The following is a 144,179-nucleotide window of genomic DNA, read 5'->3' as shown; positions in this document are numbered from 1 at the left end:
GCAACTCCTGCAGTACAGTAAGAAAGGAGGCCAATGATGGTGTCCCATACTCGGAATTTGTGCTCTGCATTTTACCCAAGTGCACACATGCAGCAGTGTGTAGTGAACAAAATAACACACACACTTTATACACAACCGACCATTGTGGGCACCCAGGCAGCGCTGCTCACGGGTCTCACCTCAGTCATGGTATTGAAGGTGAAAGAGAGAGCTAGTCATTCACTTCCCCCACCTACAATCCCTTCCCTTCCGAAACTCAAACCCATGACTTTTGAGTTACAAGTCCAACTCTCTAACCAATAGGTCACTTATCCTGCGCTGTGAAATTCTTCCTTTCCTGATGTATCTTCTGTTTGCATTTTCTGGCATACTTTTCCACAGATGCATCTTGCTCTCATTGTTGAAATTGTGTTCGCATGGGTCGATACCACTGAGTCTGTCCTGTTGGGGTTCTCATTAATATCTGGTCTCCATGTTATGAAGATCCATAAAATAAATTACTGTTAAAATATTTGGTCTCATGTTTATGGATTAAATAAATGTCCCAAAAATGTTCAATTCATTCAAACAACATGTGATCCACACAATCACCTGAATTCAGTAAAAAAGAGGATTAATCTGTAAAATTGTGCTTTTTCATACTTTTTCATAATTTAATGACATTGAAGCAGATCTCAAGTGACAATACAGTATTAAATACTTCACCTAGCATCATTGGTTTTTATACTGCAGTGCAAATACATTTCCTTCTGAATTTAGGGGTAGTGGGCACTTTCAACCCCAGTATAATATTAATGCCCTCTCTATACGTGTGCAGCCTACCAACTCCCCCATAATGCATCGGTGTTACCCTTACTCTGCACTTTTATGTGGTAGTCTCATCATTTGACGTGATGAAGCTTGTCCCACACCCTTAAGGGGTCACGCTGTCTGCCAGCGTCACAGGGTTTTTCAATACCTCTCTATGTGCACCTGGCTTTCCTGTAATGAAAGGTGTTGCTGTCAGGATAGACAATTTCACTCGGAGCAAGATCCTGCCTGTGGATAAAACCAAACTGCAGCCTTTGTGAGATTAAAATTGGATCAGCTTTACTGAATAAAAATAGGATTTGACAAATAATAATTGTTATTTAAAATTAATTATATCTGCTATGGAGCATTTACCTAATCAAAAATAAAAGGCAAAGCCAAAGCAAGTGCATTACATACACAATTTTTTTTCCTTAAAAAACAAATAGTGTATTACATGAGTCAGTGAGGGTAACATGATCAAATATATTTATATATATATATATATATATATATATATAATAACATCTTGTTTTTTATTTATTCTTTTTTATTTTATTTTTTTAGTGGGAAGGATTTTATGTGAATCAGTTATAGACTAAATAGTCTGATTAATGGGAAATAAATTAGCACTGCTGATTGTGAAAAAATAAATAAAATAAAAAATAAATCCTAGTGATAAATAAAGCACAACAATGTGTAAGATAATTACATGAGGAGATACAGTGAATGTAACATAAACAAATATAAAATATTAAAAATGATAAATGATTGTAAACTTAAGTTTTACTTATTTACTTATTTTTTACTTATTATATTTTTAATAGGAAAACATTTTATGTAAAATAGTTATGGACTGAAAAGCCATCTATTTTATGGATTCTAATGCATCTCACGAACACACACACGCAAACACACACACACACACACACACACACACACACACACACACACACACACACACACACACACAAAGACTTACAAACTGTCCAGGTCTTTTACTGTATTTTTTCTGGAGGTGGAATTGCAACTTGACATGTTGCTCATGCCATATTGAACACATCTCCTGCATTAGTGCATAGGTTGCAACTATGGAAATGGAAAAAGGCACATTACATCAAACTATGGACAGACAGGAAGACACACACACATGCTCAGCAGGTATAAAAGATAAATGTGAGCGAATACGAAATGTTTTCATGGCAGCCAAGAAAGGGAGGGAAAAAAGTATAAAATATTAAAGATGTACAGGAGTCTGTAAGAATACTGACACTAAGATCAGACACAGAGTGCTAAAACAGTAACAATGTATGTCAATCAATGTCTATCTGGGCAGGCTAGGATACACAGCTGGGGACTTGTTACAAATCCTACAGGGGAGCTGTAGCCAGACTAGTGTTATAGAACCACTGATGTGGGGCTGAAAACCAATACTACAGTTTCACAGGTAATATTGATCCAGTGGCTCCGTCTCTCTGTCTTGCTGTCAGGAATCATGACTTTGGGAAGAGTTATCTCTCAAATGAGTCAAACGTAAAGGGGCTATCTGTTAGTGACTGGAGTTACACAATACTGTACATACAGCAAGGAAGAGAGATTAATAAATATTTAACTTGCCTTGAAACCTTCAGGATTGATAATACAAAAACTGAAAAATCTGAGCCTGGGACAGGGAGGAAGGGCTAACAGCATTTTCTCCCCTCCACGCTTTTTGCCTCTCTATACTTATCCATTTGTGTGTGTGTGTGCATATTATTATTATAATTATTGTGCACATAAACTCTTAAAATTAAAATTGTATGTGTGTATGTGTGTGTGTGTGTGTGTGTGTGTGTGTGTATATATATATATATGTATACACACACACACACACACATTTATGGCTGGCTTTGCACCCTCTCAGCCTTGACATACAGCAGTAAAACTGCCTCTCATTTAAGAATTTTTATGTCCATCTATCTTCTAAATTCAGTTACATTAACTTGGACTAAAAAATATAATTGACTGTTAAAAATAATAATAAATATTAATACCAAGGCTAAAAAACTAAGTGCTCCTGGGTCACAGTGGCACTTGGCTTCTCCTCTCTGAGCTACAGGTTCACATGTCTGTCACTTTCATTTTGTAAAATCAGCACTTTCCTAGTGGTTTCTAAACTTTTATTGCCACCATGCTTTCTTTGCAAAAAGCTGCAAAAAAATATTTACACGTAGCACATTAAATGCTTTTGTGTTGTTCCCTGTACAGTTCAGTGAGTGCTGACCGGCAACACCACTGTTTACTACAATTGTGATGATTAAATGTTTCATCCAAAACAAGAAACAGGCAGAGATGTTGCGGGGAAGTGATTACTTTCAAGTGGGTCACAGAAGCTCAGGAAAAAGACATTTATCTTGCATGGCAGCAGAGTCTCTCGCTCTTTCTCTTCCTGTAGTGAAGGTTGTATGTGAGCACAGTAGACGATCGAAGGGTTTCTGACAAGAGACAGATGGTCCTGTGAAAATAGCCTGCTACTCTCAATCTCTTCCTCTCTATCTCCTCAATGGTAATCTTCAACTCACCTCTGGAACAGTATACTGTAGTCAGGTCCAAGTGTGCAGGAAGGCAGGATCACTGCCTGCAGCACACATCCAGGATACAAACTATGAAACTTCCAAAGAATGTAAGGAAGAGAGGGTGAAATATGACTCACATATGTACATGTACCACCCCCCCCCCCTTAAAAAAATCATTCGAGGCAAAAATTATGTCTTTTTTTACACAATAACTTTTAAATAAATGTAAGAAACATTAATATATTATATCATTTTAAAAACATTTAAAAGCATTTCTGTATCTCCCATAAAACAAGGATTTTATCCTGTATAACATTGGAGGTCATGACCATTTTGACAGCATCCAGTGATTAACATTATACTACAGGAAATGATAAGTTTGATATACACTACCATTCAAAATATTAGGATTCTATCTATTTATTTTTTGTAGTTATTTTTTTAAGTCTTTCATGCTCATCAATTCTGCATTTATTTGATCAAGAAATACAGTAAAAATTAGTACTGTAAAATATTATTAGAATTTAAAATAATTGTTTTCTGTTTTAATATTTAAAATGCAATTTAATCCTGAAATAGCAAACTGAGCCAGTGTCAGTGAATACAAGCATTAATTAGTAACCCAGACTTTTGGACAGTAGCATATTCCGGTAAATTGATACTTAGTTAATTATAGTGAACGACTATTTCAATAACTGACATTTACATTTGTCCCATACCTGTGCATGGAACCCTGCTACCACATGACTGTCCCCCATTACAATAAAATCATATTATATTTCCTCAATTTTTACAGTTTAACTACAAACCAAAAATGATTCGGAAACCATCAATCCTCTGTTTAGTGCCTTAATTTAAGCTTAAATCATAACCTTTTACTGGCAACAAGTTTTATTTAATTCTACAAATTTTAAAGTGATTTATTTTTGATGGATAGAAAATAATAATAAATTACCAAAAATAGCACTGCTTACATAATATGGGTTGACAATTAAATTTTTGAGGGTTAAGAATCTAATTTCTCAGATCATTTCAACTATTTTTTATCCTTTTCAACTCATGGAAAGTGACATTCAGTTTCCTTGTTAGGAGGTAGGTGGCACCATTATACTGAAAATGAAAGGTTTGTGAATAACACACAAGGGCAGATGTCAAATAAGTGACTGCCATGCCAATGAGCACAAAAGGGGGAACTGAATCATTCACTGAACTTGCCATAGTCTTTTCAAAATCTAATATTGTGTGTGTATGTGTGTGTGTGAACCACTGGCATGTCTGCAAGAGTTACTTCCACACAGATGTATTCATCTAAAGGCCCAGTGAACCAACTAATATGCAATAAAAAAAACCTTAGGTAGAAGATGGAGTGAGACAGAAATGGAAAAAGAAGAGATAAACGAGAAGACTGAAAGAATGACAACAGACATCAGTCCAAGTATGCACTGGGGCAGTATCCTCTCACAGATTTATCTTAAATACAGGTGACTATGAAGAATCATGCTTATAAAACAGACAGGGATGTACTTCGCTCCCATTCTAGCTTTAAACAGAAAAATAATACCCTCGCATTCCCTAGACATTATAATAGAGAGGCCAAGAAGCTTTACCTCTTTATATCTCCTGGGCTGGCTTCTTCAAACAGAAATTGCTTTTATTTGGAGAAAAGATCCTCCCCCATCTGAAATAATGCCTTTATGCCCTGCTCTTATAGGGTTGGGTAGGAGGATGTGGCTTTGCTTTTGCATATGCATCTGCCAAAGCCAAGAGATTTTCATGTTACAACATGAAAGCTGTATATGTGATATAGTTGCGGCGGTCACACTGCGATGCTCCGAGACTCAAAACAACCCTAACCTGGTTCTTCAGCGTGGGATTATGATTTGGAAGTAAAATTTGATCACAAAAGTTTCTCGAAGTTTGAAATTGCACAAGCACATTAGGCAGGGCTCCGAGGAACCATATTTCACGCCACATGGTGGTTGTTCTTGATTTGGAAAGTACTTTTGACAGTTTTATGGCTACGAGGAGGAAAGTATACATGTTTCTATTAAGTTTTGGAAAGGAGTTGAATTAAAAATTACTGAGAAGAGACACCTTTGCACACTGAAAGATTTCTACTGTACATGAGCATATTTTTTCAACAAAAAAAAAAGAAAAAAAAAAGATTAATGATGAACTGTATTTCATGGATTCTCAGTTCAAATAAATATCTGCTTTTTTGGCTTTTCAAAACTTTTGATGTTCTTGAAACAAAATCTCATAAAAATAAATTATATATATATATATATATATATATATATATATATATATATATATATATATATATATATATATATATATATATATATATATATATATATATATATAGGCCTACATAAAAAAATACAAATAAATAAAGTTCTTCTTCATGGTGCAAACAGCTAATAAATTCCCTCATCCAGCCACCATCACAAGAAAAAAGTCAATCAGTTATTTTTATCAGCCATCTATTGTGAAGTTCAGTCCCTCTTTGCAGCTACAACACAGAAAGCTGGTATATTTTATCACACTGTAACCGGCTTCATTACAGGTGACAGATTTCATACACAATCAATGTAATTTGTGCAATAATGTGAGGTGACTGTTCCTGACCGCTCCGAGGGCATGACTCTTTCTTCTGCTCATTTATACAGCGTTCCGAGGAAAACTAGCTGGCTGTAACATCATGCAATGCAAATGACTTCACTCAAGTCTAAAACACTCTAGATTTAAAGTACGAAAACTGCAAGAAAAGGTAAATTTAGGTTATTCAGTTTTGTAATATGAGCTCAAAACCCCACAATTCTTAACTGTCAGTTCATGATGTTGCTGACAGCTCTATTCATACTGAATGAATTGCATTTTGAGTATTTATTTATAACTTATCTTGACTATTCCTATTTTGCTTCTATGTTATTATAGTTTGCTGGATGGCCTTGAGAAAAAAGCGGTCAGAGAAAATGCACATATTTTATCATTGCATTAGCTGTTCTTTTTACAATTTAAATGAGTCTGACTCAAAGAGATGCCAAGGCTGTTTCTGTCAATAAGACTGACTGGTGCAGTACTGCACAAAAGCTGTTTTTACACCACAGTATCAGAATATTCCTGAATAGACAGAGTAAAAGTGTATTCATAGACTTTAAATTTAAAAACCAAATTAAGTTTATTTTCCGAATACAGGTGCTATATGTTTCATCATGTCTTGATGAATAATGAGATGCATTCCTTTCAGTTTCTTGCTTATCCTGAATACATTATGTGAATACCGAATGCTACTAAATGAGTTCCATCAGATTCAGAATGACAGAAGGTTTATCCCAAATAATCTACTAAACACTATACACTTAAACTGTGCACTAATGTACTCCTGAATTTTAGAATCATGTTTCAACAATCCACACTTTGGTCTACTGACCTAATATGTAACCATTGCAGGACAGTTTATGAAGAATCATGCTGGTTAGACAAAAGTAATTTTGAAACTGTGACGAGTGGGGCGGGGCCGAGAGATGTGGGAACGAGCGAGACCAGTAATGGGTCGCACGTGTCGTTCATTTCCCAATCACTCTACCGGCCTCGCTCGTTCAAAGAAAGCAAAAAGAAGCACTGGATCCTCATGATTGGAAAGCCAGTGTGACCTTGTGCCTCAGCTCGGTTGGTGTGGATGAAATATTTAAAGGTCCCGTTCTTCGTGATCCTATGTTTTAAACTTTATTAGTGTGTAATGTGAGAGTATAAATAATATCTGTAAAATTCTAAAGCTCATAGTTCAATGCCAAGCGAGATATTTTATTTAACAGAATTCGCCTACAAAAAAATGACCTGTTTGGACTACATCCCTCTAGTTCCTGCAGTACTGACGTCACTAAAACAGTTTTTTGACTAACCTCCGCCCACATGAACACACAAACAGGGGGCATGGACTTGTTGCGTTCCGACGGAGAAGAGGAAGAGCTAAGTTTGTGTTTGTCGCCATGTCGTTGAAATGCTGTTTTTTTTATCTCTGAGTCCAATCATCTTTGTTTGGGCTTCCCAGGGACGCTAGAGATTAATAGTTACAATTTATGTTTAACTTGGTCCTGAATTATAATCCACATGTAAAACTATGTGCAGCAACGCTGTTGCTTTGTTAATTAGATGTTAGGGCTGTGCAAAAATATCGAATGCGATTTTCATGCGCAATATCATCAGTAAAACGCTCAGGTGATTATAAGTACATCTCCAGCACAAGCTCTTGCCCACTTGCTTCTCAAAACTAGCCCAATCGCGTTTCCAGGAGGGCAGCGCACGCTAAGCGAATCACAACACAGGAACCGCTGGCCCAATCACAGCTCGTTACATATTTTTGAAGGAGGGACTTTATAGAACAAGGAAGACATCAGCCCGTTTTTATGACAGTGAAAACAGCGGTATAGAGATAGGTGAATTGTGTGAAAAATACTGTTTTTTTCACAAGCGAAACATGAACACATGTAATATTGCGCACTGTTAACACAATCAAAGCTACAAAAAAGCATGAAAAACGGGACCTTTAAAGCTTGCTTACAGGACGGAGAAGAACAACAACAGCAGATCGGTAATGGTAATGTTAACCTCTCCATTGTCTTGATGAGCTGGGTTTGAAGTTCTAGAAGGTAAACCATCATTTTGCCACAGAATCAACAACAATGGATTCCACAGATTTCAGAGGTTGTGGGCAATGAAACCACAGGAAAAAGCAAACTTATGTGGATTTATTATTTGTTTCAAGAAAGAACCATTGTGTACCAGCAACCATGTTCCAAAACAGAGTCTTCGGACTTCACCACAGTTTGGTCCACCAGATAAAAAAACCCAGGTGCTCTTTATAACACCCAGCTATGGATACTCAGAGACAAGAAATATTAATTTGTTCTTCATTGTAGTCTCGTCGCTGTACAAGTAGAATGTGAGGCTGGGGTTATTTGTCCCACCCCTCCTCCACTATGATTAGACAGCAGTTGCCAAAGTGACAGTGTTGAGAGCCCTACTTTACCCAAAGTTTTTTCCAATCTTTTTTTTTATTTTTCATTTAGCTCTCGGCAAACAGAAAATAATGCTAAGTGCTCAGTGTGAAAGCCAAACTGCTGGCACTTTCAAATATGTGCAACTCCCTCAGGAAAAAATGCTTTGGTCGACACAGAGTCTTTTGGTTTTGCGTAAATTTAAGTGTATGAGGTACCATGAACATTATACAGCTAACTACAGATATATTTGTTTACAAAGTTCCACTTTTAAGCAAATGAAATGCATTGAGAAGTCACACTCCTGTAAGGCTATAACCTATCATTTTGTTTCATTACACATCATCTCCTGAACATCAGCCAGTGGAAAATAAGGTCAGAATTTGGGAATATGCCACATCTCACTTTGAATGGAACCCTTCATAACAAAGCCTTTTACTTATCCAAATAAGCACTACAGAAATCCACTGGTCTTATCCACAAATCCAGCTTGGTGCTAAAGTCATTCCCCAGGCCCTGGGTTGGCTTCTGAAAAAAAAAAGCACTTGATTATTTGGCGTTTAGTGGTGCAAAGTAAGTACAAGTGTATTGCATGAGTACAAAAATCTGAAACTAGCCTCAGTCTGTTTATATATAGAGACAAAATAGAAGTGCTAAAACTTGTTTCACAAACATTTAGTGACAGATGTGCAAAAAACGCTACATCATATTTTCTGCTGATAACTGTAAACCTAAAAAACGAATTCTAGCATTGTTATTTTGTTTCTTTATACAAGCATCAGACAAGAAAGTGCTAGATGGTCAGAAAGTCAGAGATATCAAGTGGAAATATCTCTCAACCAAATTGAATGGCCTAAATGTACAACATGAACAAACAAGAAACACTGATGGGATGTGGCAGAATTCCAGGAGTAAGCAGAAGTGTGCTGAGCGGTGGCTGATGGAGTTGTGTAGATTGTATTTGCTCGGCAAGATATTATAGCGCTGCTCTGATGTGTCGACATACCTTAATTTAATGACCTGGAAACGGAAAGTAGCGTGTAATCAAATGACCCGAAGGCAAAATAGGGAGTCTGAAAGTCAACAACCCCCAGGTCAACATAAATTAGCTAACGTTATAACATGAGAGCAGTGAGCTGGCATGAAATCTAATGAAGAGAGAAGGCCTAGTGTGACCAAGCCACAGCTGACAGATGGAGAGTGGTAGGTGTTTGTGCGCTGAGCAGAACCACCGAAAAGTGGATCGGCAAGGAGACCACTGAGAGATTCCAGCATTGTGGACATCTGGCTCATTCCCACTGGCCTTTGAAACACCCATCAAAGCAGTCAGTGCTGGGCAAGAAACAACTACCCCAAGGGCATGGAGAGGCAAGATGTTTGGGAAATTTGACTGTGGTGGATTCCAAGTGCTGCAGGTTAGAGAGGAGTGGACACAATCAAAGGCGAAAGAAGGTGAAATAACAAATACTACACACAGCTGAGATGATGCTCTTGAAGTGGCTGTGGCTGATATGTAGTAAAGAAGCTGCAATTTTACCAAAGTTGCTTTTTGTGAATAGTTCCAATACACTTTCTTGCTAAACAGACCAGCTTTCCTATAACTAACATATGTTTTTAGACAACCCAGGCTTATTGGAAATATGTGACTCTGCCTGCATTTCTGCAAAACGGCAAAAATGTACCTTTTTTTACGTTTCCAGGTAAAATGAACACTACTGTAGATCCAATAAAACACAACCAACTTTTTTTTCTTTGCATACACATTACAAATACAGAATTATATATATCTTAAGGCTCATTTTTTAGCATGGGTTCTTGAGCAATTCTATGTCATGACTTCAAAACACATAGTGCATGATTGTAAACTAAAACATTTGGATGTTTGCATCACATAAGCAGCTCCTTATACAGTACATGGCTTTTCTTACATAGTAAGCTTGCTCAGTAGCTCACCTGATACAGTGTGGCATGCTCGGGTATGAGTCCCATTTTAACATAAGTCACAACAATTCACGAAACAACTAAAATGTCATAGTTGCTTCAGCAAAGTTTAGACTAGGCTTTAATGTATGCGGTACATTAATTTCAAATGCGACAGAGAATTTTTAGCGGCACTCAATGGATATTTAATTTCTGAACAGCCGTGATATGTACGACCAATGTGAAATGTTCTGTCTCACCTCATTTGCAATCTGCTGCTCTCCCTAAATTTGTTTTAAACACAAAAGCAAACTCAAGAAACAAATATGTAGCCAAATAGCCAAACTCCAGAAGACATTTTCAGTTTTACTGAATCTCAGTGGGGTCCCAAATATACATTATTTTCTTACATTTTGGAAGAACACAATTTTTTAAGGCAATTTTTTTTTGTCACTTTTGTTCAAGGGGTCAAGGTTTGGTCCAAGTTAGCCCTTGCTGGCAAATTCTTAAACTCCTTTATGGATTCAAAAATGATCTTTCTTCATTGATGACTATTAAAGTAATGGTTCATAAATGGTACATTAAAGGGCTGTTAAAATAAATAAATAAAATATATTCAAACATCTGAAAAAAAAAATCACAATATTCCAAAGGTAGCTCCGCATTCTGCATGCATCTACTATATCAGGATTTCAGCAATTCCTGATGAATAATATATATAATATTAATTTCAAATGCGACAGAGAATTTTTGGCGGCACTCAATGGATATTTAATTTCTGAACAGCCGTGATATGTACGGCCAATGTGAAATGTTGCCACAGTCATATTTCAGAGAAAATTAAACGCACTATTGATCGCTATACAGTGGACAGTTTACTTAAAATGCCTCGAAACATGTTACAAGCAACACAGTATTATTCCGCAAATATCTATCTGTCAATGTGCACATAAGCCTGATTTAGATACTACAATCATATGCCATATAATGCAATCGATATCAATCAGTATTAACACATAACAGGCTTCTCTTTGAGTTGTGATAGTCTTACTAGTAACCTTAGAGCTAGAGATTAAAATCATCATTCAAAGACATTAAAGTCATTTTCAAAAGACCATTGTCTCCCTTTTCTCACTCTTGATCTTTCTGTTCTCTTTTAAGCCCACTCTACGGCCCAAGATCATTGGTAGGATAAGTGACGGATGAGTATGTATGTGTACACGTGTTTGTGTGTGCGTGTTAATGGTAGAGTTCAAGGTTTAATAGCTTTTCTAACATACTCATTTACTGAGTAATGGCCGAGGGGCAAAGAATGTCAGCCCAGACACACACAAATATACATTAGCTCTTCAGAGAAAGACCACTCTCAGCTTCATGCTATTTATGTGTCAGGGTACTTCAGCCAAAACAAATCCATACTATCGACCTCTAACCATGATACTTGATACTCTGAACACAGATGCACAAACATACATGTTCATTCCGAGATGCACAGAGGAATAGTATTTTTTTTTTTTGTTACTGAAAGCAATTGTAGTGAGAGATATTAAATTAATTCTACAAAAAATAACATTATCAAGATTTAATTAGATGCAGGTATGATTTTGAAGTAATTAGTAGACAAATGCATCAGAATCAGACAAAACTGCTGAATGATTTAAATGCAAATGCGTGTATGTTTGTTCCAGTCTGTAATTGGACAAAGACAGTCATCCTCTGTATTATTTTTCCTGTCTTATTTCCTCCTTATTGAATTTCCGCTAACTAATGAACTCATTCCATCTCTCCCTTCGTGCCATCTTCACTCGCATCCTTTCTGTCTTCCAACAACCTGTATCGCCTCCCAACTCTGTCTTACCTCATTTGCAATCTGCTGCTCTCCCTAAATTTGTTTTAAACACAAAAGCAAACTCAAGAAACGAATATGTAGCCAAATAGCCAAACTCCAGAAGAAGACATTTTCAGTTTTACTGAATCTCAGTGGGGTCCCAAATATACATTATTTTCTTACATTTTGGAAGAACACACAAGGCATTTTTTTTTTTTGTCACTTTTGTTCAAGGGGTCAAGGTTTGGTCCAAGTTAGCCCTTGCTGGCAAATTCTTAAACTCCTTTATGGATGCAAAAATGATCTTTCTTCATTGATGACTATTAAAGTAATGGTTCATAAAAGGTACATTAAAGGGCTGTTAAAATAAATAAATTAAATATATTCAAACATCTGAAAAAAAAAAAAAATCACAATATTCCAAAGGTAGCTCCGCATTCTGCATGCATCTACTATATCACTCAAATGAGATTTCAGCAATTCCTGATGAATAATATATATATATATATATATATATATATATATATATATATATATATATATATATATATATATATATATATATATATATATATATATATATACATTTTCTCATTCAAAAAGCCATTTTACTTGGTTATGCATCACACACACACTATTTCATGCTGACTTTAAAGACATTTTTATTTTATCTAGTCAAAAGCTTGTGAAAAAAACTGTGGCAAAATTTACATTCTCAAGCACCCCATTTCTACAACACAACAGCTCTGCTTTTTTCCTCCCTTTAATCTATTCTGTTTATTAAAAATTCTGCTAACATGATTATATTATGTTGCAATGTTTAGAATTGATCAAACACGCAAACGCACACACATTCCTAATTGTATTTCGCATGCATTCTCATTTGCATCCAGAGGAATGCTCCAGAGATTTCTGCAGTACACATCATTCATAAACTGTTTGTGTGTTCATTTAATAAATATTTCTGGCAAATCTGATTATTCTTTGAGCTACCTTTTCAGCTCCATTTAACACCTTTTACTATTGAATTCTACAAATTTCCCCTTGATATCTGCACAGAAAATGCAATCAAAGTCTACGTATTTCAACTGGGCTTTACTCTTCAAATATGGTGACACCTCTCTACCCATTTATCATTAAGATCACAGGGCTCCAGTAAAGGCCAAATGAGAGCCAGAAGACCGAAGCATCCCTGACTGCGAGAAACCAGTCATCTCTATTGATTACAGTTTGCTGGGAAAATGGACGCCACTTCAGAGTGAACATAATCACTCCACAACAAATGCATCACCTGAGAATGAGAATGAGAGAGAGGGGTGAAATTGCTTTCCATCGCTCTCAAGCTGGGTGGGAGGTTTGGCTCAATAAACCACTAGGATACACTCAGTCAAACTGCCTGTACCCTGAACACAAACAGATGTGTCTTTATTTTGAAACCTTGTCCAGTCTACAGATGTACAATATAATTTAAATATTATATCCTTGTTTATACTTTTAATTCATTATGAATTGACATTTTGTGATGTGCTCTGAAAGCTGAACAAGCTCGTAATTTGTGTAAATGTAGTTAGGTTCCACAAGTTGCTAACAAAAGTGGCATGCATTAAAAGTATTTAAGTGTACCAAGCCTTTTAAACGGGAATATTAAACAGTCACACAAGACCGCTGGTGTTCTCAACAAATCTCAAATATCTTAAAGGTCAAAATATACACAGCCTAGGCATTCAAATCAGCAGCATGATTTTGAGTGTGATCAGTGGAACAAACAATGAATTTATACTTCGTAACTTACACTTAAATTAAATATTTCCTTTTACTCTGTCGCCATTTCTAACTGTAGACAAACCTGAATTAATCAAATGTGAAAAGAACCTAATAATGACACACACAGCATATTGTCGCCAATTACTGGCGTGAAGATTTACATCATGTTTGTTGCAAAGGTCAACATGAGTGCATCATTAACACTATTCCAGCATTCTACTTCTAAATTCTAAACCAAGAGTAAATCAATGTGTTCCTTGCAGTATATATTGCACTATATAAACTGGCTATAGCTCTTGAATGAATTGTTTCTAAAATAGAACCGAACAATTAAATGAATCACGCATAGAAGAGTCGATTGTTGTCATCTTCTGCCGTAAAGATGTAACATGCAGTTATAGAACCCTAGTAAAATAACTGAATCATCTAAATGAACCGATGTATTGTCAGGGTATACCCATATTTCATTTCTGACAAGAATAAAATTGAGGCTGTGAGCGATAGAAGCAGGGCATTCAATGGCTTGCACTGTTGTTCAACAACATTGTTCAGCTGACAAAACATTTTTTTCCCCAAAAAGTTTTAAAAGCTGTGATTTGTGAAAATGATGGGACCTAGTACCTTTACAGCGAATGCCATTTTAAAGTACGTCTATCCCTCACAGCTTCATTTTCATGTTGTTATCAGTATGGCATCTAACCTGATTAGGGTCAATTAAAATGAATCAAACTCTTATTAGAAGAGTGCATTTATGCCTCTTTCAGCTAGTTAGTAGCTTCAATAGGCTTACTTTTAGCTTGAGTGTGGACACATTACATTCAGTTTATCTACCCTTCCCTCTTGCCTTTTTCTCCAAACATGATGAACAGACAGACAACTGAGTTACCGTGGAGTGTTTTGCTGAGGTGGCAAAGTTTCGGTGGAATTGAATGTGCCTCCGTCCACTGCAAAGAGAACAAGTTCAAGAGTTCAGTCTATTCCTTATACATTTTTATCACCCTGATTATACAAATTAAATTAACTTTACAGTGTTTCAGAGGTTTAAATGTGGGAGGGTGAAGTCTGAAGACACTGGGGAAAATATGGCGTGCCAAGTGGGAATCAAATGGTGATTGCCTTAATTTGCTCAAATAAATCTCATGCTAAAAAGAGCTATGAAAGGGAGGTTTCAGGTGCTGTCAATTACCAGGATTGTGAGGATGACATTCTTAGGTGATGAAGACACATCTTAATGATAAAAGGCTTGAGTGACAGTAGAAAACTGATCCTGATCATGTTTAAAGCTTCCAGCATCAATTAGGGATATCTACTTGAAATGCATTAGATTTTGTACGTCGGATATGTGTTTGAATAATGGGGAACAGAAGACTAATGACTTCCTTCATACCAGACTCACTCATAGATTAAATATATTTTGATCCGAAAATTAGATTAGTTTTCTCAAGAGAGTGGCAAGCTCTTTTGTAAGAGACCGATCTGGATCTAATGGAGTGCAGTCTCACAGGGAAGATTTATTATGGGCTAAACACTGTACAACAGCACTGTACTTGAACTAGAACCTTATGAAGGAGCCTTTAACACAGGATGCGTTCTTGTGTTCATCTACAGTTGGAACTAAGTGCAGATGTCTCAAGGACATTTTAAAAAGCGTACATTTTTAAAGGGGTGTCCATAGGATGTTTTCTTGTATTGGTAGTCTGTTCCATACACTGTGTCTAGCTGAACGGAAGAACATCCATTTTAACTTTACACCACTTTAATTTTAACTTAAAAAATGATTGTAGTGGCTTCCTTTTTTGAGGCTACAAACCTGTCTGAGCACACTTGTATTTATTGTAAGTCTTCTAATCACTGTGCCAAGATAAATCTGAATCACCCACCGAATCTTCCAGAAGGTGAGTGTGAACAAGGAGCAAATTTTGGTAAGTATTCTGATTAATTATCTCCCTTGACTTCATGCCTCTGGGTCCCTCCCATAGCCTCATAGACAGTAAAAGATTGCCTGCGAGTCTTACGGTAATTTCTCTACTGTGCGACAGAGAATCGCTGGTTATGACCCAATCGTTAGCCTATTTTTTACAAAAACTGCTTCTACGGGACCATAACGTAAGATACAAGGTAATGGAGCCTTTTATACATTTTCGTGTTTCTTTAGAAATAATTAATGGATAAATGGAGTCTTTAAATGCCTCAGATGTAAAGTTATTCACTGTCAAAGTGACGCCAAAATTAATGGGAGTCAATGGAATGCTAACAGCAGGTGGGGGTCCGCTAGCCAATGGCGGCGCCCAGGGGTCCTTCAAAAAAATATGAAACCCTGCCCCCCTGGCTGGCATCCATAATGCAGTGCATTTCCTGTTTAAGATGATTGCTTACTGGAAGTGCCAAAATGGATGCAATTCATTCCCATTACCATAGGGGGAGTATAGAAATATAGAGTTGAGTAACAACATTAACAAGGCTCCTACAATGATTATCAGAGATTAGTGGAGTATGTTTTCCAAAGAAGATTGCAGTGATTCTGAACTTCACCATTGTGGCCTTGAGAAAGACATTTCTGTAACTTAGCATGGTGGCACCACATGAAATTTGTGGGAACAAATTCCACCTTCTCTGATAAAAATCTAGCCTAATAAATGCCTCTGTGCCTTTACAGAAAGTATAGCTACAGTTTTAAAAAGTCACATAGTTACTGGATGTGCGACTGAGCTGAGAATAAGTTTGCATGACCTGCACTATAATTGAGATAGTATACAACGTCCTCTCCATGGTCGTCTCCTGTTATTTGGTGCTCCAGCTGGTTTCAGAGGCAGGCTCAGGGAGGAATGTTCTGATTCCCTCATCCACCAATCACCATCACCAACAGCCACCGCCATCTGCTTCACCTGTCTCCTGCAGAGATTCATACACACGCTCACTAACTTAATGAGAGTAAACATCATCGCCTGCTAACTCATTAGCACAGAGAGACTAAGACGATGTGTGGAAACTGTTAACAAACTCCCTTCATGGCAGGGGGTCAAGGTTTAGCTGGTTTAATGCGCAACCACTTCTTCTGAAGATGCTCATTGCATATTCATACATCTTTCTGTCTTGTTATACATAAATGCTTAAATGTTCTTTTTTAATGGCAAAAAGCTAGCTCCATTTTATCAGGCATTAAGGGAAAGATTAAATAAATGACATCAAAGCATTTCTGAAGACAGCTGATTCCCTTCAAAGGTACTGTACATTTATAGAAAAACACATGCAACCATGTTTTGATTTAGATTTTTATTTTATTATTATTATTTTTTATTTTTTCAGTGAAGTTAGTTTCCATTGGAAAATCTGTTTGTGGTGATCAATGTTGATATTATGGAAGGCTGCCACAAATAAATCAGTGTATGGGAAAAACTGCAGTATATAATTGTGTTATTTAGTCACATTGAATTCTTTAAGTTATGTGAATTGAGTTCAAAGTTTGGTATTATAAAAAAAAAAAAAAAAAATGAGGAATAGGTAAAATGAAGTACAGTTCCTTTCTATTTGAATGAGGAAAACCACAATCTCTAAAACTGTTGGCTAATCTTCATATACAAGGCCAAAAGTTCTAAATCTGTTACTTAATAATTGTACTTTTTCATACAAATTAGTGTAAAATATTTTTTTCCATCCCTATTTTCCCATTCAAGTAATGCGAACATTTCTTTTTAGTCACGTCATTGTCTTTAGGTTGTGCATTGTTTTCAATGTAGTGTATGTAGGTTTTTTTTTCTAATTGATTTTAAATACAAATAAAATAAGGCACATTTTTTCTGATCAAATTCAAAGTTTAAGTTACATGAATTGTTTTTTAGCACATTATATATATAACTTTAGTATATAAAATGACCAGTAACCCATTTACAAAAAAAAAAATAAAAAAAATAATTAAGGTTTACTTCCATTGATGTCCTACAAACTAAGAAAAAGGACATTGTAAATGCTCCTCTAAAATATTAAACGCAACAAAAATGCATGCATGTTTTAATGAATGAGCAAATATGTCTAGAACAATTCTGAAACAGATGTTGCATGTCATGCTACATGGATTGTGCTCATAATCTCTTTCATGCTTCATATGAGACATAATGCAAGAGATTATGGATAGACCACAATCTCACTGACACACGGGAGGTGTGAATAAAAGGGTATTATACTGCAGGGGGTCTCTGGTGATGATTTCAGGGGGTTATAGAGGCTAGATTTGGAGACTAAATACTGGATAGGTGGAAGATGAGAATCCGGTCTCTGAGGATGTTTAACTGCAGAATGATTCTCTAATGGCACCAGCGAGACAAGATGAAGGTTGGCTGGGAAAAAAAGGCAATTAAAAAGTAAACACACATTTGTAGGTGCTCACACTCGCAATCCCTGATCAGATCCGGCGAAATAAATAGTCTTAAACACATTCATCTTCAAAATAAAGTACAAAACACTGCAAACAATCAGAGGAATTCATTTCCTAGGACATGCGGTGGAAAGAAATGCAGACTCAAACACATTTTATCCACTGCGATGACATATCACAATGCTACTAAATAAATTATGTAGAAGACTCTCAATACAAACGACGTAGAAAATCAATTGGCACCAGCAGCTATGTGCTTTAGCTGCAGGCTGATGAGAGAAGAGAGCAGGATGCAAACAAGCCAAAGAGCCCAGAGGCGGTCTGAAATACAACACAATGGAAAGCCAAGTAAAATTCACTCCATCTTGTTCCACATGAAAGATGCCTCCTAAAGCTAAAGAGAGAGAGAGAGAGAGAGAGAGAGAGAGAGAGAGAGAGAGAGAGAGAGAGAGAGAGAGGCCCTCATTAACTGAAAAGGCCAGATACGCACTGGCCCAATCTTTCCTCAAGGAAAAGCCGTGGACTCTTAGTAGACTCTCCAGCACTCAGGGATTAATGAAGATTGCAATCTAACACTTAAAAGGTTTTGCACTTAAACCATGACCTCTTCACTCTGCATCAGACTGAGCTTCCTACAAATGTGTGTATTACCTGAATAGGTTAGTTGTGTCAGGGACGGAAGCTGCAGTGTGCAATTTATGCGCCACTAAGGGAAACAGACAAAAAACCTCTGCTGCCCCTTTCTGCCCCCGTCTGCTTCTGCCTAGATTAAAGCAGGTAGCTCCATCCCAAACTCATAAGTTCCGTATCAGTTACAAAATATTATTACTTACAAGGGCTTTAATGGTTTAGCTCCTGCGTACCTAACTATTCTTCTACCACGTTACAATCCATCACGCTCCCTTAGGTCCCAAAACGCTGGACTTTTGGTAGTAACTAGGATAGCAAAGTCCATTACAGGAGATTTAAAGCTGTTTCGCATTTGGCTCCCAAACTCTGGAATAGCCTTCCTGATAATGTTCTGGCTTCAGACTCACTCTCTCTGTTAAATCTAGATTAAATCTCTTAGGCCAGCCTTTCAAATGGTGCATCTCACAATCTTGTACTGCAGTTATACCTTGTCAAATGCACATTACTATTCCAAAGCTTAGGTTAAACAAATCAATTTTGCTTGGTTGGAACTGCAGCTATGCTAATTATGTCTCTATTTGTTTCTCTGTTTTTGCCACAGGATTTACTCAAGCTTCAGTCTTGATCTAGAACACAAGAGAAGAGATGATGCCAACCCCTCAAGCCCGGGACACACCAAGCGGACGATCAGCCGTTTGCCATCGTCGGGCAAACAGCGAGCGATGGTCGGGTTAGTTTGTTTGTTCCACTCATCGGCTCACATCGGCGGGAGTTTGCCTGATTCAACATGTTGGCGAGAGCGAGATCTCTGATTGGATGTTCAGTTTAGCAAACGAATCAGTGTTGAGAATTAAAGCAAAAGTGATGAAAACAAGCATGTGAATGAAGGCGGTACAGACAGAAGGCTGTTTAAATGTTACTTGATCTTTCCCAATCATTCTAACACGCGAATGTTTTCATAACATGAGCGGCTGAAAATTGTTTAAAGTTATCAACGTTACTGATATTCAAAATGGTAAGCAAGTGCTGCTTTGTTTACATTTCGCATATCTGCGCTTATATATCGTATATCTTTGTTTCGGTTTCTCCTTTTGAATGATGAATAGATACTATTAATAGCTGCTGATATGAACAGCTTATTCTCTCACTCATGTCAGAATGCATGTGTTAGTTTGCTGTTGGCTGTAGTCTGTATGGTGTGTTCTAGCGCAGCTTTCTGGTCCGATGCTGCCGATGTCTGGCAACAACACCTTTGGCTTTCATCGCCACTAGTTCTTTGAATTCGGCTTGGTGTGTCCCGGCCTTCAGAGGACCTCAGATGATGCCAACCCTGAAACAACATACAAAACTATCAAATTTTGATATAAGTTTGATTGCAACTTATAATAATTGCTGTTAATAGTGTTCATCATCTGTTTGATCATGTTTGATCATGTGTCTGTCTTATGGACATTTACTGATATCACCACTGATAAGCTATTACTAAATATATTGTAGAAATGCAATTTTCTGTAAAGCTGCTTTGCAACGATTTGTATCATGAAAAGCACTATACAAACAAATGTGAATTGAATTGAATATCAAAGATTAAATATACCTATTAACATCTCTTTATATTAGGCTGGGATGAAATGAATGCATGGATGAATAAATAAGTAAAATTTTGACCTTTAATATTTTTAATACAAACTTTCTTGTCATTTAAACACAATATAAATCACTAATTTAACTAACAAATAGTTTTTATCACAAGAAGATTTATTGTGATTAGTAATTAGCTAATTAACTAGTTACTTAATTAACTAGTAATTAGTAACAAATATAGTAACAATAACTGACTAGTAGTATTGGCAAGACTGGTAACACTGCACACACAAACACATACATATATATACATTTTTTGTTTTAACACAATTTTGTCAAACATTCTTAGTTTTCTTACCGTTTTCTCACTAGAAAGCTAAGGTTTACACATAACAAACCACTGTAAGAAAATGTTTAAAAACTGGCAAGTAAACAAAAAAAATAATTAAATAAAAAGCTGACTACTAATATTGTTAAATAAAAAGTTTTATTGTTGTCCGACAATAAATAGTTAGTCATTTAAATAATTAAAAAATAAAAATAAAGCTAGAAACAGTAGCAATCTACTTACAATAAATAACTATTGTGAGTAAAAAAAAAAAAAAAAAAAAAAAAAAAAAAAAAAAAAACTAATAAATAAATAGTAGACTAATAATGTGATGTTTCTTGTCATCTGAGTTTATTTTCAAATGTAAATACATAAACGAATAAATAAATAAATACATAGTAGAAGTAGTATAGTAGTAGTAGTAGTATAATAATAATAATAATAATAATAATAATAATAATAATAAAACTGTTTTTCACCATTTTTCTGGTCTGCAGCAAATCATTAAATTCATATATCAAAAATCATTCTATAATCATGCATATCATGGTCCTTCAGGATGGCTGGAAATAAAATATGCCACTTGTGCAGGGTCTATAGACACTATAGTGTCTGCAACTTTGTTTAAGTCATTAATCACAAGACAATTAAAATCTTGATTGGATGTTGCCCTAGCACTTTAATGGGAAAGTCATTCTGTGTGTCTTGAATATTTAGTAGTAACCAAATGGAACGATTATTTAAAACAACAAAACTAGCACAGCATTAGCTTAAATGTCCCGATTTCCTGGAGATGACCAGCAACAAATTTAAACAGGACAAAGATAGGGAGAGATCAACTTAATGAAGAACTGGAATGTAAGACAAATGCGAAGGAAAGAATGGGAGATTAGAAGCAAACAAAAGAGTGATGCTATGTGTCTAGTGCAGGCAAAAACTCACTCCTTCTCCAGATGTTGTATGTGATGTTGTATGAATTTGAATGAATGTACACTGATGTGATTTATGTAGTCAAGCCCTAATATAAATCTCAGAACTCCCACCCCGCCATCACTCACTCGTGCTGTTGATTGGATATTATAATTAGACGAACTGAAACACGACCTATGTCAGGAGTTCATCAGTGTCAGCGTCAGTGTCTATATGGAATGTCAAAATTCAACACTGCAGACAAACAGAAGCAAGCAGCATTGCCTTCTGTTCCACCAATTCACACTAAATTAGCCATGCATTTACATAGAGACTCCATTAGCCACAAAGTTGATGAACCTGTTAGTGCACATAATCTCGAGCCTTTAACAGCCAGTAAATAAATATATAAATAAAAATACTTGTTAGAGTGAGTGTAAGATAAGGCCACTGAATATATAATACACTGAAAACATAAAAGGGAAGTGAACAAAATGTTAATTGTAAAAGCAAATGCACGTTTATCTTTTAATTCTAATTATCAGCATAACTGCACAACTACAAGCAGTCATAATAATAAACCTGATAAGATCATTTTTAACAAATAGAATGCCCGTTTTGAGACCTTGCCACATTCACATTATCTTAGATAGCAGCCAATGGTGTTAGTGATAACATAAGTAAAATTCTTATATAAAAACCAGAGCGAATCAGTTTGTGTATTTGGGATCATATCATGATTTATAATCATATTTTATTTTTTCAGAACAAAGACCAGTTGTTCACTCTAAACTGCAAAAATGGCTAATTCTAAATGTCTGTAACATCCTGACATCAGCTGGATAAATATGTGAAAACATGATCCCACAAATGTACACATTAATGAAACTCGCTGTGTGGTCAAAACCTGGCTCACCTAATCACGCTTAGAAATAAAAGTATGACATATATTTTAAATTCTAAACACCATAAAGGACTAACATAAAAGGTTAAAAGTAAGGATGTTTTATCAAAAGGAAACAGAAAAATATGCTGTTCCTGATTGTATATAGCACATGTAGCTCGGCAATTTCTTCTGAAAGATGCCAAGAGAGTGTTTAGATTCAATTTCTAAAGGCAAGGCAAGGGACAGGGAGCAAAAAAAGTTAAGTTAAGTAACTTGCTGTTTTCTAGAGTAAATTTTCTACTCAAAATGATAAATTCTTACTCAAAAACTATTCACTGATTGTTACCGTCTCGCCAAGTATTGAGGTCTCTTTGTTCATTTAGTCAGTAAATACACTGAGTCAACATATTACCTTGAAAAGAAATAAGAGCTGTTGTCTGGCTTACGTAGTACATGTTAGTAAGTGAACCACATGCTTTAATGTCATGTTTTCAGTGCTATATTGTTTGAGTGAAGATTACAAACGGTGCCTGAGTGAAAAGTACTTGAGTACTGCAGGGTAAACTTAAAATAACTAAGTAGAAATTACTCATCAAACTCTAACTGGTCACGTTAAATTTACTTATTTCCTTTGCTAATTTTATTTAACTTAGTTAAGTAGATTTGACTTAATTCCATACTTAATTTTTACTTAAAAAATAGGTCACTTTTACTTATTGGTTTTTTTTTTTTTTTTACAGAGAGCCTGTGCTAATGGTTTTCACCCAAGTGGAATTAGATCATTTATTTATCTTTCATTCTTGTTTAACCATAGGTGTTCATTCTAAGTCTTCTCAGGGCTTTGGCCATAATAATTTATTCCACTGCTGGAAATTCATTTTAAAACTGATATTTCAGGTAATTGGTGCATGTAGAATTGCGACCGTACAGTGTGGATGTCTAGTGGTTGTTGACCCTCACATGGGGCACTGAGTGACTTTATATTCTGACTTTCATTATTCCAGAGTTTCTCTGACAGCCCCCTTACCAGAAAATGATTAACAGTAATGAGCTCAGTCCCTGTAAATGTAATTGTGAATGAAATATTGCCATTATACTCCACGTTTTTTAATGAAGCATTTCAAGATACGTTTGAAGAATCGCAGGCTAATAAATCATGCATGAACAGGGTTATTCCTGTTATGCAGTACCTTTTGAACTCTCTAATAGAAAAAAAAAAAATGAATTGGCATGTCTTGTGCTTGAAGGAAGTTTTTCTATAAATGAATGATGATCCGGTCAAAAATAAAGAGATGCCATGAGTAAATTATAGGATAATAACATCCTTTTTAACGGATCAAAATAAAATAAAATAAATAAGTAACATAATTTAATCTACAAAAAAATCCTAGTACATATGTACATATGGGGATGTATGAAAATGTACTGCATATGAGAAATGACCCTATGATGACTTGTGGGTCTTCTTGCTGCTAAAAGTAATAATGTGCATTTTATAAGATGTGTAATGTCTACATTATAGTAAACTGAGCATGAATGAAATGAGTGGAAACTGGAGACTTATAGCATTCAGCAGTTACGATTAGATGATTATACAACCCAATGTCATGGGAAAATGGGAAAAAAATTACGAGGTGCCAATTTTGTATAAATTCTTATAATGTGAATCATATGAAAACGTATGATTAAAAAGAAAAAAGAAAAATAAGGTCTTCCCATAAACAAACATCACTGGGAGTGCAAGTAGATTGTACAAAAACATTTGAATGAGAGTGTACAAATTCATACTAAGTAGACTCTTTTCCAAAACGTAAAATCATTACGAAAAGCCATTGTGTTGGATTACCAGGAAATACAAAACCTGGAATATGCACTGAAGTTTGTGTGGACTCCCATCTTCTCCAGATGGTCACTGCAAGACTCACAGATGTCCAACCTAGAGGGCTCCAATCTAGATTCCACAGGATCCAATGAGTAGTGAGGCTATTAATGTGATGACTGTATGTTTCTAATCAAAGAGAGAAAGAGTGTAACTGTTTAGGCTAGTAATGATCAAGCATGGTCAAAATTGAAATTCACAGTTTACAGAGACTGAGAGTGCTTTGAAACCTAATGTGGGTGGCAAATCATTTGCCAAAAAACCTTGGAAGCATTTCAAAGCACCATAGGGTATTTTGAAAACTATTTTTAAAAAGTAATCTGGTAAGTAGTGATATGTTAGAGAATGTCTTTCATATATTGGAGCTCTGTGGGCTACTTATCTTCCTCACACATGTAATATCCAAACTGGTGCCTCTGAGAAAAGCTGTCATGCAAACCTAAAGGAAGGGTTTGCTGGCTTTTCAAAGTGTCACAAATGTTTGCTCTTCCCAGAAGGATCCTTTGGGTAGAGAAAGCGTATGTTCCTGAAGCTCAGTAATGAGTGGCAGCTTAATGGATGTTCACATGAGCTTCCACAGCCTCCTTTTGCATATAGCAGTGGCACACTGAAAACTCAAGCACATTGGAACTATAGCATGATGACAAATGTTCACAAAACCCTATTATGACTAATACCTTTTGCTTCCCAGATGCACACTCACATCTGCGAAAACCAAGCTTAAACCCTTTAGTTTATTGGCTAATAACAAACCTCTGTTTTGTTTGTGGCAGTCAAAATTAGAATCAGTTAGTCATGTGGTTTATAAATAGACGTTTTCATAGGGGAGAGCCCAGACATGTTTACTCTGAATTACAGAGCTCTCTTCCAGCTCCCATATGGCTCAGCATATGGGCATTTTTCTTACAACAGATCCCCTGAGTTGATATTGCCTGTTGGCACCGAGGTCCCACAAGTCATAACCTTCACCATTACAACAGACACAGCAAAGCTGTTTACAGGTCAGCCAGAAGGTCGTTCATATAAAGAACATGCATACAAAAGACTTGCCTAACACATTCTTGCAAATGCAAAGTTGTCTAATAGGCAATCGGAGTCTGAGGCATAAATATTAATTACAAATAAAGTAGCATGCAGAGGTTTTTCTATAAGTAGTGGAAATATTTAGCTGTTGGGTAAAAAATATTTTACAAGTGTATTGATATAGCAACACGTTCTCACACCAAATTTGTCACGCTATAGGTCAGAACTCCCTAGCATCACTTTTGAATGCATTGGACACACTGTGTGTTAAAATGTTAAATTGTTAAAATTGTGATTTAAGTGTTATGGTAGATGGAGATGGTGATTGTGTCAAAAGACTACATAATATAATAATTATAATAATAAAAATAAAAACAATAATTAGAATAGAATAGTAATAAATAATAAATTGTGACTGTAGGTGTATGTGTACTCCTGTGTTTTATATTGACAAATGGTTAGATTTAATGGTAGGTTCTTGGTTAGCTGCTTATGTAAATTCAATTGTTATTATGGCTGTTTAAATTGAAAACCAAACCCCAAAATATATGTCATAATGATTTCTTGACAATAAATGTCATGTGGCCTACTGTGTATTGATGCCAAAAGCAATGGGGTTTCCTGCATGTTGTAAAATTTGGCTATAAGGTGGTACCAAATGGGTTAAAAGGTGACACCAAGGGCACCTGAGCATCCATATGTGCTAATAATAATAATCTGTTGGATATTCCTATGACTTACATAAATAGTAACTTATATCTGGATATATATATATATATATATATATATATATCACTGATTCTTGAGAGTCGGGACAAAACAGGTTTTAAAAAACTTTTTTTTTAAATACACACTATATCAATTAAAGTTATATGTTTCTGCAGAGAAAGGTCCTAGCTATTTAACCATGTAAAGGAACAGGTTCTAAATAAAAACACATTTTCAACAAATCAACATGTTTTCATTCAGAACTTGTTTAGTGTCAACTCCATCAGACACACTAAAAAGTATAAAATTTTAATTCTTTCAATCCAACAAGAAACTAAAATTCTGAAGTATATTGTAATAGTGTTTAGTTACTCTGATATGTAAAAAAATACAATATATACACTTAGGTTGTGATTCCACACTATTCTGAAAACTCAGATTTCTAAATATTAGCATTTTCAAACATTGATTTTAACTTTAATATTTCCTTAAATAAATAAAGAATAAATAAAACATAAGAGAATGTAGATCAGATGGTCCTTTATTACAAAAACAACATAAACTGAAGGAAGAATATTTTTTCCCCAAAAGATTAACAAAAAAATACATCCAACGCTGTTGATGAAGATCTGACGGTGTTGACGAAAAACTGATGGTGTTGACAAAAATATGTGTGCATTGCTGATTAATGAACAGATGTGCTTTTCAAATACTATACTAAAACTACTCATTGTTTTTAAAGTACTGTAAAGCAAACTATAATTAAGATATTGCACATACACCATTTCCAACTATTATAAATTACACCGTTTCCAACTATCAAAAAAAAAGAACAATAAGGGAAACCAGGGGCCCTCCTCCCCCAATTTTTTCATCTATCTCCTCTATACCACTTCCTGCTCTTCTTTTTCTCATCCACCTCTTCTCCTCTTCTTTTCCTCTTCTTTTTACTTTGAAGTGAGGTGTGTGTGTGTGTGTGATGTGTTTGCCCTGCACTGCCTACTTTATACTGGGTGTGATCTTAAATTAACAACAATAGTGCAACACATAATCTAAGCTGCGTTTATGCCTTGGGCAGCAGGCGTCGGACATGCTCACGCTCTATGAAGTCCATCACATCAGGGGCTATGCTGTAGATCTCTCGTTTTCTTAATTTGACTGGTGATGCAATTCCCATTAGTTTCACTATGATGTCTTTAACTGGGCAGAAACAGACATCCTTTGTGAGAAGCTTAGGCTGATACTTTGCTGTTGGACCATGGGGATGCAGAAACTCCACTTTCACATCTTGATGCTCAGTATCCACGGCAATGGTCTTGGCTAGCCACCAGTGGTCATCATATACTACTGCTAGCCAGTCTCCATTGTTAAGGCTGCTAACAGTCGTTACTGTCACAGTACCCTCAGGACTTTTCAGAGGCTCCTCATCTAACTCCTCCTCCATTACATCTTCCCCCCCTACCATCTCTTTTTCCATCTCCTCCAACAACATGGCCAAAGGTCTTTTCTTCCCTGCCCTCCTTGTATCACTCTGCTGTTCCTCTGGGTAGCCATGGAAATAGAAGGTAGCTGGGCTGAAGCACTGGCAAACCAACATCTTGCTGCAAAAGCAGGATAGTTGTCTGTGCTGGATCCTGTTCTCATGTGGGATGACCTGGTGTATTTTTCTGGTTGAGGGAACCTGTTTGAGAGGATGCATGAGAAGTGTATCATATCTTTGCATGTCTTCTTCTGCAATGTGATACAGCTGAATGCTCTTCAGACTGTTTGAGACCTTTACAAAGAATGTGTGTCCATCTGTCACATCATTTCCTCTCAGGACCAGGTTGTCAGCTGTTCTTTTCACTGTTCCGCCAATGCCGTCTGGTGTGCCCTTACCATGGGAAGTGGGGAAGAAGTTCCATGTGGCTCTTTCAAACCCAAGTGTAGGTGGGATACAAGACAGAAGGAAAAAATTCTTCTTGTTCTTATATTGTTTACTTGGACCATCAGACCAAAAGTGCACAGTGGTGACCTGTGGATATCTTGTTTTGATATCTTTTAGGACTGGATCCATGTGTCTCCAGATTGCTGCAGCATCCTGTCTCTTTGACTCTGAAAGTGTGCAAAAACCTGCCTTTCCACCCTTAATGTAATACATTCCAGTATGTAGAGTTAGCTGTGGCAGATTTTGTCCAAAATGGCAGGCCTGTACTTCAGATTGATACTTGCATCTCCAGAATTCTGAAAAGTCAACGTGAACAATTGCTGTACTTTCTTCACAAGTCTCAATTGTGTTTCTGTATGCTTTTGACTGGTTTCGGACTAAACACACATGTGTTGTGGTTTCATTTCGGAGTATTTGCTCATAGAGTTTAATTAGCTTTGAAAGACTGCCACTGTGTTGGACGAGTTTAGTGTTGATTCCATTGACTGTCTCTTCTTGAACTCTCTCCCACTGCTTCCACTGAACATGGATTTTGTCTTGCTCTTGGGTTGTAACTGTTCCTTTGTTTACACATCGTGAGCAGGTGCGAAGAAGGCAGGCCTCACTTGCTGGAGAGCAACAAACTAATTGAAAACTGTCATCCAGTTTGTTTGACTTCACAACACCAGACATTCTAAGGACCTCAAGAATTAAGTATGCATTTTCATGCTTTTGACATAGACATGTCTTCCGATCAGATGCTTTTGGTGCTGTAATATAGAATGGTTTCAGAGAACAGAAAGAAGAATAGCTCAGCTTCACAGTAGGGTTACTAATGAGGAAGTCAGAGTGGAGGTTGATCATGGAGTCTGCCAGGATCATTCTCTGCTGCTTTATCTTATTCCTAGTGATGGTGTCAGTCTTATCAGTGGTCACACGTGCAGAGTTCAGAAAAAAATCCTTAACAGTTTCTGTTATACCCTTTAGGAATGTTGGCTTTTTCTTTGTCTGTTTCTTTCCTCTTATTAACTTGTAGGTTATCCCAAACTGGTGGATTTGGTGAAGGAGACGATACTTTTTGAGAATCTTGCCTGAAGACACACTTAGTGCTGGTTCCTGACGCCGTGGCCCAAGAGTTTGTTTGTTTTTCTTCAGCTCTCTTCTGAGGATGTTGTGGAATAGAAGGACTTTCTTGATTTTTGGATTCCTAAAGTTGCTTTCTGATAGCATCTTCTTTGTTTCTGTGCCTGGGGAGTCAAGTGGTGTTTTATTTGTAGCGTTTCTTCTTCGATATATTTTCTTTCTCAGTTTGTTTCGTTGTTTTGTTACCTTCTTAAGCTTCTCTTTCAAAGTTTTTATTTCTCTTGAATGCCTTTTTCTCGTTTTACTCCTCTCCCTTTTCTGTCTAAGAGACTGTCTGCTGTGTCTGGCATTATATTCTTGAATATCCTGATCTTGCGGACTATCTGGAGGGGTGTGTGCCCTCAGCACTGCATCTTCAATGGATCTTTTCTCTCTAGACCTTTTCTGTGCCTCTCTCCAATACTTTCTCTGATTCCTCTTTGCCCTGTCTCCCATCTCGTCTATTTGTATTACTTTTTTGTCTTTAACTCTCTTCTTCCACCTTTGTCTTTCCTTCTCTTGCAGAGCATGCTTGCTCTCTTGGTCACTGTTTAATTTTTCTCTTCTCTTTCGTTGGTACTCTCTATTTCTTCTCCTTTGATCCTCAACTGACAATTTCTGTCTAGCCATGCTTTCCTAAAATACAAATTGAAATAAAGAAAAATTTACTTGAATAAGAGTATAGAATCAGATTTCTTGAATAGTGGATGGATGTAAAATCCTCAAGGTGCAGTATGTAGTTTTCATATAAAATCTACACACTGGCTTCTCATTCCTCTATCTCTGTGTCTATATATACACACACATACAGTATATATGTAAAGTATGTAAGTATATATATATATATATATATATATATATATATATATATATATATATATTATATATAAATAACATGTTACACAATAACAAGCAGACCACTGCCTGCCCATTCTTTACAAGTCAGATGCGTATGGTTAAATAATGTAATGCAAGCTAAATGTGCATTTAAGTGTAAATAAAACCCTGAAATAATAGTTTAATCTTATACTATATTTACAAACAATATTATAATCGCACATTGAGAGGTTATTGGTGGATTTGTCAACTCCATCAGCTTACAGGTCAACTCCGTCAGACATAGAACCTGACGGAGTTGACGTCTGACGGAGTTGACATAAGGGCATGTATTTTCCCTCCAAAACATGTATTGTACACTACAGCTAGGTAGTTTTTCCTCAGTTGCTAGCTGTCCCAATGACCTCACTAAAATACTTAAATTCAATCCACTGTGGTTTATAAAAAGTATCTTAACAGAAAGATGGTGTTGACATGGTGCAGCTGTGACCATAGGAATATTGACATTGTTTGTCTAATATATTAAAAAAATGTAAACATACCAGAGCATGTGTGGTAGTGCTGCATTCACCACAGGCAGGGAGATGAAAAGGGGTCCTCAGGGATATAGCTGACCTGAATTTCCTGATTTAAATAGCTTTATTAAAAAAATCTGACGGAGTTGACAGAAACTGAGGACACAACTTTAATAGGTAGATTTTTATGGAAAATATAGTTTGATGTTCACTTCATGCATTGTTTTTTATATTTATACCTCTTATTTTTTATTGGCTATATATGTTTTCACAATTTTAGAGCTTTTTTAAAGTTTTTTGGTATGATTAATATTGTGACCGCTTGCTGAGGACAAGTGCAATAACATGGACCTTCTAACCACAGACCACACATTAAAAAAAAAAAACCCAAAAAGATAAAAAAGTTTATTCTAAAAATTACATGGGTATATACAATTCCTTTAGATTTAACTTTGTAATTATGTCAATCATGATGATTTTTTAAATTTTTGCTATAAATTAGACTTTTCTATATGGGACATGTTTTGTCCCAACTCTCAAGAATCAGTGATATATAAAAAAAAAAAAAAAAAACTATTGCTAAAGCTGATTCCCTAAAAATTATTCTAGGCATACATCAATATGGGAACACTTTCACTTCATGACTAATCTAATGAAGTGCATGATAAAACAAGTGTCTGATTTTTCACTAAGCCAAAAACAGAAAGGTTTTATTTCAAAGTTTTGCTTAGTTTGTTCTATTAAACTAAGATGATCAGCTTTGAATGAGTCATATTGGATTTCACAACTTCTGGAATTGGAATGTGGTCTTCATTGTTTCATTTAAAAGACCTCAGTTTCAAGCTTTGTTCTAGAAAATAGGCTGTTCTGTATCTGAAAAGAGTGTGCAATCACTTGTTTCAAACATTTTACCCATGATATTCGGAGGTCACTATATAAAAAGATAGTTCAGCCATTGAAAATTCTATCATCATTTACTCACAAGTCATTTAAAACCTGTATGAATTTCTTTCTTCTGTGGAACAAAAAAGGAACAACATTGGACCTGGCTTAAAACACCTTGGTTTATCATTGCCAGTTTTGTCAAGAGATTCTCATTGAGATATAAATGAAATGCTATCTCTTGGCAGAGATTGAATCTGTTGCCTGGTGATATGCTTGGTAGATACATCAGCCTCCAGGACCCGGAACAAACCTTTCTCAAGCGTATATCATTTCCTCAAGAATACGTGTGCATGGGACCCTGAAAATGAAGGTATTACTTCCTTCCCAGTAAGTGTATTATGTGCCTTGGTGCAAGAAAAGTAACTCAGAACCATACTGAAAGCTCTCTTAAATCAAGACATCTTCATTTCTCTCCAACACAAGCTTTGAAACTGTCAAAAGATCTAAGCAGAAACTGGATTCCATACTGCTTAGGTAAATTGCCTTATTACATTTCTGGAAAATGTACCCTCTTCTGATGAACTCAATCGATAATATAAAATTAGTGTAATTTGGCAGCCATTACAATGCTGGAATGGAACATAACTTTTTTTTTATTGACTGAACACACATTCATATTCTTCACAATAGGTACAAATTGGTTACAAGAATATTGAAGATGGCAGAGTTTTACATACATTTTTTATTTATTATCCTTTGACTGTTGTATTCAAAATGTCTCAATAAGTTTTAGAGCCAGAGGTAACCTTGCATTTGTCTTCATTACAAATGAAAAAATAAAATAAAAATACAATAAAATGAAAAAGAAGAAGAAGAAGAAGAAGAAGAAGAAAACATTATGGATTTCCTGCACAAGGTACAGTCAAATAAAGTTTTGCTCAAATTAAAGACATTTTTCAAAAACGCATGATATTACTAAATAAAGTCTCTAAGTGCAGCACAACACTAGCATTGCTTCAGGCCTTCAATATCTTATAATGTTTTTCACAGTCTACAGAGAGCATTAGATGAGTAAACAGCAGAATGTGGACAAATACTGTATGCAGCATTCGCCAATCTAAAAATGTATTTGTTTGGCTTTCTAAGTACAACTTAGCATATAGGAAAATGTGCACAATAGACTAAAAGGTTTTCTTCCACATCACATAGATTGTGCCTTCAAACTCACAAATTAAAGAACAGGAAACTTTTTCTTTCATTCAAAATATAGCCACATCTGACAAAAGGGCATTAAGGCCTATTTACAGCATGTACACAATGAAAAGCCGAAACAAATTGCTGGTGAAAGGTCTATTTACACCAAGAACAAAATGAAAAAGCACCTTAGTCCTCCATATGCTTTAATGTAACATACACCTCACCACAATAAACAGATTTCTCTTGCTTTTATGCAAAAGAAAAGCCATCTGATAACCCAAATTTCACTGTACAGTGTATGTGTTACACACATTTGCACACACTCAAATTTTGTGAGTAATTGTTGAGTAAAGTATTTGATAAAACAGACTTACATGACTCATATTGTACAATATAGAAGAATATGGAGCTCTTTTTTCATTCAGGGACCCCTCCTTTCTCCCTTAGTTCAGTTCATTAAGGCATATTACAGAACACAAGAATCACGCATGGATCCACACCAGAACAATCAGTCGGAAATTGCCTGAATGAGGTAGTGCAGCTAATTAAGAACTCTAGAGTGGGTTGACTGTAGTAAGAAAACAATTTGATCCATGACCTGATAACTCCATTGGAACCCATTGGAATTTGTTGGTTTTCTGCATTAATTGGTCATAAAACCAAAAATGCAACATAAAATAACAAAAATAAAACATTTTAGAGTAATTGAGCTCTGCATTCCAAATCAGAAGAATCAATATGATTGCTAGGAATAAAAAAATAAATAAATAAAAAAAATAAATAAAAAATTCTAGCCTTTATTTAGTGATATTCATCCTTGGCAGCATGTTTTACAGCAGCGAATCAAACACTCATTGGCTCTCACCTGCTTTTTCAAAAACTGCAGTATGCCATGTTTCATGTGTTTGAATGCCTTCATGGAGCGGATCGGCAAAATAAAAACAGCAGGGAACAACTTGAGTAGTGTATACTGTCAAAGAGGACTACAACTACAACACATTGTCATTTGGATTACTTTTGGTACAGTTGCAATAAATTATTGAGTTTGAACGTCTGTCTATCATGTTTTTCTTTATACTGCACATATTTTTAAGAAATCATTATGTTCGGTTTAGAGACAAGTTAGCAACTCAAAATATATTTTTAATGCTATATTGTTACTAAAGTGGTATATTTCCTGCATACAGTGCCCTCCATAACTATTGGAACAGTAAAGACAAAATTGTTTTGTTTGCTGTGGAGTCAAGAAATCTGTAAATATGATTAAAAGATGAATATGAGACAAAACTACAGAATGTCACATTTTATTGTTGGGTGATTCAACACAAATATGTTTTACCAGCTAAGAAGATCAGCAGTTTCATCTCCCTAACTGATGTGAGCATAAGTATTGGAACAGTTGCCTCACAGGTCTTTCTAAGTGTACAGCTGTGTCCTGTTGCATTAATTCTTCAAATATTAAAAGCAGGGAATGTGTCTTATCAGTTATATCCATTGCTTCTGCATTCTAAGTCTTGCATTCGATGATGACACACACAAACCAGGATGAAGATGATGAAGCCGACTCTGAAAAAAAAGCAAGCAATTTGGATGCTAAAAGAAAAGAGGAAGTCAATTAGAACTATAGGAAAAACAAAGAGCATGTATGTGTCAAAATACCTAATAATAAAATGTGACATTCTGTAGTTCTGTAACTTTTAATCATATTTGCAAATGTCTTGACTCCACAGCAGAGAAAGCAATTTTGTCTTTACTGTACCAATACTTATGGAGGGCACTGTATATCTGTCTATGTATTTCTATCACAGAAAATCTTATGGATGACAAAGAGCAGGCAAAAGCACACACATTCATCTGTACTGGGTGCTCGAATAAGAAACAAGTGGAAAAATGGTTTAAATGTAAAGTTGGCAACACCAAAGCTCCAAAAGTATATAAAAAATGTATTATTAAAAAAACTGTCTCATAACGTATGTTGTGATGTTTCGAGCATGCATGATGACTACTGCCAATACATATGCCCATACGGTGCTGTGAGTATTTAAGACATACTGGTGCAGCAAAAGTAAAATATATAATAACCTGTAGCAGGTAGAGCTGTGGAAGGTGGAAAGTTTAAAACAAAAACCCATAAGCCTGTGCCATATAGTTTCATGACAGAATTTTCTTTTTTTATTTTATTAAATTTGAAATCTGGATATTTATCTTACAAAAACGCATTGGATTCACTACATGCATCCTTTATTCATCCCCCCTAGCCGTGTAAGGGACATTTTTATTACAGATGCACACACTTTATTTCACGTCTTTTGAACAGTTGAAAAAGACTTGAAGAGAAAGGTCACATACACCTAGGATGCTTCAAGGGTGAGTAGAAGATGGACATTTTTTTTTATTATTCTCGAATGAAAATTGTTATGTTTATGTTTATGTTTGGGGACGGGGATAAGGGCTCAAAAATCTAAATTGTTTATCAATAAATTGATAAGGTGCATCTATAAATACATTTATGATATAAAACATAAAATGTTATGTACTAATACCTTCATATAAACAATGAGACCAGGATATCAGTATAAACAAAAAGGAGACATCAAGAAACTCTGACCTCCAAGTGGCATTACAATGGCTACCATAGATCTCCTACTGTGGACACTCTGTTGAGGTGATATCAGTGTGAATGAAATTGAGGAATGACCTAAGTCTCAGCCATACCTTAACATTGCAATGGCTCTCTCCTGGGGTGAAGGTCTCCTGAGCTGGTGAGAAAAATGGAGAAAGCGCCGCTCCAGCAGTATCATTAATCACTTTTACTTCTGTGTTTACCTTTTCTGGTTTGTTTCAATTACTCTTAGTAGGTTCCAACTTCATGAGCCATGCTACTATTTTGCCAGAGTTAAGAAAACTATTCCCTGCTTGAATCATTTGGCAGAAGAGGAAGTAACAGTTGGTGACTAATAACCATTGATTAAATTAAAAAAAAGAAAACGAATTTGCACACTTTAAGCTTGAATGCCTCCTGACCAGGAAAGATATAGCCAGTGAAAGTAACAGCTTTAGGTGGAAACCAGGAAAAGAAACATGAAAAGACAAATTGCAGTCTACCGACACATTAGAGAGAACTGCTGTTTTAGACCGGGAGGGTAGCTAGAGGAATCTACACTGGGAAAATGCTAGATAAGATCTTTCAGAAGTAGCTTCAAAGCTTATAAAATATTGGTGGGTCTCTAAGAAAGGCTTGAAAAAAAAAAATGAATGTAAACATGGGAATAAATTGAGATATAATGGAACATAGGCAGACATAAGATACTGCTTTGGTCTAGTAATTTGCAAAATAAAAGATCAAAATCACAATCAGCTTTAGGCTAAATTCCTCAGCACAAACATGAAGATCAAAAGGGTGCTTTCTTACCCGTTGTTGAAGTGGTAACTTTGCTGGACATTTTTAGTAAAGTTAATTTATTGATGTTAACAACGGCTTAAGATTAATGCATTTATTCTATGAGTTTTGTTCAATTCTTTTGATGTGGGCGATGAAATCACGATAATCTACTGTACACTGTGGGGGGGAAATGGAGAGATGCTTACACAAAAAAGCATCTCTCAATCCAAGCGGTCAGATTATGTGAATGTTTTTTTTTCCTTGGCAAATTACATGGCCGAGTTTAAACAGCATTATGGTGTTTGATAATATGGCTAAAGTGCATCTAATAAATAAAATAAAGTAATTGAACATAATATAATTTTTCATGACAAAACAATTTCTAAATTCTACACGGCTACAAATTTCTTGGAACCATGGCCAAGCAAAACTAAACTCTTCAATCTTATTGATTTTATCTATTTTTCTCCCACATTTTCCATGATATTTCTATAGAACAAAAGCAGAAAAGTGGAGGGAGAAAGACAGTGAATGTTATAGAGGCAATGCGAGCCAATGTACCGGTCTCCTGTCATTTTAATCCTAGCCATCTGATTTTTCTACCAGGGTTTACTACATCCTTTTTCTCATGCTGAACAACAATATTTAATGTATCTGTATTACTAGGGTAGGTTTAGGGTTCGGGTAGGTGTAGACTTTAATAAAAACACAATCTAATTGGTAAAAAATAAATATTTATTGTTGGTTTCCTGTAGCTGTATCCCTTCTTGCTACAACCATGAATATAACACATAATTACTGTATTTGCATTACTTTAAGGGTAGGTTTATCATTGTGGTAGGTGTAGAGGTTAATAAAGCATAACTTTACAGTAGCTTTTTTCGTAGTTGAATTGTACTACCCACTATTTTAATGGGAGGTAACAAAATCAAAAAGAACACTGTCATGCCAATTTTGATTTACTTGCTAAATATACATCTCAAGGGTAAAGTATTTGATACAATTAAGGGTACTGTATTGTCCATATTATTTTGTGTTGCCTTAAAACAAAGGCGTCCTTTGTTTTACTACAACATAAAACAGAAAAAAAGTGTCCTCTTGACCTTCAAAACCAGTTCTTTATGTGTTTCTGTACACGTGTCATCCCACACCGGCTCCTATGTGACAAATCTGTTCTCTTGCTGCCATCACTAGCATGTCATCTGACATTAGAGAATGCCTCCAGATCTGAGGAAATGGCTCTTGATCTGAGAAAACCTCCTCACCTCAGAGGTTTGGAAATTTCATAAGAGCAGAGCTAAACTGATTCCAGCCGAGGCAACAGAATTATTGGAAATGGAAAAAGCGGATAATGTGGGGAGGAGGCCATGGCAAATGTTTTCAATGGGACACTTTCCGTTGTGACAGCATATTTGCAAACAGAATTTCTGAGAAATGCAAACTAAAGGTGCATTGAATTTGAGCATGTGACACCTCCTGAGAGTTTTCGTTGGATGGCGGGCCTTTTCATACTCTGTCAGCAGAAAATTCAGTCTTTGATATTAAATTCTGACACATTGTGTTGCTGGGTGGTCTTAGAGAAGCTAGTCTTTGGCCATTAAAGAGATTCACAGCATCACCAGACATAACTGGCAACTCCCTTGAATCTTCAACAGCCATATAATAACCAACATGCACACCATATGAAAAGAGCTATAATCTATAATTCATCCCCACTTCCTTAGAGTAGTTGCTCCTTCCTTCAAATGAAGAGCAGTGAAAACCAAACAACTTCTTCACACAATATGCAATTAAGAGGAAATCAATTCACACAGCCACATATTCACTGATGTATTGTATGATTATGCTAATTGGAAAATTATGGAAAGATCAGGACGACTATAACGTCTCAGAGCAGTTAATGAGGAGCATGATTTTGAAATAGATCATACTTTTATCAGTGCACCTTGTCTTTTATGCTCTCTCTGATATTAAACGGCATACTAAAGATCTGTGGTAAACACTTTATAAATCAGGCTTTAATAGGTTTAAAAGATTCTTATGATCTTCTCTTACTGACATTTTGTATGTGTGTGTGTGTGTGTGCTGAATGGGACTATGGATAGAGCTTTATACTTTCTATGCCATTTCTGAGAGATTACATCTTGCATCCCTTGTATTCCATCTTGTGTCTCCTTAACCCTTCAACATGTCATTTTGAGTTATGATATGCTAGTAAAATGTATACCAGTTATTAGTAAGATAATAACTAGATGCTGTACACTGAACCACATGAAGGTAATACAGGTGTAAATGTTGTTTCTGAACAATATGAAACATTTTGACTTACCAACTTTTTTATTTCTACTGTAAAAAAAAAAAATAAAAAAATGTTTTTAAACTGTTAGCCAGCATACCCCCCTGCCCCCAGTATGGGACTCACAGCTGAATGTGCCCTACCTAACTTAAAATTGTAATAGTTCCTTACTTATGTTTGTTACAAACACAATTCTGGAGTTTTTGGAAAGAAGATCATTTGGGCTTTACTTTTTATCAACCAGATTTGATAATGCTCAAAAATATTAAAAGTTATAGACACTGAAGTGCATTGATTTTTTTTTTTTTTCATATAAAAATACATGAAATCAGTCCTGCAGCAATCTAGAAATTTAATGGGTTGAAAGTCACATGTCTCATGAGTTTCTATTTCAAATCTGAAGAAGATAACATGAAAAATTAGATTCCTGCAAATATTTTTCTGAGACTATTTCTGCATCCCCCCACCCCTCCTAATTTATACAAATATTTGACTGTATTAAAGGCCTCTACTATTTTTTTGTCTATTAACCATTTTTGTCATTATACATACCACTGCATATTTTTCAATTATAAAACACTAGACAGAAATTTAGAAATAATGTAAGTGATTTATTTGAAAAATAAAATAAGAATAATTTGATTAATAAAAATAAATAAATAAAATAAAAAAGATTTAACTTTGTATGCCAATTACAGAACATCTTGAGACTGCTAGAAATGTAGCATTTACAATGAATTACAATTAAAATATGCTGATGTGCTGATGGCCAGTTATGGTAATAATACAAATGCGCCATTAAGTCAATAAACCACTCTCTCTATTCATATAGATGGCATTCATCTATAGCCGTGTTACTCGTGATTTCTTAGCGTGAGTTATTCCATAATGGACGCAAACAATACTGTCCCTGAAGAACTGAAACGTAAACAAAGGCATTGTCATCCATATTACAATGTTATTGCTTCATTGGACTAAATGTGCTCCATGAGATGTCTTTCAGTGGACCCTTACCTTTCTAACTAAACTGGGATTTACAGCTGTGGATGTGTTTATGACTCATTATTACGACGAATCTGGTATGTACTGCGTTTTCATTCTTTATGTTTTGATGTGTACTGCTTACACAAATGTAGCAAATAACTTAGAGTCTTTAGAAGCTTTCCATTGAAAAATAGCATTCTGTTGTCGATGCTTGAGGCTTAGATCTTTATAACGAAATGTAGTTTGTCAAGATTAAATTTGTCCCGTTTCATTTAATCTAATCGGAAATATTGACATATGCGAACACGTGGAGTTGAGGACGCCCCTGTCAGGGTGCAGGTTATTAACTTAAAAATAAATTTATAATAACAGTTAACATAATTTATAAGGATTATTTATAGGTTTTGGCATACAGTAATTTATTTTACCTTTGCTTATTTCAGTTAGCATTAACATTTCTTTGAAGAGAATAAGAGAGAAAAAACACATGTAATACCAACTTTAAATGTTATGAGGACATTTGACAAAACTGTAGTTTGAAATTATTAGCATCACATAATTCATACTATTTTACATACTAATTTTTAAACTAGAAGGTGGTGTAGAAACTGTAATGAGATAACATGACTGCATTATTCTGCTATATGAAATGATTAGCATAATTTTGTACTGTTTCACATAAAGACTGCAGTATACAGTGTATTCCATATTCTGTTTTGAATAAAAGATGAAAAGATGATTCTTGGGAACACACAAATACAGTACTCCTTAATGACAATATGGTTGCAGAAATTTGCTCATGAGAGTGGGGAGGTCATTAAAAATATATAACTGCAAAAGCTGTAGTTGGTTTCATAAATAAGTAAAGTGTCAGACAATTTAATCTTACACAGCTGTAACATTGGTGAAAAAATGTTGTGAAGCTATGTTCGGTTCATTGAAGGAGTAAAGGCCTCATCCAGTCACACAGTGTTCACCTCTGCTTCTCTCTAGTGTGAAATCATTGACAGAGATGTATCACCATCCGATAGTCTCTCACCTCAAACACATACATACACATACAGACGGACACTTATATAAGTGTGGGTTTTCAACAGTATCACCCCATCCTTTAATTTAAAGCAACACAAGTGTGTAAGTGTGCTTTAAAAACAAGGTGATTTTCATCTGCTTTAGATTTAGTCAGTGTTATTTTGTACATCAAAGCCCTTTGAAGTTGTGCTAACGAGCTAACTTCATATGAACAGAGAGCAGTGTCACTCCACTGTAATAGACTTCACGGCTCCACTAATTCTCTCACTCATTAGCATGCATGAGGCTGATGTTCTATACTGTAATCTGATAATGGGGTTTGTGTTTTACTTTAAAGCTATGACAACTGAGGTAGGAGAGTGGGATGATTGGAAGTTAAGAAGAGGCTGGCATTTTGAATGAGTTTATCACAACCTGACAGGTGACAAATGGAGTGTATGGACTTATATAGAAGAGTTGAATTTCACCTGGAATGCCTTTTGTCTTTTAGACCCAATTTTGTTTCTTAGCATCTAATAAAAGTTTTGGAACTGTTTACTTGCATCAGGGCTGATTCCATCAGGAAAAATACGCCAGTTGGTCTTATTATTATTACATAAACTGCACACTTGTTTGGGCAGAAGGGATTCTTACTGAAAATTTCACCAGCTGCATTGGTTTTGTTGATGAATCCAGGTGAAGGGAACACTTTTAATTTCATAGACTTCTGTTCATATGCATAGGGATGTGAATGAGTGGAATCGCAGGCTCATGTGAATGAGCTTTGCAATTCGCCATGTTTGGTGAACCCTGATCTGCAAATTATTATTGGGTGAAGAAGTGAGACCAAATGACAAGTGTGACCACAAAATTTTAAAGCTGCTTTCAACAGATCACTTTACATGACATTCATTGATGGACTAGAGTTCATGTGTGGATTTCATGTGATGTTTTTATCAGCAGTTTGAACTCTAATTCTGATGGCACCCATTAACTACAAGAGGACCTTCTGGAGAATGCAATGCTACATTTCTTAACATCTTTTCCAACGTAGAAACAAACTCATCTACATCTTAGAAATGCTTAAGGGTGACTACTTTTTCAGCAAGAGTGTGCCAGTATTTAGCATAATACACACCCAAATATATATTCTTATAAGGGTGTTTTATGCAATGTCTACATCATTCTAAAAGTGGCATTCACCCATAAAACATATTTATGTTTTCAATTATATCAAGAACTCTGTATTTACAAAATTTCAGTAAATCAAACTGTAGAGGATGCCAACACCAAGGTCATGTGTTTGATTTGGTCAAATCTATGTGTGTGATATACATGTAAAATATTTGCACTCACAGAGAGTGAACAAAACCCATTCAGATGCAGACCTGGTATCAACTCTGCCCTGTGCTTTTAACCATCGGTCCTTGACCTCTGCTGAAAGAGGAAAGTCTATTTTTTGGACTAACTAGCAGCAGGTGCAGTCAAACATTGTGCGATCGCTCTTCTCCTTGGGGGCAGTGAGTCTGTCAGCCACTATTGACTGAGCAACCATCACCCTATCCACATCAGAACCATCTTTCTCACGCACAGAAATAGCAAGGCTGTCATTCCATCAGGTTGAAGGCTGAAATGCGACATATCGATATGCCATGGCCCTTTCACAAGAGACATGTCAAAACAAACCGTCACTCACTGACAAGACACACTGGTAGCAAGGAAGCCATCAGAGACCCCGAATGCCCAACTCCCAAAAGATCCTCCCTGTCATATCAAAACAGCTAATGATCACAGGCCTCACATGGCAGCAAAGAAAAATGGGCAACACATAAATAATATGCTTGTCTTCATTAAAGGCATAGTTCACATATAAACAATTCCGTCATCATTTACTCGCATCCATGTTATTCAAAACCTGTATGACTTTCAGTTTACTACAGGAGACAAATGGAGAAATGTGAAGACTGTTTTGAGAGGTGTTTTAAAGTTTTAGTGTGAGATACAGACAGAAATAAGACAAAATCGCCATAACTTCCAAAGCTCTCCTAAACAAAAGTAAAGATGTGACTGACACTTCTTTTTGGACAAATCTGTTGAGTAGGCCTAAATGATTAACTGAAACACTTAAACATTGAAAGTTGTTCATTAGAGAAATGCTGTGAGAATCAGTGAATAGAAATCAAAAACACCATCATAGAGTTGTGCAGGTGTGACCTCAGTACCTGGAAGAATAATTCACTGCTGAATCCTTTGAGGTTTTGGGTTTTTATAATAGGTTTTCTTTGACTTCTGCGTAAAATAAAGCCTGTGGTAGACACAACTTGATCTCCAAAGTAAACTGCGAATATCCATAATGAAAAGCAAATTCTAAAGCAATTACACTGATTTTTGAAAACAGATGTTTCTAGTCAGTAACTATATAAGATAGTTTGGGGTGTGAGCGTGTGCAGTTTATGTTGTAGATCAAAACATCAGAAAGTACGCTATCTCACGACCAATTCGTACGTATTTTACGAGGTGGCTTATTCGTACGAATTTGTACGACCTCACTCGTACGATTTTATACAACCCCACTGACGGTTAGGTTTAGGGGCGGGGTTAGGTGTAGGTCATTCGTACAAATTCATAAGAATTGTGCAACTCGTAAAATATGTACGATTTGGCAACAATTGTATGAATTTTTAAGAGTGGGTTCGTACGAATTCGTACGAATAAGCCACCTTGTGAAAAATGTACGAATTGCCATGAGAACGGGTTGAAAAGTATCATCAAGTTATGTTTAGCACAGGCTTTATTTTATACAGAAATGGAAAAACCTAATTATAAAACCCAATAGAAAAATCTTAAAGGAAAGAGTGGCAAATTAGTCTTTTGGGTTCTAACATTATTGCTGCAACACTTTATTTTAAGTCAACACTAAGTTTTAAGTCTGATCTTTACAGTGATTTATTTATTGGTCTGATACACAACCTAACCTGGACGATTCATTCATGAATAGCACTCTTCTTGTTCAGCTTACTGATTTAATGATCCAGTTTAGGTATTCAGTTTTTTTTTAGCTAGTATTTATGTACGTACGTATGAATGTATATTTCTCATTCATGCAGGATGATTTCTGAAGATATGTAATACATTAGCGAATGAGTCATATGGACTAATGAAAATTTATGTCACGAAACTAGAGATAGCACAGGCTAGAAGAAAAAGAAGGAGAGATGAGAAGAAAGAAAAAACACTTTTAGCACTTGAGTCACCTCAACACGCAGTTATGAGGCTGAGGACTGTAAGTGGTAAACACATTGATAAAACCATTTCTTTAATAACACTTGTTTGTCAAAATGCCACCCAGAGGCAGTTTCCATTATCACAGTTTCAACACTTTATGAGCCATCTTTAAATACAACCCACGTACAGCGTGCTGCCCGTGAGAGCATGCGAGAGTGGTCTGTGATCTTAAAAGCACCCTCCCCTCCATTCTCCAGCGATGATTTTAAAACACCCCATTCTGTCTCATGGGCAAAAGAGCAATACACTTTAGCTACTAAAAAAAAAAAAAAAAGATTTTCACATTAAAAAACTGAGTTCAGCGCTGTTTCATCAGTTTTCCTGAAAGATTACAGTGCAAAGCAAGCATTTTTACTGTGTGGAAATGATCTTCATTTTGCTTTGGTCACTTGATGTCAAACCCACAAGAAATTTCATAAAAAAGCACCTCAGATCTTCCTCAGAGGAGGATGTTTATGAAGCCATTGGTCAAACTCAAGTAAGCATTTATGCATGAGAAGTCACAGAGTATCACGCTTTCATATTATAATCTTTTTTATGGTTATTATGGATACATCAGTCACATTATTGTTTTTTTTTAATACAAATTCCTCATCAATTGGAATCCTTCGGCTATGACGTGATTCCTCTTTCCACAGAATGAGCCTGATGACAGGTGATAAATAGTAAAAGGAGCTCAACATGCTTTTAGCAGTAACTTGCATTATATTATCTGCATCTTCACGTGTCATGGGTGAACACTCCTCATTTGTCATAGAGTGACAGGCCCGTAGGCTCCCCAAAGCTAAATGCATTATTAATACTCCTTCCTGCTTGATAGATTGAATAAGACTGCAAACCAGAGATAAAAGACACACAGTGATCTCTCCAAAACACAAGTCTTTCTGTCACAGATGACAGGGATAGCAGAGGTCAAAGTTGTTCAAATTTCTTTACTCACTGCACTGCTGAAATACCAGAGTGTTGCCAGCATTTTAACATGTTGTTATGATTTCTTACTGGTCCAAGCTTTCTGTTCTTGTTCTGACATGCAACAAAAATAAGAGTTTTTGATGTTTTTGTTATTGCCCATTTTACTTAAATCCATTCATTTTATTTAGACAACTAAAGCCTTGTGACTTGTAATCAAAAGCAAATTAATTAAATTTTTTTCACCAGGATTGAATTAAACATGACATTTCCAAGTAGTATTTCCTTGTGAAACAAACTCCAATTTAAAAAAAAATCATGATTTATTTAAAAGTTATGTGCTCAACTTTAAGTTAAGAGTTTTAAATCAATATCCCTAATTATGAGCAATATGTATGAGTAAACAACAAACTTTAGTTATAGTCTGAAAATATATAATTTATTTATACGTAATTCAAATCAAAGCCTCTTCCCTTCTGAGACCCTGAAACACAATAAGACAGGCTGTTAGACACAGATCGGTTTAAGAAAAGAATGGAAAATAACATTTATGCTAATGTTTCACAGACGATGAGCCAAGACAATAAACAAGGTGTGTTCTGGGTTTGCATTTCCTCCGTTTTACTGGCAACTCAAAACTAATTAACTCATTCTGCAGTGAAGCCTCTTGCAGGCTGCCTATTCAAATTCAATTAGAGCTAGAATTACTCAAAATAATTGTAACTGGCAAAACCTTTCTGGTATTTGATTTATTTAGCTTGATTCTAAGTGGATTTCCTATATCCTCCGTAACTGTCCTTTGGTTTACTGTTTCCCTTACCTCAAAAATAAAAAGGCTGCATTCCAGAGCAGCTATCATTGACAACATTTTCATCCTGCTGGTATGTGAAAGAGAAAATAAGCAAGCTGCTTTCGTTGTTGTCACATAGCAAACACATGGCACTCAAATTAGTGCAGACGTATTTGGTTCACTCAAGGTAGTAAAACACACAAAACAACTAGAAAACCTTTTCAATTACCACAAAGGGAGAGAAAAGAGAAGTGTTTTCCATCTGTGTGTAACGCAGTGCTATGCACAGATAAATTCAATGACTGTGAATCCACTTTTTACAAGGCTTAAGCAATGAACTTAATTAAAAATTAATGAATGTGTCTAAATATGGGATTTATAAATATGAATGTTTAAGAGTGCACAGAGTACATAAAAAAATAAAAATAAAGTTGGAAATATGCAGAAATAAATAATACATTTGAAAAACAATTAAATGCAAATTGTTTAAATGATGATTGTTTTATTTTACATGAATATGTTAAGAAATTATTTAGTTTAAAATATTATATAAAAAAGAAAAGAAATGCTGCACTTTAACAAAAATCAACAGTGTTTGTATTATAGTTTGATGTATTACCATGTTTGCCATTGTGACGACTCGAATCATGGCATGTAGTTGGACGTGTTCATGCAAATAAAAGAGAGAAGAACACATTCAGAAATACAGTACAGTGAATGCAGTATGTGGATGTATTCATATAAAAAACATTCAGATTTGATTTACCTTTTATGCTGTCATGTGATCCATCTCACCATATTCACCATCATGATGGCATTGCATTGTAGATAGAAAGAGTAATGCAAAGACAGAAACCGAGAAAAACATGTTCAGAAATAAATAGATTTTTCAAAATTATAGGTTAATCCAATCATTTAACACCAGTTAGCCTTAAACTTAACATTTTTGTGTAAACTGTAAAACTTTGAGATTTAACTTACATTTTATTGCTGTCATAAGTCTGTCATTGTGATAGCTCAGACCATGTTGATGTAATGAATCATGCAAAGAAAGAAACAGAGAAAAACATGATCAGAAATATAGTGATTTTTCAGGGAAAAAAATTAAGCTGCCATTTTTTCGACATATATTACCATGTTTGCCATTGTGATAGCTCAAACCATGGCACATTGTTGGAAATAGTCATGCAAAGAAAGAAACAGAGACGAAATACTATGATTTACTGCAAATAAAAGTTAATACAGTTTTTTTTTTAATGTTGATACATGATCTTTCTTACCATATTCCCAATCGTGACAGCTCAAACCATGACATTTCGACAGAAAAAGTAATGAAAAGTAAGGAAATGAGAAGAACATATTTAGAAAAACAGTGATTTTCCATACAGTATAAGATTCATGCTACACTTTTAACACATGCTATACAATTTGTTGATATATTCCTATACAAAAATCAACAGTGTTTGTATTATAGTTTGATGTATTACCATGTTTGCCAATTGTGACGACTCGAATCATGGCATGTAGTTGGACGTATTCATGCAAATAAAAGAGAGAAGAACATATTCAGAAATACAGTACAGTGAATACAGTATGTGGATGTATTCATATAAAAAGCATTCAGATTTGATTTACCTTTTATGCTGTCATGTGATCCATCTCACCATATTCACCATCATGATGGGATTGCATTGTAGATAGAAAGAGTAATGCAAAGACAGAAACCGAGAAAAACATGCTCAGAAATAAATAGATTTTTCAGAATTATAGGTTAATCCAATCATTTAACACCAGTTAGCCTTAAACTTAACATTTTTGTGTAAACTGTAAAACTTTGAGATTTAACTTACATTTTATTGCTTACATAAGTCTGTCATTGTGATGGCTCAGACCATGTTGATGTAATGAATCATGCAAAGAAAAAAAACAGGGAAAAACATGATCAGAAATATAGTGATTTTTCAGAAGAAAAGAAATTAAGCTGCCATTTTTTCGACATATATTACCATGTTTGCCATTGTGATAGCTCAAACCATGGCACATTGTTGGAAATAGTCATGCAAAGAAAGAAACAGAGACGAAATACTGTGATTTACTGCAAATAAAAGTTAATAAAGTTTTTTTTTTTTTTTTTATGTTGATCTTTCTTACCATATTCCCAATCGTGACAGCTCAAACCATGACATTTCGACATAAAAAGTAATGAAAAGTAAGGAAATGAGAAGAACATATTTAGAAAAACAGTGATTTTCCATACAGTATAAGATTCATGCTACACTTTTAATACATGGTATACAATTTGTTGATATATTCCTATACAAAAATCAACAGTGTTTGTATTATAGTTTGATGTATTACCATGTTTGCCAATTGTGACGACTCGAATCATGGCATGTAGTTGGACGTATTCATGTAAATAAAAGAGAGAAGAACATATTCAGAAATACAGTACAGTGAATACAGTATGTGGATGTATTCATATAAAAAACATTCAGATTTGATTTACCTTTTATGCTGTCATGTGATCCATCTCACCATATTCACCATCATGATGGGATTGCATGTAGATAGAAAGAGTAATGCAAAGACAGAAACGGAAAAAAACATGTTCAGAAATAAATAAGATTTTTCAGAATTATAGGTTAATCCAATCATTTAACACCAGTAAGCCTTAAACTTAAAATTTTTGTGTAAACTGTAAAATTTTGAGATTTAACTTACATTTTATTGCCATCATAAGTCTGTCATTGTGATGGCTCAGACCATGTTGATGTAATGAATCATGCAAAGAAAAAAAACAGAGAAAAACATAATCAGAAATATAGTGATTTTTCAGGGAAAAAAATTAAGCTGCCATTTTTTCGATATATTACCATGTTTGCCATTGTGACGACTCGAATCATGGCATGTAGTTGGACATGTTCATGCAAATAAAAGAGAGAAGAACATATTCAGAAATACAGTACAGTGAATACAGTATGTGGATGTATTCATATAAAAGAACATTCAGATTTGATTTACCTTTTATGCTGTCATGTGATCCATCTCACCATATTCACCATCATGATGGCATTGCATTGTAGATAGAAAGAGTAATGCAAAGACAGAAACAGAGGAAAACATGTTCAGAAATAAATAGATTTTTTCAGAATTATAGGTTAATCCTATCATTTAACACCAGTTAGCCTTAAACTTAAAATTTTTGTGTAAACTGTAAAACTGAGATTTAACTTACATTTGATTGCTGTCATAAGTCTGTCATTGTGATGGCTCAAACCACGTTGATGTAAAGAATCATGCAAAGAAAGAAACAGAGAAAAAAATATCAGAAATATAGTGATTTTTCAAAAAAAAAAAAAAAAAAAAGCTGCCATTTTTTCGATATATTACCATGTTTGCCATTGTGATAGCTCAAACCATGGCACATTGTTGGAAATAGTCATGCAAAGGAAGAAACAGAGACGAAATACTGTGATTTACTACAAATAAAAGTTAATACAGTTTTTTTTTTAAATGTTGATACATGATCTTTCTTACCATATTCCCAATTGTGACATCTCAAACCATGACATTTCGACAGAAAAAGTAATGAAAAGTAAGGAAAAGAGAAGAACATGATCAGAAAAACAGTGATTTTCCATACAGTATAAGATTCATGCTACACTTTAACACATGCTATACAATTTGTTGATAATATTCCTATACAAAACATTCAGATTTGACTTGCCTTTATTGATCTTTCTTATTATGTTACCATTATTGTGGATCAAATAGAGGCATATAGATGGAAAGAGTCATGCAAAGACAGAAACAGAGAAGACTATGTTCAGGTATAGTGATTTTCCAGAATTAATGGTTCATGCTGGAATTTAACACAAGTTCATACAGTATTTTTTATGTATTCATATAAAACTGTGAGATAACTTACCTTTTATTACTGTCATAAACATTTTTCGCCAAGTTTGCAATTGTGACAGCTCAAACCATGGCATGTTGATGGAAAGAATCATGCAAAGAAAGAAAGAGACAAGAACAAATAAGATTAATGATGCACATTAAGATACGTTAATGCAGTTTTTAATATGCTACACGTTTTCTAATTTAGCTAACTCTTTATTGCTGTCTTTCTTGCCACTTACCTTCATGGCAGTAACATGAATATGGAAAGAAACAGAACGTTCAAGAGATTATTTTCAAAAAGATCTGAAGGTGTTTTTTTTTATTATTTATTTTTTATTGTTAGTCTATAATCTTCGCTGCATTAATATGTAGAGATTTTACCTTTATAAATAGATCTTGTTTATCCTAGTCAAACACACCATTCAAAGGGACTACAGTACTGCCATAAAATAAGTCCATGATCAAAATAAAAAAAAGTACTATAACCTACAACTTTTGAAGTCCGTACTCGTTTTGTTGACTTGTTACCATAGCGACGGTGACTGAGTCAACATCAAAGATGGCGACGTCCAAAACGCAAAACTGCACTAGAAGATTCGTTTAAGAATCAGAATCGTTCAAGTCTCGGTAAGTATGTTTGTTTATGAGTCAATGTTGAACTTACATGGAAAGCTATTTTAGGGGACGTTTAACATTTCACAGAAAGGCTTTTGTTTTCCTCCTCAACGAATTCCCAAATAATGTTATTATCCTTAGTTCTGTGCTATATATAACCTAATGTAGTGGTGTGCGGTGGTTCTGAAAATATAAGCCAAAAAATAAAAAAATAAAAATAAATAAATAAATAATAATAATAATAAAATAATAATAATAATAATAATAATAATAATAATAATAATAATAATAATAATAATAATTTAATTTTAGTTTTCTTTATCAAATGTAAATTAATGTTCCAGTCACATTTTATTGGTTAAACAAACATTACTTACACTTACCAGACAAAGAAAAGTCATATATTTTATATTTTAAATATTATATTTTAAATAATATATTTTTATTTATTTATTTAAAGACATGAAAATATTCGAAACTTTTAACATTTTATTTATTTATTTATTTTGGATCATCAGTCATCAAAGCTGTGAAAATTGGTCTCAGACACGGAGATTTAAACTAAACGAAGATTACTCTCTAAAAGCTCCCACAGATCATGTTTTCAGGCCATTTCAATTCTTATTTTGAGTAACAAGTGTGAGTTGTTTACTTTTTTCAAATTAGTCTTCCAGTTATATTATTCATTCGATCCCTAACACAAGAGGCGGGATTTAGCGCATGAACCAATCACAAACAAACATAACCAGTCACATCCAATCATATCGCGATGGAAGCGTTGCATCCACTCACGTGACTTATCCCCCATTCATTTATTTTACTGTATGGTTTAAAATCAATGGGATGTAGGATGAAATGTACAGTGTGCCCTCAGTAACTTTACCTATTGGTGTCGCTGTTGGACAGTGTTACTTTATAAAAATTTGTGACTTTTATACTTTTAATTTATTATTTAGTAATGTTTGCGTTGTTTTGTTTAGTATTTTTGCAATACCGATTATATTCTCATCCGATATTTTTGAGGAGATACTGCCTCCCTTGCTGTATATTCTGTAATTTACGTATGCTATGAAATACATAGTAATTTAAATAAATGCAAAATAATAATAATAATATTATAAAAAACATTTTTTTTTTTAAGACACCGTGATTTGAAAAATAAGCTAGTTTTATTTCCTTTTGGGAAGGATTTGAGTGTGTTTGGGCTGGAAATTCATCAGGGACCTGACAACCCTGCTACAATGCATGCCATGGGTAACTAAGAATATTTTTGTTTGTGATATTGCATCACACCACTAGTTGTCAGTACAAGTTCAAGGCAGCTGCTGTATCGCCCAGTGCAACATTAAAAAAAAAAAAAAAAAAAAAAAAAAAAAAACCAGGAAAAAAGGTAACATTTTGGTTGTCTCAATATATGCAAATGTAACATTTTGGTAGTCTTAATACAGTATATGTAAACTGCATAACATTGATTCCTATGCATACATGTTTGAAATTTAATCTTCTGAAAATTTTACAAAATACAAATGTCCTGCATAAATGGACACATAATGTTAGATACAGTAAATGAATGTTACTGTGGTTTTTGGCAGCTCATGCGGCATCCTTGGCGTGTCTATAGGAAAACAACCCAAGACATGAGCCTTTTTCTCCCGTTGTTTGAGATGGGGTCAGAATCAATGTTCTTGCAGAACTTCTTGTACCTTCCTATTGAATCAGACACAGCGGATGAAGGCAGCGGCAGTGAAGATCGATCAGTCTGAGTCAGTAGGTAACAAACTTTCCCATCTGCAGAGAAACGTGTCTCTGAAATGAACTCAAGAATGATAGTAGGCGTCAATTAGCATGTTAAATTCTCAATTATGCACATCTGCAAATTTAGCAAAGGTTTGAACCTGTGTGAAATTCATTTCATGCATGAATGACAAACAACTCCGCTTTTCACAAGCTGTTAGATGCTAATGTTTGCCTTGTGGATTTACAGCGGATTTAATACAGTAGTGAATAGCATATAAGGCTACATTTCTATTGAGCTTTGAAGCCCTCCGGGGAAGCAGATATCTTTTTTTTTTAACGTTATTTATGAGTTTTTTGCCTTTATCGGATAGTGTAGAGAGACAGCAAAATTGATTTGCAAGGGAAGGAGAATAGGATTGGGATATAATGAATACTAAATCTGAACCAGCATCCATGTAAGCATTCCTGACAGCAGAGGGTAAAGCCTTATTTTCTGGGTTCTCAAAATGATACTATCTTTGATGCCGTCAGTAATATCTGGCCTTTATTACATGACCTGGTAGATCTAAATGTCACTGTCTGAGTGAATACTGTACATTCAACACTATTAGGTTTAGGCTTATTGTATAGTGCTTTTCACAGTAAATATAATTTCAAAACAGTTTAAAAGATTAGATTACTATATTGTGATAGGATTCATTGCCTTGATAGAAAATGACCAAATTTGTTGTACAAACTTTAGGTCATATTGACAACCTTGCAGTGTTTTTATTAGGGAGATGCTACATCATTATCAGTGTCGTTTTAATATTATTAACATAATATTTATTTCTATTTTGAATTAGTTTTTTATTTTTATATTTTTCAGTTTTTTTTTTCTTCAAAATAATATATTTTGCTTTATTTTTTAAAATTCATTTAAAGTAATTGTATTGCTTCAGATTAAGCTAATTTTTGTAGTTGCCAGTAAATCAATTCAAAATTTCCTCTGAGATTTGTTTTTTTCCCATCTAAAATTAGGATAAAAAGTCAGTTGACAAAGCCAGTTTCTTGAGGAGCCTTCTTCATAAGTGTAAGTAAACATTATTTGTTTGCCAATGAAGTGGTTGCATTTGAAATACTGTTGCTTTAAATGTTCCTCACACAGCTCTGGGGGGTGAATAATGGCATCCAGTAGTGAATCCATGCATTTTTGTAAGAAAAAATTTCAAACACATTTCTCTCACTTCCGTTATCTGTCATCCCCGTTAGCCATTCCAGCGGATGTCGTAGTACGTCCACATTGCACGGTCAGTGATGACCGCAGTGAGAGAACAAAAAGAAAAAAAAGAAAAAGAGAATTTTGAAAGAAATTTGTCAGAGGATTTTGATATAAACCAAGTGGAGGCTGATTTTCCTTTGCTAAAGTAAGGAAACTTTGCTTCCTTTGCTCCATAAGCAGTCTTGAGAGAGTAGCATATCTCAGAGACGCACGCACATGCTGTACATGCATTCTACAACATCCGCCGGAACGGCTTCTGACTATAACAGATAAAGGAAGTGAAAGAAAGTGTTTATTACATTTGAAATATGGATATTTATTGTTAAAAAATGCATGCATTCACTACAGAACGCCTTTATTCACACCACGGAGCAATGTGCAGCAAGTTTTATTATGAATGCGCATGCTTTATTTGATGACTTGTGGACTCTTCAACTGTAACACCCTCTGACTGCAATGATAGAGCTTGGAATAGCAGGACAATTTTTTATATATAACTTACTGGATTCGTCTGAACGAAGAAAACATGTACAGCTAAGGTGCTTCGAGGGTGAGTAAAACACAAGCTAATTTTCAATTTTGGGTAAACTAACCCTCTAAGGACCAGCAATTGACACAAGCAGAAGCAAGCATTCACATTATTTGTTTACCAGTTAAGTGGATGCATTTGAAATAATGTTGCATTTACATAAAGATCATCCAATGTATCTACTATTAAATGTCTACTATCAAAAGACACTTTCAAAAATTCACATTCTATAAATCACACTGTAGGACTGCAAACCATATTCACACACTTCTGTATTTCAAACAGTGGAGCCTAGTGTAATACCAAGTTTAAAGGGGGTCACGACTGAAACTCTTACTCTTTCTTTTCTGCTTCATTGCACCAGTCCAACTCCATTTCCCTTCATACCAGCATTTATAATAATGACTGGCTCAGACGAGGTCTGTTTTTGTTTCTTGGCATGCAGGTGGGTGGCTATACATTCTCAAGGGTACAATTTATCCTGGCACACAAGGCTTTGGTTCTTCCCAGTGAGGTCATGTTGTTTTCTTAGATCTGAGAAAGTAATCTCCCTTTGTTTCTCTTCTATATGCAATTCTATTCGATCATGTGGAAAACTGGGCTCAGAAGTGACAGCTACGGGGAATAGATGCAAATAACAGTCTTGAATCATTCGAGTTTTTCAGGCATTCTGTCACTGCGGTTACTCTTTGCCTTTCCAACAGGTCCCATGATGTGTGTGTGTCATTAGGACTGCCTATTAAACATGTCATCACAATGGCACCACTAGAGCAGCCTGTCTCTTTGGTTATCACTGAAGCATATCCACACTAAGACTGTGTGAAGGGGTCCCTCAGCTCAGCGAACACTACTGACTGCATCATATTCAGCTGCCATTAGCATTAGTCTCCAAAGACACAGGCTGCCGATGCCGTTTACAAAGAACACATATTAATTTTAAATAATTACTAATCTGTTTATTTTATTTTGTGTGCTAAAACTGTGTGGGTGAATTTAATCAATCAAATGCAGCTAACTCATACTGACTCGGGATGTTTTTGGTATCAAGTCAAACGCTATTTAAAACATCATCTGTACACATTTAGGTCTTTCGGCAAGGAAAACATCTAGTAGTCCAATGGAGTGCTTTAATGCACCATATTTTAAGTGAAGGGGAGAATAAATATTTTCCCCAGAGACTCCATGGATCATGAAAATAGTTTGTTCTGGCTAAGCACTTTAATTAATTAATGATTAATTAGTGTTGATTTAACACTAAATTGAATCCAGATTTGGAAGTGAGGCCCTCTCATTGATTTTTATAACTCCTGGCTTTCATTGTGTGTGTGTGTGTGTGTGTGTGTGTGTGTGTGTGTGTGTGTGAGAGAGAGAGAAAGAGAGAAAGAGAAGGAACAAAACAGGGAAGTGTTTTATTTATTATGTGAAAACTGTCTATATTAGGCAATTTAGCAGTTAAGTTTGTAAATATAATTCAGATAATCAGTTTATGAGAAGATCTTACATTACAGTATAAGTGGTAATTAAATACGTATCATAGACATTTTATGCTAATTCTATCATTCGTTAAGAGGCCACACCTGTGTTGTCAAAACAAACCAAGAGTATATATTAATTTTATGTTTGGAATGAACATATATATATTTTATTATATTTTAAAAAATATTTATTATTCAAAAAAATTCAAAAAAATTAGTATTCTAGGGGCATTTCATATTTCTTAAAACAATATTTACATTTAAATGATGGATATATGAAAAAAAAAAAACATTTCATACCATTTTTGAATTAATTCAGTATGAGTAAAAAAAATATATAGCTAATGTGCCATCTTGTGTTCATAAAAAAAAAAAAAAAAGAAAAAGTCAGTGTTACACTAGATGCCTGCATATACCTATACCCAAGACCGTGTTCCCTAGTTGCTGAGAACAGTGTTTTCTTGCATAATTACTTATTTTATTAGGTTTTGCATTTTGTATATGTACAAATTTTTAGAATTTGCTCTGTTACAGTCTCACCAGTTAAATTATGTTGTGAAATGTTAGTGACTACATGGGGTCTATTTTGCAATTTTTTTTACAACATAAATTACACCTTACAGTGTTAAAGATGCTGTGCATTTTACTAATTTGCTAACAGGTTGGCAAATAACAACTCTCCAAATTGTCAAATTGCAGTAGTTTTAGTCTTTAGTTAGCAACTTAAAAATTCATGTTTGAAGTATGAAATGCATGAAACAAAAATGTGAAAATCTGTTCAAGTAATGTTCAGTATAGGCATTATTTTATACATAAATCACGAAACATCATTAGACAGTTCCCGAGGGAACCCATGGCTTAAAACCCCAATTTTTTTTTTGTTTTTTTTTTGTAGGTTTTAATACTGAAAACTGAACTGCTTTATAAAACACATGCAGTTTTGCTCAGAGCCTGACTTATTATAACTTGCAAGTCCAGCAAATCAACAGTTAGCCAAGGGTCTCAGCGTCTGAAGTCCCGTATGATTTGGGGAAGTGTGTGCGTGCGCATGTACCTATGTAATTACACTCTTTGAAACTTCAAAACATCTTGTTATATGTGGTGTAAGAAGGGTAATATATAAATAAAAAACAAGCCTTGCAATTAAATGTTACTTCCTCAAGTTATTTTTGGAGGACATGAGAGGGAAATGCAAATTGTGTTTATGAGTCCCGCAATTGTATTTTTTTTTAATCCAGTTATCCCCTTGAGGATAAGTACTGAAAGTAAGATGACAGTGTGCTGGCAGCTATTAGAGTTTCATCCTGAGAATTCCTCTCTGCTGTGTGACACCACATACTGTGACAGAATTAAACCGTAATGAGTTAATATCTTCGTGGGTTTTACTGAGGTTATGAATCACCTGCATCGTAATGCTCCATGCAACGTCCATGTCTGAACCAGGTGCGACTTGATTAAGGGATGTGAGATAAACCTCTTGAACCCTATTTGACAATAAGGGCCATTCACACTGACAGGTGCTGTACAGCTACTCAACTGTGGTATCACATGAGCTCAACCTTCTGCTTCCATTGGTACAGTAGTTACTACATGTAATTGCTCTTTTATGTACAATTTAATACTCATTGCAAATAAACAACTTTTGGTTGCTTTACCATAGCAAACCACTGTTCCTTTTTTTTTTTTTTTTTAGCATTCAACTATTACTGATGTTTAATTATCTGCACTTTCATTGGTTGGTGTATTGCTACTACTATTAGAGTGACAACCACCAACACTTTCTCCACACACATCGACATTTTTTTCTCTCTATAGGATTCTTTAAACAAAAGAATGACCAAAATCGAACGTCACCAAATGATGACCTAAAACTAATGTAAAATTATTGAGTCTTGACTTTTTGCACTCATATTTGTCTCATTATTATAATAACTCATTATAATAACATTAATATTAATAATAATATATCTATACAATAATACATCTTCCAGTAAATTATGTAAATGACGACAAAATGACAATATCACTTTTAAAAGATGCATTCTCTAAAAAATAATATTTCACGCAGTGTTGCATGTATTATTTATTTATTTATAAAAACAGCTCCAGAGAAGACAGACAAATGGTTTGACACTGTAAACTTGCATCACACCTCATTTAAGCTTCCCGTCATCAGTGGAAACATCAGCTTAACCTGCATGTGTTGATGTGTCCACTCGCTCGGTCACCTTTGTCTTCTGTCTGTTCAACTACCTTCAAAATCCATCCTTTTGAAGTACACTGGGCCAGCAAATAGAGAAAGACACTGAGGGAATGGGGAGAGGGAGTTGCTTAAAGGCATTAGCGAAGGGGAAGAAAAAGAAAAGGGGGGAGAAAAAAGAACAAATTGAATTGCCATCTCTTCTCTACTCAAATGAAGGATGGAGTGGTGGCCACTAATGTCCTTCGACAGCTAAAGAGGAATTACTGCCAGCTTGAATTTTCTCAGTTGTAATGCTGCTGTTGGTTCTGATTTGATGCCAAATACCCTCTTTTCATATTTGCTCGGAGCTACTAATTCAGCTGAGCGTCAACAACAGCACTGCCATCATCACTATAATGTCTAGCTGTGCAGCACCATGTGCTTACGTTTGTGTGGCACGTGATAAATGGACTTACTGTGGATTATAAATCATTATAAACGCATACAAATAATAATTTCTCTATTAAATCGATTTCCAAAAAAATAAACCGCACAGCGTGTGGATTAGCAAACATTTTTAATGTTTTGATCACTATGCTCAACCAATTCATTTTGTTAATTGAGATTTTAGTATAGTATTAGCACATCTGAAGTAAACATTTTTTTTGCTCTTAACACAAAAAGGCTTCTTAGGTGGCATTAAAGACGTCAGATGGTGAGATAAATTATTTGAGCTTACAAGCACTAATTAAATGTTTTTTGACAACCAATAAAACAAACAAACAAACAAACAAAGTTTTAATGAAGTAAAATTCCAATAAATGTGTATTAGAAGATTCAAGGCAGGGTTGACATTATTGTCTATGATGACAGCTAATTTAGATTACATCCTTTAAGGAAAACTTTGCTTCCAAGAAAAATGTCATGGACGTTATCATCCCAGTTCTATTTTTTTGAAGTTAAATAAATATGTTAGGTCCGATATTGGAACGAATTTAATTGGATCGGTGGTAGCCGAGTTGGTTTTAATAAAGAAGATTATAAACCCCTTCCACGACCTACCCAAAATAAAAGGGGAAGAAAATCTAATATTTGAATATTCCTTCACAGATTTCAACAGGAAAGAAAGCGAGTGATAAGGAGAGAGAGAAAAAAAAAAAAGAATGAAGGGGACAAAAATAGGACACAATCTGCTGAGGCGCGCACAACGGCCTCAAGAGAGGTATCATAAATTACAATAAAAAATAACAGCCACACACACACGCACAGATAAACGCATTAACACACTCACGTATGCTTTTATTCCTTCAGGATACAATCCTCAATTTACAATTAAAAATGAAAACTGGTCATATAAGCAAGAAAACGTTTCATTTGACTTCAATTGATGCACACACGCTCACAGACAGTGGTTAATAGTTTAGTTTATTTATCTTAGGTTACACATGCAGTGTGTTACAGTCAAACTGCAGTTGAATTCATACACGGAGCCCCAGAAGAATGGTGGCTTTTTTCTTCCACGACATGACCTTATTTAATCAGGAAGCTGAAAAATAGTAAGAAGGAAAAAGAGAAGAGTGTCACCGATTAAATGTTCGCTTACTGGAAGTGACATCATCATCTAATCATTATGAGAAGATTTCTTTAGACTGAAAAAGGTCATTCACTGGAGTCTACAATTACCAAGCAACCACAGTCACTGTACATTTAAATGCATTTTATTTGATTCAATTTGATGTAAATGAACACTACATCAAGTAAAAGGAATGTTCCAGTTAGAATATATCTCTGTGCTTTTAAAGGAATCTGTTATGTAAACAAAATATTCTTGTTTACTTCTATTCACTGACTCATTTTTCATTCAGTGAAGCATGTGAAGACTTTGATAGCTTTTCTTTCCTCCAAACACTTGACTATATAGCAAAATATCCTTGATTCGACTTGCTTAACAAACTAAGTTAAAGGGATATTTCACCCAAAGATGAAAATTAGATTTTTATCTGCTTACCCCCAGGGCATCCAAGATGTAGGTGACTTTATTTCTTCAGTAGAAAAAAAAATACACAAATATTTTTAACCCAAACCATTTCATTATGTCAGTGTTATAATGAAAGTGGATGGGAATTATGGCTAAAACATAAAATAATAATAATAATAATAATTTTGGGTGAACTATCCCTTTTACTTAAGTAAAAAAAAAAAAAAAAAAGATGCTTAAACAATATTTGTTGAAATTTGATTGTTGAGGATAACCCCTTGAGATGATACATCTCGTTTACAAGGGGGTCCTCAAACTACCTGTTAAACTTCTTGGTATGCATATATATATATATATATATATATATATATATATATATATATAACCAAATTAAACCCTGTGTCTTGTGACGATACGAGTAAAGACACAAAACAATCGGTTTGTGCAAGAAACTGAGCAGTATTCATGTTTTTTTTTATACCTCTGTTAGAACTCTTCTATGTACGTCCTTCCTGAGCAACTTCTCTTGAGTGTGTACCTTTTTTATGTTTTAGATGTAATTCCCATCCACTTTCTTTAGAAGACTGACAGACTGCAATGGGTTAAAAATCTTTTTTTTTCTTTCTACTGAACAAATAAAGTCACATCTATCTTGGATCCTTGAGTCGACTTTAAGCAGGTCGAATCAAGGATATTTTGCTTTATTTAAAAAATAAATACATACATTAATTAAATATAAAAATGAATGAAAGTATAAATTAAAAAGATTAAAAATAAATACATAAAGGAAAAAAGTAATTAAAAAAATAATTCTGGATTACATTTTATTTCAAATTAACTATTTTTGTTTTATCACATCATTTACTTTTTTATTTTCCTTTTATTACATTTATTTATTTATTTTTAATTTCTGCAGGTTTGGTCCTCCATAGTGATGCATTTAAATCTATCTTAAAATTATTTTACAAGTGCAACAAGAGTGAGTTTGAACAGTAATAGATCTTACCTTAAAGGTAAATCTTACCTGTAAGGATAACCATGATATTTTGATCTGAAGATGGACAGAAGAAAGCTAAAGAAGAACACCACTAAACCAAGTCCAACAAGGCAGATAACTGTAAAAAACAGAGCAAACAAAAGCACAGTGAGTGTCACTCTCTTAATGAGCTAACTAATGCTTACATTGATGAAACTTAATTAGTATGCTGCAATGGTATTCTATAATGGGATTAAGCCGTTGGTGAAAATCACTTTTCATGAACTTTAATCTAAGAGCTAATCCCAAACAGCCATCTTAAATTAAGCCATTACTAATGAATGAAACAATAATCACTACTTAAATGCTTATACAACATGCTGAGTAAGATGTTTTGTCCCTCAGATGAGATAGTGCCCAAAATTTGATAACGTGTTGAATCACATTATAAGGTGATTTTAAAGATTAGTCAATGAAGCCATAAACATTGCACTATTGAGGAGAGAGAGAGAGAGAGAGAGAGAGAGAGAGAGAGAGAGAGAGAGAGAGAGAGAGAAGAAAACATCTGATTTCATCAAGGGAAATAAAATAAATCATCTATAATACTGCATGCTGCCACATGGTAAAGTCACTTTCATGTATGCATTGCTATGACAAATGCAATAAGTAATGCATCCAAGAAAGTCAGGAAATCACATCTTCAGTCTTTTTTAAGATTGTGATGAATTACTCTGATTGGTCATTAAATCATGTTTTTAAACATCTGGTTGTAAAATCATGACCTACATTTATTAAGTTTATAAAATCGAATTGACGTTGTATTTGTTTAATGGATTCATAGAAACTCAACAAATCTATTTTCCAATTACTTTAAAGAGCCATCTTATCAAAAACGGTTTAAGTTGAGGTGGCTAAATAGTTCTCAATGGTATAATGTGCATAGGTTGGACAAAATATTGTGAACACCCTTTATTACTGGGTAAATAAGTTAACACTTATTTTTGGAACACAGATTCACAATTAAAAGAGATAGTTCACCCAAAAAATGTCGTTTCAAACCTTTGGAGTTGCTTTCTTATGTCTTATGAAGATATTTTGAAGATTTGCTGGTACTGTAATCAAAATGAAGTCAATGGCAACCACCAACTGTTTGATTACCAGCATTCTTTAAAAAATATCTTCCATGTTCAACAAGCAACTCAAACAGGTTTAGAACAACATGAGGGTGAGTAAATGATGACATAATTTTCATTTTTCAGTGAATCCTTTTAAACTAAGGGTTTTCCATCAATAAACTCCCAATTTGCTGCTTATTAATAGTTTGTAAGGTACTGTAGATAAATGTGAAGCAGGATTAACGGATCTAGATTACGGTCATGCAGAAAAAGGCATTAATATGTGCTTTATATGTACTTATAAACAGCCAATATACAGTAGTAATGAATGCTAATAAGCAGCTAGTTAAAAGTGCATTATGTTCCCTAAGTCAAAGTGTTAATTTATTTATTTATTTTCTTATTTTTGTCTTATCCCCGGTTTCATACGCAAGGCTTAAGATTAGTCACATACTAAAATGCATGTCTGGGCTATTTAAACTGCAATAAACTTGCACAGAGTGATCGTAAAATATTATATTAATGTTATTAACCTAGAGTAAGCCCTGTCTGTGAAACTGGGCCTCTCCAGGTTGTACATCAGTGTAGTATAAGCTATGTTCAGGACTGTAGTACAAACTGTAGCCGAAATGGGTGACTTGACAGAGTCAGACACCAATGCTAAAATGCAAAAAAGATGGTCTCATGATCATAGAAACCAAACAGTTTAAACACCAAGATAAACAGGCCAGATAAATCACCTGACTTAAATTTGATCATACCACCAACTACATTTTTGGAGAGAAGAGTAAAAAGCAAATTCCTTCCTTCAACATCTTTAATGAAACTGGCAGATGTTCTGTTAGACAACTTTTAACAGGAGCATTTTCAGAGGTTGTACATTAAGCTGTATTTGAGGCACCTGGTGGTAAGACCTTAAATCATTTCCCAGGTGTTTACATTATTTTGTAGATCTTTTGTTCTGGGTATAGAGAAGAAAGTTCTGGGTTCTTTAAAAGCACAATATGGTTTCCTAAAGGCTGTGTGTATGTGCGTGGGAGAAGTCAGTGTGTAACTAGTAAACATATTAAAGAGTGAGGCAGTGGCAGCTGCTGTTTAGCTGAATGAGAAGCTAATCAGAGCTTAATCAAAGTGTGTTAACCTCCTCAAAAGAGGGGCACCTCCAATTACACCACACCGCCAGCACTGTTCCTCTCCAGATTAGTCATCCAGAAACACCCTCTTATCCTGGGATCACACCCTCAGAATACACACACACTGAGCTTTTAATTTAAAGTTTCAGTATTGAACTTCCCCGAAGACTTGTTTTCAAGGCTTCATGCGACAACGTTTACTGTGAGACCCTGATGTTCTCGAGCCTATTATCGTTTCCCTGACACACTACACAAGTCTTCCCAGAAGACACAACGTAGTAGCCGCAAAAGGACTCTGCACTGTACGAAAAAGACGAACATGACTAACTGAGATGTGACATTTAAAAGCTGCTAAACATTTATTTTCAGGGCTGTCTGTGTCGAAGGTTAACTAATGTGACGTTGCGGAATAATGGTGCACTGGTGCAATCACATTTGCCCGACTTTCCTACAACTGCATGGAGCAGCTTGCCGTAAATGTTTTGATGGGGGGAAGTGGGGTTAGAAACTAAAGTGTTGCTTACTCTGACAATCTTCATTTGGCATCTTCCTATTTTAAATGCTTCGAGTCAGTGTGTTTCCATGACGACCGCTGGGTTTGATCAACCACTCACTGTGCAAGTATTCTTATTCTGCATAGTAGCAATTAACAGTTTAAGTCACATTTTAGAGGTTTATTTTGCAGCCTGTGCAAATGTACATAATGTTTTAGATGTAAAAGATCCACAATTATATTATAGAAATAAATCACCCTAAAAATAAAATTGTTTCTTTTTCTTTTGGCCATACGATGAAAGTCAGCGGGAACCAATGTTGGTTTTTAGACCCCAAAATATCTAAAATGTTCCACAGAAGAAAGACACACAGGTTTGGAGTGACATAAGGGTGAATGAATACTGATATAACGTACATTTTTGGATGAAATGTGCATCACTAATTAAAATACTAAATAAAAGGCCTCATATTGGAAGTCGTTATCTACATTTCTTCAACTTGTCTTTCATAAAAGCCAAGTTCAATGAAAAAGGCTGGTGACCACTGGTTTAAATGAATGCTCCATGAAAAATACTATTTACACATGTACACTGGGTTTTAGTTGTTGAGGTATATTATCCTTATTTATCATCATAACATGCAGTTTATTACATTGCTGCTTTAACACATACCAAACATCTGGACCACCTATGTGCTGCAAATCCACTGGCCTCCTGTTGTGAACAGTTTCAAAGCACAACCTTTTACCTTGTTTTTATTCTTTTAATCTTCGCTAGCTTTTGCACTTGTTTTAACTAGTGAGTGTTTTATTTTCTCCCTAATGGCACAGCATACAATAGTTTGCCTTTGGCTATGCATTAAATATAATTTTTATGATGATGAGCCTATAAGAAACTCCATCTGCTTTCTTTACAAATGTGTTTAATGCTGTATAATGGACTATTCCCCTCTGAACTGTGTGTCTCAAATGTATTAACGTTCTTTGTGAATGCATGTTAAAGAATATTCCGAGTTAAATTTTAGAGACAGCATCTGCAGCATGAAAAAAAATAATAATGTTGGCTCAATAATATTGTTGTAAACAGTAAGTTATTGACAGAAATGCACTTAAAAGTCTATATAGGAACCACTGTTGCACTGACTTCTAGTGTATAATTGCTATCTGCTGTTTGAAACAATGGTGAGAGTTTTGGGTGGTGCCGAGAGTCGAGGAAGATGGAGTAATGGGGTGGGAGTAGAGTGCAGTCTCGGGAGTAGCCCCCGGCCTATAAGGGGCAATAGGGGTCGACTGCGAGGGGCTGTCGTGCTGTTTTGTGTTTATTTTGTTATTAAAGTTTGATTTAAATGTCCGCCGGTTCCCGCCTCCTCCTTCCCGTCTTACAATCTGTGTTACACTGAGTAAAATAAAAACAGAAAATGTAGTTGTCGGAAGGCAGTGGATAGGATTTTTTTGTATATAGGTTGAGTTTTCTAACCCTGTTGGAAAAAAAAGTCAATATCTATTATAGTCTCACAGTGTTCCATTACTCAAGCATTTTACAGTGTTATGACTGGTGCAAACAAATAGCAAGTTTTTTTTGTTTTTCTTCCGTTAGGTAAGGACCTGCAAACAAGCAGTCAGCCTTGTGATCCATCAGTGCAATGTGTTGTTTGTCCTTTAAATATCTCCAGTCACAAAGCCTCACCATTTTCTATAAGCAAATGCTTTTGTAGAGGCATAAATAGTAAGATTAATCAAAACATCTACTTTACATAGTGTAAATAAATAAATAAATAAATAAAACCCTGACAGTGTCTGTTCTGGAAGTTACCAAGGATATTAAAATGGAGATACTAACCAAGAACTAGTTAGGTTTAAGCTAAAATAGACTTCAGCAATGGTAAATTTGGAGATTTTGTATACTTCTGTATTTCAATAAAAATGCATTGGCAAAAATATTGACTTTAGATTTTAAGTTATAGAATTGCAAAAACTGTAAAAAAAAAAAAACGAACAAACAAACAAAAAAAAGTTCAGACAATCCCCTGTGGCAAAAATCTAGTGAACACACAGTGTTTTCATATTTCCACATGAAAATTTGCTTTGCAGCAAAATCATTAAAAAAATATATATATATACTGTTGAAATGTGGGAGTAACTTTTTATTTAATTGTTTGTTTTGTATGTATTAATACTTTCAGTATGAAGTAAATAGTTCAAGAGTGAAAGTAAAGACACTTAAATAAATAATTTATGTTTCTATCATAAATTATCTTTCTTTGTCGCTTTCTCTTTCTCTGTAGTCTATATAGTCATAGCAGTTAATTATAAACGTAAAAACTTTCTTGGCTTCTCACACAAACACACACAAACAGACAGACACACTGACACACACACACACACACACACACTTTAGTGTAGGCATTGTCCTTAAATATAACGTGAGTACTAGTTTTTGACTGATAAAATAAAATAAAAAATAATAAAGTTAGGATTTATTTGTCTAGTTGCTGCCCCTGAAACCCACAGTTTATTCCAACAGAACCCAAGACATAAAGTAAAGGGCCGACCCCAAACCTAAATTAAAAAAGCACACAAGACAGAAGTGAACAGATTCATTCAGACACCGTCTCGTTAAGAGTAAGTTTATCTCTGTGACACATGCTCAAAAGCACAAGCATATATATGCATGCCCATGTATGACACACACGCATGTATCTCATCGCACAACCTGATTTTACCAAGTGAGACATGTTCCTGGGACAACATCGTTGTTGACCCTGGAACAAGATTGTGATTAACCAATCAGATTTGAAGAACCAGTTTATAGATTTTGGGAAGTTTACGCTTAAAATCAGTGTTTGGTGCTTGTACATCAGTGTCATTCATCTATCATTTCCTCTGATTTTAGGGATTACTCATGGTTAAGGTTAGGTTTAGGTGTAGGGATATGGTTAAGAATATATTTTTGGAGTAAAATGTTGTTCCAGGGTCAACAAAATATGTTGACCTAGGAACACATCGAACTTGGCAAAATCAGGACGTGCTATCTCATCAGTCAGAACTTATTACTTTAACCCCATCGCATAAATTAATCAGTGTGCCTGTTTCATGTACCTCCACAGAGGGTCAGCCAGCAGTGCCTACAGAGCAAACATCTGCCTCAGCTGCAGGGTCTTCCTCCTCCTCTCACACCTCAAGGGAAGCGCTTCAAGATGGGCACGCAGACCTCCTCTTTTCCCCCTCTCTCTACACATAATCTATTCATCCTTCAGTCTCTTTCTCTGTAAAATGACCTCTCGCCACTCTGAAAGTTTCTGAGACTGACTGATGAGATTATAATAATGTAGATTCATATATGCATAATGGTCAATTAACAGTGACAGGTGTAGGAAAAGCCCAGTGCTGGGGAGACGAGGTGCCACAACCGGTTTAATTATCCGCTGTGCTAATGTGACCTCTGACCCCCGAGCCACGGCCCTAGTGTGGCAGATGATGGCCACAGCAAATTTGGGTGGCGTAGGGGAAAATGTGAGACACAACCTCTGGAGAGAGGATGTCAAGAAGGTGTATGTCGCAAAAACACCCGCTAATGTGAGCTTTATGAAGGATATGAATAATTTTAAAACATCCACCTGTCTAGATCAAGCTTAATCTTATATATAAAAACATCTTATTATGAAACCCTAGATTTGCATTTCCTGGAGGAAATACCAGAGCTTACTTTAGGATTTAGACTTTGGTTCTGTATAAATAAAATGCCACATCAGATCTGCTTTAAACATGGTGAATGCATTCAAATCACATAATGTCTCACCTCATTTGAGTACAAAGACAGCTATAGATTAGGGGTGTGAATTTTTGGTTTGCCAGTCAAACTGACTCATAATTCACTAGGTTTTGATACAATTCTTATATATATATATTTGGATTGCATCCAAATAGCCACACAGCTGTTTGAAAAAAGGTTCAAAGGGAATTACAAACCAAAACTGTTTCATTTTAATTAGTGAAATTAACCAGCAATCCTACATCATTTTAAGAAGAATACACGCTAAAATATAATTATATTCACTATTTGCATAGGTTCAATTAGGTAACTCTGCTCAACAAACAGATTCATTCTAAATCAGCATTAAATCCATTTCCAGCTCAATTAAAACTGGTCTGTGTGTTTTGAGTGCTATTTAGCAGGAGTTAATAACACAAGTAAGGTTAAAAACAATGTGTGCACCACATTTAAATGGAAGTACGTATCCATGACTGCTGTAGCTCCTGCCTCACAAACCCACACAAACACAAATTGCAATTACCACAATTATACACTTATGCTGACACACACATACAGTAATTATAAGCATTTGTCTCGCAGTGTATTGCACAAAGAGCTCACGTCTTTTTTCTGAGCAGTCTAAAATCAGAAACAAAAAGCACTCCCCTTGTTTGTCATGGAGGTGAGTTTGAAACCAAGCCAAAAATAACTCAGCATTTACATAACTCAGCATTTACATATTACCCATAATTCTTACCATTAGCATATCAAAGCTGAGGATGACTCTTTGAGGGTGGGACGGAGGCCATCACATTAAGTGGTCTCCACAGCTAATGCAGTGATAATACATGGAAAGCTAGTCATCTATCAGAGTCAGGAAGAGATGCTTGTCTTTATGGGAACCCCTGAGAAGCACTTCAGTAAGGGGAAAGGGAACGAGTTTTGATGTGAGAAGCACAGATGGAAAAAAAGACAGTCATGTAACGCATTGTAAGTGGGACATAGATTTGAGCAGGAGGTGATACCAGGACACACACACACACATACTGGATGCAAAACACATACTCATGCTCACAGTTATCAGCAGCCAAACACACACTTGAAAACACAACACAATAAAACACACAATATCAATATGCAAAAAGGGAAAGTATGCTGCTTTGATGCTTTTATGCCTCTTAAAGAACACTGAAACCATGACTTTGAAAAGCATACATCTAACAGATGCTTTTTCAGCATATTTAAAATGCTCTTTTTGACAGAACCATAGAAATAAACAAGATTTCTTTTACACTGTGTGAGTGGTCCTTGCCCTTGGAAGACTCAAAGCTGTGGTTGTGGGTGGCAGGCCATTTACTGGGTGTTTATTTAACTGTGCACTTTTAGCCCTATCGACTTCAAGAAAACAAACTCTCTTAAAAACACTGTTCACACTCTTACTAGTTTGTTTAATTTGATGTCCAGCAGTGGACATATAATTTCCTTCTCAGTGTCATTTGTACCACATCTCAACTGATATTCTGTGGTGGAAAAGTGAGGAGTGGAAATAATTTTCTTATTTCTGGAATAAAAAGGCCAACTCCTTTGTCTTGCTAATTTTACACTTGAAGTAAAGGTTTAGCATAATTTTAAAGTGACCAAAAAAAGAAAAGAAAAAAGAAAAAGTGATGCTGTAAAAAAATAATGATAATAATGATAATGATAATGATAATATATATATATATATATATATATATATATATATAAATAAATATATATAAATATATATATATATATATATATATATATATATATATATATATAAATAAATATATATAAATATATATATATATATATATATATATATATATATATATATATATATATATATATATATATATATATATATATATATATATAATAGCAAACATAAATGCATGGGCATAAAAAAGTTTTCAAGGTTAAGAAAAATTAACAAATAAATGATATATTAAAAAAATCTGAATTTATCTATATAACAATCATTTTGAAATAATATAATATGCTGACTTGCTCAGATTTTATCAGTTATTATTGGTGCTCAATTATTAATAGTGGTCCTTGTTATTATATATATATATATATTTATGCAGCCTTTTTTTCAAGATTCTTTGACAAATAGAAAATGCATTTGAAATAGAAATGTTTTGTAATATTATAAATACCTTTACTGTCACCTTTGAGGTATTTAACTTGTAAAAGTACAAATATTATTTTTATTTAACCTTTACCCGGTAGTGTAAAGATGCTTGAAGTAAAAAAAAAAAAAAAAAAAAAAAACATTAATTACATCCGGGAATTACAAGTTGATTACAGTAGTCTCTAAAATACTCCAGTTCCAAGACATAGTTATGGTCACTCCTTCAATGAGACATACTTTTATTCTGAGCTTCATTACTAAATGATTTTTGTTAAAACCCTCACATGGGTATTAATATGAGAGAAAGAAATACAAATATAACCAACTTACTCCTTCGTTTTCCCACGTCTCCCTTAGAGGTGGCGGCTTCATTCAGAAGGACCATTCCCATGGTGATGGCAGCATCTAAGATGGAAGTCAAAGAAAGAACCAGCAGCATGGATGTGGCTGGATGTGGCAAAATTACTTATCGGTCTGGCAAAACATAGTTTTAGCACAACTGGAAATTTCAATTACTCTGAACACAATGGAAACAAGACACTCTACAACTCTGAGCACACTCCACTCAGCTGGGAGGTCTCCTCTAGCCTGGGGGAAAGCTAGGTGTCAGCGCAAGGAAGACAGACAAACATGAGCTGTTCTGCCAGCAGCCAGAAGCTCCCCTCTCCTCCAGCAGCCGAGCCAGACAGTAGCAAAGGGTCTCTGTCTGTCTGCTCACTCTACCCATCAGGCACAGTCAACAAACCCACGTAATTACAAGGGAAGTTCACACAGAGAGCGACACTCGGGAGGGCATACCCAGCCCGGCCAGGTGAGCAAGTGTGCATAGAGCATTTGAGAGTTTCTGAGGATAAACACCGAAAAGTGTAAGAAGATTTCATACATTTGCACCTTGACAGATTTTATAACCACAGACTAACAAACATGACCAAAGCATCTACTATCTGACTTGTTTACATAAAATATAATTTTTAGTTGACAAAATGTATATATTCTAAGCAAATGTAAAAGTTTCAGTAAGATTTTGTATTGTTTTTAAGAAGTCTCTAATTCGTAACCAAGTTGTATTCATTTGATGATAGTAATAATAATAATAATAAAAAAAACAGTAATGTTCTATTTTAACATATTTAAAAATGTAATTTATTCTTTAAATAATAATAATTACTACTACTACTACTGCTACTATACTTGGAAACAGTAGCGCATTATTTTTCCACATTTTTTTTTTAAACAGTATTTGTAGCAAAGGTCTTTACTGACTGTCATTTTTGATTAATTTAATGCATCCTTGTGGAACCAATTTTCTTTCTTTCTAAATAAATAAATCTTACTGATCTCAAATTTTGAATAGTATGTGTATAATTAAGAATATAACAGTATATTTCTGTGTTCATATGTTTTTGTAAGCACTAAATGCAAATAACAAATAATAATTTGTCCCATTTATTTTCATTTTTATTCAAGAAATAAAACCTTTGTCAATGTAAATGTTCATCAGTGAATATGTAGACAAGATTAGCATTGTTTTCCAACTTTTTTCAATCATATTTAAAGCGAAAACAAACAAGTAAATAAAGTTAAGCTGCATTGAAAAGGCTGGGGTAATTTTCAGTGGCACATCCTAAATTTTGAAACATTACCAGAACAAAAACAGATCTGTATGAAGTTAGTGGGTTATTACGGTTCACTTCATTAACAGAACAAAGTGGCAGGTTCATTGTGCAGAAAGAGGTTTTATGTGAAAGGATACTCAACAGAAGAATAATGTGAGATTCAGCCACGAACTGTGCTTGACTGCTGCCATGGATATAACTCTGAAAAAGACAGGAAATAAGATGACAAACAAGGAGAAATTAACATTCTGCTTCCACAAAGCTGTATAACTACTATATTATGGGTCTATGATAAGCAGTGCATTATTGTATTTATCATACTGCAAATGCATGAACGCACACCACCACTGACTTTGTATTTAACAGCAAATACATAAATAAATTCATGATTCTTAGAAGGGAAAAGGTCAGTTAGAAAAGCAAAAAAAAAAAAAAAAAAAAAAAAAAGGTAAAAAAAGGTAAAAAAACAAATAAGGTCAAAACAGATGCATGGAAAGATGAAGGGATAATCTAGGATAAAATCAAAAGAAAACTTGAGAATAAGTGACAAGAGCTTCAGTGGGTCAATGAAATGAGCGCTGATGCACTCTAACACATCAAGACATAATGACATCACTTGCTCTCTGGAGAAAAAACACTCTAGATATAGCATAAACAAGACTTCAATTCATCTGTGCTAGACAAATGTGCAGGAACAGTGAAGAATTGAAGCAGCTTCAATGAAAACCTGAAGTTTGCAGGCTTGAAAGCATTCTAAAACTTCAGACTTCACATTTTGATGGATGAAATCTGCCAGTGAATTGCTTTAAAGAAAATCCAAAAAACTGGGTGAACTAATTATTTCATCATCAATATCATCATCCCAGAGTCATTTCAATCTCTATGGAATTTTCTTCTATTTCTGTGAATCACAAAAGGAGGAATTTTACAGAATGTCCATGCTGCTCTTTTCCATCAAAAAAAGTAGTATACAACATAAAACAAACCCTGTGAAGCATTGCAATTATTTTAAAGTCATGCAATAGATTTGCTTGAAGAACAAACTGAAACTTAAGTTTTTTTTGTGTGTGTTTGATGGTAAAAAACAAAACAAAAAACCTCACAGTTTGAAATATCTTGAGGTTAAAAGATTGCTAACTGAAAAATAAATAAATAAATGAAAAGATATCTGTGCACCATTTTAACGAATAAAATCTAAAGCTTTAGAAATCAAAACTTTGGAAACACAATGTATTAACTATTTCTACTGAGGTTACATATTTAAATAGAGAGTATAAAGTGATAATGTATTCAATTAACGTATACTCTGAAAAAACTAATTTCAAGGTGAGATGAACACATTCTTATAGTTAAGGGGATTTATTTATTTATTTATTTAGTCATTCAATCCTATCTAGGCACCACCTAGACACCATCACTGAAATATGTCGCTGAATTTCATTAGTTTGAATGAAGCCTGAAAGACATTCATGTATGTTTTTATCAAAATATATCTGACAGAAACCTTGGAGATGATAGATTTGAGTAGAAATCACTACTGAAGACGAAATATTGAATGCTTTTTGTGTTCAGTGTGACACTAAGTAAAAAAAAAGTCAATAGTCAACTTGAACACAGCTATAAACTATTGAAGAACTAAACACTGCCATCAGCAGCTGTTGTCACTTGCAGCATTTCCTGCAGAGACAGAAAAAGAGAAAGATATGGGGGGGGGATTGTGGAAAGGAGGGAGCCATTAAGAAGAAGATATGAGCAAATAGGCCAGTGCATTTATCACTGTCATGTCACCTGTTGCCTCTGGGTTGATGCATCTGCTAACATTTAAACACAGCCACACTGCTGCATATTTTCATATGGAAGAAACCGCCATTTAGAAGCACTTTCAGCACTAACACAGAGAGACACAACTGAGTTATTCTAATGAAGTATCTGACGTGGGCTTTTGCAATGTAAAAACATATTATTTTTACTTATTCATTCACTATTCAATCATGTTTTACATTTATAATTCTTATTTGATTTAATTTTTAATTTTAATTTTATTTATTTAGTTGATGAGGCAGTAGGATGCCATGTATACAATATTAATACTGCATAACGCTTTAAATTTGAATTATTTAATAATTTTATATATTTAGATTTTATGTATTTTATATATTTAAAATATTTTACTATTTAAATTAAACAAGAATTTTATAGCCTTACAGAAATATGTCTGAATAGTAATGAAAATGTGTTTAAAATGTACTCAACCTCCGGCCATCCAAGATCAAGATGAGTTTGTTTCTTCATCAGAACAGATTTGGAGAAAGGTACCATTACATCACTTGCTCACCAGTCAATCCTCTGCAGTGAATGGGTGCCGTCAGAATGAGAGTCCAAACAACTAATAAAACATCACAATAATTCACTAGTAATCCACATGACTCCAGTCAATCAATTAACATCTTTTGAAGTGAAAAGACATGTTTGTAATAAATAAATCATTAAGATGTTTTTAAACTACTTTACAGACCTCTATCCATCATGTCTTCACTGGTTTATCAAGTTAAAAAAATTTGTTTTCTATGGATCAGGAAAAAAAGTATGAACAGATCAAGCACTGCTTATACAAGCAAAAACTGTCCAAAACAGGTCTGAACAAACACGGTGGATATTAATGTGTGAGGACAACAGGTGATGGACCTTTTCACTGGAGGAAATTTTTTTATTATGGACTTGTATTTTGGCCAAAAGTTAATCTGCCTTGATGACAGATTTGTTTCTTACAAATAATTGAGCTTTTAACTGCACAAGATGTTAACTGATGGACTGGAGTCTTGCAGATTACTTGTGGATTACAGCAATATTTTTATCAGCCGTTTGGACACTCATTCTGACGGCACCCATTCACTGCAGAGGATCCATTGATAATCATGTGATGTGATGCTAAATTTCTCCAAATCTGTTCTGAAAAACAAACAAACTACATCTTGGTTGGTATGAGGCTGAGTAAATTTTCAGAATCTTTTGGGTGAACTTGAATACTACATTTGTATATTCCTTTAATACCTGCTAACATTAAAATGATGGCTTATTTAAAACACACATGAATTGATAGAGTGAACAAAAGAGGTTTAAATACAGAAAATCAGAGAAATTAATAAATAGGTGGTATAAACCAAGCAAGAGAATCAGTAGTTGTGAGGACAAGTGTTAGTGTCATTGCGTGGGCAGATATCCTCATCACACTGTTCATTTACTCAGAGTTGACTTCTGCTCTGGGCTTTGAGGCAATGCACTGAAGAGCAGATTCATTGTACTGGGGTTACAGATGTCTACTTTACAGTCAGACTGACATCACCATTCAATGAACCATCAAACATCATATTTAGTGCTTTGTGTAGGAGCATACATGACTGAATATGATCATTACAGCCACCTACATGCATTTGTATTCAAAAGAGATTATTTTTGACTCATGCTAAAATTCAACTCCTACACTTTAAAAAGCGAAATGTCTGTTAAATGAACGCCCTGGCCTTGGAGGTTGCTTTAAACCCTGCCAATGTCAACGATTCTCTACAATTAGATGATTGCACTCGTTTTGAATTTAGAATCTGTTCAATTAGAGAAATAAACAAAACAAGCTATAAAAAAATACCAGACTTATCACTAGAAGACAGAGGCATTTGTATATTTTCTCTTGCAAATAAAATCCAAATTTTTAATGAATATGGAGTAATTTTAAGAGAACTAGGGATTATTTTATTCAATGGTAAAAATCAGTGCCATCACAAAATGTTAATTTTTCATTAATAACTTCACTAAGCATGAGGTCAGGGCACATTAGCCTACGAACACATCGATGTTGGTGGTGGTGAAGCAAATGAGAAGCAATTTAAGATGTGCTGAGAATATCAAATGTAATAGAATATAAAGGAGGAACCACCCAAAAGACTCTCTTCGATTCACACACACACACACACACGTTTGTTTTTGTGAAAAGTGGGCGTAATGGTTTTTATACTGTACAAACTGTATATTCTATCTCCCTACACCAACCCTACACCTAACCCTAACCCTCACAGGAATCTTTGTGCATTTTTACTTTCTCAAAAAAAAAAAAAAAAAAAAAAAAAACTCATTCTGTATGATTTATAAGTGTTTTGAAAAATGGGGACATGGGTTACAGTATGTCCTCATAAGTCAACCTCTCCTGATATGTCACAAAAACAAGACACACACCCACACACACACACACAACATACAGTAGGAATATATGACGATCTCTATAGTGAGTCATTACGTTTAGCCTTGTCAAAATGCCTGGGGACACTTCAATAATAGTCTAATGGTATACTGGATTCTCAAAAATGACATTAATTTCCTCCAGAGAACAAAAGACTGTAGTGCCATCAGGAGAATGCATCATCAGTCTTACTTTTGTGGTTAAAGGCACCACAGAATAATAATAATAATAATAATAATAATAAAGTAATACTGGTTTGGAACGGCATGCTGTTAAATCATGACATAATTTTCATTTCTGGGTCAACTATCTCTTTAATCTCAGTTAATATTTCTACATTTTGCCATGTCCCACATAAAATTCACCTGTAAGATGTCAAACAATGCATAACTAGAGCTCAGACTTAAAATTCTACAGTTTCAGACTCCCTGCGGTACATATGGAGAAGCAGAGGAGCTTGATCAAGAACTCCAGATAATTCCGCAGGTGGAATTTTCTAATCAGGATGGATTTGTGCCAAACTCCTCAAGACAACCTGCTTGCCAAGTCTTCCTGTGCATAGTCATTCAATATTGTCCCAGCAATCACTTTGATTTGCACAGAGTTTCTTCCGAGCCCACTTTGAAGTTTTCTTATTGAAAAGCTCTTTAGCTCAAATAATATGGATGCCTTTTTAGCGTGCTCTTCCCAGTATGAATGAACAAATTCTCATAATAACGTTTTCCCTACGACTGTTCCCAATAAACAACATTACATATTTCATCACCATGGTTGTTTTTTGCCCTTTTCTTTTTTTATTCCCTTCATTTTCCACTCGAATGGTTTATTTTAATGCCGCTTTCAATCTGTGGAACAATGCAAAGCTCTTACTCAAAAAGCCAGAGGAACATGCATAGCACATTAGGACTGATATAAATTCGAATTGCAAATTGCAGTTGTGTTTGATAGTCACGATGAAAAATACCGTAGTACTCTCTGTGGCCCTTCCAACTGATCTGATGAATTGAGCATTGTTTGTTCCCTTTTCTTAGACAGGCAAATAGTTGCGGGTGGCTAAGTGTGAGCAGAGAGGAATAAGTTCTGTGCTCAGCACTATAATTGGACAATGAGAATATGTGTGGTTATTCAATAAAATAATAATAATAATAATAATAATAATAATAAAAACACAATTCTTGCTACAAAGACCATGCACTTATTATCCATGCAAATCTGTTTAAAAAAAAATATATAATAATAATTATACATGATCAAGATTGTTACAATAACTTCATGGAGGCTAAAGAGGAATATCACATGGGAATTATTTGAACACATTCTGTATTTATTAATACATAATAGTGTATAAATGAGATTTGGCGACTGATGTTAGAGACGATCATGGCTGACTGGATGCAGAAAATACCAGATTTTAATATGTCTTTGGGGTGTTGAACTGCCCTTCATAACAGATATTACATGAAGCCGTTATGGATGTCTTTGTCTGAGCTTTAATGAGAAATCCATTTCTTTCCCTCCTGAGTAAAAATGTATGAGATTCCTGTTTTAAGCCCTTGTACACTAACAATGCACACTGTGGATTTTGGAGAAAGCCTTGCTGTTTAAATTTTTACATTTCACACTTAATTGCCATTGCGGACTAAATTAGCAACCCAAATTCAACCACTGATGAATAATGTGTGAGTTTTAACCGCAAGAGATACATTTTATGTTCCAGGGACATACAGTTGCCTAATAGTTTTGATGTAGTAACCTTTGCGAATCATTTGTTGCTGTTTTTCTTCCCCCTTTAAGCCTTCACTATTAAAGGTCAAAAGAATGAGTTAGTGATGGAGATAAATTTAAAGTCAAGAATGAAGAAAAAAAAAAAGGGGGGGGGGGGGCTTGGGGGGTTGGAGGGTGTTAATTTAATATGTAAAAAAAATTGTTTGGCTTTAGAGAACAAGTGGGCTATTAATACATTAATGCTAAAGTGGGAGGATCAGCAAAATTCACACACACACACACAAAAAAAAACTTTCCTTTTCTATTTTTAATGATTCTAATTAGCATTTGCAAAACACTTTTACAAAAGAGGGGAAAATACTAGCCTTATGAAGGTATTAAAAAATACATGGTTAAAAAAAAAAGGAAAAAGAAAAAAGAAAAAAAAAGAAAAAGTGAGATTAAAGATTAAAAGATTAAAATAACACTTATCACAGGCCAGGGCTCTTTAACTCCTTTTTTTTCAAATTCCTTTTTTTTTTAAATTTCATAATTATTAGACCGTAGCACTTTTGCTGTGAGAAAGATAACTTTAAAAACAAAACACTTACATGTGTCTGTGTACATTAACAATTTAGGGTACATCTTTCAAATTAGGAAAAGAAGAACAAATGTATGAAAAGAAAATAACCATGAAGTTAACAATCCACATGAGAGAAAATGGCTATAGAAATAATAATAGATAAACTACACACTACTCTTCAAATGTTTGGGGTCAGTAGGATTAAACTGATCTAAAGTGACAAGAGATTTATAATGTCACAAAAGGCTTTCTTTTGAGCCTCTATTTATAAAAATCCTGAAAAAAAGATCACATTTTGACAACAAATAAAAAAGAAAAAAATGCTTTCAGTAATTTATAAATCAAACTCTTTTCAGTATTATTATTAATAATACTTTTAATGTAATATCATTGGTTTTACTGTATTTTGGTCAAATAATGCAATCTTGTTGAGCATAAGGCAAATCTTTCAAAAATGTCACAGATCTTAAATAATACAGAACTGCCACTTCATACTTAAGAAGATGTGAAAAAGCAAACATTATTGTCATTTCTTTCTTGAACTGAAACTTTCAGTTCTCATCATTAATTTCACTAAGACACTGTGTCATCATTTGTCTGCATTTGCATAAATCAATTTAATTGGATAAAACAAGATGGAATGGAATGCTTCTGGTTCTTGCCTGAAACAATATTCAGCTCAACTGTGGGCAGGAAAAAAAAGCTTAAACACACTCTGAATATGTACCACAATCCAATCGCTAAGATTTGTGCAGGTGCACCCTGGTGTATCAGGCAGCGCAGCGATTATCAAAATCAATCGGAAGGCTGTATAAAAATGATTGACGGGGCGTGTTTGGCCGTGGGCTGCCAGCTAAAGAGCCCTTACATCGGCAGTTGAGTCCTTGCTTTTTGAATGTGTGTGTTTTGTTTGCTAAATAGCCCCTAAAAAGGTCAAGGTATTTTTTTAGACATTTCATGCATCATCAGTTTTGTACCATTGCTTAAATTGTGCCAACAACTCAAGCATTCACTCAAATGCAGTGGCCATTTTCTTTCCTTAGTAATTCATCATAAAACCACATCAAAAAGAACACTTGCTAGGATGTAAAATCCAGTCACTAAGGTTTAAATTCGCAGTATGTAGCTGGAAACACCTATCAGGCTTTTGAGGAACTTCGTGGTTTCTGCAGGCAGATTGAATTTTTAGTCAGTGTGGGAGCAACCTTTCATTACCCCTACACTGTCATCAAGCATTACATCTCCACTCACTCAAGTGCTGGCGATGCGCTGGCCCTGCAGTGGCTCAGTGTTGGCATCACCATGGCTTTAGTCCCCCTGAGGCCTGTCACTCCTTCCAATGAGTTTTAGTCTGGTTTTAAGATGTTTGTTTTAAATGAGTGGGGTGTATTGGTGTATAATGTTGATGGTGGATTTAATGTGTTGACAGCTCGCTCTAGGACATTTCCAAATTAAGAGTACAAGGTGCCCTGTACAGTATGTCGTGTAAATTGTGTACCAGACGGTGCTGAGCAAAAGGTAGATGAAATGAGCTCTCTTTTTGGGGTGGAGTGGTTTTCATTCAGATCAATTTGTCTGGAGCGCAAGCTCATCAGCGGGCTGCTCTGAGAGCCACTTGGATACAGGCTGGCTGACAGCCAGAGAACCTGCCGAAAACTGTTAAGGGAACGGTAACAGTCCTTATTACGGTGTAAATATTTGCTTTGACAATCATTCAAATTGATCGCACTTCATTATTACAGAAATAGTTCACTTGTAAATGTAAATTATATAATCATTTACTTGCCATATTTTTTTTTCTTCTGTGAAACACAAAGGTAAGTAAAAAAAAAAAATTACATGATGAATGAAATGAACTCCCAAATCTAAATAATCATCTTTAAATAATCATGTACAAATGCACCAACATAATCAAGGCTGGAAATCAAGAATTCTCATAAACATGATTTGGCACATAAATTATATGGAAAAATGGGTATCACTTTTTGATAGTCCACTTTAGACATTCTGCTAACAGTAAGTAACTTTGCCAACTTCATGTCAACTAGCAGTCATTAGATTATTAGTAGACTGTTTACTTAATACCTTCTAACACTTTGGGCCCTATATTAAAGATCTAAGCGCATGGTCTAAAGCACACGGTGCATGTGCACTCATGGCGTGTCCGAATCCAATTTTGCTAGTTTAATAACGGGAAAACGCTCGGTGTGCATGGTCTAAATGGTTTTTTCCCTATTCTCCTAATAAGTAATGGGTGTTTTTTGGGCGTAATGCGCAATAAACCAATCGGAGTGTCATCTCCAATTCCATTTAAGAGGCAGTTGCACTCACACTATGGTGGATTTGCTATTTACATGGCAGAATTGGCAAGCACAAAGACAGACCGTGTATCCAGAGATAAAACGGAGCTGCTAGTCCACCAGCAAACAGGTAGCCTAATTCTGATACACGCAATGACTATGAAATGTAGGCATTTTATATTAATGTAGCATACACAATAATAATCTTTTGCATTTTCATCTTTTATTGTTTCATATTTAAAAATGTTTGTGTGCTGCTGCACATCCCTCTGTGAAATGACCAAAGTGAACACGTCAAGTGAACTTGCCCAGGGGCACATTTTCTACTAACGCAATCTTTAAATAATAATAAAAAAAAATTCCCTGTTGACTTAAGACAAAGTTTGAGTTGGTCTATGGTGCAGTCTATTTTCAGTTCCTCAATATAGCAATGCACCTGAACACACATCTTTTTTAGACCAGCACACCCATGAGTGCACAAATGGGTGCAAATGCATTTGCTATTTACACTATGTGGAAAAACACTTGTGCAGCACCGGGTGTATGATAGGGCCCCTTATTTTGATGTGTCTACAACATACAACGAACTGAATGTGAGAAGCTTAAAGTATGCAAGTATATGTTAACTTATTCTTCTATCCCAAAACCTTCCCTAACAGTCTACTCTGAGAGTTAGTTGACATGTAGTTGCAAAGTTATTTTTGGTTAGTAGAATGTCTAAAGTGGATTATCAAAATAAAGTGTAATCGAAAAATGTTATACTGCACACACACAAACACACACACATATATCATATTTATTCACTATATGATTACTATAATTTTTTTAACTGCATTGTGTCTCACGTATTTAAATGCAAAAACATGTTGTGTATGACCATAGTCCTTATTCTGCCCTTCATGCACAACACAAGAACATTTTAATGCATCTACACCCCCCAACACTGATATTTACATAATCAACACATAATCAGGACATTCAACATATTTGTAAACACACTCATCCGGTCTTTCTCTGGCGTTTTCAGTCCAGTTGGTTTTGGCAGGGAAAACAGCCTTTCAGAGTGTGTAAAATAAGCCTGCCAGCACAAGTTAGAGAAAGAGTTTTCAAGCTTGTCAAAAGAATTCTCAAGCTTATGGACAGGGGGATATGGAAAACTCCAGCAGCCAACGGCAACCCTTCAGCACAACCGTGGGGTGCCTAACAAGCTCAGGAAAGAGCTGCTCTGCACGGAGGAAGACAGGACAAGTTCGTGCTGATTTCATCATATAGGACAAGCCATTAGATGCTCAGACCAGCTGAGGGATCCGGGTTAGACAGCAACAAATCAGTCACTCTCTGCATACTACTGCTACAAGCTTATTACTTTACTGCTACATAATGATTTACTCTAAGCTAATTACTACAGTTAATAAACAATTTGGAATATTGCAAGTATCACTTAATTGACTTAATGTCACTTAATGACTTATGAAGGTTTAGCTGATTAGCATGGTGCAATGCCCCTGGAGGTACATATCATAAATACAACTTATGGGGGCACAAATATCATCATCATCAAAAAAAAAAAAAAAAAACATTGGATTTGGAGGAATCATAAATCAAAAAATTTCATGATATTAGTTATTTTTGCCACCCCAATCATGCTTTTTTTTCTGGAGTGAAACAGACTTAAGTGGACCATTACAGTTGGAAGCAAGAAAAAAACAACAACAACACTGAAGGAATAGTGTGAGCTAAAGAATGATTTAAAGAAATATTCTAGGCTCAATACAGGTCGAGATGAAGCTGACCGAATTTTCATCTCGTTCCTGGAAGCTTATAATTTAATTAATACACTTATATTCTAACATTAAAACTTGATTATTACTTGAGCTGAGTTACAAGTTGTTATTTGGGGTTTTATGTGTACACTTTCATATAAAGTTGCAAAATTGGATAATTTGGATGACTTTAGACTTTTAACTTTAGGTTAGTAAGCAAGTTTTTACACTTAAATCATGTTAACATCCATATGGTTTATGTTTATGACTTTGGAATAAGTGAGTACTCTCACATTTATGGACCCATTCACTTTGACTGTATGCACCTCAATGGGACACTTACAGTAAGTGCTTAATTATTATTGAACCCAGAACATGCCTTTAAAAAACTTCCTTACTATTTTTCATCCAGTAGCACTTCTACCACAAGCCTAGCCTTAATGTTTTACAAATAATTACAATGCCTCAAAATAAAAGCTATATATAGACCACCTATTGTCCACACCATGCATCTGGTTTCTGGTTAAAAACAGACCACACACCATGGAAACGGATGTCCAAAAAAAAAAAGGTTTTGATGGAAACTGACCAGCTGCGAGAGGTCACAGTAACAGACAGTCTGGAGTCTTCTGGACTGGATCTGACTGACAGCTTGAACTGATACCAATGGAGAATCAACAATGAGACACAAAAAATGAAACTTGATGCCTTCCAAACAGGTAACAGACATACTGGGGCTGCTTCTTTAGAAAAAAAAAAATCCTTTACTACAAGTATTTTGTGTTTATTTACGTGTAACATTCATTAGCTGCCTCAAATAAAATGGGAAAAGTTAACCATAAAAACTTTTTCAGACAGAAGGCCCTTCTGGCAAAATGGAAGATTGGCATCAATGTGATAAATTCGCCGTTAATCGGCCTTTCCTTCTCCTGTTTGTTATTTTCCTTTTGGCTTTCTTTATTATTCTTCTCTGCAGGTTTCTTGTTTCAGCTGTAATTAAAGCTCCCATTCAAACACCAGTCGTCAGGATGAGATCTTGAAAAATATCTGCCTCAAGTGCAACATTTATTTAATGCTTCAGTTCACAGTTCAATCCGGTTAATAAAGACTCCCCAGCATAGCTGCATCCAAGCTAAAAGCCAAAATATTTGCGTAGATGTAATAAAAGTGACAACACGCTGGAAGGGAAGGGCAGATGATTTACCTCTCGCTGGTGGTAGATACAGAGAGGCTGCAAGAGTTCATTATGGTATTGTGGGAAATGAAATGAAAATGGTGAACTGAAGTAATGCTAATGTGGACAGAGGAACTGGCATCTTCAGGTGACTTTGAAAGAGGACACCCAATATACGTGATCAAGTCCTCGAAGAAAGTTTGAGGACAAACTTTTTAAGTTAATTAATAGCACAAAAAGAAGAGTTCAGGACAAACAAAAGAGCATTAGCCTTTTCCCGGTCCAGTAATTTGATTGGTCAAGCAGTTTATATCACTCAACCTCTCTGTTAACATTCCAGAACTGTGTTTGTGAGCAGTGCAGAGTGACTTTCTCATTTACAATGGAGAAACAGTGTTTTTAAAGCGAAAAGTCACTAATGACTCACTTAATTATCACTGTGAATCATTTAAATAATAATGCAGCTACTTTGGAGTAATAAGCTGCCAGACCTGTTTTTGTTTTTATCAAATGCACATTAGTTTCCGGGGGCTATCAGTTTTTCGATGACATTTAAAGCCTGTCGTTTACCTGGACTTTTTAATAACTACCAAAATGTCCATGCAGTCAAAAAAGTTGAAGAAATAAATGCTTTTAATAGCAAAAGCCAGGACAATTTTGAGAATTGTTCAGCTCTTTTGGCCTAGAGCATGTTCGTCTTGAGTGTCAACACTGCAAGGTGTTTGTGTGCATGCGTATGTGATCTGTCCTAAGGTGCGAAGCCACAAGTAGATGCGTAGCTTTACTTCACATTGCTTCGCCATTTCGTCAGTAAGCAGTCAGATACTTTCATTATCAAAACAACCTTCTACTCTCTAAATGGGTTTTGCTCTGGGCTGCAGGATGAAGCTGGAGAAAATGTAGAAATGGCACTTTCAGACTCTGACAAGAGAAATATAATTTCATGCAAATGTAGCGTTTAGTTTAGAAAATCAAGGTAATGTTTTTTTCCCCCAACCACTGTCTCTCGCACAACCTCTTTCCACCTTTTTTTTTTTTTTTTTTTAATTTCACACTTCAATGCACAGCCATAAATGATGACTAAAAATCTATCTCAGCAACATGCTATAGTTTTGTGTATGGCTGAGGCCTTTTAGCAAAGAGTAACATTTTTCTTAGTGATAACAACTTCTTGCATGTATGCTTTGCCCATAAAATATGAGGATACACACAATAAGAGTATTATCATACATTCCTATTGACATAGGCCACTGAAGTACCATGACCCTGAACAGTCACACGAATTAAAAGCATTCTATTCAATATGTGCCAAGTTACACAATTAAATATAACAAAATAAATGATTTATAAATAAACACATACACTAGTGGTCAAAATTGTAAAATAATTAAGATATTTAGAATTTTTTGATAAAAAAAAATAAAATAAAATAAAATAAAACCGGTCATATTGTGAAACAACATTGCAATTTTCTATTTGTGAAAATGTTATGTATATAAATGTAATAAAAAAAAAAAAAAAGACAAAGCTTTCATCCTGAAATCTATCTACGCTGATTTGGTGCTCAATTATTGTCAGTTTACTAATGCTGCTCAATTATTGATAATGGTTCATATTATTGTCAGTGTCTTTCTACTTATATTTTTTTGTGGAAATAGCAATGTAAGATTCTTTAATGAATTAGGTTAGCTTTTGTAATATTATATTGAACATTATAAATGTCTTTACTGTCAACTGTGATCTATATATATATATATATATATATTTTTAAATTGTTAATGCACAACATTGCAGATTTCGCTGTATTTTTCATCAAACAACTAATGCTATGATTATTTATTTATTTATTTTTTTACTTTTGACCACTAGTGTATTAATATACATCACACATCCAGAGAGTGCTTCTGCATTCTGTGAGAACTCCCTCATAGCCTGCTTAACTTTCTGATTTTTTTGGTGCATTATGAACGAGTTGACACTGTCCACTCAAACTAGTAGAAATGTCCCCTTCAGTTCCAGCTTAAGGATTAGAAACCGACAGATCCAGAACTCCTCCTGTCGTGAGCTATAGATGATCATTGCCTTGAGTTTGGGAATCATAGCATTGTTAGCAGTGCATTTATACGTCTCTGGATCAATGTTCAGGCCTGAATATTTCATAAAGGCTGTCTTCAGGCCACATTCTCAGAGTAAGAGGATTCAGAACCAGAGTAATAAAACAATAACAGAATCCACGTCCTCCAAATAAATGAACCATCAGTTACCATCCAATCCTGAACAACAACCGAGACACGTTTTTTAACAATTCATAGTACATTCCCCTCTATGGCTCGGGCTTAATTGTCATTTAAGATACTTTTCTACTCATTTGTTTTCTTCCTTTTTGATCTTTTTGATGAGTTTTTTTATACTCTAGAAGTCAGGCATGTAGTGAGAGATCTTTACTAGCTATTTATAGAAGCTTAGTGTAAAAGTGTAAGTGTAAGTGTAAAATTCTAAATATATGTATATCTCCAAAACAAATGAACAAACAATCCTGCAAGACTTGGATTCTGGAATCTGATTGGCAAAACAAGACACTCTGTGGTCAAACATGTTTGTATAATGATCTCTAAATTGTCCAACTTTTGTTCAAATTTGTGCTATAATACAATAGAATGTGCTATAATACAATAGAATGTTTCATATTTCATGCTTTTTGCTGAGGTTTATTTTTTTATTTTTTAGACATAACAGACTGACTACACATTATTACTTCTAGTGTGTAGCAAATCACAAAATGTGGCTTTCATGCAGCTATGTTTCTTTACACATTTTACTGAAACATACAGTACCTGCTGGTTCTGCACTTTATCTTAACTTTGTAACTGCAAGCTCCAGAGGACCTCAAGTGCAGTTCATAAAAGACTTGTAGGTCCAGACGGAGACTAAAACTGCAAACTGTCTATATAGGCACTCGTATCACAGGAACAGTCAATAAATGTTAAACTGTCATACCAGGTATTGATGCATTTTGAGTATATATAATACAACATACCTGTAAATCATTTTACCTACTGTATTTATTTTTAAAGTGTTAACATTTGATAAAAACAGTAAATATAAACATTACACACACACACACGCACACGCACACGCACACACACACATACACACACTTGTTTCTGTGAATTGGGACTTTCCACAGACTCAAAGTCTGACTTTTTGTCAGGATTATCTGATGAATACAAAGTTAAAGAACATACTGTAGCATTTATTTGAAATACAATAGTAACGAAGCCAGTGTTGTAGTCGAGACCAGCTCATTCGAGTCCGAGTCCAGATCGAGTCCAGAGAGGGTCGAGTCCGAGTCAAGACCGAGTTCAGAAAGGGTCGAGTCCGAGTCAAGACCGAGTTCAGAAAGGGTCGAGTCCGAGTCAAGACCGAGACCAGAGAGATTGGGTCTGAGACAAGACCTAAAGAAATCTTCAAGAGTATATCAAATGTTTGGTGGAAACAATAAAGGGTAAAAGGGCCACATAGTATGTGGTGTAATTTGTATGTACGGTATGTATGTAAGGTAATTTTATTAGTATTATGAAGTGTTACTTGTCAATATTAAGTGCTCATTTTCACATAACATCGTTGTACCACTATACACATCCATATAACCTTTCTAGTACACATAATATTACTGTACGACTCTATATTGTAATTCTACATAACACTTCTAGTATAAGTAACATTACTGTACCACTATACCTGTAAATGTTCAACTGTAACAGCTTTTACATAACTTTTAACCTTGAAGCTTAACTAATGACTGCTAATATCCTTACAATGTATTGGATTATGTGCACTTTAGATGTTGTGAAGATTACAGATGGGCATAATTACTTTTCAAAAAAATAATTGAGGAGACCATCCTGCTACCCAACCAAGCACGATGTGGTCTCATGATCAATCCACCCCAACTAAAAACTCTCTCTACTGGCGCAGAGGAAGCGAGGACTGACAACAGTTACCATTTTATCACTTTCTGTAACAGCAACGGATAATCTAATGCTAATTTCCCTGGATGGTGCGTTTTAATGCAGGGTAAAATACACACTAGTCGAAGTTTTTTTAGTTACGGAGGCAGGAGGGTAACTTAAGGCCGGTGACACACTGGCTGCGTGGCATCTCTGCTGCGTGCCAGAAGCGTGGTGGCTGCTTCGCGTTTTCTGTGTCTTTACACACCAGAAGCGTGCCTGCACGCGGCGCTTGGCGCGCTGCTGCGGCTGTAGGTGACATAGAGGGAGGCCGCCAAAAAAACCAGGCTCTTTATTTTTTTTATTACAATATCAAATTTATTTTTTTATTTTTTTACACACCTACTGATAAGACACCATCAACAGTATTGACGGCAAAATAGAGTATGTTTGACAGGTGCAATATTTGAAAATCGACCATTATTAATTTATTTTTAAAATTACATTTATATCTGAATTTATGTCAACCTATAGACTTTCAAATATCAAAATGTCATGAATTAATATGTATTTGTGTACAAAATGACATATAAACATATTTTCCTAGTATATTTTGCCTGGAAACGCTTCCAACATGTACGCGTGTCGCGTGAAAAATAGGCGTCGGTTCTATTTCTAGCATGCACGGGTTTTACGCGCGTCTCACGCAGGCAGTCTGCAAGATCTAACCTGTTAACAGGGGAGCCGAATTAAAAACAGACACGCCACGCAGCTGAGGCGCTTGCGCCACGCATCCAGTGTGTTGCTGGCCTAACGTCTCACGTCAAAAGAAAATCACCAGTCATTGGATGTGTCAATCATACATCAATTTAAATAAACATTAACATACAGTAATAATCATGAAATATTTGGATTGGGACTCGAGTGGACTCGGGCATAAGTCCGATTCCTAATATGTTCGAGTCCGAGTCAATACCGAGTCAAAATGCACACGAGTCCATGACAAGACCGAGACCATTAAAATACGGTCTCGAGACCGAGTCCAAGACCGAGTCCGAGTCTCGAGTACTCAACACTGAACGAAGCAAAGTAAAAGTCTTTGTCACGTGATGATTTTAATTCATGCTTGACGAATAAAAACATTAATTACCTTAAAAAAAATTTTTAAAAAAAAAACAAGAAAAAACTTTTGAACTCTATAAATCTAATGAATTTTTTTTTTTTTTTACCAGTGTACTACCTGTGAAACCTAGAATGTGTACGGTTGATTCGGATAATCCAAGTTCACTCTATTGAGCTTATTCACTAAAACGTATCACTTATCAATTTGACACACATTTTTGCCATCATATGCATTACAGGCCATTTAATGTCTTTTGAGTTTGAGTAAAGTATACTAAAACTGCTGGCTCTGACATGATAATATTTTTACTAAATTTCAAAGACGTTTTAATAGCATGAATAACTGTAAAACTAATACGGCATTACTCTGGAAGACCTACACATTTTTGCTCTACTTGTAAACGGAAAAGTTTTAATTGTCAATTTAGACTAGGTCATTTGAATGAAGGTCTCGAGTCAGTGAGGATATAATTTTACAATAGCACTAATGGTTTCTTTTGTATAGCACAGGTTAGATGTAAGAGAACCTTACCTCACTGACTTTAATTTCCCCGAGTCATCAGCATTTTCATTTCACCTCTGCCTTAGAGGGCTATTAGAGGAAAAGATGCAGCTTCAACTTACTGTGTTGAGCTTAATGAAGAACGGTGATGAAGCAGGACTGGGAAGGATTATGCACTGAAAGAAGCTGATCTCCTTATTTATGTTTTAATAATTAAAAGGCCTTAATCATTTCAGATTTATTGTGTTATCGACTGGAGGGATCACTTAGAAGCCAATAAGACGCGGATGCAGAACAGCAGGTAAGCGCAGCTGCTGCAGATCTCTGTGTAAATATATTGCTGGACTGTACATATTAACAACAAGCCTTGGCCTTTTTTAACAAAACTTGATAACTTCTGCCATGAGCGTACCCTTTTTAAAACAATAATTTACTTACATTTCATGTAAACAATCATTTAGCATACATTTACATTATGCTAAGTTAGGATATTAAACTGCCCTGGTAACATCAGGTCATATCACTTAATGCTGAAATGACAGTAGAGAATATATTATATATTATATATATATATATATATATATATATATATATATATATATATATATATATATATATATATATATATATATATATATATATATATATATATATATATATATACACACACACACACACACACACACACACACACACACTTAATAAAATTAATAAATTAATAAATTATCTTTCTATTCAGCAAATAATGTACTATATATATGAACTGCAATGAACTGTAGTGTACATAAATATATAAATATGAAATTAGTAGTTTTTGTATAAATAGAAAAATATATATATTTTTAGAAGTATAGTAGGTTTTGTTTTTTGCCTTCTATTCCTAGAATCGGTGAGATTGGGGTAACGAAGGGATGGGGAGCATGGTTAGATCTGAAAATGTCAAGCCGGATTCAAATTTGGGTCGTCTGCGCAAAAATACCAATGCATGTGCTCTACCCTGGAGGTCAGTTCTCTGACATCCAACTCACATTTTTTCATAGTTCTGTCTGGCTCCATACCACTACTTGGACGCCAGTTCTATTTACACCAAGTGCAGTATTTTTTTTATTTATGAATGTAGGCCGTATCCTTTGTAGGAATTAATATTCCACAGGATTCACTGCTTAAGAATCAACTGAAACAGTCCTATACCATGTAGAATTCAAGTTTGTTTTTCAGTTGGCAAAACTTCATATGATGGATAGCCATTTAATGAACAGACACAAACAAAGTCAGCCAAGTCAAGAAAGGTTTAGATGAGTGGTACGGCACATATACAGAGCTTTGAGACAAGCAGGTGGGCAGCACTTACCACCTGACCATTTTGAGGGTTCTTGTGGGCATATGGAGGACCACGGATATGATTCCACATCTGACCTGAGGTCATGGCAAAGACCACACACTGTGGAAAAGAAAAGGGAGAGAAAGATTGAGTATACTAGCTTAGTGATATGGTGATACGATGGGAATGACAAACAGACGGAGTGAGCGATAAAGATTGATTACATTCTTATAGCCTGGAAAAAAGAGAAACCTTGCCATTATAATCAATATGGTGGATAACAAACTTTATCCAATGGAGCAGTAAAGGTCAACCACCTTCACACTTCAGACAGCACAACACTTTAAATCAAACTTTTATGCAAGACACAGCACATAATTTCGACCTCAGGTGGTAAGAAGCACACTGAGTCTATGCCTTTAGCTTGTTTTGTCCCCTTGAGCTGTTGTCTTCTGTTTTTATTACATCAACTTGGGTTTAGATTCAATAAATTGGCCTCTTTTATGGCTTAAAAACTCTATAAATAATTTTTAATTTAGGTTTACTCCATGGTCAGCTGGTTTTATTTTATTAAAGGACCTTATAAAGCAATAGCAAAAGTGTTGAAGTTGTTGAATGGTTCTAGGGCCAGAGAGAGCTGACCGTTGCACCACTGCCAAGATATACATTGTTGTTTGACCTGGCCAGTTTTCAACTCAAAGCATGGCTCCAGCAGTTTCATTTGAATTAGGGCTAGATAATGAACATTAGGCACCAGTGCGGCCATGGCCCAGCCAGTCTTGTTGTAGATGAACTCCAAGTTGTTTCTGCGCAGATAGAGGAGTCCACCGACCAGAGACACCAGCAGAGCCAGAGCGATTGTACCCGAATAGTTGGGTGGCCGGAAGACCCGAATCTAGACAAAGAGGAAAAAAACAACAACAAGTATTTCACTTTTGACTGACACCTTATATTTTAGAAACATTGCCTTGATCAGTGCCAGAGCTCTCTGAACAGTGAATGCAACAATAAAGTGGAAGCAACTAAATCTGGCATATTTGCATGTTATAAGTTAACATGTCAAACTAAAATATTTAGTTTATTTATTACAATTAATTACATTATAATTTCAGCAATTCCAGCAATTTCAGCAAAAAATTATCAAACAAGAATAAATGAATGAATGAATGAATGAATGAATGAATTAATGAATTTTCAGATATTTGTAAATGGACAAATGAAAAAAAAAAAAGGTTTTAAGACATGAATAAAGACATAATTTCTCAGAAATTGGTAGGCTATATGTACCATCTGTACAAATAGGTGTTGAGACATGAAAAGAAGATGACAGTATTCTGACAATTGCAACCAGTTATGACTTTTCAAGACAGACAAGAAAAATAATACAGAAAAATCCATAAACCTTATTTAGTAAACATTCAGTTGTTAAAGCACTGCAATCTCAAGGCCAACCTTCACCATAATGCTACAGCTCAAGTCAAGAACATGTCACTAGGCATTGTCTGAAACATGGAAAATGATGCTTTTAATTTATAAATGTCAATTTTTAAATAGCTTTCAACCACTTGAATTTTTCCTACATTGAAAGATGTGTTACAGCTTGCGCTTCTGTCTTTTAATGAATCCTTTTCTGAGGAGGAAAACTTCACTCAAAACCACTGCAGGGGAAGTCACTGACTGTCTGTGCAGCGAGGCAATTGCCTTAGGTTTCAGACACTGCCATTGTCTAGTGAACGCATTCATTCTGGCAAAGGCTGCCGGTCCCTCCCTTCCCTTTTACAGTCTTTTCTTTGCTTCAAGCCAAAAGTAGACCCAGAGGGCTACTAAGTCTATGACGCATTGGACACCCAGGATTCTCTATTTATGAGTGGTGTGATGCGAGACCCAGAGGGTTGTAAACACGTTTAGTGCCTGTCGTTCAAGGCCTTAATGTTTCCTCAAAACGTGTACTACAGCCACTGCTGCTGCCTCCAAATCAGATCAGATTAATCTAGGATAAAAATGGCCGACTTCATCTATAATTCTGTCTACTCCAGGGGGTGAACGAGCACTGCTCCAATGCGCATAGACTGGTTGACAAAGACTAATAGCTAATTGGGCTAATGGTATGGCAATAGTACAGTAGGTTAAAAATAAAATTAAATACAATTAAATACGATAAAATAAAATCTTTATATACACATACATTTGCTTTCTATTTACTTTTTTATAAAATAAAAACTAATGAAATTAAAAATACTTTAGATGCATGTTATATTTATATAAAAACTAAAATTATGCAGTCATTATAACTGCATTCTCTCTTCTTAAAAAATACATAAAATAAAACAAAATTATTTAACATTCATAATAATTGCAATATCTATTTAAAAAATAATAATAAATCAAATAAGATACAATAAAAAATTAAATAAAACATTTTTAAATAATTGAATGCATTTATTGTATTTTCATTCACTCTACCTTTTCCAACTTTTTAAAATAAATGACAAAGGAATAAGCCAAGTCATATTTATTTATTTATTATTATTATTTTTTTTTTTTTACTATTATCTTTAAAGTTTTTTTCTTTAGTCAGGATAAAAGAACAGATTTCACAAAGCAAAGGGTTTCCATGCCTTTGCAGAAATGTGAATTGGAGATGAATCAAAGATAACGAGTCCAACTGCATGGAGGGAAGAGCGTAACTGACATATGACCTGCACTGTAATCTACACAGCGCTTCATAATCAGAGTGCTCCATCTGAGGAAAATCTTTAAAAAAGTACCTTTTTATCAACTCCAATATAACTCATCCCTTCCCTAAAGGTGATATATACCTTAAGTGACTTATTCAAAAGTATTAAAGCTGAAACTGGGGTAGAGTCTTAATAAGACAACTGAATTAGTGCTAGTGCTCCAAGGCAGTCGTCTGTAAACGCATTAAGGTGCCGGTGATATTTTTCAGGGAGAGCTTCTCTGGAGGGAAAATCTATGTTAACATGATGGGGAAATCAGATGCTATCGGTCTCCATTTCCTGGAGACCCCATATAGTGGGGAAAATATTTATTTCATCCCCTGCTGATTCTGCAAGTTTGCACACTTAAATTAAGTTTGTAATTTAATTGATAGAGACAGAATATATATTATATTTATAGAATATATATATATATATATATATATATATATATATATATATATATATAAACATTATGTAAATGTTAGACATTGATTTCAGTGAGTGAAATAAGCATTTGATCCCCTACCAACCTTAAAGAAGTTACTCCTAATGTCAGCTCGCTAGGTGTATAAAAGACACTTGTCCACACAATCTGTATCTTCCATTCCACCCTCTCCCACCACCATGGACAAGACCAAAGAGCAGTCAAAGGATGTCAGCACCAAACTACACAGGAGGAGCTTGTTAATGATCTTAATGCAGTTGGGACCACAGTCACCAAGCAAAACATTGGTAACACACTACACCGACATGGACTGAAATCCTGCAGTGCCCACAAAGTCCCCCTGCTCAAGAAGGCATATGTACAGGCCTGTTTAAAGTTTGCCAAATAACATCTAAATGATTCAGAGAAGGTTTGGGAGAAAGTGCTGTGGTCAGATGAGACCAAAATTGACCTCTTTGGCATTAACTCGACTCGCTGTGTTTGAAGAGAGAGAAATGCTGACTATGACCCCAAGAACACATGGAAAGGTGGAAACATTTTGCTTTAGGGCTGTTTTCCTGCTACAGGATGACTTTACCACATTGAGGGGCAAATGGACGGGGCCATGTACTGTAAAATCTTGCCTCAGCCAGAACACTGAAGATGGGTCATAGATGGGTCTTCCAGCATGACAATGACCCAAAACAAGGCAACAAAGGAGCGGCTCAAGAAGAAAAACATTAAAGGTCATGGAGTGGCCTAGCCAGTTAACAGACATTAATCCTATAGACATTTTAGTTGCCAAACGACAGCCTAGAAACCTTAAGGATTTAGAGAGGATCTTTAAAGAAGTGTGGACCAAAGTCCCTCCTGAGATGTTCAAACCTGGTGACCAACTACAAAAAACGTATCGCCTCTGTGATTGCCTCTGTGCTTGCCAACAAGGATTTCTGCACAGAGTACAAAGTTATGTTTTGTTTGGAGATCAAATACTTATTTCACTCACTGAAATGCAAATCAATTACTAACCTTTATATAATGCGTTTTCTTTTTTCTTGGACTTTTTTGTTGGTTTTCTGTCTCTATATGGTAAAATAAAACTACCATAGAAATTACAGACTTTTAATTTCTTTGAATTTGGGCAAACGAACAAAATCAACAGGGGATCAAATAAATCTTTTCCTCACTGTAGATGTACCTGCACATCAGTACGGTCTGCGATCCACTTGGCCAGTTGCTCAGAGGCAAAGCCAATCCGCTGAAGGTCAAAGGTGTCCGCTCTCTTCGGCTTCCCTTTGGCTGGGAAATGCATAAAGGTGGGGGCAGAGTTCATGTTCAGCTGGAGCAGAGGAGAGAAAAGAGGAAGAAAAGGCAGAACATATGAGAAAATGAGCAGAAAGCATAAGAGGGGAAGAGAGGGGAAGGGAATGATGAATAGAAGTGAAACAAGAGCACAAAAACATTAATATCTGCTAATAAATCAATAAAGCAGCATGAACTATGTGATGTGTATTACAGAGATTTCTTTTAATAAGGAGACAGGAGCAATTGAAGAGCCTCCAGAGGGAGGTAAATTACCCACTACAAGAATTAATGTCTGAGGGGCCAGAGAAACAGAAGAACAACAGGATAATGAAATAATGAAAAGATAGAGTAAAAAGCAGACAGCTGAAATTGTAATTTTTTTGACCTCACACTGTTCCAACTAGGAATGTGCGCAAACACTTGAGTACTAAGAAGTCACAGTAATCAATGATGACAAAAAAGCACCTCATTCTTAATTTGTTATGGTTAGAGCATCCTTTTTGATGATACATTGCAGTTCAAAACAGTTTGTGTCAATACTATTTAAACGATGTTCACTTAAGAATCCCTTCTGGGTTTCGCAATTCTGCAATTGCAGAACCCAACCAAAATCCCCCCCCCCCCCCCGCCAAAAAAAGCAAACATTTGTTCAATTTCTGTAATTATTCTGCCAAAAACAATAACTTGAGAGGGGTGAAAGTGTATTGGAGACCCGAATCACAATTTCAGTAATTATATTTACAGGTAAATAAATGTACTCTTACCGTCACTAATTACCAGTGTTGGACAGTACCTTATTACAGTAATATTACTTTTTGAAGTGTAACTAATGACTAATATGATTTCAGTAATAACATTACAGTTACCATCCATAAAACAGGTTGTTACTCAGTTACTTTTGATGCCTTAGTCCTTACTGATTTGAAGTCCAACAATGCAACAATTCCTATATTCCATGGCTTGCCAACCAACATCCATCTATTTCTGATATAAACTCTACTACTATAAATTCTTTTTATTATTATTTTTTTATAAAAAAAAATATGGTTTAGGGAAGTAATTCCCGGTTCTCCTGCATCTCTGCTGGGTCTGTCCAGCCCTGAATCCCCTGTGTCTCCACTGGTTCAGTGTAGCCCTGAATCTCCTAAGTCTCCACTGGTTCCGCCCAGCCCTGAATCTCCTGTGTCTCTGCTGGTTCTGCCCAGCGCAAGTCCTTTTGAGTTCCCTCCCTGCCTCCCTTTTCCACCTCCTCTTAAACCAGCCAGTTTCTCAGCTCCATCTCCGCTGATGCCTGTCAGCTCACCCTCAGTCAGCGGCATCTGGGTCCTCTGAACTGCCTCGACACTTCCAGTCTCCAGCTCTTCCTTGGCATGAGGATCCCCTGTCTCCGCTTCCAGCCTTCAAGTCCTGGACTCCACCTCGTTCCTTCGACCAATTGGCTACACCTCGATTCTCCACTGTGGCCTGTCATACCACCAGCTCCACCGGGCTCCCTCATCCCTCTGGCTCCGCCTTGGTCAGTCGTCAGCTGCCTCGGGACTCCGTTCCTCTGGCTCTGTCAGGCTCCTCCTTCCCTCCAGCTCCATCTCCATCCTCAGTCGATCCGGCTCTGTCACAGTCTTCTGGAGCCCCGCCGCCACCTCGTTCACCTGAGCCTTCTGCTCTGCCTTGGCCCTCCGGATCCTTGTGTTACCTTGGCTTTGTGGCTGCTCTGCTCCATCCTGGGTTCCTACTCCACCGGCGTCTTCTCTGTCAGTCGTTCCCCTGGTGTCGGCCCTATTTCCACCATGGCTGCTCACGGTGTCGACTCCACCGTGGGCCACTATCCCGGTTGCCCTCTGGATCTCCACCTGGCTGCTCCTTGGCTCTTCCCTCCATCTACTCCACCCTATGAACTATGCCCATTTTCCATTGCCTGCTCCATACCCGCCTCCTCTGTTGGACCTTTTGTCAAGCTTTTATTTTTTTTTAGGAGGGGGCGAACTGTCACATGTATGATCTGTTTTAGTATAGTTTTCTGTGTCTCCGTTACCCTGCCTAGTTACTTTCCATGTTTTTTTATTTAATTAGCTCCACACCTGTTTCTCTTCTTCTTGATTACATTCCCAGTATTTAAACCCTGTGTTCTGCACTTTTCCTTTGTCTGCTTTTGATGTTAATTCTTTTAGATTTGTGTTTGGTTGTATCCATTCTTTCCTATGGATTATTAATATAACTCTTTGTTTATACTCCTTTGTTGTGGTCTTTGTTTTGCATACCAAAACGTCACAATATGGGTAATAGAGAAATATCTACAATTACCTTAAAGCTACACAATAAATGAGAATTATACAACGATTTTATTTAAACATCACTATCAATCACCATTGAGCATTTGTAATAACCTCTTACTAGAGTTGTGCAAAAAATCAAATGCGATTTTCATGCGCATCTTGTCAGTAAAAGCACTTCTGTGATTAGAAGTACATCTCTAGGATGTGCATTCAGATCAGGGTTGCCAGGTTTTCTAAACAAATCCTGCCCACTTGCTTCTCAAAACTCGTCCAAAACTAGCCCAATCATGCTTCCAGGATGTTCTCCGATGAAAAACTTGGTAAAATTAGCATTTTAGGGGCTAAACATCACGTTATTGGTATTGGGGTTGCTTCAACCCACTGACATGAAAAACAATGCGGACTTGGCAACACTGGTTCAGGTGGAGCATCATTTACTACACAGAGCCATAGTCCACCGATAAGCTACACAAAATCGCTTTCAAAATCGCCAAAGAATCGCCTCCGATTTAGAAATCGATTTTGTGTAGATTGTCAATGAACTAGGGCTCTTTGTAGTAAAGGCCAACCAGTGTTGCCAAGTCTGCGGTTGTTTTTCATGTCCTTGGGACGAAGCGACCCCAATACCAGTAACGTTATGTTTAGCCCCTTAAATGCAAATTTTACCAAGGGAACCCTGCCAAAAAATGTGTATTTTATCACCCGGAACGAAACTCGAATGGGCTAGTTTTGAGAAGTAATTGGGGAGGTATTGTTTTGAAAACCTGGCAATCCTGATCTGAACGCACGTGCTGGACATATACTACTAATCACAGGAGTGCTTTTACTGACAAGATGCGCATGAAAATCGCATTCTATTTTTTTGCACAGCCCTACCTCTTACTGCAAACCAGTGTGGATTTTGGTGAAATGATGAGACAGAAATATAGTGTAAGTAACATCTGCGAAGAATTTTTGTGGGAATATATGCAATTATAACTTCAGTTGGGCGTGAAAGCAATGCAATGTAACTAGTATTGTAACTAATCATTGTTACCAGAAAGTAATAAGTAACAAAATAATATTACTTTTGATAGGAGTAACTAGTGAGGAGTAATAAATTACATTTGAGTAACTAGCCCAACATTGCTAATTACCTATAGGTAGATCATGATTATTGATGGATTTTCACTGCAAAGCTATCAGGAAAAAGTCCAGAGAAATCCTGGTTGGACTGCATACATACAGGATGTTTTTTTTTTTTTTTTAAGAAGATGGACTGAGTGAAACTCAAATGGAGGCTTTGAGACATTTTAAATTAATTTTGTTTATTATTATTATTTATTAATTTATTTATTTATTTTACTTGACACAAAGCCTACACAACACATGTAAGATGATGAAAGGTTTGAGCTTACAAAATGACCCTACATTCTAATCTCTATATTCTCGGGGAAGAAGGTACAAAACTGTCACTAGGGTGGTCTCTAGTGCTGGGTGATATGGCCATTTTTCAAATCGTCATATCTTCAGCCTGTGAGATCGTTGATACACTATATTATTGTGCATGTGTGGAGCAAGAGAGAGACTCTTTGTTCTTGTCATAGCATAACTATTTGGTGTTTTAAACAGAACTCTCTCATAAAAAGAGAGCCTATGGAATCACCACTAATCTAAAAAAAATATACTTCCAAACATACTGATAGTCAGACGCTACTGTCATATCGCACGTCATGTGACAAATTTGCTGCATCTACACACGGAAGTTATCAGTCTAAATGTCTAAAACGGTGAAAATCAATAGTAGATTACATTTAGTCTATCAGTTTAACACTAATATTGGACATAAATGAACACGTTAAATATGAAGTATTCAAAACCGTTAAGTTCATATATTTGGAGTAAAATTGAATTGAACTGATGCATCAGTCATACAGCGCCTCCGGATCGTGTGCCTCATGATGAGCCCGACGCACCACCACAGAAACAAGAATGAGACTCAATTAGTTAGTGAGGGCTCGTTTAAAATATTACACATATACAGGCCGTTCAGATTACTTGTTAAAGGGCAATGAAATACCTTATATCTGCAGAAGATGTATGTCTGTATATGGATGGAGACTTTATAATGGCCAAAACTATGAATTTTGCATGCATCACATTATAGTGCGGTGTGCATGAAAATAATAACATGGTGGCAGAGTGAACTTATCATTCACAGTGGTTCTCACGTACGTCATCACTACAGAGTGAGTGTTATATGTTAAGTGATCAGTCGGACTATGTGAGAACCAATATGGATATATATATAAAAGGATGGTAATGCATACTGCCAAAAAGGGCAGAAAGCAGCATAAATTTGTCATAAAAGTGATCCATATCATGTGTGCTGATTTAAAAAAAAAAAAAAGTTTTCTTGAAGCCCCTCAGCCATATACACAGTCATACTTTGTCGTGTGGTCATCTAAAAACATTAGGCTACCTCATAAGATGTTGAACTTAGAAAACCAACATAAAAAAAAAAAAAATATATAAAGGATTCATTTTTTAATTAATATACTTAAATTTGGCAATATGGCTTAAGTTTTAGTCTCACACTAAGCTATTAATTTGGCTAAGAAGGAATATGGCGCATGAGTCATACGCACTATAATGGTGCTTTTTGGAGCTTCACAGTGTTTCACCATACATCTTCAACAAAGGGAAGTGCAGCTTGGAAATTTTGCCTAGTATCACAGAGGAAATAAAACAATCGAGTTGAAAATGATGGTGAATTATCTTTTTTTTTTTTTTTTGATTTTACACATTAAGGTGATGGTTCCCTTCAAAGAACACAAGAGAAGGAATATAGCTAAGTGATATTCATGCAATTACATATAATTTCAATCAGGGGGAGCAATCATGTAATCGTTCGTGATGAAATCATCTTTTAAAACACACTGGGGAACGTTATTAACCAGCACCTCTAACACACATCTGTTTATTTGCATACTAATGGACTGACTAATACTGCTGTCCCCATGCTCTGGATGAAAGCGCATCAAATCAAAATTTACCCACATGTCCTCTAAGAAATGGGTTTGGAGCGGGTGAACAGAAGCCATTGCAGTTTCCCAGGATTTTACCAGAGCAAAATTATTTTCGACCTCACGAATAAGGGTAAAATGATGTGACATTACCCTCCAGGGTTGAATAATACTGAATAATAAATTACATTAAAAGTAAAATATTAAAATATGCCACAAGTTTTTCATGAAACTTAAATTTTAATTTAAAAAGAAAATCCTTTAAGCTGCCAAAATGAGTTTCTTCTATGCCTGATTATCAGCCAAGAGCATCAAACTGAATTTTGCAAATCTGCAACTCATAGTTTAGTTTTATAATTTTAGCATGCATGAATACAAAATTCTATACATGCTTGTTTACCCAGTTTCAGAAGTTTGTATGCATACAAAGTGAAGTGAATAAACAAAATCTTGTTTGACCACCCATTATTTTTTCTATTGATAAATACCAATACCTTAACAATATCCAAGACATGCCATTAAACTCCACTAAACTAGTGTACTGCTACATAGATAATATATTCATTTACAGCCACTTACATTTACAATAGCAATGCTGAACTACTAGGCAGTAACCTCAACATTACACTATTACGTATCCGATCTGGTAATGGAAACACAAAAGAGAAAAATTTGTAATATGGACACAAATTCTAAATTCATTATTATACTAAATTAAATCTAATGTAATCTAAGTATGAGAAATCATAAAGCTCATTTGAGCCTTTTCCACTAGACTTTCCTGAGGGCTTGATATCATTATGAGCTGGAGTAATTTGTTTTACTTTAAACGGGTCCTATTATGCTTTTTCACTTTTTTATCTTTAGTTAGACTCTAATGTTGCTGTTTGAGAATAAAAAAGATTTGCAAAGTTACAAAGCCCACTTCAAAAGGGGATATTTTATTTAACAGATTCTCAAAAACTACAACGAACGACTCGCTTGGACTACAGCGCATATTTTGCAGGATTTGTGATATCACAGATATTGACGAATGGAATGAGACTTGGTTGAGCTGCACTAGAGAAGGCACTGAGTGTTATCACTACTGTATGTCAGAGGCACGCTAGCTTTCCCAAGGCAGATGAACTTAGAGTGGTTACAATCATCCAGGTTTAAATCACACTCAAAGTGATATGATTTTGATGCAATATTTACATTGGAACTCGTGGCCGGCTATGGTAAGGGGCATGACATTTCCCGACCAGACTGCCGAGGGGAGCCAATCACAAAACACACTGGCCAAGCTAACCAATCACAGGATTTATTTCATTTTATTATAATTTATTTCATATTTCAGAAGGCGGGCCTTCATTTGATACAGGAGATATTCGAGCCTTTCATGCCAGACTGGAGAGAAAGGTAGCATAAAGAAAAATATGTGAAAAAGAATGTATTTCTCAAACAACCTAGTAGTAAAAAAAAAAAAAGGATAATAGGACCCCTTTAATGCATGAGGCTTTTGATGAACCCAAATGAAAGTGAACACATTGAGGAAACAACAGACATACGTAGATGTCAGTAGTGCTATTCTAATTGATTACTTTAAGCCCAGATACAGCTGTGCAAGCATCTAAAGCCATAAGAGCAAATAAGTTCATGATAAAGCTTCTTTCATAACTCTTTAGTGTGCAAATTGCAAAAGAATAGCTATGTATCAGCGTGTGTTAAATTATTGTGCATGTTCTGTGTAGTAAAGATTTTCTTCTCTATAATTTGCTTCTGAGAAGTGTGACATTTCATTACATCAAAACTATACGGGGAGCTATTTTCCATTTGATTGTTCTTGCTGCTTTTTAAAATGTAATTCCTGAAGTTGTCAGACTCTGAAAAATTAGAATTTAAGACCATTTGAGCATGCGTGTGGAGGACCAGATCTGTGTACAGCCAGAAGAATGTGGTCAGGAATCATTTATCTTTTCTGAGAGTGGATTTTATTTAAATTATAACTCATTTGTAAGGTTATTCTTAATTAATTTCCATTAACAAGGTCTCTACACCTTTTGACATTTTGATTTCATCAGCTTCTCTACAGCTTTGACATTTTGATTTCATCACCTTTTACAGCTATGAAGAACAATTTGTAGATCTATCTATCTATCTATCTATCTATCTATCTATCTATCTATCTATCTATCTATCTATCTATCTATCTATCTATCTATCTATCTATCTATCTATCTATCTATCTATGTGTGCATCTTAAATATAGTACATACATATTTTCCATTTGATGGTTTTTGAGAAGGAATTATAAAAAATTCAAAGTGAATTGAAAACATCTTAATACTTTAAAGGAATCAGGGATAAGCCTTGAAATCATAACTGTAAGACTCTCTGATATTTCTAGGTTTTTTTTCTCTGCAGGGCCCTCTGCATGAAGCAAATCGCTAGACAGACCTGACAAATCCATGCGGATGAAAGATAAACACAGACAAGTTTAATGTTTACCTGTTGAAAGACGTCAGCCCCCTCATCATAATCCACCACCGTGAAGAACAGTTTATTAGAGAAGGCCGAAGAGTATCGCCAGGAGTTAGCCAGCACCTGATATTCCTCATTAGCTTGCCTGTGAAGAGAGACATTTTCAGAAGCAGAAAGACAGCGCACTCATTAGAAGAAAACTAGCAAATAAAAAGAATCTGACAAGAAGAACTTCATTACAAGAGTGTCATCTCACTATTACATAGTGTATTACAGTGATTGCTGTTTATTCCACACTAGGTGGACAGCACAGAGAGAATGAGATGGACAAAAGAAAGAGACAATGCTGTTAATTAGGTATCCGTCCTTCAACAGACGCAACAAAGATGTCCACCTGCCAGTTCACAGAAAACATCACTGTGATGTCCACCATAAATAAATAACAAACAAATGAAATTTAAACATTGATGATGCTGGATAAAAAGCAGTCACATCACTTCAAAGAGCTCTTATTTCCCCCCGTATATTCGCACAGACAAAACATTTCTTATTGCTATGAGTTGCATGATGTACCTCCAGTTCACCACCTTCCATAAAGGCCACATTCAGATAACCTACACTCATATCTTAATAAAAACTACAGGGATCCCAATACCTTCTAGATTATGAGATGACAGACATCCTGTTCATAACACTGACTTAATCACTGTTCAGAAAACAAAGCTCATCCATTTAGTGATAAGCAAACATGCATTTACAGATTGAAAGCATACAATTTAAAGACTTGATAAATGCATCAATAAAGTAAATGTACCCATAAACATCAATAAAGCAGGGCACTCTGCAGGTGGTAAAAACAAGTTTAAATATGCATGATTATGCACATTAATATTTCATGTTATGCTGAGTGTCCATTTTCAAAAAGCAAGGGCTGAGCTGATGTTAACTGATCTGTCATTGAGAAGTTACTGCATCCTTCAGGACAATGGTAAAATGGCATATCTTGAATTCCCTTGGGGAGATGACAAACAGCAAAGCAATGACTTGGTTTTTGGAGCGATTTATTAAAATGAACAATACGAAATAACTGATATTAAACAAAAAATGGCACATCATTAACTTGCTGCACTGCATCTTTACCTCAAAGCTCCCTTACGTCAGCAGTGTGAAGCTTCCTTAATAGCAGCATTTCCTGTCCTTCACAAATGACATTTAAGACTTTCCCCCCCAAATGCTATTTAAGATATTTAAAGACTTTTTACTGCTTTCAATTCTGAAAAGTGAATTTATGACATTTTAAAACTTTTAAGGACCCTCGGACAACATGAAGGCAGTGAGTCAGTGAGATTGAATGATAAAAGGAAGCCCCTTTTTTTTGGGAAATTGTGCTTTGCACACCTGAATCATTTGTCAGTATGCTTGATACGGTCTAACATATTTGCACACTACTGAAACTTGCACCATTTCAAAATTTCATTAGTAACTCCTTGGGCTAAGGAAGGTCGATTGGCTGAAACGTTTGTAATGATCCAAATTTGAGTAGTGTGTCAGATTTATAAATTTATTAATGTTAATTATTAATTATTATTAATACACTTTATTTAACATAACAGCCAGTTATTCACAAATTAGATGCATTACATAAATGCCTGATATGTAGTTTATGCAGCTTGACTCTCTATTTCTTAGAGCCATGTAAAATAATCCATCAAGTCATGTCCCAATAAAGACGTAACTTTGGCTGAATTGAATAATATGCAGCCATGAATGAGTGCATGTTGGAAATAAAAGCGCTGAATTGTATTCTCTCTCTGTTGTCTATGCTCATCGTTAGTCTTGTGAAGTCACATAGATAATCCGTTAAGATCCTCTCCCAATAAAGACATAACTTTGCATGAGTTAAATAATACAGCCATGAATGAGTGCATGTTGGAAATAAAAGTGCTGAATTTATTTCTTTCTCTGTTGTAAATTTGCTCCATCATTAGTCTCGTGAAGCCACTGTCATATTACTGGTTGACATTTATTTGGGGAAGTCATGGCCTAGTGGTGAGAGAGTTTGACTCCTAACCCTAAGGTTGTGGGTTCGAGTCTCGGGTCGGCAATACCATGACTGGGTGTGTGTGTCTTCACTGCTGTGTATGTGCATTTTGGATGGGTTAAATGCAAAGCACAAATTCTGAGAATGGGTCACCATACTTGGCTGTTTGTCACTTTCACTTTATTTTGCTTATTGTTAATATTAGTGTTGTTTCTGTTGATGCTTTTTTATAAATAAAATGTTTTGAACATGCACATAAACATGCAAAAAATTGGCATCGATATCGGTTATATATATAAAAAAATCTATATCGACCGATCACTAATAAAAAATATAGTTAATTGCTACTTTTTATAGAAAAATTGCGAGTGAACATCTCGTAAAACTTTTTTTTTCTCCGAACTTGTTAAAAAAAGTCAGAATTGTGAGATATAAACTAGAAATTTTAAGGAAAATACCATTACTACAAGATGTACATTTGCAGTTGTGAGAAAAACTAAAAAATCTATTAAAACCAGCTTCCATAGAAACGCACACGCATACAGAAATCAGGGGTCTTGAGATCGTGTTAACAGGGTGCTCAAATGAGACACAAGGCACTAAACCATGATTAAATAAATCTGTCTGTATGGCTGCAGTGACATTGCTATATATATTTAAAGGGGGGGTGAAATGCTCGTTTTCACTCAATATCCTGTTAATCTTGAGTAACAATAGAGTAGTACTGCATCCTTCATAACTCCAAAAAGTATTTAGTTTTATTATATTCATAAGAGAAAGATAGTCTTTACCGATTTTTCCCGGAAAAACACGAGCGCCTGGAGGCGTGACGTGTGGGTGGAGCTAAACAATCACGAGCGCGAGTAGGCTTTTGCGTTGAGAGTGTTTGAAAGCTGTGACAGCTGTGAAGGCTGAAACTGAACGAAGCAGCAGCAGCAACGACTCGATCCGAGCGGGGCTCGAACCCGGGTCTTCAATGGGAGGCGGACGCACTAACAAGGAGGCAGAGATATTTTAAGCAGTTTTACTCACCGCCTGTGGTTCCAACACACAATCGTGACCCTTTTTCGTTGGGACTGCATTATCCTTAAGAAGTAAATGATGTGCAAATCCGTCGTCAAACTGGGCTTTGTTTGTAAAACAAGCATTTTAGAAATGCAGGGAACAAACACAAACACTTGCACAACTCCGTTGATGCTCTGTAAAAATAAACTCCATCCACTGGTCCTTTAATGTTGTTTTTTCTTTGGTAATCTGTGCAGGGTTGTCTTGCCCTGGCAACCAAAAACACACTCCTTTTGTGACATTTCGCGACGCTCTCGCTCTGATCAGTGAATGTCTGTTGTGCTCTCAGTGCTCTGCTATACGGGAGCGCGCGCTCTTCCGGCAGACGTGACCTCAGGACCCATATAAGGAAATTCCGCTCCATCTAACGTCACACAGAGCCATACTCGAAAAAAACTTTCAGAAACTTGTGACAAACCGGAAGGAGTATTAATAAATTAATAAATACTCCTTCAAACGTACAACTTAATTTTTGAAACTTTGTCCATGTTTAGCATGGGAATCCAACTCTTTAACAGTGTAAAAAACTCAGTATGCATGAAATAGCATTTCACCCCCCCTTTAAAGTCAGAACTTTTCAGAGAGGGTCTTACTATGCAAACTATCTAACAGTTAAATATATAGAAAGACTAGGTAACTTCTAGCCAAACAGTCGACTACAGTATTCAGGACAAAATTATGTATGATGAGAAAAGAAAACAATTGACTTGGTGTGAGAAGGACAGGGAGAGAGATGGGCAAATAAGGGGGAAATAACGAGAATATACATAAACATGCGATTTGAGTAGACAGCGGATAATTAAAAAAGCATTAGGGGGTCACATCGTTGCGATAGGGTGACTGGGCATTTAAAGGTCGATCTGCTTTAAATTAACTTCCTCTATTTTGGTAGCACACATGACTGTTCCAGTCCGTTATCTTTATTCAATGAAGCTGGCAGATGATGTCTGAGAATTCTGAATAGACTAGAGGGAGTGGTTCACTCTCTGAGGCTTGATATTCAGCTGAGGAACACGACTGTATGAGTACAGAGTCATTTTACCCGACGACTGAAGGATAATGAGGGGAGAGATGGATGTGAGGTGAGTGGATGGAGCCTAAATAGCTGTCGTGGGATAAATAGATGGGAATGATGTCTGAGGTGAGCTGTGCTGCTTGGGAGCTGACAGATGTAGAAGGTTTTCCAGGGGTGCTCTGGGGTAGAACAAATCTTTATCTATGACTGTGTTTACACCTGTTATTATCGTTTTACTTCAGTAAATACAGCATTATATCTGTGAACAGCAACTAAAAGATGAATGTGCTTGTCTCACCTGCAGACAGAACATTGTCTCTGGGGTTGAAGTGCGGTGAACATCACAATGACGGAATAGTTCCGGGGTGGAGCCTTGACGAACCGCCGGAACTTATCCCCGTTCATACGGATCACGGAACGCCGGGAACTCCACTCCATCATTTGCTCCACCTTTTCTGCCAGCATGTTCTAGAAGAAATAAGAAATTGTGTAGTTTTAGATATTAAGATATTAAGATGTTGCAACAGCAACAACAAAAAAAGTATCAATAGTGACTTCAGGTCAGGATAAGAAGCTGAACTCATCTGTAACTGCAAAAGGCAACATCCAATTTCTTTTTTGTTTACAGTCTGAAAAATACATTCTGTAAATGTCACCGTAAAGATTGCTTGCTGACGAAAAAACAAACCTGTGGCTAAAGGAAATATCAGGCAGCATCCTATGAGTTCAATACATTCTCAGGAACTATCTAGGGGTTTATATTAGAACAGGGAAATAATACAACAGACAACAGGAATAAAATAAATTGAAGAACCAAAATTACTAATTTATTCAATTATAGATATATGGGTCAAAGACGTTAAGATGTCCGCATCAAAAGAAAGGTACAAAAGTCATTTTGTGTCCATAGAAAGCACATTAAATGTAAGTAAAATGTCTATTTTTAAGGTTTCAAATAAGTTTTTGGTGAATAAAATGTCAAAATTTGGTTGAAATAATGTTACATTGTCATTCAGTGTAACACAATATTTATGCAAACATTCAAACAACATGATTATTCTCACGTGTACATATTAAAATATCTAAAAGAATAATGGAGCATACTAAATTTTATTGCATTTTAAATTAGTAAAAATTCTTACTGACAAATGGGCAAAACCTAGGATAGTGGCAAATGTAAAAAAAAAAAAAAAATTACAACTCATTAGTATTTGGGGTGAAAGTAATTAGTCTTAAAACATGACATAAATAGATTTTTGTTGTAAATATGCCTGACAAGATTGTTACACTGAATGACATTTTACTGGGTGTCTTCTGTATATCAGGGGGAAATGTATGATGTTTATTTTTTGCTCAGAAAACCAAAAACAAAATTGCAATTAAATAAAACAGAAAACTTTTTGCATTTTTTTTGGGGGGGGGGGGGGGGGGACTACAACAGCAGTATTACACTTTTTTATGCTTAAATATATATATATATATATATATATATATATATATATATATATATATATATATATATATATATATATATATATATATATATATATATATATATACGCATACACACACACACACAAACGCACAACAGTATAACATTTTCCCCAATATGGAAAAGTCTTTTGAACATGAAAAATTTGCATGTAAACAAAATGAATGCAGACAGCTATTATGCACTAATATTAAGGGCATCCCACATAAAACTGGCCCTCTATTTCTACTTTTCATTCTATCATTATATTAAGAACCAGGTCAGAGCACAGGTGTGACAGTCTCTTCTCTCCCTCCGTTTTCATCCTTGCACACAGGTGCGGAAGTAAAAAAAATAAAATAAATAAAAAATAAATAAAAATAAATATATGTAAATCAATCGATCAAAGTTAATTTAGGTTATTTATTGCTTTAAATCACACTCTTTAGAATAACTCACAGATTCATTTAAAAAAATAATATAACATACTAACCACATTAATCTATGTAACGGTGTAATTAAATTGCAAGTACCAAATAAAACTTAACAACAACATGCATTTTGTAAATAAATTGTGGGAACAATACAGAAGGTAATGCTATTTTAATGAAAAGTATACTGATGCGTGAAGTGTATTAAGTGCTAAAAGTATTAAGGCTCAAGATTGTGTACCCAAAAAACTTGTTAAACCATTTTCATTATTACTTCAATACTGTGATTTAAGTCTTAAATGAACCAGTAATACAATTTCCACACTTTAGCGGAGATTGAAGACACACACTATCACCTTATTGAAATACAGCCCCAATGCCCTGTTCCATCTCCCTCTTTTTTTCTCCCTCGCTCTCTTTTCATCAGCAATTTGTCCTTTTATATATCTCTGTTCTGCCTTTATTCCTGTGAAAGTTGACAATGTCAGATTTTTTGGCTCTGGGCACTCGTTTGTTTAAAAGGATGACCAGAGTTTGTGAGTGCGTGTAAACTCAAGGGCATGTTGCATTATTTAGCTGCATTTGTTGCGGACTGGACAAGACTGACAGAAAGAAGGCAAGTGAGGTCTCTGTCAGTAAGCACAAATTGAAACATTGTGCGGAGGTCACCCCAGGCTTGACAAGATAGATGTTTGTTAGCATTGGAAAGGAAGCAGACAAAAAAAAAAGAGCTTCGTTTCAAGCTTATTCATGCAGTTCAACCTCTTCTTGCACCCTTCTCCATTTTGCTGGAATATTCTACAAAGTAATGCAAGTAGTGGTGCGGGAGGTGGGGGAGTGAGATATAATGTTTGTGTGAGAATATATAACTTGCTTCATGCAGATGGCCCTGCAGAGAGAAAACCTAGAAATATCAGGGAGCCTTACACTTGTGAGAAATACTCTTTTTTCAGAGTTTTATGATACTAAAGGCTGTGACACAACAAGCCAAAGAACTAGTGTTAACAAAAGCCAACTATCCTGCAGAGTTTAGCTCCATTTCTAAATACACTCTGAATCCGCTGAATCTGCTAATGTCTTCAGGACTTACTAGAAATTCTTAAGCAAGTGTGTTGGGACAGGTTGGAGAAAAACTCAAAAAGAACACCCCTGTCCTAGATAAGTATTTCCCAACCCTGTTCCTGAAGGGACACATCAACAGTAGTGGAGTGTGGGGCACAACCTAACACTTTTTGATGTTCTCAGTTTGTGTAAATCCACTTCTTTTTTCAAACCGCATTAATTTCAAACTTGATCGCAAGACGCAGCTATACAGTATAGTCTAGTTTAAATCAGTGTGGGCAAATATATAAAGAAACACATTCAGAACAACACACACACACACACACACAAAAATCCTCTCCTCCCTCCACACACTGCTCTCATTGAAAACGAGACACACAAATGAGTCAAAATTATTTACATTTCTCGAAATAATAAAATAATTTCTGAACATTAAGCATTGATTAACAGTCTTTATTCACCTGTTTCTTGTGGTTTCTCATTAAAACTCATAAAAGTAAATAGTGTAAATTATATCTCTAATGTCATAGCGGGCCCCACATGGGCCCCATGCTCATATATCCATTTTGGATGTCACCCTTATCTCACCCATCCATTTTAGGTCTAAGAGTCCAATGAGCTGAATCATGTGTTTTTGATTAGGAATAGTTTCTTTTGTTGGTTTCCAGGAATAGGGTTGGGAAACGCTAGTCTATAGGCTATATAAAAATGGGGGCTTATCCAGGTTTCTACAGATACATGGATTCCAATGGAAATGCTGATTAAAAGAGCATTTCAGCACAAATAGTGTTCGTATACACACACATACATACTGATCTGAACATGTCATTTCTCTTCCTGTCTCTTTTGTGAGCTTGTCAATCTTCTTTAGGAAAATTAGGGAAAAAGTGGTTTCCACCCACAATGTCCAAACAGCTCGTCTGTCAGTTTAGCTGTCAATCAGAACGGCATTAATGATGTGCTGTACTGACCACGATGTGAGGGACCAGCCGAGCGTAGAGGAAAAGAGAGGAACACTGTCCAAACTACAAAGAATGAAACCAAACCTTTTTCTTTGTTTCTTGATGTTGTTTGATTCCTGTATTCTCCTTTCTTTCTTTCCTTCCTTCATTCTATTCTTCCTGCATTTCCTTTGACCAAAAGTCTACAACAAGAGAAACAAGAACCGCATACTTTCTTCCTAGAATAGAAACAGCCAATGGTGTCAAGTATAGGTGTCTAAAAAATAAATCTCACCATTGAGAGCTTTTATTTTAATCATCTCCTGTCTCACTCTCTCCAGCTCACCTTCAGCAGGTGCTTTGTTTAGGTAATGTGATGGATGTTGTTGACAGCTTGTCCCTAAGGTGGGCCTTGCTGAAGGAGACAAAGCACACAATCTATCCTCAGCATTGTTTGCATATGTGTGTCTGTTGCAGAGTAGGATTCTGTAAAGTATAGACTGTATTCTTCTTCTAAAAAAGACCCTTTTGAGGCATCTTTTCGGATTGACTATCATAAATAAAAACTATATTGGGATCCTTGCAAGCAGATATTTCATTGAGGAATTCAGAAAAAAAGACTTCTTATCTAAAATTCAAAGTGATGTGCCCACAACTCAAAAAAAATTAAATACACCATATCCACCGTGAAGTATTGTGGCGGCAGCACCATTCTGTGGGGCTGGTTTTCATCTGGAGGGACCAGGCATCTCGTTAAATCACAAAGCAAGAATGGATGGTGTGAAATAAAGAGAAATACTGCAAGAGGACCTGTTGCACTTTCCTGCAACATTTCTCTCTGATTTCTGGGCAAATTAATCTGAAGTTGCATCAAAAACCCAATGCACTATGTCAAAATAATAACATACCGTAAAAACAAAAAAAGTTTAGTTGGTTGTTTTACTTTTTGTTTTATGGTGAAAGTGGGCAGCTCCTGGCAGGACAATCTCACCCCTAAAGATAAAATTTAAATTACTGTAAAGAAGATAATTAACTGCATATATGAAGAGTCATCTGATATTATATTGAAATCTGAAATGTTCTTCTAAAATATATATTGACTATATCGTAGTCAAACTAAATATTATTCAGACACCAGATATTTTGTTTTACTAGTGTGTGGGTCAGGATACTATAGTTCATAATTGTAAGTGAAGATGAAAAATATGAAGTGAAATGTGACATTTAATACCAAAAAATTATTCATACATTACACTACCAGTAAAATCTGTAATTAAAAAAAAATCTATTCTGAAATTACCATGTTTTGTTTAGGATTTATTTTTTCATTAATTGCTAATGCAACCTTTTTACACCACAGCTGGAACATAATTAAGGAACACATTTCTAATATATATATATATATATATATATATATTTTTTAAATATTTTTAGGCTGCATTAATTAGACTGGAACTGGGAACACTTCCTATAACACACAATGTACTTGCTACATCATTAGAAGAATGGCATCTACGCTAATATTAGTCTGTTTCTCTCTTATTCTGAGGTCACCATAGCCACCAGATCTAGTCGGTATCCAGATTAGATGGTCACTGCAGTTAACCCCTAGAGATGACTTTGCCAGCTCTGAATTTCGGCAGAGACCAAGACAACTTAATGTGCCCCAGATCCACAGTGAAAACCTTGTCTCCTGGATGGCTACCGGGACAAGACCACAGGAATCAGATGAGTTCTCTGCACATTGTGACTTTGCTGCAGCCTGAAATTGATCTGCTGGTTTAGTCTGGCCAGAGGAGAACTAGACCCCCGATTGAGCTTGGTTTCTCCCAAGGTTTTTTCTCCATTCTGTCGCCTTTGGCTTGCTTAGTTGGGGACACTTAATACCCAGCGATATTATTGACTTGATTGCACAGATACTATTTAAAATTAACTGAGCTGGATGATGACATCATAGAAATTCAATGATAAACTGCCATTACCTGAAAATTTAGTGTTTACTATTGTCATTTTGCATTACTGACACACTATTTTCCTATTTAATATTGTAAAGTGCGTATACATTCTGTATTGTTAAAAGTCTACGTCTGCTAAATGCATTAATTTATTTATTTAATTTAAATAAAGGTGACTTGACATTGCTTGGTTTATTGATTGGCCTAAATTGATATTATCTAATTGTGTACTTAAATGTAACAACTGAATAATTTTTGGTTGATTGTAAACCATTACATACCTTTCTAACAGTTGTCTGACATTATCAAGATGAATTTGTTCTGACACAGTTTAACTCTAAGTTCTTGTCATACTTTATTACCATTTTCATTTTCAACTGTAGAGAATAAACTGTGATATAATGTGAGAAATTTTGAAGGTGGTTTAACTGTATATTGCATAAAGGGGTGATTTTTTACACACACACACACACACACACACACACACTGGGGTAACACAAATAAAATAAAAAAAATAAAACTGTACAATAAAAGTATAATCAATATTCAAATAATTTAAAAGTGTACCTTGCAATCAATGCACTTTGAATAATACCAAATTATTTAAATCCTTTGTAAACCTGATTTATAACCAGTTCTTCCCTTATAAAACTCTTAAAGAAATCTTAAACAAATAGTTTCTAACCTTGGACACTAATAACAGACAGCAGTACAAAGAGACACACACATTGACAGACAGATTCTAAACAGGTCAGAAAGAAGAATTCCTGCTCATTTTCAAAGAGCTTTTTTTAGCTCACTGAGTTCTAAGAACACAAACTTGTGGAGAAAATTCTCCGACACCCTGTCGGCATTCTGAGACAGGACATTTAGAAAAAGCCACTCACACCACAACAAATGCCTTGTGTCCTGACAGGTGGTGTTGCCACAGGACCAGACAAGCTATGGGATTACAGCGAGGCTAATTGTTGCTACTGTGACTTCTTCTATAAGCGCTGTCAAGACGGACTGCTGGAGTGAGATAAGAGGGAGACAATGTGGGGTGCAGACTGAGAAGCTGAGAGAAATAATCTTTAACTGTCACTACCTACCTGACTCAGATTTAAGACATTACCCATGATCCTGTTCAGTAGGTAAAGGACACTCGCTTTCACAACCACTGACAAAAAAAGAGAGCTCACTGGATGAGTCCATTGGTCTGTTGGGATCCAACAAATTTAATTTACAACATACATAAAAAAAATAAGGAATGTGGAAATATGGCATATTAACCTTTGTGCTGTGCTAAAAATCCTTTATCTAAATTGGTGCCCCCAGTCAGAAATGAATGGCCTTCTAAAAATTCCTTGTTAATTTCTAATTATACATAATATTATCTTGGATCTGGGCTTTTGTCAGCTTGTTTTATTTCAATTTTATAACAGATTTGGTCATATTTTTGGAACTGGACATAGGTCTCATTGATCTGAGCTTATGCACTTCCATTTCGGAGTAAAAAAAACAAAAAAAAAAAAAAAAAAAAAAACATTATGCACATATACTTTTGTCAGAGATTACTCAAAAAAAAAACAAAAAAAAACTAAGGTGCATAAGCTCAGATCAATGGCCTACTAACAGCCGGTTACAAAAATAAATACAAAAATGTTATTAAAATAAATTAAATTATTGTTTTCTTTAGTTTTTTTATTTCTATTTTTTAATTCATCCTGCATAAAAAATGAAAAAAAAAAAAAAAAAAACATTTCCCCTCTCTGCTTCTTTTTAACTTTATTTCTTTCCCAAATAACTCCTCTGTCCTCTCTTTCTCTCTCTGTAGCTCTAGTAGTTTTGTTCGGAGGCCACATACTGCGCTGGGACATCTGTATCCCTGCTGTCATCGAACTAGACGAGTCTGTCTCATTAATCTCTCTCTCTATTCACAACATTTACCGTCTGCTTTTTTAACCCTCCACACACACTTTGCATGGCATCCATCGCTCCCCAATGCCGTGCACACTTCCAATACATAATCATCACCTCAGCTCCACAAGACACGACTCAAAATGTGATTTGTGATGGTGGTATCAGAATGTGGGCTCATGAATATGCAGAAGATGCAGAACGAACCTGGCGTGAGAGTTTGCTGGGACAGTGGGAAGAGATCGACACTGAATATCAATGAAGGAACCTTTTTGGGAAAGCAGTTGTTAAAAGTTTTGTAGAAGTTGCTGATCACAGAACTGTTTTGCAGATGTTCAACGGTGGTCTCAATTTTGGCGGTGGATTCTGATCATAAAGTATCTAATTTTAGTGAATGAAGGCCACTGAAGACTAACGGTGATGAAAGAGTGGCATATAGAGAACTGGAGGCCATTTTCTCTCTTTTTTTGTTTCTGCAGCATGAGCAGAGGGAATGAAAAGAGGCTGATCATGGCTTTAGAATTCCCTAGTGAATGAGGGTATTTTCACATTGGCATAGAATGAGTCCGCACACCCATAGAGCCGCATGCTTAGAGAGCACACACACACACACACACACACACACACACACACACACACACACACACGGAAGAAACGGTAAGGAGAAATGCAATAAGGAAAGAGGAGCAAGATCCCATTCCACTTTGACCATACCAGAGTGACTGAAGATCAAATCTGTGCGATTACAAACACACACAGGAACAATTTTTTTCCAAAGGGCTTGTGGTAGGATCAAAGGCTAAATGAAACATTTCAACATGTCACCTTCCCAGAGAGAGCACAACCCCATTCCATCCAAATGGAAAAAGAGAAAGAGAAAAAACACTTCTTTCCACTGAGATGGTGTCACAAGGTTGGAGGACACGACACCTCCATGACTTTACTACTCCACTGTTCATCAAAACACACCTCCAAAAACATCAATTCAAACAGACTATGGCTGCAACAACTGATTTATGAAGACATAACGATATAATTATTTATTAAAATAAAAATAAAATCACATGCTTTTGTTGGTTACACAAATTGAAGCAGTGGAAATGGATTACAATGAAACTACTGTACGGTAACTGTTAATATAAAATTATATACTGTTCTGTAAACATTATGCTAGAAAACAAGTGATAAAAAGTAAAAGTGCTCAAAGAAATGTCCATCAACAATGGGGCACAATAATTGGGATCAAACATATTTGTTATAATTTATAAGATGTAGGTTTGAAAACCAAAAATGCTATATATTTCTATTTCATATAGTTTAACATATTTTCAAAATGTAATTTATTCCTGTGAGGGCAAAGCTGAATTTTCATAAGTCTTCCGTTGCCTTATTCTTCAGAAAATCATTTTAGTATGCTGAATTGGAGCTCGATGCATTTCTTATTTACAATAAGGTTGATTAAAAAAAAAAAAAAAAAAACGACTGCTAATAGTTTTGTGTAAACCTAGGCAAAATGTGGAATACCCAGTTAATCAAGAAATAATCGACATATCAATCAATTGCCCAAACAGTTGTTAGTGGCAGCCCTAGAGCAGACATTAGCAAGTTCTCTCCAAGTGTCTCCTTGGAAATGAGGAAATGTAAATGAGTTGTTTCATCCATCTTGTAGGGAGTAATGGGCATCTAGTTCCGTTCTTTGAAAACTTTCATCGCATAAGAACTTGTGTAATGACTAACATGTAGTGGCAGCAGTGCTTTTCAGATTAATGGTGTTCGTGTGGTAATTGATATACCAACCCCAGCTGCACCTGTTAAATAAAAATATAAAGAAATAAACAGCAGGGTGTCCTGAATCAATGGGTGTCTTACTTTAGATCACTCCATTAGCAGATGAGATTGTGAAATGTTTAATCTATCTGTTGATTTCTTTTTCTTATCTAACTGCTTGTGCAGGCTTTACTTTGTTGGTAAAACTTTTTTTCTCCTCCTATATAAACAGACAATCACTTTATTCTGCTACAATCAAGGATCCAGATAAAATGAATTCCTTGGGAGCCAATGGCTCTGAAAATTAAACGTTAAGAAGACAAATGACTTTTTTTTCACCACCAAATTGCATAATCAAAATAGTCCAGATTTTAGATGGCTCAATTTAGACGCTTATATAGACCTCTGTCCGTGTTCATGCTACATTTTCTGTATAAATTATGAGGATTCATGGTAATGATCCACCTGGAAATCTTTCGCATTGTGAAAAGTCTTATTTTTATTTTCAAACTGTCCCTTAATTGAAGTAGGAATGGATAGACAGAACCTCAATTTTCAATAACGTTTTAATGTTAACTTGCGCTAAAAGAATATACTTGATTACTAAATAAATAATTTTTAAGCACATTTGTGGCAATTTCATTGCCTGAAACCCGGTAAAACCTCATCAATCTCTGTGTTTTATACACTACTTTTAAGAGTTCGCTCTTAGTTCATAACCCAAACTCTCTTGTAACCCTCCTCTATCCTTTATTCTGCTTCCAAAGTCTGATTACAAAGCTAGAAGAAAAACTGGACCTGGTACTATTTCATATCAGGATCAATCTCATTATGCTCTAACCCTTTGGCAGGCCCAGGCATAGTGGATGATATAATACTCCTGCTGTGTGCTCCGATCTTGGCTTTCATGGGTGAAGGAGCTTATCGAGGATCTGCAAACCTTGGTTCAATTTGCTCTTCACAATGTAAGCATAAACTCTGACATGATCCGGTAAAAGCACAGCAGTTCTGATCTTACAGAGAGCTGGATGGATAATATTACTTTGGCTGCTATACATTTCAGCCGGATGAGTGTGTCTATTAGGGGTGGGCAGTATAAGCAAAATTTTATATCACTGTACAAGTAATTTCATATCACAGTAACCATATACATCACAATATTGTTACTCCTCCCTCAATACAATGACTGAGGTGCCAGCAAGGCATCGAACCCCCAACTGTTTCCCGGGTGGCACAGCATAAATAACAGGAGTTCTGACCTTTGTCAAAAGAAAGTCTTCTTCGTTGCCTTTTTCTCTATCACACTTTAGAAATCATCAGAAATGATCTATCACTTCAAACACTTAAAATCTCAAAATTCATCTTTGAAACCCATTTTAAAATCAAACATTGCATTACCATGAAAATGGTACATCAAAGTCATGTTACAAAATGTTTTCAGTCATTAATTATAAAAATGTAGGTTTGGATCATGCACTTTCAAGTCTATGTTCAAATTTTTTAATGTTAATTTCCACTAAAATTAGTTTTTTCAAATCATAATAATATTGCATAATATTGTTTCTTTGTTACTGTATTTTTATCAAATAAATGCAGCCTTAGCATCAGAGGCTTAAATGTAAAAAAATATATATAAGTTATATATTCTATGGCTTGCAGGAGCTGACTGTGGATGTGATTTGCTTCTCTGGATGGTTTTAATATTTAGGTTCTTATCTTTAATTACAGGGAGTGTCAGATAAAAGCACATCACTGTGCTCTGTTGGGCAAGTAAAAGAAGGGAATCTTTCCGCTCCAATTACCTTGATGAATTCTCATATCTGTCAAGCGATGAAGCTGTCAAAGTGACTTTAAATTGACAAAGTGAACTTCTACTAAACCATGCTTTTCACATTGCTTTTCAGGCATGGTGAGACAAAAACACTATCAGCGGTGACACAGTGTATTAAACACTAAAAAACATGTAGATGTTTCATAGTCACTCATATGTATAAAAACACTCTCAGACAAGCACCTCTTTTTTTTCTCCATTGATAAAGGATCCACATTTCTGGGTTTCGAACCTGCAACCTTTCAATAAAAAGCATGTGATCAAAGTAACTTTCAACTGACACAATTATTTTCACATACAACTTCCATGATTTCTGTTGTTCCTAAACACTCTCAAAACAAGCTCAGAGAAACATCTCTAAATTAAATAGATAAATCTGTGGGGTCTGAACCTGCAACCTTTTGGTAACCAGTCAAGATCTTCACCAATATGGATATGGCTACTATTTGAATACATTCCCTAAAAGCAAAATCAGGCAATATTTATGCTGGAAGAATAATACAATCAAGTCACATGGTTGCTTTTATTATGCGGTGTTTCTAACAAAATCAAACGGCACTTTAGTTTAATAAACATAGTTGGCAGGGGACATGCAACTAGCCATGTAAAGCAGGTGGGGTTTGTGGATAGAGCAAGTCTGTTTGATGGGAGTGAGATGTCAGACAGCAGCTATTTTGTCGGTCTATCCACAAACCAATTGTGGATGGCCTGTGTTTACATCGGCAAGCACATTCAAGACTAATTGGTATATTCAGCATTTTGTGCATGCAACCATAAGCTTAAAAACTTTACATTATTTCATGTATAGAGAACAGTTTAGGACCACGGTTGTGGTTGGTCTTGACCTTTTCAGAGACTTTGGCTCTACAACACAGCAGCAGAATAGTCTGTTTGGAGAGACAATCAGTTCTGTTAACCAATTTATTATGAAAGTGTGGAAGTTTTCGATGTGATTTAATGACTTTAATGACTTAATGATGTCGCCTTCTGGAATACTTTTAAAAACATTTAAAAATTACAAAGTATGTTTCTGGCCTGAGAGAAATAGGTTGAGGGGTTATCGGTCTCTGCAGGCATTATTCAATCAGCTACAGTCTCTTTTTTTTTATAAACAGGACTACTTTAGAGTCTAACCTGTTAGTAAATTCCCAGATAATGACTATATGAATGTAGCTTTTGAGTCGTCTTCTGACAACCATTATAAGTTGAAAAGTGGAGCAGAATGTGGCAATAATAACAGGCTGTTCTCCACAACAACAAAAGACTTTCCTCAGGATTATCATTACTAATTATTGAGGATAATTTACTCTAGGATTTGGCTCAAGCCTGAGTGTATTAGAAGACAAAGCAGCTCAATTTGGGGTTTTGGCGTATTATTCTTTTTCTTAAATGCGGTTCTTTTTCCACTCTCCATTTTCAGAGTGAGAGAGAAATGTGGATCTAATTTTCCTGTCAATTAGATGCTGACTGGGAAATGAATGGCGATGGCCACGAGTGAAGCGATATGAGAACTCGCGATGGGATTAAATCTCTGATAGGCACCAAGTGCTTACACCACCTCAACTTAATGAAAAAGACATTTCACAAACAATCCCCAGGAAGAGAATAATAAGGAAGTTCAATATAAGCCCAAATTCAGCAGACAAAGACGTCCATCAGCATGTGTAAGGGGCTCGTTGCGGTGCTTTACAGGGGATGAATATAAAGAGGCAACTTTTTCAAAAGAGTTTAACAACTAAAGCCCAGCAAATAACATACCGGTAAAGAAAAAAATAAATCAATAAATAAAGAAAGAAAGAATGAATATAATGATTTAAACTAAAAAAAGAGACTTTTTATGTTTGTGAAAATAGTCTCTAATGCTCAGCAACGCTGCATTTATTTAATTAAAAATAAAGTAATACTATAAAATATTTAGTGCTGTCAAACGATTAATCACATCCAAAATAAAAAATGTTGTTTACATAATATATGCGTATGTACTGTATATTTATTATGTCCATGTGTGTATATATATACAGCACACACAGATACAGCATATAATAAAAAAATCATATATAATTATACAAATATAATATATAATTTATATATAATCATATATAAATATATTTAATATATACACACAACATATTTTTCTTAAATATATAAATGCATGTGTGTGAATTTATATATGCATAATAAATATATACACATATACGTTTCATGTATGTATATATTTATATATAAATAAATATATAAATAAATAAATATATATATACAGATTGGAATGTAAAGCATTGTTGCAATTAGAGGTCAACCGATTGCTTTGTTTTGCAGATTAATCTGCACCTATGGTTGACTGCAGGAACTATTGTCTATCGGCAAAAATCCATGCCAAAATCCATGTTCTCTGAGTTGCATCTATTGCTGGAAAGGTTTAGAAGGGTCCGCTGTCATAATACATTATGAGAGTGGCCACTAGAGGTGGAATTCACTGACACCTTGTGATGTTTGTTATGACATGTGAGGCTGTGCACTCCACAGAGGAAGAAACTTCAGACGCGTATTTAAATGGAGCCGACAGAAAATTATGCTGAGCCACAGAGCGACATACACATTGTGTGTTGTGCAATTTTCAGTGAAACGTTATTCTTTCTGTGGCTCTAATAGATCAAGTATGCTTCATTTAGAGAGCTATAATATAGATTATGCTTTCTTTTTCCATTTGCTCTTTAAACTTCAAAACCACCTATACTACTTTGTTCATTCTTCAAGTAAACCTTTGCCCGTTTAGTGATCAAAGCAACTCTTTTAGCGTAAATGTGGTCCAACCCAAAGTAGATATCTGTATGAGTAAAATTGGTCGACCTGTAACATGGTGAAGCATTTTCCCCTTGAAATGCAACAAAGCAAGCACCCACATCACATCACATCACGGCAAAAGCACCTTTTGGCACCTTCACTAAAACACACTGAGAATAATGATAAAATGCAACAATTAGAAACAACAATCTTAATCTGCAAAAAAAAAAAAAAAAAAAAAAAAAAAAAAAACAGAGGGAGATGAAGGGCAAAACAGTGACAAGAACGAAGAAGAGAAAGACGTGAGGAGAGATGCGTTGAAGAGATTCTTGTTTTCCTTCCTCCCCCGTCACTACTCTCTCTAATGAACGACACTCTCTGACACACTCTTTAATGCATGTTTAAGGCTTTGCGATGGACGGCTGGCACAGCGCTGATAAGACCGAATGCTTTATCCAGTGCGACAGGCTGACTCGTCCACGCCGGACTCCTGCCTAAAGCATCTCCGCCGGATCATCTACTGCCATGCAGTGATGACGACTGCTATGACAGCACTGATAATGTACAATTGAAGATGTCACAAGCTACAGGGTGGATAGATGGAGGGTACCCAGGACTGAGAGGAAGGGAAAATTAATTGGAAGTTGTTACCTTATAACATATTTCAAAGAAAAAAAACATGACGTTTGCAGGTAGCAAATTTTTCTACTGATGTCTTTGTATTTGGAAGTCAGTGGTCTGAGCTGGCGAGCTCTTTTGGGCTCTCTGAACACCAGGAGTTTGAACGAGAGCCATTGGGTCAGAGCACACAGCATGACACACAGGTTAACAGAGCTCTCGCGCAACCCCGAGAGCTTAAGATGAAAAACAGTCAGAAAATGAAAATACCTGTGGGAAATAAACTGGTGGAGTCTAACAAAAAGCCTAGGGAAAATGAAGCAAAACTGGCTAAAAAGGTTAGTAAAAAGTGAAACTATGAAAATGGTTACAGCACAAGTGTTTTGGATTTTTCATAATATGTACTTTTGTGTTTTACAGAACACAGAAAAATGCTTGCAGTTTTGTAAAAACAGGCTGACAAATTATTATATCCAAAGATGTTTCAGGACTAATGTTAAATAGAGCACGTCTGACTCTCTACTAGTGGTCAATCTCACATACTCTCCACTTCCCTTGGCTTCAAAAATAACTGCCCTCTGATTATGCCCAATTTCTGACCAAAATGTCAGAAAGTAGGCAGGGCAATGTCTCAGGAACACAAAGCATCCATCAAACGGACAGCTCTGCCACACAGGCTATCATCTTTCATTCAGCAGGGCTGCTAATAATGAATCACATTCAAATTCATAAAGAAAATGAACTTGTGTCACATATTTTGATCAGAAACTATTTTGGTAGCATGTAATGTAAAAAAAAAGAAAAGAATAGAAAACAATAAATAAAATTAATTTGGAAACTTCTATTTAGCTTTTCATATATGGTAAAATGTATCAGATTTTATATTGTAAATATATAATTTATATTTCAATGTTATATTTTGTTTCAAGCTTTTATCAAATTATAATTTAGTTATTACTATTTATTTATGTTATATATATATATATATATATATATATATATATATATATATATATATATATATATATATATATATATATATATATATATATAGGTTCACTCAATACTAAAAAAAAAAAAAAAAAAAAAAATTACTCTCATTATTACATTTACTCAACTTTCTTTCTCCCATGGAACAAAACACATTTTTGGATGATTCATTGTTTGCTCTTTTCCATGCACTTACAATGAATGGAAACTGGAGTCTTTAACCTTCAAAAAAGACACAACATAATATAACAAAATTTGTGCTTACTTTATGATAGTTACGGTGTGATGCAAATGTCCAAATGTAAATATTTAATTTTCTTCTGTGTTCCACAAAATACAGGTTTGGAACAACATGAGGCTGAGTGAACAGAGTTATGAATTGTGATTTTGGGAGAACTATTACTTTAAATATATATGTTTCTTTGGAATATAATAATAATTAAATATAATTATATAAATAATATAAATAATAATGTATACAGTATAGCTGTAAGACAAAATGGCATAACGATTATATAATCGCAATATAAACAAATACAGAATTGTTTTACCAGATGAATTACATAGTTTTACTCTAAAAACAATCAGTCATTCTAGAATGATTAGAAATGTATTATAAAGTTTTTTCTAATAAGTAAAATAATAATAATAATAATAATAATAATAATAATAATAATAATAATAAAGAAAGTTGTCATTGGCCATATTCCCATTGTTTTGGCCAAGTTATGTCTATAAAATAATAATAATTGTGATTTTATTGTAAGTATTACTAAACAATACATTTATAGTAATAATTCCATTGTACTGCAAAAAAAAAAAAAAAAAAAAAAAGTGTCCTTGTTACAGTGTAATTATCAATTTATGAGTAATATTAATTAACTACATGTATTTACTATATGGATAGGGTTAGGATTAGGGGTAGCACTTTATTTTACAGTCCTGTTCCCCATGTACATACTATGTACTTATTATAGTAATTACAATAACTATGTAATAACTAGGTACTAACCCTGAACCTACCCCTAAACCTAGCCCTACCCCTTGTAGTTACCTTGTATTAAACTTTTTTAGATATGGTGTACTTACAGTGTATTTAAGTACATGGAAGTACACGTACTGTAAAATAAAGTGCAACCGGATTAGGGTTTGGCTTAGGGATACTTTCATGTAATTATGCATAATTATTTTAATTATTATAATAGTAAGTACACGCAACTTGTGTAACAAGGACCCCTTAAAACAGTGTTACCAAAAACAGTAACAAAATTAAGTTACTATAAAATTACAATATTATTTATATTTGCATTTTAATTCATTATGAACAGTATACAATCAATCTTTTTTAGTTTGATGAGTTGCTAGCAAATAAATATAATTGCTGCCTGGTTTCAGAATGAAGGTACTGTATGTTCACTCGCATGCATGCAGCAGTGTCTCAAAACGGCTTGATACACAGTAAATAAACCAAACCATTTTAGACATGTGTAAATGATGCACTTCACTCTGGAAGTATATATATTTACTTAAATTGCAGCATGCACGATTTGACAATCATCCTAAGCCATACTGTTATATTGATTTTATTTCAATATTGTACAGCCCTAGTGGCCTAAATAACATCCCATAATGTCTGAAACATTGCGAATGCATTTTTATGGTAAAGTTCAGGCAACAGCTGCCCACTTTTAAATTGAACAAAATATATTAACAGTGTTTCAAATATAATGCATACTTGTATGATTTAAACATTGCAGTGCAATGAAAACATACTGCTGGTCCGTGAACACTTTTATTTTTTATTTCCCATGGCGAGAAAGCAAGAATATCACTGCACTTGTTACAAATGGCCAACAAATCTCTTGAATATTAAATAAAATGTACAAGGGAAATGGAATTACACCTGCAGACCTAGATCTGACATGAGTGGAGACCGGAGGATGCCCGGGGCTTGCTAAATATTCATGGATCTTTTTTTGTTTATTTATCTTTTAAAGACTTATTTTGCATTTTAAAACGCAAAATGAAAGAACAGACCACACAAGCTTGCCCTGTTGGAGAAGAGAGTGTGGGGTTTTCAGGGCTAGGCTAACTATGAGTTGCTCAATATGCAGAATGATTTTTTATAAGCGATGCATGTGGAATGGCTCTGGGTCTAATGCTGATATATCACAGCGTCCCAGCGGTGCGGGCACTGCGTCTGTCTGGGTGGCATGGAGAATCATTTTGGTAATGCTTCTCAAGCACAATACAAATCATTTTGCAAATCCACTACACTGGGCCTTAAACACGGCTTGCTGTCACTCTAGCAGGCGTGGGAGCAACAGCTGTGCTCTTTTGAGCTTTTACTAGAATCTTCTATTTCTGTTAAGAAGAGCCATTATAGAAAGTATGCACAAAATGTTAAATTCTGCAGCAGAACAAACACACTTGCAAAAATAGTGATTGTTTTTACAAAAAGCATGGAAAATTACTGTAACCTCATCTGCTTTTTTTTTTCTTTTACACTAACAAAAAATGCGATTCATGTTGGATATACACTGACACCTAATGGTTTGGATGTTACATCATGTAAAACACTATTTTTTGGATACAGATGCTATTGTAGAAATGCATTTTGAGCAGTCAGTCATGATTAATATATAGTAAAAGTGTCCAATAATACAGGGATTACTGATAAAGCAAAGTGGTTTTTGGTGGTCATGTGACCTCAAAATAGTGACCTCAACAAAGTGACCAAAACCATTTAGAATAATCAGCTGTTATTAGGTTACGGTTACAACCACATCATAATTATACTCATTTATTAATGTTTCTCAATTTATTTCTTTATATGCTAAACCTAGTGAAGAATAAAAATACACTATTAGATAAGCAGGGCCCGTGTAACCTAGGTTTTGATGAATTAAATGCAATGACTTTTGAAGAGAAAATTATGTTAGAGTTGCAGCCTTTGATGTAGGACTCTTTTCAGGTTTATTTTTCTCCTTAATTGCATTCCAAGAATCATTTTGACAAAAATATGTTTGACAAATATTACATTAGAATTACAATTACATTTTATATAATAATAATAATAATAATAATAATAATAATAATAATAAAAACAAGTATATGTGTTCGGAGTAATAAAACTTTAACAATTTAATAATTTATATTAATAGAGAATTTTTAGGAATACAGTGAGCTATTTTTTATTTATTTATGATAGTAGAAATTGTGGTAATCAAATAAACACTTGATTCATTCATCCACAATTTGGCAAATTCTGTGACATTCTGCAATATACTGCAAATTGTATTTTTATGGCTGGTTCCATGATCTTATAAGTATACTGTATGATCCTAGTCGTGAAACAGTGCTCATGCAGGCAATGTGAGTCTGACTCAGTCTTTTCCTCCATTCCCATTCTGCCAATCATTTCCTCTCTTTTGCCTCTAGTGTCCCTACCAATAACAGTGGTCACAAATTAAAAATAAAAAGATAAAAATGTAAAACCACCTCCTGATGCTCTGGAGACATCATCATCTCGGGGAGATTGATTTGCAGTGAGCCATGATGTATTTAGAATTAGAGTCTTGAGACTCATTATGGAAATGTATATATGCAGGTTGGCACACTGAAATCGTGTTCCCAATCGGAGAGATCAATGCTGCGCGAAAGCAGTCCATCACAATGGGCTGAGGGAATGAAACGTTAGCGAGAATGAGAAAAGAGAGAAACAGAGAATAGGGGAAAGCATGAGAGAGGCAGAGCAGCATGACGCGCTTTCCTATCTATGGATGACTACACGTATGCATCATTATGCCTCTGAGCTTTTAGAATTAAACTGCCTTCATCAAACACTCAGCAGGGTGGCCCTCCTCGCACTGTTCACCCCAACGTGAGGGAGGCTTCAAGACTTCAAACATTTCAGTTGTTTCAGAACATAAACTCTTTCAAGCTTTTTGCCCCAGTGCCAGTCGGAGCAGTAATGAGTCGAGCCGCAGTGTGAGAGCTGAAGGGAGAAGGGATCACACTGCTATTCAGCTCCAGCTGCTACAGTCAGGATGGAGCTATCATGGGCCCGGACACTTTTCCTGCAGCAGATATCACAAGAAATGTTCTACCAGAGACAGCAGAGGATCCTGAGAGTCCTGTAGCGAAACAGTAGCAGAACTAGAGCTACAAAACAGTAGGGCTGCACAATTAATAAAAAATTTAAATCGCAATTGCAATTATGGATGCCACAATTAAGTAATCGTTCAAAGCGGCAATTAATCGTCCACTTAATAATAAATAAAATAAATAAGTCCACTTATGTTATTCTGCGTGCTTAAGATTCATTTTCTTTCTACGTTATCTTAAGGGTATTTCCCCATTATTTTAATTTTAGTTTAAGTATAACATTATAATACCATTCATATTTTTACTTTTTTATCATTTAAAAAAACAAAAAAAACAATCCAATTTATATTTGACATTTGAGGCTTAATACTATAGAAAAGTTCTAAAAGTTTTTCCAGTAAGAGTATTTTCAGCTTGTTTATTTTCATATAAAAACACAGCATGCATTATAAATTCAAGGGAATAATCGACAATTATGATTTTTGTCATAATCGTGCAGCCCTACAATACAGTGAACAAATACGTACTAGAGGATAATACCGTTTATTTTTAGGTAAGAGTCTCATTAGGCTGATATTATAAGAAGCTCATCAGAACTTTATTATTACTATTATTACTTTTATTCAGTGTCCTTTGTTTATAGGTTTCAAATGAATTAAACTTAGTCATCTGTTTAAATGCAAATCATAACATTGTCCGAAACAATTTGTTTTATTATAGCAAATATACTCACCTTAAAAATAATTGCTATTGTTATCATAACAATACACAAGGTAGTCGGCAACAAGAAACAGTTTAGCTAAATCCTAAATACAGTAAATACTGACAATAACTCACTACTCTTTTCTTATGAATTTCTTATATACTGTAATTTTTACTTGATAAAAAGATAATTATTAAATTACTATTAATAAGATTTGTATGCATAATATACTAGCCAGTATATAAACAAAACATATATTTCCATTCATAAATGTGTTTAGTGTTTTTTTTTTTTTTTTACAAAGACACACTAAATTAATCAAAAGTGATGAAAAAAAAAACATTTCAAGTACATTTTAAACTTCATAAAATTCAAATAATTCTGAGGATAAAAAAAAAAAATTATAGGTACTACAAACATATTGTATTAAGAATGTTTTCAACGTTAATTGTTCATTGATGATAATAAGAAGTGTTTCTCCCGCATATTATAACATGATTTATGAATAATAATTAGACAGTGAAAACTCAAATGGAGAATTCAGCTTTGCCATCACAGGAATGAATACATTTATATTTAATATATTTCAAATATACTAAAACAGAAAACCGATATTGTAAATTATAATTTCAAATGTATACTTTTACTGTATTTATCATGAAATAAATACAGCCTTGACCCCAAACTTCTGAATGGTAGTGTATATTTACAAAAAAATTGAATATATTCATTCAACAGCAATTATAGCCAAACCTGAAAACATAAAACATCCAATACTAATTAAAGGTTACTTGGTAACACTGGTAGTAACTATATATTATTGTCCATACCCACATTTATGCCCATAGCTACAGAAGTTGGAAAAAACTCAAATATATCATCCATAAGCAAAACCACGACTTGTGCATTAAAACTGAACAGAGCACTACATCCAGACAAAAATAACAGAAATAATCATTTGACTCATTCTTTGGGAGTGATTCAACATAGCCTAGGGGATTTAGATTTAAGAGCAGCTGCTAAAGCAAGCAAACCAAACAAGTGTTGGACACCGTCATATTAAAACGAGAAGCCTATTTTGAGTTATATTGATTTTATATTGAAAATATCTTCTCCAAAAGAAAACTTGCACAACTCAAATTTAAATCAATTTAAACATTAAATTAGGATAAACAAAATATTACATTGAACTTGTTAATTAAAGATGATAATCAAGAACAAGGGTTTTTAAACTGGGGTGCAGGTACTGCCATGGTCCACAAGGAAGGGAGCGGATGGGGGTATATGGAAAAGTTCAGAGAAAAGCAGTGTATATCTAAATAAACTAATGCATGTGATTAAAATAAATAAAATGTAATCAATAACAAATAACTAAAACAAAAAGTAGTGAGAAATTACATTTAAATAATTTGACCAATAATTGATAAAAGTAAAAATATGAATGCTTATTTATATATAGGAATAAAGTAAATAAATAAAGTAAAAAGTACATAAATAACTAATAAATAAATATATTCAAACAAAAATTTATTTATAAAAGTATATAAAGTTTGATTTAAATAAATAATATGCTGAACAATAGTAGCTACTTTTGTTGAGAAAAAAAAAACAATGAAAAAAATTTATATAAAATAATATTTACAATCTAAAGTTTTCTGAATCTCTGTATTTTACATTTTAGGATGGGGGGTCCCATGCTAGACAACAGGGTGAAAAATATAAATCCGATACTCACATAAATTCATGAAATAAAATTAACAGTATATTCACACTTATGCTATTTTGCATGGGCAGGTTATTTGGCCATAGTCTTATAACATCTTAAAATGTCATTATGTCGTATATAATAATATATACCCACCAAACCTGAAAATAAAGCTACAAAGGAATGTTGCACCCAAGTCGTCAAAAGGCCATGAATAAAATCACAATACAGTACCGTAAGAGAAACCTCATACCTGACCCCGAGTGTAAACAAGTAAAGGACAAAATGAGGAGAAATAAATTGGCAAGTCCTCTTTAAACGCCATAAAAAAAGAGTCCACCTCAGGCCAACTCAAACAAAGACTCTGCAACTCAAGCAGCTCAAAACTGCTTACTCCTTCTTTTCCCACATTTTCACATTAGTCAAGCCAAGATAGTAGACACACAAAATTTGGCTGCGATGATGAACGAGTAGCTGGGCTTGAAAAAAAATAAAAAAAATCCTACACCCCCTACCCACTCTCCAATATTCCTCCCCCGCTTGTAGAGGGCAGAGTAAACCTTAAAAGATATATTAAACCCTAACGACAGGGAGTCAAAATACTGCCCTTCTCAGCACCCTGCAGAGCAGGAGAAAGGAGGAGGAAAAGACAAAAAAGGAAGAGGAAATATGAAGAAATCAGTTTAAAAATGCAGGAGGGGAAAGCAGAAAGTTGCTGCTTCACCACTTTGCCTGATTTGTGCTCAATATGATCATTTCTCTGCTCCTCTGCTGCAGGGGAGAGGAAAAGGTCAAATACACATCATATTTTCGAAAATATGATGAGAGATAGAGAGAGAGAGAGAGAGAGAGAGAGAGAGAGAGAGCATCAAGAGACAAAGAGAGACTACCTAGAGACTGTCTAGACGCAGTTCACCTGACATTCAGAAACACTGCAGTAAATTATGAAGGCAATTCAGAATTAATACACTAACTTAATAAAAAAGTAAAAAGTAATGTTATTTTAATGGATCTACTATTTGCAATTATTATTAACACCTTCGATTCGATTAAAGTATCTAAATTGACGGTGAAATGTTATAAAGGAACTTTAATGTTGAGTCAAACAATCAAACGATTTAATTAATAATAACAATAATAATTAATAAATGAGCTTAAGCAATATTTAGATCAATTTACATTTATTTAAATGAATCCAGAAATAAAGAGCGACATCTTTTCAATTATCAAACTTTATAACAGCTTCTTTGGTTTAACGTTCAATTATTATTATTTGCTTCCGAAGAATAGCTTATCATTATGAGGGCAAGCGTACAGCGTCACGGACACGCGCACACGGCTGCGTTCACAATCACACCCGCCAGGATAAAAAGCAAGGGCCATTTTGCTAGAACATTGATGCAAAAAAAAATTTATATTAGAACAGCGTCTTGTTCTTGCCGTGCAGCTTTAAAAAAACAGCCGTCTTTGGGTCATTTATATGTCAACATCATTAAACTGCGCCGCCTAGTTAATATGTTCGTGTTGGACGCGAACACTATAGGATTTCTGCCAGAAATCAACATCACTGGGTGCTGTGAAAGGCAGCTTCATAATGCATCAGTACCTCTTTTTTCTTCTGACCACCTCCAGACTGAAGACATAGCAGCAGAATCAACAATATGGATGTAAACAGCAGGTTGAATGGAAATCCCTTGAATGCCACCGCCATGATGGAAGATGCTCTTATCGCATCACAGTACTGCTGAGCGCATTGATTGGCTTACAATCACCTCCAATCAGAGGACACACAATTGCTTTCTGGGACTTGTAGTATTTGTCGGGATTTCAAAATGCACGAAATAACAAAGGGAATGCCATGTAAAATCCTTCTTAATGATTCAGGAGAAACTGTATAAGTCATTATACATATACATATATAATATTTTTTTTCTTTTTTTTTTCCTTCTAAACATGTTTTAGAAATATAGTTTTGTCACGGCCTTAGTACTGTAGTAAGTGAGGACGATGAACGTGTTTATATATTGCCTATTGCTGTATCTCCAGTTCCTGCCAATGGGGGGCAAACCCAAAAAGTGTTTTCTATTAAAGAATAATTGAATATGGAGAATGCATGACATGGCAGAAAACGAGAAATTGCAGCATTTTAAATGCTTATTTGATGTCTCTAAGGGTTAAATAAAGTTTTATTTTTAATATTACAATGAATAAATAATAATAAAAATAAGCAAAATTACTGTGGTTAAATAACTGTGTTACAGTAAAACCTACAGATCTAAAAAGTGGTCAAAATCAAGTCAAGTCAAAATCCCTTGGTTTATTGTAATTTCTTTGTCAAAAGCCTCCTGACGTCACTGTGAAGGCCATACAAGTAGCCTACATTGTAGAAGATGTATTGTGATTAGTATTGTGATATTTATCACATATTATGTGTCCTGTTTCTTTGTCAAAATACATCTTTGAATTGTTTTACTCAAGTAGCAGCTGAGAGGGCACTGGGGTAATAGAAAGCATTAAAAGGTGGCGTGCAGCTATAGATTCTCGCATTTGATTGTGAGAAAAAATAATATCCGTGTAACACAAAAGGTTAAATGCTATGACTACTACTGTACACTTGCATGCTCTGATGCTTGCATGTATGTATATGAATGTAAAAGAAGATAAATGCATGACAGATTAAAAAGATGCATGTTGAATTGCTATTCAAGTAAAACATTAGCCTGTCATGTAATAATTGTAAAAAGACATATTACTGTATTTCTTAAGAACATTATGTTCTTAGATGACATAAATAACCCATCAGCCATATTAAGTTATTCTTTCATCATTTTTTATTATAGCTCATGTACAAGCCAAGTGCATGGTTAGTCTGTTCCATTTCCCCCTAAGGACCTGACTCACTCATACCTCTGTACCAAATGATGTCTTTCATTTGGCCAGCATGCATCTCTATGCAGAATGAATATACGGTCAGACAGGGTAAAGATGTCATTCACCATGTGGCAAATGTCAGACTAAGTCATTTTAATACCTTTACTCATTTAATGTTGCAATCAAATATTAGATTATCTTTCATCAGTCTGCAAGTGGTCCTGTTTTGAGAAAGATAACATGTCTGACTCAGATCTAATAGGCTATTATGAACACATGGGCATGTTTTTGCAGGTGTTTATATAATGAATATGTATACATTAATTTTACCTTAAAGGAAAAGTTTGCTCAAAAATTAAAATTTGTAAAAAATGTACTCACCATAAGGCCATCAAAGATATAAATTAGTTAGTTTTTTCATCTGAACAAATTTGGAGAAATTTAGCGCAACATCACTTGCTCACCAATGGATCCTCTGCAGTGAATGGGTGCCGTCAGAATGACAGTCCAAACAGCTGATAAAAACATCACGATAATCCAAAACTACTGAAGTGCAAAGATGTTTCTTTGAAAGGAACAAATCCATCATTAAGGCATTATAGCTTTAAACTTTTGCTTCTTGTATAAAAATAAAAAAATAAATAAATCCAGTATCCATAATAATGCTTCCTCCAGTGAAAAAGTCCCTATTGTCCTCTCACATTAAAATCAACTGATTTTACCTTACAAGGTGAAAACAGTCCAAAACAGTTATATATATGTCATATGATTTTTTATGAATAGTGGACTGAAAAAAAATGGCTAGAAGTAAAAGAGAATAAAAAAAAAAAAAAAAAAAAAAAAAAAAAAAACTTTATTACAAATACAAAGCTTTTTGCTTCACAAGACATTAATTGATGGACTGGAGTCGTGTAAATGACTTATGGATTATTGTGATGCTTTTATCAGGTCTTTGCACTCTCTTTCTGACAGCACCCATTCACTGCAAAGGATTCATCAGTGAGCAAGTGATATAATGCTAAATTTCTCTAATCTCAGGCCAGCAATACCACAATTGATGTGCCCTTGAGCAAGGCAACGAAACCCCAACTGCTCGGACACCGCAGCATAAATGGCTGTCCACTGCTCTGGGTGTGTGTTCACAGTTTGTGTGTGTGTGCACTTTGGATGGGTTAAATGCAGAGAATGAATTCTGAGTATGGGTCACCATTCCCGGTTGCAATGTCATATCACTTTCAACGAAGAAACAACTATCCAGTAAATTGTCAGGATTTTTTTATTTTTATTTTTTTTTTTAGGTGAACTATATACTTTTAATAATCTCTCTCAGACAGAGACACGCAAAAGGCGAGACAGACAACCTCAGCTGAACGCGACATACATTTAGTTGAAACTCATCCAGGAATAACAGGCCAAAATTTGCAAGACGGAGGATGATGTATGATTTCCATTTATCTAGGACACAGTATTTAAACCTACATATTCTCTGCGCGTGTCTCTCTTAGCCTTCCCCGACTGCATGTCAGAATCTCTCTCACACAGACACGCATGGATGCTCGAACACACACGATTGCCGTTGAGCTGTTCCACTTGAAATCTGTCTCACTGTCGCTTCAACTCACTTTACGGTGGGTTGTTAATTTGAGTCCTATACTGGGGGTTGACGTCACCGGAGCTGGAGCTGGCACAATATCCCCAGCTGAGGTCAGGTGCGTATGTAAAATCCATGCCAAGGAATGATTAATTGCGGAGTGGCACAATGAAAAAAAAGATCCTCAATGCAAGCCCTGCCTTTGGAACAATGATTTCAGCTGTAATACTGCTGTGTATGTTATTTTTAGAGCACTTTTTAATGTCCTATTCCCATTCCTCCTTTTAAGCTTTGCAGTTTACACATTCTATTTTATTTTTTATAATATCGTAAAGTAACTTACAGTTAACCGACGATTTGCAGTATCATTTTTATATTATTTACTAACACTTTAGATTGAATATTCTGCATTGAAATTTTAACTTTGGAAATTGTTTAAGAGAACAACTCAACAGTATGCACTTGAGATTCAACACACACGCATGCGAATTAAAACTTAAATAGCATTGCGGATCAGTTCAGCATGCGGGTAAGATTCTCTCTCTCTCTCTCTCTCTCTCTCTCTCTCTCTCTCTCTCTCCCTCCCTCCCTCCCTCCTCGTGGCTCTAGGACCCAGGAGAATAACTCGCAGGACAGTTTATTTTTTGAGTGATGAAAAGAACCTGCTCGCATCTCCACGCAGAAGACTGAGGGGACTGTGCAAGTCAACTGGCTAGTCTGGATAGTCACCGCGCCGCCAAAGACAGATAAATTCACCCCCAATCCACTCGAAGAAGATCTTCCCCCTTTTTTCTTCCATTCCTCCCTCCTCAGACTCCCTCCCCCAGAAACAGAGTCCGTATTGAGAGCACCGGGACTCGGCTGGAGGAGCGCGTTTGGATAAGGGAGGTTTCTGGAGATCACCAAGTAGGGCAGCGGCGGAGTGCGCCCTGTCTAATCAAACGATCAATCAATCAATAAATCAGCTGGATCACACCAAGGAGCTGACAGCCTCCTTCTTATTCGCATGCTCGAATCGAACCGATTTCGTTAAATATACCGCTAAAGGTTGATTTGAAAGACTGACCAACCAGGCTTGCTGCAAATGTGACATTCGCGCGCTCAACGCTCTCAATGACAACACGGTCTCTTACTGACGGAAACACTTTTGCATCTGGAGAGGAAAACGGCGAGGGACACGCAAGTCTGCTTATGTCACGTTACTGCTGTTGGGACACTCTGATTGACTAGTTACATTTCAAATAGGCTCTTGAATAGTTGAGGCTGTCGCTGGAGTCGTGATCAGCGGGAATGAGACTGAGGGAATCCGCCGCAGCTCGGAGAACTGGGCTGGCTTTCGCTCGGGAACTACAAGGCTAGAAATACAACTTCTGTGTAAGACTTTATCTTTCGATATGGAGCGATCGGCATCGCTGGACATCGAGGCGCTGAAGGTGAGTTGCTGATGTGACAGCGTATAGTGTGTGTTTGGGGCTCAGTGCATGGTGGTGGGGTGCTGGATTTTGTGCGTGGGGTGCATTTCAATAACCCTCGTTCAAGTCGCGGCCATTAAAGGCACAGCTGCCGATGTCTGGGGCTGTAGCTAAAGCTTCTTGATCACCTGGCAAATAGTTTGCGTTTTTCGCTAACAAACCATACATGCAGTATGGATTTCTGAAAAAAAAAAAAAAAAAAAAAGTGTTTCCTCCGTTCATCCCATTCCTTGATCTGCTTCGCGCTCCAGGCTTTCCCATCGCGTGCATCCTCATTTGTGCGATGGAAATTTCTTCAAAGCAACTTTTGAACTCGCGAGCATTCGTATCTTATTGCTCAGTGTTTATGTTCGAGCGTTTTCACAGAAGAGATAAGAAGTCCCGCTGAGGGATTGTGTGTTTCAGCACCTCTGGCAGTGGACAGCTCCACAGTTCAGACTGCAGAACAGCTGGATGGGAGATTTGTGTGGCCAGTACTGCACTGTAAAATGGTAAATGCTTGTTAGCAACTGTGGTTGCTAGAACTTTACTGGGAAAAATCGACAGATGATGATACAAGCATGATAGGACGGTATTTTGATGATTGTATTTTTACAGTTCCTAACTGTGTCATGTAATTATGTAACAGTATTGTACGAATGTCTTATTAGAGTTGTGGAAATCTGTTACTGTACGACGTTCTGTTGGTAAGACATGTGGAACAATGGTTGGTCTCCAGAAACTGTGGCCAATAATAAGTACAGGCAGAACACCATCAGGGCAATGAAACTGACACTAACATAACGCAAAAAGCATTAACTAAGCAACATATAACACTACACTGAATATAACTGATGACAAAAAAAAAAAAAAAAACACTAACCTTTTAAACCTTTAAAAGCGATGGTTTGCCAGGGAATTCCAGGAATCGTACTTTCTCCTTATATATCAGGACAATTAAATGTATTGCCTTGAAAATTATGTCCTTTTACCATATGTTATAATATTTTTATTATAAGAATTAACATATTTTTGCTTTACAAATGTAACATTCCTTTTCTATCAAAACGTTTGTCAGTTATTTCACCATAATTTAATATTATAGATTTTTATTAATACTATTTGTTAATTTGTTTTATTTAAATTTTAGTTTTGATCATTTTTTTATTTATTTTTTTTTACATTATTATTATGATGATTATTAAATATGTCTGTATAGTTTTTATTTATTTTTTATTTAATTTACATTTTTTTATTTAGTTATTTTATTTCACTAAAACTAAATCAAAATATTCTTTTGGAAACTAGTAAAAAAAGTGCTTTTTCATATACTATTTAAAAGTTTATTTTATTTTATAAGTAATGGAATTTATTCTATGGTTTTATTTTTAGATAACTATAATAAACCTAATGGTGATTATGGTGTTTGTGTAGTCTTCTCTCTCACTCTCTGTGCTTCTCTCTCCCCGGACCCACATAAAGGAGAGTGAAAGAGATCATGAACAAATCTACAGAATAGATCTAGCAGCAAAATTCCAGGTTTGTTACCATTTGATTGACATCTGTCATGAAGAGATTTTCCTCTCTCCATATAATTCACTCGATTTTTGTATAGTAATCGGTTTGTGCTTTGTTATTCCAAAGGATTGGTTTTAAATAAGGAAAGTGTCTTTATTTATTAAATGATCGATTCTCAAAAGCACCATTTCAACACATCCATCAATTACAAGTTCTTTTATTTGATGATTCTGTGTATTTGGCCTAGGGAAACCAGGAAAATCACCACATACTACATACCAACATTATAGAAAAACCACAGTATGTAGCTACTGAGGGAAAACACAATATCATGAAGAGGAAACCAAATATGCAGAGTCTGATCAATCACTTGACTAAATCTGCCAAATAAGAAAATTAACACAAATTTTTGGTTTGTATCTTCATGGTTCAATAGCTGTCAACTTATCAGGGTGGCTGAGTAGAGTTTTAGTATTATTGTAGCTATTAGCTTTTTATGTTATTTATTTTGTAAAGAATGACCTTAATTCTTGCTTGACAAATTATGGCTTATTTTAATCACCAAGCCTTTTTGTATTTGCAACAAAGAAAGGAGAACCATCTATTAAATCAGCATTGTGAATTTCAGTGAACTGATAAAGAGCTTCATATAACAGTGATTCTTCTGTAGAGCAACACTGCACACTTACATTAGTTGTTGTGTAATTCACTCTAATTAATTAACTAAGGTACTTATAATGAACAACATCCACTTGATATATAATTGCTTTGTGTAGCTGTTTGTAATTGCACATTTTTCTTGTTATTACTTTTCTAATGAATCATGATAACACGTAAACATGTTACATGAATTCGGTGAAGTATAACCAGTGGTCCCTTTTCAGTAGACAACAGGGCAAGAATAGATTTTGAGACAGAGGAGTCATTAAAAACAGTGTTGATGAGGCAAACAGTTCTCTGTCCTTAACAGGGTTGTTCAGCGATATTTTTAATTAAACTGGCATCTCTGGTTTGCCTCTTATCTGGAGGCGTATGTGTCCTATGAATTCAGACGCTGATGAAATGCCTTTCTTAATCTCTTGAAGTGTCATTTCAATTTACTGCCAATCCTTTACCACCTCTGTGAAAGTTCCTTCAGAAGGGGCCGAAAAATGCTTGGGTTGGACCACAAACTTTGATGACAAATTTAAAACAGAAGCGAGAAATGCATTAAAAAGTTTGGCAGCCTTCACTTCATTGGTTATAAAGCAATAGGTTACATCAAAAATTACATTCTGTTATTAGTTCACCCTTTTCTTTAATCTATACAAAAGAAGATATTTCGAAAAATATTTCAATGTTTTGTTTCATACACTGAAAGTCTTTTAGATCCAGTCTTGTTTGGGACCCCACTGACTTTTGTTGTACACTGTAAAAAAATAAATAAATAAAAATAAACAATTCCAGTTCAAGACTGTAAATAAATGAAGATTATTGGAGTACATTTAACAAGAAAATAAAATGAAAAAAAAAAAAAAAAAAAAAAATACATGAAAAATAAAAGTCTTTCATGTCCTGGCTGGAAATTCTAAATTGCCTGAAAAGCCTAGGTTTTCTAAGTTTAGTTTTCCTGTTGTTTTCATAGTTGCTAAAGGTAATGATTGAAAAAATAGTTTGACCAATAGTGTGAAGGCATTGCACATTGACCAATCATGACATGTGAGAAGGTGGAATCTACAGAGAACAGTCAAAGCAAATCAAATGAGCATTACCCATGTAATGTATGAGGGCTGTAGAGAGACTGGCAATAGGAAAATAAAGCCAAAAACTGGACATTTTAGGTATTTTTTTAATCCCGGCAGGACATACAGTATGTGGGTGTAGCCATTTCTTTGTAATTAATTGTAAAAAATTTGAAGTAATTTCTGAGTGAAGAATTATTTATTTACAAAATTTTTGTTCGGTTTAGGGGCAAAAACATATTTTGTATTCAACTCTGTTTTGCAAATCAGGGATAAATGTAATCGTTAGAAATATTATTTATGTATATACTGTATAATCCTAACTTAATCTGACATATTGGCAATGACCTTTTAAAAGGGACCTATTATGCTTTTTCACTTTTTTTTTTTTTCACATCGATGAATGGGACGTGACCTGGTTGAGCTGCACTAGTGAAGACAATGAGTGTTATAACTGTGCTGGAGACATGCTAGCCTTCCCAAGGCATATGCATTTAGAGTAGTTACAATCATCCAGGTTTAAATCGCACTCAGATTGATTGATTTTGATGCAATATTTACTCTGAAGCTCGCAGGAGGCATGACATTTCCCAACCAGGTGCCGAGTGGTGCCAATCACAACAGACACTGCCCCAGCTAACCAATTACAGCACATTTCATATTTCAGAAGGCGGGCCTTCATTTGATACAGGAACTATTCGAGCCGTTCATGCAAGACTGGGGAGAGAGTTGTTGCAATAATGTAAAATATGTTAAAAATTATATATTTTCCCAACAAACTAGTATGAGAGCCTGTTCTAGTACACTCCCAAAACAAAATCAAAACTTAGTAAAAGAACATTATAGGACCCCTTTAAGTTTTTTCTTTTTTGCTCACACTTTAATGCATGCAGCAATTAGAGCAACAACAACAACAACTCTGTATGTTGTGTCATTCTTAAACCAAATGGGCAGCATGCTTTGGTCTTCAATGTCAGCCCTCAGCATGCTGATCCTGGACCAGCCAGTAAAAGCTGCATTGAGCAACAGACCCACTCAATAGCTCTAATAGCATCCCAAATGGCTGTAATCCATCTTCTCTTAGGTTTGCTGTGCTGGTCTGAGTTTGAGTGGCAGATGAAGGCCCCATCGGTGTCCTGATCCCTTCAGTAGACTCTATACTTCGAGTATCGAGGTCCTTGCCAAGCTTTCGTACACCCCCCCACCCCTCCCGCCCCTCCCACTTCCATCCATTTTACGCTTAATTAACTCTGCCAGTGGGAAAGGGCAGTCCGATTACAATGCAACTCTCAGTAACAGCAGTATCAAATGATTAATATATATTATAGCTGAAGGACAGAAGAATAAAAGAGTTGTGTTAAACATTTCCCCCCGGATAGCCTCGAGTGTGTTACAGAAAAAGAAAAGGAAGCACTATAGTGTGTCACTTGAACAGGTGATGTAAAGAAAAGGTTAACATCACCAAGGAAGAAAACATAGTGTTGGCGATTAACTGGTTCCTAATGGGAGACATGGTTCGGACATCACAGCAGTTCAGATCTATTGTTTTGATGTAATTTCGATTTAACATGCTTCCTCTCGTATTACAAAAAAGAAAATTAACTCTGCTTTAATTGTGGTTTAATTTACACCATAAGTCACTGAACTTAATCTATTACTGCACACATTATTATAAAAATTTCAATATAAGAAGAGCTCTTCTAATTTCAGGCATTGTTTTACCAATAGATGGCCATGGTAACCAAACATCTCATGTTTGGCAGGATGGACTGTTTGTTTGAGTAAACCATATTTGCATAGATTAAAGCATCCATGATTTAAACCCAACTCACATTGTGTGAGTTTCTTCTGTGGCTGATTGGATGGTTGTACAGACCGGCCCCTTACATCAATACACTCCAAATGCTTGAGGATTGTGAGAAACAACAGCTAGTTCAGCAAGTTAGACTGATACACATTCTAATGTTCACCAAGCAAACCTTTATGTTAAGACTATTCCACACACAAAGTTTTCACTTGAAACAGATGCACAGATCTTAAATCACAAATACTATTATTATTTTTTTTTGAAAAGTTGTGATGGGCACTTTCAAAGTCTCTCTTTCTCTCTCTCTCTCTCTCTCTCTCTCTCTCTCTCTCTCTATATATATATTTACTAAGAGTAGTAGTTAATAGTCTCTTATTGACTTGTTTAACCAAGCCCTCCTTAAAGCAAACAAAACAAGCCCCGCAAATTAATAAAAGAACACATATTATACAAACACTTCATAATTCATGTATTCAATTCAATTTGATGTGTAACTGCAGTTATTACATGGAACTTTTAATAAAACATTTGCAGTTGATGTGTAAAAAGTTTAACCTGAGGTTTTGATGCATTTACACAATTTTGACCAGCAGGAAACATCAGCATGTGGTGCTTCATGCACTTTATAACAGCAATTGATTCAAAATGTCAAAAATATTTGCCTCTTATATAACTAAAATAAAGGTGTGTTCATTTAAAATCTCAGTTAAAACAACAAGATAGACCCTTAATATTTAAAGGGGTCATATGATGCTTTTATTTTAAGTTATTTTTTTGTATAACAGAATATGTTGACATGCTTTAATGTTAAAAAAATACTGTACATTATTGTAGGTCCTCTATGCCCCGGCTCTCTCAAACGGGTTTTCTACAAAGTCCCTCCTTCCGACAAGTGACCCAGTGCATTGTGATTGGCCGAACATCGCAAGCACTCGTTGGAAATGTAACTCGCCTTTCCATAATCACGAGCTTCATCTTTCAAAATAAATGTAAAGACAGTTAATAATGTCCTTAGATTTACCATCAGTTCAAGCCTGAAAGAAAGAGTCACATGACAGACACCGTGATGAAGCTTGTATGTGTTTGCAGTACACAAGCCACGGATGGTTAAGACAGCTGACTCCACTGTTTGACCGTCTCTCTCTCTCTCTCTCTCTCTCTCTCTCTCTCTCTCTCTCTCTCTCTTTCTCTAACACACACACACACACACACTCACACACACACACACACACACACACACACGGGATGTGCAAAACTCTACATTTGAACATACAGTAGCAAATACTTAAACTAATAACAAAACATATTCACAGTAGCTGATTCAGAAGTGCCAGATTGTAGCAAAGTCAGAATGACCTCCTCTCCTAGGTTTACGAAACGGTTGTCCATAAAATGTGTTGCTGTTCTGTTGTAAGTGATCTTAAAGATTCATAAATGAATCTACTTTCGGAAGGCCAAATAAAGTGCTTTTGCCTAGATACACACAGCATCTTGTCTGCTTCAACACTAACTGCGCTTACTGAAACCATGCCTTCTTTCTTTGTGTGAACATTTGGGCGTTATTAAGCAAATATTTCCACATAGTGACGTAGACGTGGGGGCGTGATTGAATGGTCTCTTTTAGGGGGGCAGAGTCTTAACTTTGATAAAGAATATCTCTTAGGATTTGAGACTGTAGTTTCTGCAACTTTACAGATCTTCTTCATGCACCAAGAGCTTGTAACACTCCAAAGAGAAAGAACATTTTAAAATCGCATCATATGACCCCTTTAATCCATAAACCACAATTTTTATTGTTTTATTGAAAGTGTAAGCTATTAATTGCAGTTAACAAATCATCTACATGCGTGAAAAGAAACTGTATACAGTAATTATTTTATTAAATTATAAATTGTATTCCTTATTTAGTTTGTTTTATAAAGAACTTTGTTAATCAAGGCAATAAGGAACTTTTAATCATGCCATTAAGAAAGCATTAACTATAACTCGTCCTTTTTATATACAAATTTAATAAGGTCTACACATTTATAAAAATACATAGACACTAGTTCATGGGCTTCTGTGAATGATAAAATTGCTAACAGAAAGTTGCAGTAATTCTAAATTTATTGTATTTATACACTAGTGGAAAAGGCTAAAAACGTTTCCTCAACAGTTTTAGTGCACACTGTTTTGTGTATTTTGTTCCAAAATGCAAAAAAGTCACAAATCTCTTGCATCATGATGTCGATGATATTTTCACCAACTCTGTTGCAATAATCTCCCACTGTGAGGCTACAACTGGGCAGTGACAAGATTATAGCAGCTTCGAATGGTCACAGAAAGAACTGGGAGGAGAGAAGGGAGAGAAAGAGAGAGAAATGCCCACTCTAGGTTCTAAGCTGATGGGCCACATCATGAGCCAAATGAAGCGAGTGGCACGGTGAGATGGGCCATACGCCTGCCATAAATGCTGCTGCATCACAGAGTGACAGAAGATACCAGAGGCCAGACTGTTCTTTCTATCATTCTTTATATTTCTGTTCTTCATTTGAAACTTCAATTCAATTATATTTCTCATTCTCTTCCTCAAACTCTCAGTAACTTGCTTTCTATGCACCTCTCACTTCTGAGCTTTAATACCCCGTGACCCCTCCTTGTCTCTCTGGCTTTGCTTTTTCGACTTTACATCTGCCTTGACCCCTCTGGAGAGCACACACTATTAGCACTGGTCTTCAGTAATTTCTATTTCAAATAATTAACTATGGGGATGACAAAGGTACGTATCAAAATGCAAGGTGCCAATGCAATTAACCTGCACATTCAGATTGCAAATTCAATCTACTCTTCTTTAGGGTTTTTCTTACCTTCAAAGAACATGCATACATAGTACTTTTCAAATGAGTAATTTTAATAATTAATGTTAAACTTCTGTCAATGTATCTGTCAGTCAAGTCCAAGAGCATTTATTAATATTTTTTGACTATATATATATATATATATATATATATATATATAATTTGTTTTTTTTTTTCATAAAATTGCAGTCATTTAACATTATATATAATAGCAGGATTTTAATGTTTACTTTGACCTAAATCTGCATATGATCAAATTATTTTTTTTTTCTTTATGATATATCATTAACAACGGTCACATAAAATAATGTTTTACCAACCTTAGTTTAAATAAGGAAAAGATAAGTAAATAAATTAATTACAAATGACACACAGACATATTACAACAAATAAATAGAGAAATAGTCCCTAAAATACACAAATATTTGCTATTAAAGTAAATAACATAAAAGTACTGGCTAAAAAAGCCCTATTTTGAATGATGTTAATGATAAAAAAAAACTTCAAATTCTATAATGCACATTCATTTTCTAGCTAAATAAAATATCAAATCTAGTTAAAAATAAACACCTATAATTTATATATCTTCTCAATATTCGAGCAGTATTGAAGTATCATCCAAAACTAAAGAAAGAACACTGTCATTTCACACTCAAAACTTGGCTCATGCTGCACCTTATTAGTGGCCACTGAAGATCTGAACACAAGATTTCTGGCACATCAAAGTTTAGTCAGTTTCCAAAAAAATAAATGGATTCACCCTCTACTGGTGTTAGTGGCCATGTCTTGTAGGTCTTTATTGTCAAGAAGCAAGTGGAAAATAATTGAGCGAGAGCCTGAGATTTAGGCCTACAATTGCACAAGAGGAGTTAATGCAATGCAATTATCTCATCGAGGCCACTAGCATGCTGAGCGTGCCAAATTCACTCACTATTACACACAGTCATTACACACGGACTGGTGCTGCATTCATCTGCTGTAAATTCACACATGGTTCCTCAGAGAGCTGTGAGGTGTTTACATTTTCGTAACTCTGCCATGAGTCTTCATTACCAAAATTCTCATTCCAACATTTCCTTGTTAGAAGTGTGCTGCCATGATGACTGTGCAAACGGCTGTGGAATTACGATCAAGTTTGGCCAATAGTGTACATGTGGCTTTTTCAGTCACGATTCCACTCTTGACCTCATTACAAGTTGTTTTGAAGAGAAATTATGTTAATTTATCAATTGTTTGAGCAGTTGGAGCTTGATGTACCACATTGGGAGCATACAAGTACTTCAGATTCTTTGTAATATTGGCTTATTTCGGTTGGGTCTTGTCACTGACTTTGATCGTTTTATCAGGGTTTTTGGATAGTTGGTAATAATAGCAATCCTGTGAGCCAAATATTTTATTATTCAGAGTATCTCCCAAGTGTACTTGTTACCAACCTGTGGATGAAGTGAACTAAAATATTTGTTTCTCTCTACCGGAGTCTGCATTCCTCCACTGCAATGCTGGAGTTTGGTTCTCTCACATTGTAACTTTGGCTGACGGTAACCATGGCAATAGCAAAAAGCACAAGACATTAATCCAGCGAAGTTTCTGGAGGAGAAGGTAATTAAACACTGTATTTTCGATACACTTTTGCTTCTTTTATTGTCTGTCTTTTTGTTGACTTTTGAATAGATTGTCAAGAGATCCGTGCTCTTTTGGTGTTTATCAAACAACTGGCTTAAAAAAAACTTTGCTGTCATGGTCCACCTTCTTGTCCCAGGTATCACTGGCTGAAGGGGTTGTTTTGGATGTATTTTTTGTGGAGCTATCTGATATTTGGGATTTCAGATGTTCTGTTTTTTGGATGTATTTTTCTTGGGCCCTTTGATGTATCTTTTTGATCTCTGTGGTAAGGCAGTCGCCTCGGCTTCTCTTCCACGAATAATGTCCGGCTTAAGATTATTTTATCCGCCTTGAAAAGCCTCCATTTGATGTTCAAAATTCTATTATGTTTTTGAGAAATCAAAATAAAACAAAAGACAAACAAGCTAGCAAAATCACCCAAGCTACAATGACAACAACAAAGAGATCTAGCTCTTCTCCTGCAGAGCGGAGACAGTGCACAAAGAGAACGCCATTTTCTAAACAAAACAGCTAAATAAAACAGACACTCAAATCAGATTGCTTTACAGACAGAGAATCTCCTGTAGGCAGTTCTGTAAGACGAATCAAGGACAAAACAGAAACTACTTCTGACAGTTCAAATGTTAAGATGTGTTTTATCGCTTTTTGAAATGTCCCCTTTTACTTCGCAGGTTTCAATGTTACCTTTTTTTCTATTGTGGTTGACATTAAAAATATGTCTGGTGCAGAGTCCCATCAGAAATAGTTTTTCATGAGGCAATGATTCATCATGACTTTTCTAGAAAAAAAAAGAAAAAAAGAAAGAAAGATAATAAATGGTTGGAATTATAAGGTTCTATCTGCATCTCGAGTAGTTTTGAGATATTGAGCTTCAAAGATTTTGCATTCCATTCAACCGTGTAGATAGAACCTATTTGTTTTTTAAATAAAAATCCCAAAATGTACACATCAGTAAAAAAATCTATTGGATGTAAATGCAATATGCTATGTAAATACGCGGTCAAAGAATAAGAATATATGAATAACTCAATTTTGTCAAAAATGTTAGATAGAACCTTATAATTCCAAGAGGATGGCACACACACACACACACACACACACACACACACACACACACACTTATTTATATTTATGCATTGCAGTTTTATTATATAATTTAATTTTACATGTATTCTTTTGTGCATTAAATTATAAATTCAATTAGAATAAATTATAGCTCCTGTAAGTGTTAATTAACTTAAATATAATGTATTCATCAAATTTATTTAAGATTTTATCATTTTAATTTTAAATTATGCATCTCTTGCTCTGTGTGTTTG

General features: G+C 35.2%; 1 protein-coding gene across 1 annotated transcript; it reads right to left on the bottom strand.

The window, feature by feature from the left end:
* Nucleotides 1–58,404: 58,404 nt before the first annotated feature.
* On the bottom strand, nucleotides 58,405–129,189 carry LOC127948508 (tumor suppressor candidate 3). The gene is made up of 10 exons (XM_052544986.1): nucleotides 129,048–129,189; nucleotides 105,479–105,648; nucleotides 101,087–101,204; nucleotides 93,212–93,352; nucleotides 89,624–89,764; nucleotides 88,900–88,989; nucleotides 70,357–70,420; nucleotides 68,934–69,008; nucleotides 59,999–60,089; nucleotides 58,405–58,542 (listed from the first exon to the last, which is right to left on the bottom strand). The coding sequence occupies exons 1-10, from the start codon at nucleotides 129,150–129,152 to the stop codon at nucleotides 58,527–58,529; spliced, it is 1,011 nt and encodes a 336-aa protein (XP_052400946.1). The 5' UTR covers nucleotides 129,153–129,189; the 3' UTR covers nucleotides 58,405–58,526.
* Between the last annotated feature and the right edge of the window lie 14,990 nt (nucleotides 129,190–144,179).

Source organism: Carassius gibelio, chromosome B1 (assembly GCF_023724105.1).
Source record: "Carassius gibelio isolate Cgi1373 ecotype wild population from Czech Republic chromosome B1, carGib1.2-hapl.c, whole genome shotgun sequence".
Lineage (NCBI taxonomy): Eukaryota > Metazoa > Chordata > Actinopteri > Cypriniformes > Cyprinidae > Carassius > Carassius gibelio.
Note: the sequence above shows the minus strand (reverse complement) of the source record. Positions and strands in the feature narration are given on the sequence as shown.

Excerpts from the sequence above, each read along its gene's own strand:
- LOC127948508 (XM_052544986.1), bottom strand. The coding sequence starts at position 129,152 with ATGGCGGTGGCATTCAAGGGATTTCCATTCAACCTGCTGTTTACATCC. Across the intron at positions 101,205-105,478 it reads AGACAATGTTCTGTCTGCAG|GCAAGCTAATGAGGAATATC; the intron begins GTGAGACAAGCA and ends CTCTCTTCACAG. Across the intron at positions 69,009-70,356 it reads TCACATTATTCTTCTGTTGA|ATGCTGCCATCACCATGGGA; the intron begins GTATCCTTTCAC and ends CTTCCATCTTAG.